The sequence below is a fragment of the Mustelus asterias genome, chromosome 26, assembly GCF_964213995.1.
Source record: "Mustelus asterias chromosome 26, sMusAst1.hap1.1, whole genome shotgun sequence".
NCBI classification, from domain to species: Eukaryota; Metazoa; Chordata; class Chondrichthyes; order Carcharhiniformes; family Triakidae; genus Mustelus; species Mustelus asterias.
Genome location: NC_135826.1, coordinates 27,117,091 through 27,242,422, shown reverse-complemented (window position 1 = coordinate 27,242,422; position 125,332 = coordinate 27,117,091). Strand labels below are relative to the sequence as shown.

The following is a 125,332-nucleotide window of genomic DNA, read 5'->3' as shown; positions in this document are numbered from 1 at the left end:
TGGCTAATTTTAACCTGTAAAAGTGCTATCCATATTGCTTAGTGCATAATCTGAGGCAAGTGTTAAAATAGTTTTCATATATATTTGAAGATTCAGCATTTGTTAACCTCCCCACCTGCATAGGTCGTATTTCTCTTTCTAACAAGGGTGAATCTAGAGGACCTTATCAGCCTTGCTTCTGAGTGGAACTTAATAGCAGCAGGAAAGAAAAGATCAGTGGGGATAAATTGGTGTGCAAGGAGATATACCATGTTCCCAAGCATCTTCAAAGGCTGAAGTTCAAGGCATCCTACCAGGACCTCTTTCAAATATGCTGTTTTCTCTAGTTAATTGACCAATTCAAAATGATCGGTAGTGGAGTCAGGGCTATACATGGCACTCCCATTTTGATTTTGCTTAGCTGGGAGACGGCACTGAAGTCCCCTAGCTGCTTTTTAAAAATCTGCCCCATTTCTTTCTTTCTTCCCCCTCTTCGTCAAAATGTGGCAAATTTAGCCACTGAAATAATCGTGGCATGATTAGTGCTTTTAAGAACTTGCCTGACTGAAGTCCCTTTATACTCGATTTTGCTCAAAAGGGCTTGAGGCTGCAAAGTAATAAGCTGAATTGAACACTTGGCTCTTAATTGACAGGATGTTGAGAATGCTGTAAATGTATAAAACTGCATGCTGGCTAGTTAGGTCCCTAATTAAATATCCAGGCAATTTTTGGAAGGGTAGTTTTTGGTGGTGAGTCATGTATTCCAGAAGCGCACAAGGGATGCATTTTGAATAAATGATTAAAACTGAACAAAGTTCCCTTGACCATCCTTTAACATAGAAGTGGATCTGTATATTTATTGATGAAAATGTGGTCCTGCTTCTGCTAAAGCTGGCTGGTGATGCCACTGGTTGTGGGGAAGTATCACTACGAATTTTGTTTGCCGCCACAACTAAGCAACATGGATAGTTGAATGAATGATTTAAAAAGGACTTGTTTCACGAGTACCCTCTTTAATAAAATACTATTTTCAACGTGCAGTTTGTTACCCAGCAAAATACAGGCTTCTGGTTCTAATAGCTGCATGCACTTCATTTACTTTAGTTATATTTTACAGTATATTGATTGCGTTTGTTGTACATTAATTGTCACTAAAACTCTAGGATTTTGAATTTGTACAGAGCACACTTTATTATATTCAAGTAATACATATGTTTTAGCTTGTGTTTGGAAAATGTTGTATGTGTAAATAAAAGGTTGTACAGATGAGCACAATGTAATGTTCCTTTTTTGTCTCTGAGACCCATGTGATTGCTTAGTTTACCCCTGTTCTGTGGTTATAATGTATTTGAAGTACTAAAATAGATTGTAACATCATGCAGATCTATGAACCCAATCTACCTTGTGCAATTATCAACTCCTTCCCAAAATAATCTTGGTTCCTAAGGGAAGGAGAGTGAATTGTTCCAGTTCTCCTTTAATTATTTATATACCAAATGAATGACATTTACAATCATGTGGGCGCAACCGAAACCAAAGGTGGTTATTGGATAGGAGCCAGTGATCCTGGTGACACACTGTTTACTGACTATAAGTGGAATACAACCTAATTTGCAAAACCCACGTGACTGGGAGAGCTATTTGTTGGATGATACAAACAAAATTGGTGATTTTAAATAGGGTTATCGAATCGTACTTAATTCATGACATCATAGTTGTTTTGGCCCCCCCCCCACATTTTAATTTTTTAGTTATGGAATTCGTATCAATTTAACTTCAGGGCTCCAAAACTTTATTTAACTATGATCATCATTTTAGCCAGTAACTATGCAAGTTCCTACAATAGGTTGTGGCTGTTAGCAAAGTACCTGTATAAATGCAGCTTAACATGCAGCAGTAACCCGAGCAACTAAATTTACTTCAGTAGCTTAATATTGGAGAATTTTGCATTCTGGCTGAATCCAAAATTTAATTAAATGTTTCATTCATGTAAAATTTGCATTATGGAGCTCCAGAATTCCATGTGCTTCACAGTTGCTGTTGAATATCCTTGCCTGATAGCTGATTACCCCTGCTGTAATGTCATATCTAGTTCTTTCAAGAATAGGGTGAGCTAAAAGGCGCAGTTCCTTGAAAAAGACCTACAGACATTGAGTTATGAGCAATTTTTACCTGGTTCCTAGTTGGTTAATAGCCTACAAAATACATGCAAAGTTAGCACTAAACATGGAACTCACGTGAATTTTCCATACCAGTTATACTCAGTGATTCAACAAGAGTAAAAAATTTGTATTTATATTCTGCCTTTAACAATAAAACTTTACAGGAATATTAAACAAAATTTGATATTGTGCTACATGAGATATTGGAAAAGATGAGAAGATTTCGCCAGAGGTAGCTTTAAAGGAAAAGGAGTTTGTGTGAATTCGAAACTTAATGGCCTAGACATCTGCATGCGCAGCCACTAGTGATGGGGCTAATGAAATCGAGACCAGAATCGGAAGAACATGGTTCTCTGAGGGATGTGGGGCTGTAGGAGGTTACAGGGATATGGGACACCAGGATGATAAAATCAAGCATTGTTGGACGGTGAGCACAAGGGTGTGGGTGAAAAAAACATGGTGAGTCCAGCTGCAGGCGCCTGAGTTTTAAATGGGCTCATCTTTGCAGTGGTTGGAAGATGGAAGGCCAGCCATGAGTGTGTTCAAATTAAGTATAAGGGCAACTAAAGTATGGATAATGGTTTTAGAAACGGTGAGATGAGGGCAGATGCTGGTGACATTAGAGGTGGAAGTAGATGGTCTTGTTGATGGTGAGAATGAGATGGAAGCTCAATTCGAAGTCGAGTAGAATGTCATGGTTGGGAACAGATAGGGATGGGGTGGTGAAGTTCCAGTTTTCCAAGTAAATATTGGGAAGAAATTCCTCTCATCCAAAACTTGATGTTGGACAAGCATCAAAATGAATCTGATGCAGTGAAGGAGTTGAAGGGTGATGGTGAGGCAGAGATGGACCTTGGTGTACATGTGGAGTCTTTTTTTTTTTCAATGATATCAGAGGGACATCACATAGGTGAGAAATAGGAGAGGGCAAAGAAAGATTAGTATCTACAAAAGCATTGTGGACAGAGTGCCAAATGCTAGATATTTGGGAGTTTGAAAGTGTCTTTGTAGGTGACTGGCAATTTTCGTAGAAAGAAGTGGAATTGATGGAAGACATAGGAAGTAATCAAAGATAGCTTTGCCTGTGATTAAGATGGCAAAGTCAAGGGGGTGGCAGTGAATCAGTTGGAGTTCCTCCTTCAAGGTTAAGTTTGCCTTGCTAGAGCAGAGCTGTGAATATGATACATTTGTTCCTCAGTGTGTTCCTTTTTCCATCAATGAATAGCTCCTGTCTCGCACCACGATTTGTTTTTTTAAAAAAAGTGTCCTTAAACGTTTAGATGACTAATTGATCATCTTTGACATTTGTTTATGGACAAAAACGCTTTCATCTTCCAGTACAGAGACAGTGGACTAAATGGTGTTAATTGTTTCTCCTTCTGCCTGTATGTCTTGCTTGCACAAGGTGTGGAATCGTTTGGGTTCCGATCCTGTGGTTAAAACATCCTTTTTGTCTTTTGCTTTTCCTTCCCCTTGCCAACCACATCCCCACCCCTTTCAATTCCCCAGTATAATGGAAGTTAGCAGTCTGGAGAGGAATGGGAGAAGTACTAACAAAATCAGTCATTATATAAGCACATATGCCCTTGTAGAGCCAAGATAGATGGAAGGACTTTCTCTGACGTGTGATAGCAGCAACTCGGGAGAAACCAAAACATTCAAAGAAAAGATCAGATGCGTTCCCCTCAACTCTAGCTCCAACCAAGTAAACCAATAGAGCCTCAGCTGGACGTACAAATTGGGGGACAGAAGTAGGCCAATTGGCCCTTCAAACCTGCTCTGCCATTCGATTAGATCATGGCTGTTAATGTAACCTCAAGCCTGCATTCCTACCTATCCCTGCATCTAGCTCTAAAAAATATATTCAAAGGCTCTTTCCACTGCCTTTTGAGGAAGAGTTCCTCAGGTCCACAACACTGAATGAAAAAAATCTCATCTGTCTTAAATGAGTGACGTGTTATTTTTAAACTGTGACCCCTTTGTTCTGGATTCTCCCAGAAGAGGAAACATCCTCTCCACATCAATCCCGTTAAGACTTCTCAGGATATTAAAAGTTTTGATCAAGTTCTTACTCTAAACTCCAGTGGATACAACCCCAACATGCCTATTCCTGATATTAGTCTATAACCCTTCCCTGAGCTGCTAATGTATGTACATCTTTCCTTAAATAAGGAGACCAATACTGTACATGGCTTGTGACTAAAGACTCTTGAGAAAATGTTCCCTATGATTTGTACCGTCTAAGTAGCTGTGTGGTATAAGCTTTAATTATGTTTTGTGGGTTTGATCTAATTATTACTTTTTCAGGTAAAGGACATTCCAAATGGCAACAAACCAACTTTTTTTTCTTTGTAAAAGATCGTTGGAAAAATATGCCTAGAATTAGCTCTGACAGATCTACGTACAAGTTATGATGTGACTGAGAGAAATGTCTGTAGATACATTTTTATTATTGCCAGTCCCCCAGTGAGGTATTCCTGGCAAGTTGCACTGACTAGAAGCATTGTGCCACGTAATACAGTGTGCATTATTCTGTTAATTGTGTGAATCTGTATCCTAACCCCCCCCCCCCCCCCCCAAAGGCCATAAAGGACTAATTGTTCAATAAAGAATTTCAGTTTTGTGTTAAGAATTTTGCAAATTGGAGCATGTTTATTTGTCCTCGGCACTGAGAGGCACACAGCATTTTAAGATTGTTCTGCATCTGTAATAAATGTGTGAAATGCTGATAGTGTTATTAATAATAACATCCTGCGAGTGAGCTGGGTATTATTAGGAATGTGAGAGATCTTAACATTTGGCAGCATAAGTAGGAAAAGAACTTGCAGTTTGACAGTCAGGTCACTGGGCCAATATTAGCATTTGATATCACGGGAGAGGGAATATCATGACGTATTGGCATTGTAAAATAGCACAAGCACAATTAAATTTTTGCATTACCAAATTTAAAATCCCAAGGAAAAACTAAAATGTAATGACAGCAAGAATTTAATTTGAGCTGCTGTGGCAAAAAATGCACTTTCTGTAATTTCTCAGTATGAACAAAAGGAAGTGGAGACAGTGTCATTGCTTCCTTTCTCTCCTAGAGTCATAGGGTGGGATTTTCCAGCCACGTATGCCCTCAAATGGGGAAAAACCCACCCCAGGTCAACAGACCTTTCCATGGTCCACCCCTTTCACCCGCTCCGATTCCTGTGGCGGGTGGAACGGGAAAGTTTGGCCCATTGTCATAGAGCAATACAGCATGGAAACAGGCTCTTCGGCCCAACTGGTCCATGCTGACCATGGTGCTCTCCCAGGTCGTCCCAACTGCCTGTGTTTGGCCCATATCCCTCTAATCTTTTCACATCCATGTAGTTACCCAAATGTTTTTTAAAATGTTGCTTTGTACCTGCCTCAACCACTTGGGCAGCTCATTCCATATACACACCATCTTTCTGCATGAAGAAGTTCCCCCTCCGATCCCTTTTAAATCTTTCTCTTCTTACCTTAAACCTATGTTCTCTAGTTTTCAATTCCCCATATTTTATATGCCTCAGTAAGGTCACCCTTCATTCTCCTACATTCCAAGGAATAAAGTCCTAGTCTGGCCAACCGCTCCCTATAACTCAGGCTCACTAGTCCTGGCAGCATCCTCGTAAATCTTTGCATTCTTTCCAGTTTATCAATGTCTCTCCTATAACAAGGTGACCAAAACTACACAATTGTTTAAATCTAAAATTTCACCTGATCTAAAGTGATTGCTAAGGCTGCTGCTATTCAAGTCATAGACTATATTCTTTCTGATGCACTAACAGGGAGGAGGTTGGTTTCTCTAAATTGCACTGATGTTTTTTTAAATCATTTGAGAAGCAATAGAACTCTGAAATCATGTTACAAAATCAGTTTGAACGCTGAACAAAATCACTGATGTACAAAATTTTGCATAGTGTACACAATTAGATTTTAAAAACATAAAGACATATTTGATAGCCCTTTTAACCAAGAACCAAATTTAAAAACCTTAATGAAGGCATTCAAAGATACAGAACTTGATCGGTAATCTTGTAATATTTTTGAATGACTTCAATATATTAGAAACTTTATGTTTAAATGTGGTCAGAAGAGGGGGAAAAATCTAGGTGAAAGGGAGGAATTAGCATGTATTATAGGTAACGTTTTGGATGTTTTATGAGAAACCAATAAATCACAACTGAATCTTTTTTAAAAGTTTGCAAAGAAAGAAAGCCTTGAGATAACTAAACTTGTCTTGCAAAACAGGTCAATTGTGGCACTGTTGGATTAAATAACACCAGACAAAGCTTACAGATGGCAGGAATTCACCAAGGCTCCTTAGGCAGCACCTTCGAAACCCACAGCCATCTAAAAGGACAAGGGCAGCGGAGATCTGGAAACAGCACCACCAGGAAGCTCCCCTCCAAGCCACTCACCATCTTGACTTGGAAATGTATCGCTGTTCCTTCACAGTTGCTGGGTTGAAATCCTGAAACTCCCTCTCTGACAGCTCTGTGGATGTACCTACACTGCGTGGGCTGCAGCAGTTCCAGAAGGCAGCTCACCATCACCTTCTCAAGGGCAATTAGGGGTGGGCAACAAATGCTGGCTTAGCTAACGAAGCCCACATGCTTGAATGAATAAAAGGAAAGCTGGGAGACCTGATAGCAAGTTGAAAAGCAAGAATTTAAATAAAAATCTACAATGAAGTGTATAAAATGCTGCTGAAAAATTAAACATTTCTTTTTAAGATGGGAACCCCGCACATGCACTAAAACCCAGCTTGGCCTGGTTAGAGAATGCTCTGCACTTCAGGTGGTCAGAGTGTCTCAAGCTTGTACCAGTAATGAGGGCAATATTTGTCCAAATCAGCCGTCATTGCCTTATTTCTGAATACTTGAGTTGAATAAAAATGGTGGCACATTGGTTAGCACTGCTGCCTCACAGCTCCAGGGACCTGGGTTTGATTCCCAGCTTGGGTCACTGCCTGTGTGGAGTTTGCAGGTTCTCCTCATGTCTGCATGGGTTTCCTCCCACACTCCAAAGCTGTGCGGGTTAGGTGCATTGACCATGCTAAATTGCTCCTTAGTATCATGGAATTCATAGGTTAGCGGGGTAAATATGTGGGATTACGGGGATGGGGTCTGAGTGGGATTGTTGGTGCAGGCTCAATGGACCAAATTGCCTCCTTTTGCACTGTAGGATTTCAATGAATCGCAGCTGTATTTCCATTGTATGTTTACCCTCTGATCTCATTTAGGGGAGCAGCTCATTTGAAAGGTGATTGACAAAAGATGTTGACTTAGAACAAATGACAGAGTGGGGCAAATGACATGAGAGTGGGGAGGATTTTGTATCAACAGATGAACATGCAGGAATAGGTACAGAGGAGATGTCAGGGGTAAGTTTTTCATTCAGAGGGTGGTGGGTGAGTGGAATCGGCTGACGTCGGTGGTGGTGGAGGCAAACTCGTTGGGGTCTTTTAAGAGACTTCTGGATGAGTACATGGGATTTAATGGGATTGAGGGCTATAGATAGGCCTAGAGGTAGGGATATGATCGGCGCAACTTGTGGGCCGAAGGGCCTGTTTGTGCTGTGGCTTTCTATGTTCTATGTTCTATAAAATATGCCCATCATAGCTTTGCTTTGTGAAGAGGTAATTTTGTGCAGATCTCAGCTGGCAGTAAGTACGACATGAAAGATTGTTAGTTCACTTTTTAAAAAATGTTTTATCACAAAACAATAATTGGCATTGGAGGTTAAGTATGGTGGAGCGGGTATAGGAATTGGCTAATGCCTGTTTCGAAAGGGCATTTTCCTTTAGAAAACCAGCCCAGCTTTACAAACTTTACCGAAAGATTGCTGCTAGATTATCAACATTGACAGTGATGCCAAAGATCTGCCATCAAGGCTGTATTCCCCCACTAGACCTTTGGTTGTACTTGGGAATTGGAGTGTTGGCAGAATTTTTAAAAATATACATTTGTAATCGATCGACCCAAGCTAATATCTGCAACCAACCAAAGAATCAGTTGTTGATTTTACGTTGAAGTTTATAATTGGTGGAAAATATTCTAGTATACAGAGTAGGTAATGCTGTTGTATCCATGTGCTTTTTCACTATACAGCAAAATGCATTTCTATCACTAAATATTCAACTGATGTGAGGTCACGTTATTCGACATGCATTGTTGGATTTGTACTTTGAACACCTCTCGGTTCTTGCATTAGTGTGTAGTATTTGTATGAGGTGCATGTTTTTAAATGTGAACACACACACAACCTGTAGCCAACACGACACTTGGGGACGTGTTGATGACCTTGCCCTAGTCTTTGACAGGATTGGAGGTGTAACTTTGATCTGTGTCACATTGTAAAGAATATGTGGACAATTCTAAATTTCCAACATAATCTGACCAAAAAATATGCCATAAAACATTTAACTGAGCTGTTAAAGTTCCAATTCATGCTGTGAACACTTGCTCTCGCTTAATATTGCTCACTTCTCTTCAATGAAACACTGTGGATTCCAGTTGATTAATATATGACCCAATGGAATCCATATTGCACCAACAAAATCTATTGTGGATTTCTTAATAGCTTAGTTTGTTGACTTTTAACCATGGTTATTGATTTTTTTATGTAGGTAATACACCCCCAGCTGAATTAGAAAAAGGCATTAAACAGGTCCTGGATTTAAATCCATGTCCTAGTTGTGAATGGTATAGTGCAGGAACCCCGGAATCAATATCCTGGCAAGAATACTCATCAAAGGCACTAGATGTATTTCTAAACCATTCATCTAAACACCTTGTCTATCCAAAGTTGGGACTTTGAACCCAAGCTGTGGCTGTAAGATAATATCTAATGACCTGAACCTGGGTATATTACAGAAAACTCAGAAATATAAACAGTGAGGAGGGTAGCTGCAGATTATCGGTGAGCAGGGACAGATTGGCGAAATGGGCAGACACAATTTAATGCAGAAAAGTGTGGTGCTGCATCTTGAAAGACAGAAATGATGTAAACTAAACAGCACAATTTTAAAGGGATTCATAAACAGGGCATTTGCATACGCACGGCACAGTGGTTAGCACTACTGTCTCAGAACGCCAGGGACCCAGGTTCGATTCCCGGTTTGGGTCACTGTGCGGAGACTGCACGTTCTCCCCATGTCTGCATGAGTTTCCTCCGGGTGCTCCGTTTTCCTCTCATAGTCTGAAAGACGTGCTGGTTAGGTGCATTGGCCATGCAAAATTCACCTTCAGTGTACCCAAACAGGTGCCGGAGTGTGGTGACTAAGGGATTTTCACAATTTCATTTGCAGTGTTAATCTAAGCCTACTTGTGACCCTAATTAATAAAGAAACTTAAAACTTAAACATACAACAAATCTTTGATGGTTGCAAAGCTGTTAAAGTACATGGGCTCAGTGCTTGCAGCCACACAGTACAAAAGCAACAAATACAAAGCTTTTCTAATATACTGGCCCTCAGCTGGAATATTGCGATCGGTTCTGGGCAATACACTTTAGGAAGAATGGCCAAAGCCTTGGAAAGGGTTCAGAAGTAATTTATTTGAATGGTACAGGGCATGAGGGATTATGAGGGACTGCAGTTATGTGGAAGAAACCAGAGATGCTGTGATTGTTCTCCTTAGAGATTGAAGGTTACGGGGATATTGACTGGGGTGTTCAAAATTGTAAAGGATTCTGACAAAACAAAACTCTTTCCACCGACACTGACTAGAGAACTCGTGGAGTGGCACAGTGATTAGCACTGTTGCCTCAGCGCCAGGGACCCGGGTTTGATTCCCGGCTTGGGTCACTGTCTGTGTGGGGTTTGCACGTTCTCCCCGTGTCTGCGTGGGTTTCCTCCTGGTGCTCCGGTTTCCTCCCACAATCCAAAGATATGCAAGTTAGGTGGATTGGCCGTGCTAAATTGCCCCTTAGTGTCAGGGGGTTAGTAGGGTAAATAAATTGGCATATGGGGATAGGGTGTGGGTGGGATTGTGGTCGGTGTGGAAACAGGTTGAATGGCCTCCTTCTGCACTGGAGGGAATCTATGAAAACACAGACTGTATTATACCTTCAACCTGACAGCTCCCATTTTGATCAGCAGAATGCTTAATATATATGTAAGAAATGAAAGATTGCCTCATTTATACTATTTTTTCCAGTTACTTGCTGATCTGAGGTTACTTGAGACTTCGTAACAAGAGCTGGCATGGACTCTGGGCCAAACAGCCTCATTGTGTGCCATAATTTGACTCAACAACCTTCGTCTAAAATCACGCGAACCATCCTGTGGTCTTTTTGAAAAAGACTAGCAATTTGTTGCAACTTTCCTGCTCTCTCACACTCGCTCACAAATGTGAGCGCAATATCCTAAAGCTTTACTTTCAAAAATAACCACTAAAAGATTCACAATTTATCTTTAAACTGATTGCTTTCTGCTCTGCTATCTAACTTTTCCAACACGCCAATGATGTTCTGTGAAGCTGCAAATGTGCTGAACTGCTAACTTGTGACAAACTTTAAAAAATGTAACTTATGGCCCAATTACAATGTGTGAGCATGAACTGGTGTCCGTATATGATGGAGTCAAAATGCTGCCAGGTTGAGGAAACACTGGTTACATTGCATAAAATAACATCAACAGCACAAAGGATCCAGTCAGTCCAACTGCTCTGTGCTTACATTTATGTTCCACACAAACCTCCACCCTCCCCAACCCCACCTACACACATATACATCACTTCCTTTCTCCTTCGTGTATTATCTAACTTGGCCTTAAATCATTTACGCTATTTACCTCAACCACCTTGTGTGGTAGCAAGTTTTACATTACTAACCACTCTCTGGGTGAAGAAGTTTCTCTTGAATTCTCCATTGGATTTATTCATGTCTCCCATATTTATGGCCCCCAGTTTAGAACTCCCCACCAGTAAAGTTTTAAAGTCCATTTATTAGTGTCACAAGTAGACTTACATTAACACTGCAATGAAGTTACTGTGAAAATCCTCTAGTTGCCACACTCCAGCGCCTATTTGGGTACACTGAGGGAGAATTTAGCCTGGCCAATGCACCTAACCAGCATGTATTTTAGACTGGGAGAAAACCAGAGCATCTGGAGGAAACCCATGTAGACACAGGGAGAACGTGTAGACTCCACACAAACAGTGACCTAAGCCGGGAATTGAACCCGGGTCCCTGGTGCTGTGAGGCAGCAGTGCATAGAAACCTTTTCTCTACGTTTCTCTCTACTTACACCACATCATATGGAAGACAATTGGAATTGTGTGAGCTCTGGATTTGGAGAGGGGTTGGGGAGTTCACAAGGAACTCAGGAGTTGAAGTGGCGAAAAAGAGACTGAGAATGCGAGCTGGCGTACAGTTGGGTGGAACTTTCCAGTTACACCTGCCCCAAGATCCGAAATTCCTGCCCAAGGTCAACGGACTTTTAAATGGACGACCAAATTTTCCATCCCACCCACGACAATTCCCACGGCAGGCAGGAACATAAAATTTACCCCGGTGAGTGGGGAATGGAGTTTGGGGTTTGTGTAGTGAATGAGGAGGTTTAGGGAATGATTGATGTGATGACTAGCATTTTCTACCGAGCTAATGGAAGCAGGAGTAACATGATAGCCAGAATTTAATGACCTCTCCCGTGGCGAATTTGGAGTCGGGAGTATTTAACCAGGTAGGAGGGTGGTGGGCCAGAACCCTGCCATCTTACCACCTCTGCCCCAATTGAGTCTATGGTGGGAAAGCCCATGGATAGCCATCTTGCCCCCCTGCCACAGCAGCGGTGGGGGGGGGGGGGGGGGGGTTACCACACAGGGAGCATGACAAACAAGCCCAGTTGGGGTTGCTTGCAAGCACCCGGGGAGGGATCCCTCACTCAAAAACACTCTATGCTTTTTGAAGAACCTGGCATTGGGCAGGCAGTGCCCACTGAGAGCCAACCACTGCTCTTGTGGTTGATTCACCCTTCCCCATGACACCCTCTCCCGCCACCACTCACCTAAGTCTTGGGATCCAGGGATGATGCTAGGCCTCAGGAGGGTGTAGTACCGGCAGCAGCCACTGCTTCCCCATTGGCACTGCTGTTCAATGGAACTGCCAGCTTTTGGCCAACAGACCTCGGCAGGCGGGACTTTTCCCCTGGGGCCGTGCATCCTGGGGAAAGCCTGCTGTTGTTGTTAAGACGGTAAGAAGTCTCACAACACCAGGTTAAGTTGTTAAGTGCCAGGGTGGCACTCAATATGATGGGTTTTTCCTTAAAGAGGCAATGCAGATCTCTTGCCAAGACCCCTGTGGCCTCCATTAAATACTGCCTGATGTTTGGGAGTGGTGCTGAGAACAGAGTATTGGGCTGAATGTGAGCTGCAGTTTACTGTGAGCAATTTGTGAAGAACTGGGAGGTGAGCTAGAGAGCTATTAGACTTCATTACAATTACATATAGAGGTAAAGACAATAATATTAAAGGGGAATGGGATTTTGATTTGATTTATTATTGTCACATGTATTAACATACAGTGAAAAGTATTGTTTCTTGCGCACTATACAGACAAAGCATACCGTTCATAGAGAAGGAAACAAGAGGTGCAGAATGTAGTGTTACGGTCATAGCTAGGGTGTAGAGAAAGATCAACTTAATGCAAGGTAGGTCCATTCAAAAGGACAGCAGCAGGGAAGAAGCTGTTCTTGAGTTGGTTGGTACGTGACCTCAGACTTTTGTATCTTTTTCCCGAAGGAAGAAGGTGGAAGAGAGAATGTCCAGGGTGCATGGGGTCCTTAATTATATTGGCTGCTTTGCCGAGGCAGCGGGAAGTGTAGACAGAGTCAATGGATGGGAGGCTGGTTTGCATGATGGATTGGGCAATATTGATAAATATTTGAAAAATAATTTTGTGCCTCGTGGACAGGCTTTGAGGAATCACGAGGTGAGTTACTCACTGCAGAATTACAAACCCTTGATCTACTCTTGTAGCCCCAGTATTTATATGGTCAGTTCATTTCAGGTTCTGCTGAATAGTAATCCCCAGGCTGTTGATAGTGGTAGTGCTATTGAATGTCAAGGGGTGATGGTTAGACCCTCTGTTGTTGGAGATGGTCATTGCTCAGCAAGTGTGACATGAATGTTACTTGCCACTTGTCAGCCCAAGCCTGGATATTGTCCAGGTCTTGCTGCATTTAGCCGTGGACTGCTTCGATATCTGAGGAGTTGCTGAACATTATGCAATCATTGGTGAATATCCCCACTTCTGAGCTTATGATGGAGTGAATGTCATTGATGAAGCAGCTGAAGATGGTTGGGCCTCGGACACTAACCTGAGGAACTCCTGCAGAGATGTCCTGAAGCTGAGATGTTGAGCTCCAACCATAACCATCTTCCTTTGTGCCAGGTAAAGTCGACATAGTCCCAGATGACTTTATGCTGCTCTTGGAGCCGACTGGTGGTGGTTTAACTTCAGGATCACCACACCTCAAGCAAGGGGCAAGGTTGGGAAAGCAGGGCCTTCATGAATAACCTCAGCTGGTACAGGAATTGAACCTGCGCTGTTGGCGTCGCTTTGCATCAAAAACCAGCCATCCGGCCAACTGAGCTAACCACTAGGTATGACTCCAATCAATGGAGAGTTTTCTCCCTGGTTCCCATTGACTCCAGTTTTGCCAGGATTTCTTGATGCATTAAGAACTCATGCTCAGTGAAATGCTGCCGAGCTGTCAAGGGCAGTCACTTTCACCTCACCGTGGGGCCATTTTAACTCCCTGGGCTCATGTAGATACTTCAGCACTGTCTCCATTCTAAAACTTGTGAGGCTAATGTCAGGTCCAGGGGCGGAAGTGTCCTGGAAGTCTTACAATGCAAATGGCACGCCTTTACTTTAACCCCAACACTGGGCAAGAATATTCAGGAGTCAAAGTTGGCGAACGAAGGGAGAGGCCGTTCTGGGGTTGAGGAGGCTCGAGCCTCTCCCGTGTGGAGAGTTTTGGCCTAATCATAGAATCCCTGCAGTGCAGAAAAAGGCCATTCAGCCCATCGAGTCTGCACTGACCACAATCCCACCCAGGCTCTATTCCTGCAACCTCACATATTTACCTTGCTAATCCCCCTGACACTAGGGTCAATTTAGCATGGCCAATCAACCTAACCCGCGCATCTTCGGAGTGTGGGAGGAAACCAGAGCACCCGGAGGAAATCCATGCAGACACGGGGGAGAACGTGCAAACTCCACATAGACAGTCACCCAAGGCCGGAACTGAACCCGGGTCCCTAGCGTTGGGAGGCAGCAGTGCTAACCACTCTGTTAAACCCACCCCATGTATATTGTCTTTGGGTGAGGAAGATTGGCCTCAGTATCAACAAATGAAATCCCACTAGACATTGTCAGTGATACAAAATATAACAAAAGCACAGGTCAGCCCGCTGAGTCCTTGTGTACTGCAACAACTTTCTCACTCAGGCAGAGCAATCATCTAAATTCAAACATAAAAATAAAGTTATGAGAAGTTTTTCACGAAAGGTGAAATTAAAAACACTGAGCACAGGCTATTGACGGCCTAACCTTAACATTAGAGCTTGGCCAGTCGGTAGTGAAATCTAGATGCATTCTTTCACACAAATGGCAATGGAAATCTGGAACTTTCTCCCCCATAAAGGCTGTGGATGTCAGGACAGTTCAAATGTAAAAGACTGATAAAATGTTGTCAGTTAAAGTTACAAAGGAATATTGGGAAAAGGCAGGCAAATGGAGTTAAGGCTTCCAGAACAACCATGATGTATAGAATAGTGGAATAGGCTAAGCGTCGATGGCTCCATTGGGCCATGTTAAGGAGGCTCAATCCAATTCTTGTTAAGCATAAAATTACTTGCAATTTGGTACTAAATTAGCCATCTATCTCGGAGAGGTTGCAGATATGCTTCTCTGAGCCTTGATGCAGTGTGTGTAGAGTGGCATTTATCAGGCCAGTGAATGAAGATGGCGGGATGTCAAAAGTGAAACTTTACTTCATTCTCTAGTACTGACACCGCTCATCTTAATGAGCAAATAAAAACATAGAAACAGTTTCGCTCAATGTTGGTCAAAGTGGGGGTTGTGACCTGCACGTGAGTTGCGGGATGTTGAAAAATGGGTTGCCAAAAACTGATCCCCAAAGATCGCCTGGCCCTTTTTTTTCTGTTTTCTCTCTGGGTAGATTCTCGCAGTACCATGTATGACCACATGAGGCAAGAATAAACAGGTCAGCACGCCCTGTGCATGCACTTGGTCATGATGTGGAGATGCCGGCGTTGGACTGGGGTAAGCACAGTAAGAAGTCTCACAACACCAGGTTAAAGTCCAACAGGTTTATTTGGTAGCAAATACCATAAGCTTTCGGAGCGCTGCCCCTTCGTCAGATGGAGTGAAAATCTGTTCTCCAACAGTGCACAGAGACACAGAAATCAAGTTACAGAATACTAATTAGAATGCAAATCTCTACAGCCAGCCAGATCTTAAAGGTACAGATAATGTGGGTGGAGGGAACATTAAACACAGGTTAAAGAGATGTGTATTGTCTCCAGACAGAACAACTAGTAAGATTCTGCAAGATCAGGGGGAAAGCTGTGGGGGTTACTGATAATGTGACATAAATCCAACATCCCGGTTTAGGCCGTCCTCATGTGTGCGGAACTTGGCTATCAGTTTCTGCTCAGCGACTCTGCGCTGTCGTGTGTCGTGAAGGCCGCCTTGGAGAACGCTTACCTGAAGGTCCAAGGCTGAATGCCCGTGACTGCTGAAGTGCTCCCCCACAGGAAGAGAACAGTCTTGCCTGGTGATTGTCGAGCGGTGTTCATTCATCCGCCTGCACTTGGTGCCAATGCACTTTGCGCCTTAGTTTTCTTTTCCTTTCTAGTAAGCTGATTATAGACATGGATCGTTCTGTTACATGAAAGCGAGAGCCAGAGACAAATGATAAGTGAACGTGGCGTGGGTCACGAGGTATAGCCATTTGGTAAAAATGGGTGGCTGGAAAAAGAGTTTGAAAAACACTGCGTTAAGCTATCTCAGTACACTTCCCTTGAAGTGCAAAGCCATCAAGAGTAGAAGATTCCTCTGGCAGATGTTAGACAGAATGTTTCAGTACAGGGTACTCTCCAGCATAGAGGAAACAGAATCACCAATGGTACTGATTTTAAAGTAAAGTTTTTTAAAGTTTATTTATTAGTCACAATTAGGGCTTACATTAACACTGCAATGAAGTTACTGTGAAATTGCCCTAGTCGTCACATTCCAGCACCTGTTCGGGTCAATGCACCTAAACTGCATGACTTTCAGACTGTGGGAGGAAACCGGAACACCCGGAGGAAACCCGCACAGACACGGGGAGAACGTGCAGACTCTGCACAGACAGTGACCTTAATCGGGAATCGAACCCGGGTCCCTGGTGCTGTGAGGCTGTAGTGCCAACCATTGTGCCACCGTGCCATCCGCTTTTATTTATGGATCTATGCATAGCTCGGACACTGCTGCCTTTGATGCAGGTTAAAACAAGAAATTGTAAAAGCAATCTAAGACTTTGTTGTATTCACAGCACACAGTTATAAGCTGTTGATCTGTATCTATTATTGTTACCAGAATCTTCTATGGGTTCCATTTGCAGTGATTGAGAGTTGAACTTGATCTTGTGTCGGTGTTTATAAAGCAATAAAATTCTGTGGAACGTTTCTTTATTTTTCCTAATGGGAAGTGCTTATTGTGCTGTTTCTGTTGATTGTCCACATTGTACTGTTCAGAAAATCAGCATTGTATGCGTGCTAGAATGGTATGCTCATGGCATTGAAAATTCATGTGTAACAACAATGGGTATTTACTATTATCTGCAGCGCTAAAGTTCCATCCTGCAATTTAAATGCCTCAGTAGTTTATTTTCTTGCCTGCCAATCACTGATGTGTATTTCGTGCTCTTTTGTGTCAGTGTCAGCCACTAATGGACATATAAAGGCCAAAACCACTGCCCAAAGAGTAATTCATCTTATACTTCTGGCTCTCACTTCAAACATTCGCTTATTGTTGGATAACGGAGGGGGCTGTTTAATGTAAGAAGCAATGAATCACTCGGGGCTGCCATTTGTAAAAACAAATACAATTAGGGGACTGGAAGAAATGACTTTTTTTTCTGCAGTTGAGAGGAAAAGAAATGGCCATGGGATAATGGTTCACTCTTCCCTCTGAATTCAACAGTGTGGAATTCAAGTCCCACTACAGAGCTGAACACTGAACAGCCTGGGCTACCATTTCAGTAGAGAAGGCTATGTTGGAGCATAATTCAAACCAGTGCCCTGTCTGCCTGTTTGGAAATGCACAAAGGATCCATTGCATTATTTCATGCATAGCAGGAAGTACTCCTGATGTCCTGGACAAATTCACCCCTCAACCACTATCACCAGAACAGATTATCTGGTCATTTCCCTCATATGTGATTTTTTTTGTGTGTTTTGGGAGACTTTCTGTGTAAAACTTAGCTCCCATATTTGCCAATACAGTTACAACTGTACTTCACAAATAACTTGTTGGGTCTGAAGGCATTTTGGATGTCCTGAAGATGTGAAAGTTGCTGCACGGTGGCACAGTGGTTAGCACTGTTGCCTCACAGAGCCAGGGACCCGGGTTCAAATCCGGCCTCAGGTGATTGTCTGTGTGGAGTTTGCACATTCTCCCAGTGTCTGCGTGGGTTTCCTCAGGGTGCTCCACTTTCCTCCCACACTCCAAAAATGATTGACCATGCTAAATTGCCCCTTCATGTCAGGGAGATTAGCAGGGTAAATACGTGACGCTACGGGGATAGGGCCTGGGTGGGTTTGTTATCGGTACAGGGTCAATGGGCTGAATGGCCTCTTTCTGCACTGTAGGGATTCTATATAAATGCAAATTCTTTCTTCTGCCTGACAGAAAAGTATACCAGATGAATCCCTATTAGAAATGAGTTCACTCTGCCTGGATTCAGAAGTGTAAATGCTGTGTTCCAGCAGACTATTCTTCTTCCATTTTTTTCTGAATTATAATCTTGGAATTGGTCATCTCTGCTCAAGTAATGAAGCTGTAATGTTCCACATCATACCCTAGTTACCTTGGACCAAGCAATGCAAGAGTTAATTATCAATTTGAAGGGTGCGGCTATGGCTACACCTTGCTATTCAATGGAGTAAAGCTGTGGTGCGTGTATGCACCCTCAGACACATCCACAGACCACCATTCTGTGTTGCTAGAAAATATAGGAAACAGTTCTTTCTTCCTGTTAGCGTTGGCAATGCAGTAATTCATCTGAGATTTTTCTAATTTTTCAGTATGATGATTGGATTCTTATTGCAACTCATTCATGGCGCATGAGTATCTTTTTCAAGTTAATGTTAAACTGCAGACTGCGACAAACAACAGTGGCATCATGCTAGTCCGTTGCAACAGATATGTGCAATATACCGGGTGCAGTAGACTGTTTTCTTTGACATGATCAATGCCGAAAAGCTTACAATTCCTCAACTCTAATGGCATACTGAGGCTTTGCAAAGCCGGGATTGAGACTCCTTGATTACTCAGAATCAGCCTCCTTATATCTTCATGGCCTTATCCCTCCCTATCTCTGTCATCACTTTTAGCCCCCCAACCCTCCAAAATATCTGCCCCCTCCCCCCAAATTCTGGCCTCCTGAGCATCCCCAATTACAATTGCTCCATCATTAATGGCCGTGCCTTCATTCGCTGAGGCCCCAAGCTCTGGAATTCCCTCCCCACCCAGCTCCATCTATCAATATCAGCCATTGATTGGGGAATCTACAGAGGCAAATGATTAACTACTTCATCCAGTGTTTTTATAGCTATTCCAATGAAGATGCATACATGTGACATGAAGACCCTGTGAAGCACTCTTTGGAAGGAGCCATTGAGCATGTTCACTATTCCTGTAGCTGCTGTTTTTTTCCACCAGGTGATAATTACCGTCCTAAGGACTATGTTCATAGTTCATGAACATATATGGAATGACTTAAAGAAGGAAAGCAAGATGGAGAGGTGAAGGGAGGGCTGACAAATATTATAATTCCTGGTCATCAGTTCTTAGCCTATCACCTTCACAACCTTACTTGATATCAGTCGGGTCACTGACCCTCTGACTATTCTTCTCTTGTTCCACAAAACTGTGCACGGTAGCACAGTGGTTAGCACTGCTGCCTCACAGCGCCAGAGACCCGGGTTCGATTCCCGATTTGGGTCACTGTCTGTGCGGAGTTTGCACTTTCTCCCCGTGTCTGCGTGGGTTTCCTCCGGGGTTCTGTTTTCCTACCACTGTCCAAAGATATGCAGGTTAGATTGATTGGCCATGCTAAATTGCCCCTTAGTGTCAGGCGGACTAGCTAGGGTAAATGCATGGGGTTATGGGGATAGGGCCTGGGTGGGATTGTGGTCAGTGCAGACTCGATGGGCCGAATGGCCTCCTTCTACACTGTAGGATTCTATGATTCTACACGTATACATCATTCTACATACTATCACTTCATCTTACAGTCCAGTTTTTCAAAAATTAATTATCTGGTCTCCGGCTGTATCTCGTTCTTCCTGAGGACATGAAATCTTTGGGACTCCTAACCATGCTTTTTTTTCCAAATTGGCTTTTTTTTCCCCAAAAAAATCAAGTTTCTTCCCATTGTACAATATTGTGTACTTGATCCAATTTTACTTTTTAAAAATTCTATCACAGGTGTGGGTGTCACTGGCTAGGCCGGAATTTATTGCCCATCCCTAGTTTCCCTCGAAAAGGTGGTGGTGAGCTGCCTTCCTGAAGTACTGAAGTCCATGAAGAATTGGTACATCCAGAGAGCTGTTAGGGAGAGAGTTCCAGGATTTTGGCCCAGCAACAGTGAAGGAATGGTGATATGTTTCCAGGTCAGAATGTTGTGTGGCTTGGAGGGGAATTTGCAGGTGGTGGTGTCCCCATGTATTTGCTACTCTTGCCCTTCTAGATGGTAGAGTTTGCAGACTTGGGTGGTGCTATTGAAGGAACCTTGGTGAGATTGTACACACAGCTGCCACTGTGCATCAGTGATGGAGAAAGTGGATGTTGAAGGCGGTGATGGGATGCCAATCAAGCAGGCTGCCTGATCCTGAATGGTGTCGAACCTCTTGAATTTTGTTTGAGCTGCACTCATCCAGGCAAGAGGAGAATATTCTATCACACTCCTGACTTGTGCCAATTGTGGACAGGCTTTGGGGAGTCAAGACATGAGATACTCTCTGCTCTTGTAGCCCATAGTATTTTTCAGGTGGTCCAGTTCAGTTCCTGGTTAATGACAACCGCCATGATGTTGATAGTGGGGGATTCAGCAATGGTAATGCCATTAAATGTCACAGGGTGTTGATTAGATTCTTGGAGGTGGTCATTGCCTGGCACTTGTATATTGCAACGGTTACTTGCCACTTATCAGCCCATGGTGGTGTTGTTCACTATGGATCTTGGACCTCCATCTTATTTAAAAAAACACATCCACCAACGTCACTCTGGAACTAGCTGTTAGATAGCTTATCTGACTGGCACATATTTATTCCCTGTCTGACTGCCACTCTTAAAGGGAAAATTGCCCAGTGTTTGTTCAGGCCCTTCACTATCCCAAAGAATGTAACTAAGTCTGGGAACTATGTACATTGAGATCAATAGTGCAAATTCATATCCTATCATGCCGATCTTCATTCACTGACATGCTATGCCATCAGGTTAGCCATTATTGTTGTTACCTTTTCCCGTTAGCCCCTCCCCACCCAACCAAAAAAAATGCTAAATGTAATTGACAGCAAACAGAAAAATGAAAATTAGATGTAATCTTATTCTGACACAATTTTCCAGGAAGATTGCAATTAAAGAATGAACACCCTAGATGTTGTTCCAAGTTGCGACTGCATTCCAAAAAGAATTGTAATTATAAAAGTCCAGAGTTCAATTTCAAAGGCCCTTGAACAATGATTTAATGATTTGGAATTGCCATTAAGATTATCCATATGTAAATGCTGATTACATTGTCAAGTAGCTGAAGCCTATCCTTATTTCATAGCCTTTGCACAGTACTGCAAATCTGATCATTTGTCCAAATCTGACCTGAATGTACTTTGAATTGATTCTTTCAAGTCTTTTGTTAAATGTAGACTTGTCAGCTATATGTTTTAGTCATAAAGATCCTTGAAAGTGCATTGCTTGAATGGTGCTTTTCTGTGATTTTTGCCAAAGAAGTGAATGTTTTGACATTTCCTGGAGACCATGGTCCGAATTCAAATTGGAGCTTGAGTTTTGAATGTGGAGTGGGAATGGGAGGGAGTGGGGCAGTGAGCCAACTGGCAAGTTTGCATTTCTGCACCATATGAGACCTGGAGAGATTTTAACTGACATTTTAACATTTTAACATTCAGATTTTAACATTCAGCCTTGGATCTTCAGGTAAGCGTTCTCCAAGGCGGCCTTCACGACACACGACAGTGCAGAGTCGCTGAGCAGAAACTGATAGCCAAGTTCTGCACACATGAGGATGGCCTAAACCAGGATGTTGGATTTATGTCACATTATCAGTAACCCGGTGTAACCCCCAGTAACCTCCACAGCTTGCCTCCTGGGCTTGTGGAATCTCACTAGCTGTTCTGTCTGGAGACAATGCACATCTCTTTAACCTGTGTTGAATGCTCCCTCTACCCACATTGTCTGTACCTTTAAGACCTGGCTGGCTTTAGAGATTCACATTCTAATTAGTATTCTGTAACTTGATTTCTGTGTCTGTGCACTGTTTGAGAGCAGATATCCACTCCATCTGACAAAGGAGCAGTGCTCCGAAAGCTTATGGTATTTGCTACCAAATAAACCTGTTGGACTTTAACCTGGTGTTGTGAGACTTCTTACTGAGATTTTAACTCCCAGGTGTTACTTCCATCTCCAAGTGAGTCAGCGATCCAGTTGTGATGTGAATTGTTAAGTAGCCAGTGGGCGAGAGTGGGATTTTGGATAGCAGAGGCTGTCACAGGGAACTAAAGGAAATGCTCCCGGCATGAAGGTACATGGTTAACGGTTGGATCAGGAGACATAGTTGCGGGCAGGGGAAGTGATAGCAGCTTAGGACATCGTAAGCACAGGCCAAGAGGTGCACTCCTGCTCCTGTAACCCATCAACAAACCACTTTAAAAATGTTGAAACACCTTCCTCGTCTGGTCGGATCTCTGCTGTGGCTCTTTTGTGTCTGCATTTACAGGGCATTAGGACCTATATATATACTTATGGGCCCTTGCTATGAAGAGAGACTTTGTGAAAACAAGGAGTTAAATTGGAGCGGGCAGGAGTGCACCATGAATGGAGAGGTAAGCAATCTGCCTTTATTTTAACCCCCTGTGAACTGTTGCTATTGGGCATCAGGGCTTACTTGCATGCAATAGCTTTAGGCAGTCCATCCTTCTTCTTAAACTGTTGTGGTCAGGAGTTCATGATGAGAGACTTAAAAATCCAACCTGCTATTTAGAAAAAAAATTATTGAATGGGACCTGGGCATCACTGGCTAGACCAGCATTTATTGCCCATCCCTAGTTGCCCTTGAGAAGGTGAGGGTGAGTTGCCTTCTTGAACTGCTGCAGCCCTCAAGAGTAGGTGCACCCACAGTGCTGTAAGGGAGGGAGTTTCAAGACTTTGATCCAGCGACAGTGAAGGATTGGCAATATATTTCCAAGTCAGGATGATGAGTGGCTTGAAAGGAATCCTCCAGGTGACGGTGTTCCCAGGTATCTATTGCTCTTGTCATTCTAAATGGTAGTGGCCATGCGTTTGAAAGTTGCGGCCCAAGGAACCTTGGTGAGTTCCTATAGTGCATCTTGTAGATGGTACACATGGCTGCCACTGTTCATCGGTGGTGGAGGGAGTGGATGTTTGTGGATGCAGTGCCAATCAAATGGGCTGCTTTGTCCTGGATGGTCATAGAGGTTTACAGCATGGAAACAGGCCATTCGGCCCAACTTGTCCATGCCGCCCTTTTTTTTTAAACCCCTAGCTAGTCCCAATTGTCCGCATTTGGTCCATATCCCTCTATACCCATCTTATCCATGTAACTGTCTAAATGCTTTTTAAAGACAAAATTGTACCCGCCTCTACTTCTACCTCTGGCAGCTTGTTCCAGACACTCACCATCCTCTGTGTGAAAAAAATGCCCCTCTGGACACTTTTGTAACTCTCCCCTCTCACCTTAAACCTATGCCCTCTATTTTTAGACTCCCCTACCTTTGGGAAAAGATATTGACTATCTAGCTGATCTGTGCCCTTCATTATTTTATAGACCTCTATAAGATCACCCCTCAGCCACCTATGCTCCAGAAAAAAACGTCCCAGTCTATCCAGCTTCTCCTTATAACTCAAACCATCAAGTCCCGGTAGCATCCTCGTATATCTTTTCTGCACTCTTTCTAATTTAATAATATCCTTTTTATAATAGGGTGACCAGAACTGCACACAGAATTCCAAGTGTGGCCTTACCAATGTCTTGTACAACTTCAACAAGACGTCCCAACTCCTGTATTCAATGTTCTGACTGATGAAACCAAGCATGCCGAATGCCTTCTTCACCACTCTGTCCAACTGTGACTCCACTTTCAAGGAGCTATGAACATGTACCCCTAGATCTCTTTGTTCTGTAACTCTCCCCAATGCCCTACCATTAACTGAGTAAGTCCTGCCCTGGTTCAATCTACCAAAATGCATCACCTCGCATTTGTCTAAATTAAACTCCATCTGCCATTCGTCAGCCCACTTGCCCAATTGATCAAGATCCCATTGCAATCCGAGATAACCTTCTTCACTGTCCACTATGCCACCAATCTTAGTGTCATCTGCAAACTTACTTAACCATGCTTCCTATATTCTCATCCAAATCATTAATATAAATGACAAATAACAGTGGACCCAGCACTGATCCCTGAGGAACACCGCTGGTCACAGGCCTCCAGTTTGAAAAACAACCCTCTACAACCACCCGCTGGCTTCTGTCAAGAAGCCAATTTTGTATCCATTTAGATACCTCACCCTGGATCCCGTGAGATTTAACCTTATGCAACAACCTACCATGCGGTTGGAGGTGGTTACCAACCTACCAGGTGGTTTGGAGAAAAGCTTTGCTACCAAGCTACCTCTCAGCTAAATGATTTCAAACGAATCCAATTACACATTCTCTCCACATCTCACACCAGAAACGAGACAGGTGTCGAGCTTCTTAAGTGTTGTTGGAGTTGCAGTCATCCAGACAAGTGGAGAGTATTCCATTAGACTCCTGACTTGTGCCTTGTAGGTGGTGGACAGGCTTTAGGGTGTCAGGAGGTGAATTACTCACTGCAGGATCCTAGCCTTTGACCTGCTCTTGTAGCCACAGTATTTATATGTTCAGTTTCTGATCAATAGTAATCTCCAGGATGTTGATAGTAGGGATCTTAGCAATGGTAATGCCATTGGCTTTCATGGGGAATGGTTTGATCCTTGTTGGAGATAGTCATTGCCTGGCACTTGTATGGTTGTGTCCCAATGCTGAGTTTCACTAGCTCCTACCTGGGGTACTGGTGAAGATGTTCCAATTCAATGACTCAGGAAACATTGGTGAAACGTTGCTGATGTATATCATCTTTTTCAATCACATGACTGGGTGTTTGTATCTCAACATTGACTGATATTCAACTGTGCCTGTTGCGGATCCGAGTTTGATGGGCTACTGACGGGACCCGTATGCGCTAACTTATAGCAAAGCATCTTGCTTCAATGGGGATCAGGAAGGGGAATAGTGCTGAGACCACTCTGCTAAACATACAAACATATGAAATAGGAGCAGAAGTAGGCCATTCGGCCCCTTGAACATGCTCTGCCATTCATTAAGATCATAGCTGCTCTGTTTGTGTTTTGAATTCCACATTCCCATCTACCCCTTGCTCAACAAGAATCCATCTACCTCCACCTTAAAAATATTCAATGGCCCCCGCCTCCATCACCTTATGAGGTCGCACAGCCCTCGAAGAGAAAAACGTTCTCCTCACCTCTGTCCTAAAAAGGCAACCCTTAATTTTAAAACAGTGCCCCCAGTTCTGTTCTCACCCACAACAGGAAACATCCTTTCCCCTTCCACCTTCTCAAAACTGTTCCGGATCTAATATGGTTGAATCAAGACACTCAAACCTAGCTCTTAGATCAAGTCATTTGCTCTAATACATGGATCCATGTCAACTTTTGTTTGATAACGCTCCTATGAAGCACATTAAAAAATTTTCCCATGTTAAAGTCACAAAGTCAATGCAAGTTATCATTGCTGTTGTTACAAAGCTTTTGTGGAGGCTAAACATATCTGCTGCAAATTAGCATTATGTGATTAAGTTCATATAAAAGCATTTCATGAGGCCATTACAGACATAGATGAATGATTAATTTTGATGAATTAAAATGTAAAAATTACTTTGTGACATGTAATTAAAAATACATTAAAAACATCTTTGAAGAATTACTCATCTCAGCTACATACTTTCAAGATTTTTAATGAAATGTAAATTTATTTAACTAAAATAAATCCTCTAAAATCTATTACTTAAATGCTTTTTCTGTAGAATTTAGGCAAAGAAGTTGTTAATTTATACAGTTCTTGACGACTACATACCCCCATGGTCAAAGGCAGTGTAATTGCTTCAACTGTTGTGATCAGCTATTTGTCACTGGAAGTTTTTCGACAGGTCTTTTCGCCAGGGAGGGGAGTCCAAAACTAGAGGGCATAGGTTTAAGGTGAGAGGGGAAAGATTTAAAAGGGACCTGAGGGGCAACTTTTTCACACAGAAGATGGTGTGCAAATGGAATGAGCTGCCAGGGGAGGTGGTCGACGTGGGTACAATTACAGCATTTAAAAGACATTTGGGCAGGTACACAGAAAGGAAATGTTGAGAGTGCTGTGGGCCAAATATAGACAAATGGGACTAGTTCAGTTTAGGAAATCAGGTTAGCATGGACAAGTTGGGCTGAAGGGCCTGTTTCGGTGCTGTATATTTCTATGGCTCTATGACTAATAGAAAAGCAGAGCTGTGAACAGATCTTTCTGAACTATCAGGACCAAAAAAGTTAAAGTTACAAACCCAGCACTGTAAAAATGAAAGCAGAGATAGAAATTGGGGTCTGAGAAGTGTTTTGGCAGAAGGGCTTCAGACGCCAGATAGTCAAGGCTTAAAAGCCATGATTTTCTGAGCAATTCATAGAACCTCTACAGTACAGAAGAGGCCTTTTGGCCTATCGAGACTGCATCGACTCTGACAGAATATCTAATCCAGGCACTCTCCCCAGCTCTGTCCTCTTAACCCCACACATTTTCCATGGCTAATCCATCTAACCTACACATCTTGGGACACTAGGGGCAATTTAAGATGGCCAATCCACCCAACCTACATGTCCTTGGACTGTGAGAGGAAATCGGAGCACCCGGAGAAACCCACGCAGAGACGGGAAGAATGTGCAAACTCCACACACTCACCCAAAGCTGGGAATTGAACTCTGGTCCCTGGCGCTGTGATGCAGCAGAGCTCACCACTGGGCCACCCCCTTGCTTTGATTTTCCTCCCCTTTGGACACTGACCAGGCGGATTGTGGCTGAAGCACACTCTACCTGACATGGACTGACCCTGGATAAAAGCAAATTACTGCGGATGCTGGAATCTGAAACCAAAAGAGAAAATGCTGGAAAATCTCAAAGCTTTGACAAAGGGTCGTCTGGACTCGAAACGTCAGCTCTTTTCTCTCCTTACAAATGCTGTCAGCCCTGCTGAGATTTTCCAGCATTTTCTCTTATGGCCTGAACCTGTTTGGACTTCCAGCTTTTATGACGATAATGATAAATATTGGCCAGGACACTGGGTCTCCCTGCTCTTTGTTGAAACAGTGCAATCAATCTTTTATGTCCTCCTAAGACAGCAGGAGAGGCCTAAGTTAAACATCTCATCCAAAAGTCGGCCTCCTATACAGCACTCCCTTAACATTCAACTGGAGTGTTAGCATAGAGTGGGACTTAAATGGACAATTACCTCCTGACTCACAGTTGAGCATGCTACCCATTAAACTACAGCTGACAATTTGGTGAATCTTCTAATCTACACTTTTGTTTCAGTCTTGTTCATTTTAACCTTGCAATATGGTTGACTCTTAGCTGCCCTCTGCAATGGTGTGGCAAGTCACTCAGTTCAAGGGCAATTAGGGATGGGCAACAAATGCTGGCCTTACCCACATCCCATGAAAGAATAAAGAAAAAAATCTCTAAATGATGTATGGCCCAAATCAAATTGCCCCTTTACATCAACAGCAACTTTTCAGGAGGGAAGCGAGATAGTGAGACAGAGGATTTGGGGAGAAATTCCATAGTTTAGGACTTTTTAACATTTTACAGATCTGAATTATGCTTCTTCTCAACCTTCTTTCCCAAGTGGAAGCAAGGTCAGCTTCTATAAGTCTATTCCTGAGATCCACACCCTACAATTACCCAATTTATTTTTCTTTGAACCCAATCCAACATATCAATGACCAAACATTACAAAGGACAATAGCTAACAGTTAATAAATTACTAAGTAATAATCATATCTAACCATTTAAATTAATCTACTCTAAATATTGTTTGAAGTCAGCTATTAGATTGGTGGTTCAAATTTATTTTAAGATGTTGTCTTCATTTCAATGTGCCTCAGTGAACTTTAATTGAAAGTTTCTTTATATTACTTTATTTGATTTATAAGTGTTCTGATGTTGTTTGAAAATGGAGGCAATGAGTGATATAAAACAAAGTGTGCCATCTATTTTATAACGCTGAGTCAGAATGCATGTTGTATGCTGTAACCTCTCTCAGAGTATGGAAGCCACTTTGAAAAGCAACGCTAGATTAATGGAGTATTTAGTTCCTGGTATATACATGACTGCTCCAATGGCCACTTCTGCTTGACTATAAGACTCAAGGCAAGATTGCCCATTGAAGTTGGTGGATAACTTCATTATTCCCAATGAGAGCATTGAGAATTTTAATTGGTGTGCATTTCTGCATTATTCCAGACACTTCATTTTGCAGACAAGTTTTTCCCATAATTATCTTAATTGCTGTATTAAAAGTTGCAGTTTGCAAAGTTTTGAGATTGGAAATCAGTGAAGTGAATTACATGAATTAGATAAGGAGGAAAATCGTGGGTGCAACACCTTAGGTGCCTCGAGCAGTTTATGCACACCCCTTTTTTTAAACCTGATTTTACCACTTCCAGTCCAGTTGTTCAATCTGGTTGGTTCAGGGCTCCACAGTTGCTTTCCCTGTTTACTCAGGTACCATAAGAACGCAAGAAATAGGAACAGGAGCAGACAACACAGCCCAGTGAGCCTCCTCCGCCCCCCCCCCCCCCCCCCCCCGCCCCCCATTCAACACAATCATGGCAGATCTTGGGCTTCAACTTCATTTTCCAACCCATTCCAATGTCGCTTAATTCCCTGAGAGACCAAACATCTGTCTAGCCCAGCAAATGTATTCAATGATGGAGCATCCACAGCCCTTTTGGGTTAAAGGATATCAAAGGTTCATAACCCTCTGAGTGAAGAAATTTCTCCTCACCTTGGCCCCTTATCATGAGACTATGCCCCCATGTTTTAGATTTCCCGACCAATGGAAAAGTCTCTCAGCATCTACCCTATCAAGTTGTAGGTTGCAAGGAGATCACATCTCATACTTCTAAATTCCAGAGAATGTACGCCCAATTTACTCAGCTTCTCATCATAGGGCTCATCCTGGGTACCAATTTAGTGAATCTTCATTGTAAAGACTCCAATGCAAATATATCCTTTCTTAAATGTGGAAACCAAAGCTGCTCTCGATGTGTTCTCTTCAAAACCCTATACAACTGTGGCAGACCACGTTTCCATCACCACAACGTTATCCCCTTGCACTTTCAGCAACCTGTCCTGGAAAAGATATTAAAAACAGGAACGTACAAGAGACTCTCTCATATCGAATGTCATTTGATGCCCTCTCACATCAAATATGGCCCCATCTATAGCATGCATATATGCAAGTACAGGTTTGTGGCTTGACAAGAATAAAGTAGCAAATATAAACAAAAATGCTGGAAATAATCAGGCAGCATCGGAGAAGGGAGTTGAATTTTTGGCAGAATTGCAGACCAGTTTTAACAATCTGGCAGAACAAAATGAAGGAGATAGTCATCCACTCCAGGAAGTGTAGTGGAGGACATGCCCCTGACTACAACAACGGGGGACGAAGGTGAAATGGTCGAAAGCTTCAAGTTTCTAGGTGTCCTGATCATCAACAACCTGTCCTGGTCTCTCCAAGCCGACGCTATAGTTTAGAAAGCCCACCAACGCCTCTACTTTCTCAGGAGGCTAAGGAAGTTTGGCATGTCCGCTATGACTCTCACCACCTTTTACAGATGCACCACAGAAGGCACTCTTTCTGGTTGTATCACAGCTTGTTTTGGCTCCTGCTCTGTCAAGATCGCAAGAAACTACAAAGGGTTGTGAATGAAGCCCAGTCCATCACGCAAACCAGCTTCTCATCCATTGACTCTGTCTGCACTTCCCGCTGCCTCGGCAAAGCAGCCAGCATAATCAAGGACCCCACGCACCCCAGACATGCTCTCTTCCACCTTCTTCCGTCAGGAAAAAGATACAAAAGTCTGAGGTCACGTACCAACCGACTCAAGAACAGCTTCTTCCCTGCTGCTGTCAGACTTTTGAATGGACCTACCTTGCATTAAGTTGATCTTTCTCTACACCCTAGCTATGACTGCAACACTACATTCTGCACTCTTTCCTTTCCTTCTCTATGTACAGTATGTTTTGTCTGTGTAGCACGCTAGAATCAATACTTTTCACTAATACACGTGACAATAATAAATCAAATGAAATCAAATCAGTACTAATGTGGTGTTTCATTGTCAGAGGTGCCCTCTTTTGGATTAGACATTAAACACTTAAACATGCCCTCTCAGCTGGGCGTATTTCGAAGAAGAGGAGGGGACTTCCTCCTGGTATCCTGGAGAATATTTATCCCTCAATCAAAAGTAAAGTTTTTTTTAAAGTTTATTTATTAGTCACAAGTAAGGCTTACAAAAACCACTGCAATGAAATTATTGTGAAATTCCCCTAGTCACCACACTCCGGCATCTGTTCAGGTCAATGCACCTAACCAGCGCATCTTTCAGACTGTGGGAGGAAGCCAGAGCACCTGATGGAAACCCATGCAGACAACATGCAGACTCCGCGCAGTGACCCAAGCTGGGAATTGAACCTGGGTCCCTGGAGCTGTGAGGTAGCAGTGCTAACCATTGTGCTACCATGCTGCCCCCTATGGTACTGCTTTCTCTGGTGCATCTTCACCATGACAAAAACAGATTATCTGGTCATTATCACATTGTTGTTTGTGCAAGTTTGCTATGTGCAAATTGGCCGCTGTGTCTCTGACATTACAACAGCGACTGCGCTTTGAAAAGTACTTCAATGGCTGTAAAGTGCTTTGGAACATTCTGTGGTTGTGAAAGGCAGTATATAAATGTTCTGAAGAAGTCATGCAGACTTGAAATGGTAACTTTACTTCTCTCTCCATAGGAGCTACCAGACCTGCTCAGTTTTTCCAGCATTTTCTCTTCATATTATATAAATACAAATCTTTTTAGGGAAGGACAGAAGCAGGGGGAGGGACAGAACAAAAGGGAAGAGGAAAGAAGCAACATTTAATGACTGAAAAGAAGAATGACAAGGCTCGAATAAGCACATCTGAAATGAAAGGATTCGGATATTTTCTTTGTCATGGACGGCCAAGCAGACAAACTAGTGGATGTACAGGAAAGCTGGTGTTAAGAGGAACTTGTTTGACGCAGTGTCATCCAAGAAGCTTGAATATTTTGGACATGCCACATGAACAAGAGGGGAGTGTCTGGAAAACCCAAGATGGCACGGATGGATAATAGCAGGATGTGGACTGCGTGGCCTCTCTACTGGACAGGCAGTGAGGGCAGTGGAGAATGGAAATCAGAGGAGAAAAGTTGTTCTTGGTGCGGCCAACCCTTGGAACTAGAACAAATGAAAGGCAGATGTTATGTATTGTAAAGTAATGCATCTCTGTGTGATTAGTCGCATTAACATGCTTTGGCACCACCAGAGGCAGTCACAGGGTTCTCTCTCTCTTCCATCTTAGACTGTGATGAAGCAACACCTATCTCAATAAACTCTGACTTGTTGGTTAAGTGTGGATCCACACAGTGTGGATACACAGGTATCCATATAGTGTGTACACCTATTCCTTTGCTCTTTGCTGTAGAAGAGGCCTAAGCCCCAAATAGCAACAACAAAGTAGCAATTCAGCAGGGGAACAGTGCTCAAAAGCAGGAATTCATTTTTTAATTTTTACTCCGTTCTTAAAGTTACAAAGCTGGTTCTCAGAGTGGACACAGCAAGCCTGAATTCATCTCCTTGCTTACTCCAAAAACAAAATTCAAATTGAATCCAATTCATGGTCCCCACAAGATCCAAGTTGACAAGATAAGGCATTGCACCCAACCTTGGGCTTGATCTGAGCTAAAAGGCCGAGAAGCTCGAGAGGTGGACAGGGCTGCATGGTGGCACAGTGGTTATCAATGCTGCCTCACAGCGCCAAAGACCCAGGTTCGATTCCCGGCTTGGGTCACTGTCTGTGCGGAATCTGCACATTCTCCCCGTGTCTGCATGGGTTTCCTCCGGGTGCTCCAGTTTTCCTCCCACAGTCTGAAAGATGCGCTGGTTAGGTGCATTGGCCATGCTAAATTCCCTCAGTGTACCCAAACAGGGGCCAGAGTGTGGTGACTAGGGGATTTTCATAGTAACTTCATTGCAGCGTTGATGTAAGCCTACTTGTGATACTAATAGATCATAGGATCCCTACAGTGCAGAAGAAGGTCATTCAGCCCATCAAGTCTGTACCGACCACAATTCTACCCAGGCCCTATTCCCGTAACCCCACATATAAGAAAAACCAAGCAATGTGCCTTAATGACTATTGGCTGGTGGCTCTGACATCCATCATTATGAAGTGCTTCAAAAGGTTAGTCATGGCACAAATCAATTCCAGCCTACCGGACTACCTGGATCCACTACAGTTTGCCTACTGCCGCAACAGGTCCACAGCAGACGCCATTTCCCTGGCCCTGCACTCAACCTTGGAACACCTAACACATAACAAGGACACCTATGTCAGACTCCTATTTATTGACTACAGCTCAGCCTTCAACGCTATTATTCCCATGAAACTCATCTCCAAATTCCGTGGCCTGGGCCTCGGCACCTCCCTTTGCAACTGGATCCTGAACTTCCTAACTCACAGACCACAATCAGTAAGGATAGGCAACAACACCTCCTCCACGATAATCCTCAACATCGGTGCCCCACAAGGCTGTGTTCTCAGCCCCGTACTATACTCCTTGTACACCTATGACTGTGCGGCCAAATTCCCTTCCAATTCGATTTTCAAGTTTGCTGATGACGCCACTATAATGGGTCGGATCTCAAACAATGACGACACAGAGTACAGGAATGAGATAGAGAATCTGGTGAACTGGTGTGGCAACAATAACCTCTCCCTCAATGTCAACAAAATGAAGGAGATTGTCATTGGCTTCAGGAACCGTAAAGGAGAACATGCCCCTGCCTACATCAATAGGGACGAAGTAGAAAGGGGCAAGAGCTTCAAGTTTTTGGGTATCCAGATCATAACAACCTGTCCTGGTTCCCCCATGCCAATGCTATAGTTAAGAAAGCCCTACTTTCTCAGAAGACTAAGGAAATTCGGCATGTCAGCTATGACTCTCAGCAACTTTCACAGATGCACCATAGAAAGCATTCTTTCTAGTTGTATCACAGCTTGCTATGGCTCCTGCTCTGCCCAAGACTGCAAGAAACTACAAAAGGTCGTGAATGTAGGCCAGTCCATCACGCAAACCAACCTCCCATCCATTGACCTGTCTACATTTCCCGCTGCCTCGGCAAAGCAGCCAGCATAATTAAGGACCCCATGCACCCTGGACATTCTCTCTTCCACCTTCTTCCTTCGGGAAAAAGATTCAAAAGTCTGAGGTCACGTACCAACCAACTTAAGGACAGCTTCTTCCCTGCTGCTGTCAGACTTTTGAATAGACTTACCTTGCATTAAGTTGATCTTTCTCTACACCCTAGCTATGACTGTAACACTACATTCTGCACTCTCTCCTTTCCTTCTCTATAAATGGTATGTTTTGTCTGTAGAGCGCGCAAGAAACAATACTTTTCACTGTATGTTAATACATGTGACAATAATAAATCAAATCAAACCAAATTATTTACCCTGCTAATCCCCTGACACTAGGGTCAATTTAGCATGGCCAATCAACCTAATCTGCACATCTTTGGACTGTGGGAGGAAACCAGAGCACCTGGAGGAAACCCACGCAGACACGGGGAGAACGTGCAAACTCCACACAGACAGTGACCGGAGGCTGGAATTGAACCTGGGTCCCTGGCGCTGTGAAGCATTGCCCGTTGGCAACAGTGGTTAGCACTGCTGCCACCAGGGGTTTAAATAAACTTAAAACTTATTTGTGGGCAGACGTTTCTTTTGGGCAAATTAAATGAACTAAATTGAACAAACTCGGGGACAAGACAAGAAGGGCAGCCCTCAGAAAGAAGGGAAAAAGCTGAAAGAAAAGACAAAGCAGAAAAGAAACTTCAAACATGAAATCAAAGTGTGATTAAGGGAGATCAATAATACACCCCAGTCTCTGTGGAGGATGTGTGGGCAGGCAGGTGAACAGCAGACGTGCATAGCGCGTTTCACTGTATCCCAATACAAGTGACAATAATAAAGCAAATCAAATCAAAACTGAAATCAAATCAAAAATGAAATCAAATATCAAATCAATCATCAAATGAAATATATCAAATCAAATATCAAATCAAATCAAAACTGAAATCAAATATCAAATCAAATCAAAAATGAAATCAAATATCAAATCAAACATCAAGTGAAATAAATCAAATATCAAATCAAATATCAAATCAAAACTGAAATCAAATATCAAATCAAATCAAAATGAAATCAAATATCAAATCAAATCAAAAATGAAATCAAATATCAAATCAAATCAAAAATGAAATCAAATATCATCTCAAAGCAAATATCAAATCAAACATCAAATCAAAAGAAATAAATCAAATATCAAATATCAAATTAAATTAATATCCAAGGTGAAAGGGCAGGTGGTTAACCTTTGACCCAGATACTTTCAGCTGAGGCTGCAGAACCTGGCTGTGGATTGCGTCACGTCCGCCACCGGAAGCGTCTGTCACTTCCACCGCCGCCGCCGTGCGGGCTACGTCACATCCGGTAAGGGGCGCTCCGCTTTTGGTCGTCGCCAGCAATGGAGGAGCAGGATGTGAGCTGACGGAGGAGCCATCGCCAAGCAGACACCCTCTGTCCCCCCACTCCCTCACCGCGGCTCCGTGTCGCCCCGGCACCGGCCCATCCAGGCGGCCCGGCTCTCAGCATGAACGGCCTGTCGCTCAGCGAGCTCTGCTGCCTCTTCTGCTGCCCGCCCTGCCCCAGCCGCATCGCCGCCAAGCTGGCCTTCCTGCCGCCCGAGGCCACGTACGCCGCGGTGGCCGACGAATCGGGCAGCCGCTGGAGCCTGCGCTTCACCGAGCGCGCCGAGTGGCAGTACGGCCAGCGGGAGCTGGACTGCACCGACATCTTCCTCATCCGCACCAGCCGCGGCAACAGGATCGCCTGCATGTTCATCCGCTGCTCGCCCAGTGCCAGGTAACCGGCCGACCCCCGCCGCCTCTCTGTCCCCCTCCTCAATACACTCACTATCCCCCTCCTCAATACCCCCACTATCCCCCTCAATACCCCCACTATCCCCCTCCTCAATACCCCCACTATCCCCCTCCTCAATACCCTCACTATCCCCCTCCTCAATACCCTCACTATCCCCCTCCTCAATACCCCCACTATCCCCCTCCTCAATACCCTCACTATCCCCCTCCTCAATACCCTCACTATCCCCTCCTCAATACCCCCACTATCCCCCTCAATACCCCCACTATCCCCCTCCTCAATACCCCCACTATCCCCCTCCTCAATACCCCCACTATCCCCCTCCTCAATACCCCCACTATCCCCCTCCTCAATACCCTCACTATCCCCCTCCTCAATACCCCACTATCCCCCTCCTCAATACCCCCGCTATCCCCCTCCTCAATACCCCCGCTATCCCCCTCCTCAATACCCCCGCTATCCCCCTCCTCAATACCCCCGCTATCCCCCTCCTCAATACCCCCGCTATCCCCCTCCTCAATACCCCCGCTATCCCCCTCCTCAATACCCCCGCTATCCCCCTCCTCAATACCCCCGCTATCCCCCTCCTCAATACCCCCGCTATCCCCCTCCTCAATACCCCCGCTATCCCCCTCCTCAATACCCCCGCTATCCCCCTCCTCAATACCCCCACTATCCCCCTCCTCAATACCCCCACTATCCCCCTCCTCAATACCCTCACTATCCCCCTCAATACCCTCACCATCCCCTCCTCAATACCCCCACCGTCCCCCTCCTCAATACCCCCACCGTCCCCCTCCTCGATACCCCCACTATCCCCCTCCTCAATACCCCCACCGTCCCCCTCCTCAATACCCCCACCGTCCCCCTCCTCAATACCCCCACCGTCCCCCTCAATACCCCCACCGTCCCCTTCCTCAATACCCCCGCCGTCCCCCTCCTCAATACCCCCGCCGTCCCCCTCCTCAATACCCCCGCCGTCCCCTTCCTCAATACCCCCGCCGTCCCCCTCCTCAATACCCCCGCCGTCCCCCTCCTCAATACCCCCGCCGTCCCCCTCCTCAATACCCCCGCCGTCCCCCTCCTCAATACCCCCGCCGTCCCCCTCCTCAATACCCCCGCCGTCCCCCTCCTCAATACCCCCGCCGTCCCCCTCCTCAATACCCCCGCCGTCCCCCTCCTCAATACCCCCGCCGTCCCCCTCCTCAATACCCCCGCCGTCCCCCTCCTCAATACCCCCGCCGTCCCCCTCCTCAATACCCCCGCCGTCCCCCTCCTCAATACCCCCGCCGTCCCCCTCCTCAATACCCCCGCCGTCCCCCTCCTCAATACCCCCGCCGTCCCCCTCCTCAATACCCCCGCCGTCCCCCTCCTCAATACCCCCGCCGTCCCCCTCCTCAATACCCCCGCCGTCCCCCTCCTCAATACCCCCGCCGTCCCCCTCCTCAATACCCCCGCCGTCCCCCTCCTCAATACCCCCGCCGTCCCCCTCCTCAATACCCCCGCCGTCCCCCTCCTCAATACCCCCGCCGTCCCCCTCCTCAATACCCCCGCCGTCCCCCTCCTCAATACCCCCGCCGTCCCCCTCCTCAATACCCCCGCCGTCCCCCTCCTCAATACCCCGCCGTCCCCCTCCTCAATACCCCCGCCGTCCCCCTCCTCAATACCCCCGCCGTCCCCCTCCTCAATACCCCCGCCGTCCCCCTCCTCAATACCCCCGCCGTCCCCCTCCTCAATACCCCCGCCGTCCCCCTCCTCAATACCCCCGCCGTCCCCCTCCTCAATACCCCCGCCGTCCCCCTCCTCAATACCCCCGCCGTCCCCCTCCTCAATACCCCCGCCGTCCCCCTCCTCAATACCCCCGCCGTCCCCCTCCTCAATACCCCCGCCGTCCCCCTCCTCAATACCCCCGCCGTCCCCCTCCTCAATACCCCCGCCGTCCCCCTCCTCAATACCCCCGCCGTCCCCCTCCTCAATACCCCGCCGTCCCCCTCCTCAATACCCCCGCCGTCCCCCTCCTCAATACCCCCGCCGTCCCCCTCCTCAATACCCCCAGCCGTCCCCCTCCTCAATACCCCCGCCGTCCCCCTCCTCAATACCCCCGCCGTCCCCCTCCTCAATACCCCCGCCGTCCCCCTCCTCAATACCCCCGCCGTCCCCCTCCTCAATACCCCCGCCGTCCCCCTCCTCAATACCCCCGCCGTCCCCCTCCTCAATACCCCCGCCGTCCCCCTCCTCAATACCCCCGCCGTCCCCCTCCTCAATACCCCCGCCGTCCCCCTCCTCAATACCCCCGCCGTCCCCCTCCTCAATACCCCCGCCGTCCCCCTCCTCAATACCCCCGCCGTCCCCCTCCTCAATACCCCCGCCGTCCCCCTCCTCAATACCCCCGCCGTCCCCCTCCTCAATACCCCCGCCGTCCCCCTCCTCAATACCCCCGCCGTCCCCCTCCTCAATACCCCCGCCGTCCCCCTCCTCAATACCCCCGCCGTCCCCCTCCTCAATACCCCCGCCGTCCCCCTCCTCAATACCCCGCCGTCCCCCTCCTCAATACCCCCGCCGTCCCCCTCCTCAATACCCCCGCCGTCCCCCTCCTCAATACCCCCGCCGTCCCCCTCCTCAACACCCGTCGCCGTCCCCCTCCTCAACACCCGTCGCCGTCCCCCTCCTCAACACCCGTCGCCGTCCCCCTCCTCAACACCCGTCGCCGTCCCCCTCCTCAACACCCGTCGCCGTCCCCCTCCTCAACACCCGTCGCCATCCCCCCCTCCTCAACACCCGTCGCCATCTCCCCCTCCTCAACACCCGTCGCCATCTCCCCCTCCTCAACACCCGTCGCCATCTCCCCCTCCTCAACACCCGTCGCCATCTCCCCCTCCTCAATACCCGTCGCCATCTCCCCCTCCTCAATACCCGTCGCCATCTCCCCCTCCTCAATACCCGTCGCCATCTCCCCCTCCTCAATACCCGTCGCCATCTCCCCCTCCTCAATACCCGTCGCCATCTCCCCCTCCTCAATACCCGTCGCCATCTCCCCCTCCTCAATACCCGTCGCCATCTCCCCCTCCTCAATACCCGTCGCCATCTCCCCCTCCTCAATACCCGTCGCCATCTCCCCTCCTCAATACCCGTCGCCATCTCCCCCTCCTCAATACCCGTCGCCATCTCCCCCTCCTCAATACCCGTCGCCATCTCCCCCTCCTCAATACCCGTCGCCATCTCCCCCTCCTCAATACCCGCCGCCATCTCCCCCTCCTCAATACCCGTCGCCATCTCCCCCTCCTCAATACCCGTCGCCATCTCCCCCTCCTCAATACCCGTCGCCATCTCCCCCTCCTCAATACCCGTCGCCATCTCCCCCTCCTCAATACCCGTCGCCATCTCCCCCTCCTCAATACCCGTCGCCATCTCCCCCTCCTCAATACCCGTCGCCATCTCCCCCTCCTCAATACCCGTCGCCATCTCCCCCTCCTCAATACCCGTCGCCATCTCCCCCTCCTCAATACCCGTCGCCATCTCCCCCTCCTCAATACCCGTCGCCATCTCCCCCTCCTCAATACCCGTCGCCATCTCCCCCTCCTCAATACCCGTCGCCATCTCCCCCTCCTCAATACCCGTCGCCATCTCCCCCTCCTCAATACCCTCCCCGCGGCACCACCAGCCCCCCTCCCGGCTGCACCCCTTGCCGTGTTTTCCCCCCTCCTCAACACCCCTAACCACCCCCTCAATACCCTCCCCGCGGCACCCCTCTCCACGTCCCCCCGTCCTCAACACCCCTCGCCACCCCCCTCTTCAACACCTTGTGGCCCCCCCCCTCCTCAATAGTCTCCCTGCGGCACCCCTTGCCGCGTGTCACACACACACACACACACACACACATCGCAGCACCCCTTGCCATGTTGTGCGGCCCACCCCCCTGGGCACCCTCGCCATGTGTCCTATTCTCCCGTTCCACTCCCCCCCCCCCCCCCCCCCCCCCCCCCCCCCCCCCAAATTTGCAGATGATACAAAATTTGGTAGGCAGCTGAGATACTTTAGCGTGATTTCAGTGGCACAGTGGTTAGCACTGCTGCCTCAGTGCCAGGAACCTGGGTTCATTTCCTGGCTTGGGTCACTGTCTGTGAGGAGTCTGCATGTTCTCCTTGTGTTTGCGTGGGTTTCCTCCCAGTCGTGCATTGACCCGAACAAGTGCTGGAGTGTGGCAATTTCGCAGGGCAATCGGGGAATTTCGCAGCAACTTCGTTGCATCATTGTGAGCCTTAATTGTAACTGATAAATAAACTCTAACAATTTGAACAGGCTAAGTGAATGGGCATATGCATGGTGGATACAATATAATATGGACAAACGAGGTTATCCATTTCGGTAGCAATAATAAGGCTGATTATTATTTGAATGGGTGTAAATTGAGAGAGGTGGACACTTCGTAAGACCTTGGTGTCCTCGTGCATCAGTCACTGAAAGTAAGTGTGCAGGCAGTAAAGAAGGCAAATGGTATGTTGGCCTTCATAGCGGGAGGATTTGAGTATAGCGATAGGGATGTTTTACTGCCATTGTACAGGCTGTTGGTGACCTGGAGTATTATTTGCAGTTTTGGTGTCCTTATCTGAGGAAGAATGTTCTTTCTATAGGTGCAGTGAAGGTTTACCAGGCTGATTCCTGGATGGCAGGTCTAAGTTGTTTAGGATTATATTCATTGGAGTTTAGAAGAGTGTGAGGGGATCTTGTAAAAACAATTTTCTAACAGATTCAGAAAGTATGTTCCCGATGGTGGGGTAATCCAGAACTGGAGTTATAGTTTGATGATAAGGGGTAACCTCTTAGGACTGAGGTGAAGAGAAATTTCTTCACCCAGAGGGTGATGAATGTGTGGAATTAATTCACTCCCACAGAAAGTAGTTGGGGCCAAAACATGTGACATCAAGAAGAAATTAGATACAACCCTTCGGGGATCAGGATATTGAATTTGACAATCAGCCATGATTAAAATGAATGCCGGAACAGGCTCGAAGGGCCAAATGGCCTACTCCTTTTATTTTCTATGTTTCTATGAAGGATTAAAATTATTTGCATGGCGAGTACTTGGCACGAGATGTTTTCTAATCTTTTCTCTGAAGGTATTATTCCTTGATACATTGTGGTTCCATGGGCAAGAGTACCTTGCTTAAATGGATGTTATTCATAGGCATGGAAACCATTTCCCCCCCAGTCTTTCGGAATTTGTGACCAATTGTGATTTCTTGTTCACTGTTTTAGCTGAGGTCAGTCCAACAATCAAATCTGTCTCCTGGTCAAGGTGGCTTAGTTTTTCACTAAAAATTCCAGGAGTCACCGCAGGAATTCTATGAATGTTAATTCAGGAACATTGGTCATTAAAACTTGTTCATTTCGACTTTCAATAGCACAATTAAATATTCATAAAATCAAGCCATTATGTAATCTTAGGCTGGAACTGACATGGGATTGCACTTTTATGTTCAGATTGATCAGTGGTGATGGGGGCTAACATTCTGCAATTGCGTTTGGTGGTGTTACTTGCTGAGGTTGTCTTGAGGAATATGTTGCCGTTGCACTTTGTGTGGCATATAGATCTTTTGACTTAATCCTGTTAGAACCCACTATTCAAGCACTGAATTTGTTGGTGAAAGTCAGTAGCTGCAGTTGTTGCCCTTTGGGCCATCATGATTTGTTTGAAGTAACTTCCATTATATTATAGCAGTAAATTCCTAAGGGAAGCTCGACCATCCCTTGATCAAGAAATCTTCCCATCATTCAGCCATTCCAATGAAGCAATTATTGTATGGTAATTGAATCAAGCCTAAACAAATCTATTTTAAGAAACTGGTCCCCTCAGAGTCCTTAATTAAAGAAAATGTAACTGCTGCCATTTTAAATGCAGAAAGAGCATCCATTGAGATGCTAAATTGGTAAGTGCAGTTGGCTTAATTGGGTGAATTGACGAAGAAGCAGTGTCTGTTGGCTTGTCGCTTTGATTTGATTTATTATTGTCACATGTATTAGTATACAGTGAAAAGTATTTCTTGCCTGCTACTTGGACAAAGCATAACATTCATAGAGAAGGGAAGGAGGGCATGCAGAATGTAGTGTTACAGTCATAGCTAGGTTATAGAGAAAGATCAACTTAGTGCAAGATAAATCCATTCAAAAGTCTGATGGGAAGAAGCTGTTCTTGAGTTGGTTGGTACGTGACCTCAGACTTTTGTATCATTTTCCTGACGGAAAAAGGTGGAAAGAGAGTATGTCCAGGGTGCATGGGGTCCTTAATTATGCTGGCTGCTTTTCCGAGGCAGCGAGAAGTGTAGACAGATCAATGGATGGGAGGCTGGTTTGCATGATTGACTGGACTTCATTCACGACCTTTTGAAGTTTCTTGTGGTCTTGGGTAGAGCAGGGGCCATACCAAGCTGTGATACGACCAGAAAGAATGCTTTCTATGGTGCATCTGTAGAAGTTGGTGAGAGTTGTAGCTGACATGCCAAATTTCCTTATTCTTTTGAGAAAGTAGAGGCATAGGTGGGCTTTCCTAACTATAGTGTTGGCGTGAGTGGACCAGGACAGGTTGTTAGTGATCTGGACACCTAAAAGCTTGAAGCTCTCGACCATTTTTACTTTGGCCCCATTGATGTAGACAGGGGCATGTTCTCCACTACGCTTCCTGAAGTCGATAACTATCTCCTTTGTTTTGTTGACATTAAGGAAGAGAGTATTGTTGTTGCACTAGTTCACCAGATTCTTTATCTCTTTCCTATACTCCGTCTTGTCATTGTTTGAGATCCAACCCACTACAGTGGTGTCATCAGCAAACTTTAAAATCGAGTTGGAGGGAATTTGGCTGCACAGTCATAGGTGTATAAGGAATATATTAGGGGGCTGAGGTCACAGCCTTGTGGGGCACTGGTGTTGAGATAATCGTGGAGGGAGGTGTTGTTGCCGACCCTTACTGATTGAGCTGGCATGGCTAGTGTTGTTAAGCAAATGCTCTTCAACAAGTATTTATATTGTGCTTTTAATGGAGCAAAATGTCCCACGGTGCCTCATGGGAGAGTCACCAAGCAAAATAAGAGAATTTGACATAAGCCGCATATTAGGTCAACAAACCAAAATGTTGGCCAAAAAGGAAGGTTTGTGGAGTATCTTAAAGGAGGGAGGTAAGGAATAAAAGTGAAAAGTTGTAGTGAGGTTTTTCCAGAGTATGAATTGTTGAATGGTTTCAAGAGAGAGATAGACATGTTTCTAATTTTAAAAAAAGAGGGATTTGGGGAACCGGTGGGAAGGTGGATTTGAGACCAGGGAGAGATCAGCCATGATCTGATTGAATGGCGGAGCAGGCTTGAATGGCTGAGTTTGCCTACTTCTGCCCCTAATTCCTGTGTTCCTAGATGGAAGCTCCTTTAGCAAAGTGTCCATTGTTGTCAACAATGCTGGGGAGATGAGGTGGCATAGCAGGAGTATCACTGGTCTAGTAATCCAGAGACCCAGGCTATTGCTATGCAGGCGGGGGTTCAAATTCCACTCTGGCAGCTGGTGGAATTTAATTCAAATAAGGAATCTGGACTGAAAAGCTAGTCTCCATGATGACCATGATTGTTGTAAAAGCCCATTTGGTTCATATTCTTTATAGAAGGAAATCTGCCATCCTCACCTAGAATCCCTACAGTGTAAAAGGAGGCCTTGGGCCTACACCAACGACAGTCCCCCCCAGGCCCTATCCCTGTAATCTCTCATATTTATCCTGCTAATCCCCCTGACACTAAGGGGCAATTGAGCATGGCCCATCAACCTAACCCACACATCTTTGGAGTGTGGGAGGAAACTGGAGCACCCGGAGAATGTGCAAACTCCACACGTACTCACCCGAGACTGGAATTGAACCTTGGCCCCTGGTGCTGTGAGGCAGCAGTGCTAACCACTCTGCCACTGTGCTTCCATCTAGGAACACAGGACTTAGGGGCAGAAGTAGGCAAACTCAGCCATTCAAGCCTGCTTCGCCATTCAATCAGACCATGGCCAAAATGTGACCCAAGCCCACAGCAATGTGGTTGACTCTTAACTGCCCTCTGAACTGAGTGACTTGTTCAGCTGATTCAAAGGTAATTAGAGATGGGCAACATATGCTGGCCTTGCCGACAACGGCCATATATCATGAAAGAATAAAGGAACTGGAGAGTAGGGATATCTCGAAGGGTTCTGTGGCTGGAGGAAATTACATCAATATGGAGGCTTGAGGCAAGGAGAGATTTGAAAATAAGGAAGAGTATTTCAAATTTGAGGAGTTGCTAAATAGGGATACGATGTAGGTCAGTGACCACAGAGGTAATTGGTGAACAGGAATTTGTGAAAGCTGGGTCATGGGCAGCAGACTTTTGGATGATCATTAAGTTTGAGAAGAACAACTTTGGAAGGCTGCTCGGGAATGCATTGGAATAATCAACTGTAGATGAGGATGAAGGTCTGGAGCAGGGCCAAAGTTGGGCAATGCCACAAAGGCGAAGGAGATAGGTAGTCTTCATGACATAGATATGCGGTTGATAGCTCATCTAAGGCTCTGGCATAACACCAAGGTTGTGAGGAGTGTAGTTCAGCTGTAGATTATTGTCAAGGACGGTGATTGAGTCTAGACAGTGGCTTCAACCTTCCCAATGTTTATTTGGTGGAAACCGTGGCTCATTCAGTACATGATGGTGGATTTTGACACAGTGAAGGTGTTGAGAGAAGTGAAGTCGATCTGGTTGTCAGCGCACATGTGGAAATGGACTGTTTTCAAATGATGTTGTCCAGCAGCAGCATGTAGATGGATCCATGGCGGACACTAGAAGTAGCGTTGGAGTGGGAAGAGGAGCTATTCTGATTAATTCTGTCTATAACTGGATAGATAATGCAGTCCCATCAGCTGGAAAATGGAGAGATGTTGGAGGTTTGTCTGATCAATCATGTTCAAGGGCAAAACCGGTAGTTTACCTTTGTCACAGTGACATTAGTACCATGACAGGATCAAGAAGCCTAATTGGAGGGATTCAAACATGGAGTTCTGGGATAGCTGTGTATGATTTTGGGAGATGACAAAACGTTCATGAACTTTAGAGATTGGCCGGTAGCTTGTAAGGATGGAAGAGTTGAGAGGTTTTTTTGTGTATTTGTGTGATGATGAATTTGAAAGAGGGGGCAGTGAGAACCACTGTCCATATCAGTTTGCATGTGGGCCTGGAGGGGAAGTTGGGTGTTGAGCAGTTGAGTGGGAAAACTGTTGAGGAAGCAGGAGGCATGTCTCATGGTCCAGTTTGGAGAGGGCGTGAAGGGGAATGGGAAAGAAACGAGATAAAGATTCAAGGCTGAGCAGAACCTTTACAATAAAAGAGAAACAGAGCAAACAGCTGATTCTATCTCAGCGGCATAGAAATCCATGTGTTCCTCGCACATGTTGGAGGAACGGTGGAGAGTATTTAAGAAGGTAGTTTGCTGTTGATGAACTGAAGTCAGGGTGATCTTTGCATTCCAGGATGATCCTGGAATAGTGAGCAGTTTTAACAGATGAGCAGGGCATGATGTGGCCAGATCTGATGAATGGCTAAACCAGTTGTCCACCATATCGTTCATGTCTGCATCCCTGGAATTTCGGGGAGTGGAGATCAAGGTCACACTGGGGTATAAGCTGGGTGAGAGTGAGGAATGGTTTTAATGAGGGTTCAGGGATGTTTGGGTACAGTATTCATCATTTTAATTGGAAAAAATGAAATGGACAGATTGATTCTTTTAATTTATTCTTGAAAGACATCCTTTGTCTTTAGGCAGCATTTACAAGCCTTGTCCTTCATAATATGTGAGGTGTTCACCAACAATTGGGTGCAAGCAGAATTAATTGATAATCAAATTGATTTTTTATGATTTAGTGACACAATGGGAAGGGATTGTTTCAATTAATTGCATGGTTGAACCAAGCTTAAGTGGGCACATACAGCCAGGTTTGGAGGAGCTGCAAGCTATAATTGAGATGTCAGAATATGGCATTTTATGATTTAACAGAGGTGTTTATTAAAATTCTGAATATATTGTATGTCAATTCACAAATCTAACTATTTTTGGGAGTTGGCTGAATTGTATGGTCTTGCCTTTACAGTACTGATCTTCAGGAAGCATGGCTCGGTGTGTTTTGGTTAGGTGCATACAGTACTGATTAGCATTTATACAGTGTTTTAAGTCTATGAATCTTGCGTGCTTTACAAATGTATGATTTTAAAAGTACAATGATTGTTGCTGCAATATCCTGCAGAAAACAAAATGACCAGTTTATCTGTTTTCTTGGTAGCAATTGTTGAGGGAACAATGTTGGCTGGGATGCAGAAAGAATTTCTTGGAAGAATTAATAATCCTGAAGGACTAAAGGCAACATAAATTACACACAGTAAACTATTATTTTTAGCTATCTAACCAGAGGTTGACTTTGTTAAATACTGGAATGTCATGGTTAAGATTCCAGTCGTCTCTTCCAAGTTTAGCTTTGAGGATGAACAAGTATTTTTGGTACTCCTATTCAATTGGTGTTGTACATCTTGTTTGGGTGACCTATGTCCAACTTGAAATCAAATAGTTGATTCTCTGCTGCTTGTAATGGAGTAAGAGTTTTAACAATACCAGGTTAAAGTCCAACAGGTTTATTTGGTAGCAAATACCATTAGCTTTCAGAGCGCTGCTCCTTCGTCAGATGGAGTGGAAATGTGCTCTCAAACAGGGCACAGACACAAAATCAAGTTACAGAATACTGATTAGAATGCGAATCCCTACAGCCAGCCAGATCTTAAAGATACGGACAATGTGGGTGGAGGGAGCATTAAGCACAGGTTAAAGAGATGTGTATTGTCTCCAGACAGGATAGCCCGCAAGTCCAGGAGGCAAGCTGTGGGGGTTACTGATAATGTGACATAAATCCAACATCCTGGTTTAGGCCGTCCTCATGTGTGCGGAACTTGGCTATCAGTTTCTGCTCAGCGACTCTGCGCTGTCGTGTGTCGTGAAGGCCGCGTTGGAGAACGCTTACCTGAAGATCAGAGGCTGAATGCCCGTGACTGCTGAAGTGTAATGGAAGCACTGATTCAAATCTTAACGTCCATGATGGCAGAAACTATTAGAAATGGAAGATGAAAAAGCGTTACTGAGTGTGTTTAAATATTTAAAGCATGAAAGTTCTTCACTAAAACATCAAAACCAGAGAGATGTATGTAACATTTTATGTCTAATTTAGGAAGCAAATGCTTTGAATTGGAAATTGACTGCGATTCACAGTTGAGCATGCCCGCTGTAAGGTTGCACCACTGTTTGGGGTGGGGGGGGGGGGGGTCAGGATTAATCTGACCCTTTAAAATGATGCTTAGAGTCATGTTGGAGCTTATGACACTTAGCTGAGGAAATGGATAAATGAATATGTCATGGGTGCTTCGCTACCAGTTTAGACGCACCAACAATTTGCTTGGCAAGCCTGGCTCAATCCAGTAGATGAAATAGCTGCAAGTTTGGTCACAAAGCTGTTCAGTTGAGAATATTTAACTTGATCTGTGATTAAAGAGTCATTAATCTTTTTGTGTGTCTGCAAAATACCATTCTTAAAAAGTAGAGGTTCGCCCATTTCAATTATGGAGTATTTTTATATATCCTGTTTGTTACTCCTTGCTAGGCTGGGGTTCCACCTGTACTGGTTGTCCTTTGGTGCCTCCTCGAATTGATATTTTTATATGAACTTTTAAGATATGTTGGCTGGACATTCGTTTATGGGGCAATATCAAGGTTGACCTCAATCCTGACAACCCACTCCTTTCCCAACAATGGGGCAGCTTTACAGCGGGTGTGCTCAACTGTGAATCTCCAGGACAATTTTCCAATTCAAAGCATTGGCATCCTGAGTTAGGCATGGAATGTGCTGTATTTCTCCGGTTTTGATATTTTAATGCAGCCAGCCCATAGATGTCGTTTTCCAGCCGAAAGCAAGTGTTAGAGAAGTCTGATCACTTCACTGTAAAGTATCTATTTTAAGTTTTTAAGATATATCGTGCCAGAATAATAAACGTGTAGTGGTGGAACTTGGCAGAGATCCAAGTTGAAGGTCAAGATTCTGTTGATGATGCAGTGGTGCATTCCCATTATTTTGCAGTGACACTACACCAATGATTTAATTGTCATGTGACAGTATGCGTGAATGCTCCTCCGCTGTCCAGAACTGCTTCAGCGTAGTTACATTATGCACAATAAATAGTAAATCAAGGATATTTGTTTATTTTAATTGATCTACTGGATATCAGTAACAAAAAATAAAGACATTCTCGTAATAGGCTGATTTGAAGAGCCTGGTTTGATGTAACCGTGGATTTTTTTTTTGTCCTTGCAAAACTTAGCACTTTTGTGCCGTAAAAGTACTCATTGACGCACATTTGTTTTCCAACTTCCATTTGTAATATTTTCTGTGTATTACTGGAGCTTGGTACTGCCTGATTTGTGAAAAGGCATTTTCTGCTGTTAATTGTACAGCAGAGCAGGAAATAATTAAATGGGGCCATTTTTACATTCCAGGTACTTTAGAGAGGGTTCACTAGGTTAATTCCTGGGATAGAATGGGTTGTCTTATGAGGAAAGGTTGAGCAGGTTAGGCTTATACTCATTGGAGTTTGGAATGAGACTGAAACATAAGATTTGAAACATAAGATTCTAAGGGGGCTTGGCAGTGTAGGTTATGCTGAGAGGATTTCTCCCTTCAGGGAAGAGTTTAGAACCAGGTGACACAGTTTCAAATAAGGAATCACCCATTCAAGTTGGGGACAAGGAGGAATTTCTTAAAGAATCGTCAATCTTTGGATTCTTTACCCTAGAGTTCAGTGCAGGCTGGGAGTTAGATTTTTTTGTAGGGAATGGGTGGGCAGGCAGGAAAGTGGTGGTGAGTCCACAATCGGATCATCAGTTACCTTATTTGAACGGGAGAGCAGGCTCGAGATGCAAATGGGAAACTCCTGTTCCTTTTTATGCTCTTATGTTGCTGTGCAATGATTCCTGCTGGAAAGTGGAGATCCGGGTGGGAATGGTCTTGCTGTGCAGCACTCTTCAGAGAATCCCAACAGCACAGAAAGAGGCCATTCAGCCCATCGAGTCTGCACCGACCACAATCCCACCCAGGCCCGACCCCCACATATTTTACCCACTAATCCTTCTAACCTACGCATCTCAGGACACTAAGGGCAGTTTTAGCATGGCCAATCAACCTAACCCGCACATCTTTGGACTGTGGGAGGAAACCGGAGCACCCGGAGGAAACCCACGCAGACACGAGGAGAATGTGTAAACTCCACACAGACAGTGACCCAAGCCGGGAATCGAACCCAGGTCCCTGGAGCTGTGAAGCAGCAGTGCTAACCACTGTGCTACCGTTTCATTGACACTTGTGCAAATGTTCATTGCCTAGACTGTCACGTTTGATTACAAGTGAAGTCTCAGAGGACAGACAATGTCTGTGTCACAACAGAAGACATCCCTGCCCTTGATGATGTCTGATGTCTTGACTCTCTCACTCACATGCCACTCTCTTAACTGGAATTGAAGATTTTCTTTTTCTTTTTCTTGAAAGCCTTTTCAGATGTTTTAATTTACTGCAAAACAGATGGAATTCATGTGACACAATAATTAGGTAAAGGATAGAATGCGAACCTGTGCAGAGTCAGACTTTAGATAAAACTCCACAGGCATAAGTTAATACAGAGAATCTAAGGATATGTAGTCTTGACTGGAGCAGCAGAGAATACATGGAGCACCTGTACACAATTTTCTGGATGATGTATATTCAAGACAATTCTTGTGATACAGTGAGTTATTTTGATGAGTTTTGTCATGGTGCATTGCTTTCCTGAAATTAGGACGAGAAATCTGCTCTCATTCTGGATTTAGTGAAGTGGATTTAAGACCTTGTGGAATTTTGTGGGTGTGGAATGGAGAGGGTGAAGTCCTGTTCTGTAACTATGCGGGTGTTCCTCTGCAGCACCAGTTGATTGGGGTCACAGGCTCAGAGGGCTGTCTGTCACTATTTCCACAGTTCTTCAAAACAGTCCATTAATTAACTATTATGTGTAAAATAACTCTTGCAAACATAAAATGTGATTGGAACTGTTTGCTGACTTTGAGAGTAAATGCCGACCCTTCCTGTTTGGGCTGGATGGTCTGTCTCCATCTTTTGATTTGATTTATTATTATCACATGTATTTGTATGTAGTGAAAAATATTGTCTCTTGTGTGCTACACGGACAAAGCATACCACACATAGGGAAGGAAAGGAGCGATTGCAGAATGTAGTAAGAACATAAGAACATAAGAAATAGGAGCAGGAGTAGTCCATCTGGCCCTTCGAGCCTGCCCCGCCATTCAACAAGATCATGGCTGATCTGAAGCGAGTCAGTTCCACTTACCCGCCTGCTCCCCATATCCCCTAATTCCCTTATCGATCAGAAAACTATCTACCCATGATTTAAACATATTCAACGAGGAAGCCTCCACCACTTCAATGGGCAGAGAATTCCAGAGATTCACTACCCTCTGAGAGAAGAAATTCCCCCTCAACTCTGTTCTGAACCGGCCCCCCCCTTATTTTGAGGCTGTGCCCTCTAGTTCTGGTTTCCCTTCTAAGTGGAAAGAATCTCTCCACCTCTACCCTATCCAGCCCCTTCATTATCTTATATGTCTCTATAAGATCACCCCTCATCCTTCTAAACTCCGAGTACAGACCCAATCTGTTTAATCTCTCCTCATAAGCTACACCCCTCATCTCCGGTATCAACCTGGTGAACCTTCTCTGCACTCCCTCCAAGGCCAATATATCCTTTCGCAAATAAGGGGACCAAAACTGCACACAGTACTCCAGTTGCGGCCTCACCAGTGCCTTGTACAGTTGCAGCAAGACCTCCCTGCTTTTATATTCTATCCCCCTCGCGATAAAGGCCAACATTCCATTCACCTTCTTGATCACCTGCTGCACCTGCAGACTGAGTTTTTGCGATTCGTGCACAAGGACCCCCAGGTCCCTCTGCACAGTCGCACGATGTAATTTTTCTCCATTTAAATGATATTCCAATTTACTATTATTTCTTCCAAAGTGGATAACCTCACATTTGCTAACGTTATACTCCATCTGCCAGATCCTCGCCCACTCGCTCAGCCTATCCAAATCTCTCTGCAGACTTTCCGCGTCCTCCACGCAATTCACTTTCCCACTCACCTTCGTGTCATCAGCAAACTTGAATACCCTAGATTCAGTCCCCTCCTCCAGATCATCTATGTAAATGGTAAACAATTGAGGCCCCAGCACCGATCCCTGCGGCACGCCACTGGTCACCAACTGCCAACCAGAAAAGCACCCATTTATCCCAACTCTCTGCTTCCTGTTAGATAGCCAATCCCCAATCCACGCCAACACCTTACCCCTAACTCCGTGTACCCCAATCTTCTGCAGCAACCTTTTGTGAGGCACCTTATCGAACGCCTTCTGGAAATCTAAAAACACCACATCCACCGGTTCCCCTCTGTCAACCGCACTAGTGACATCTTCATAAAAGTCCAGAGTGTTACAGTCGTAGCTACAGTGTAGAGAAAGATCAACTTAATGCGAGGTAGGTCCATTCAAAAGTTTGACAGTAGGGAAGAAGCTGTTTTTGAGTCGGTTGGTACGTGACCTCAGATTTTTGTATCTTTTTCCCTGATGGAAGAAGGTGGAATGGAGTATGCCTGGGGTGCGTGGGGCCCTTGATTATGCTGACTCTTTTTCCGAGGCAGTGGGAAGTGTAGACAATGTCAATGAATGGGAGGCTGGTTTGCATGATGGACAGGGCTTCATTCATGACCCTTTGTAGTTTCTTGTGGTCTTGGACAGAGCACGAGCCATACCAAGCTGTGATACAACCAGAAAGAATGCTTTCTATGGTGCATCTGTAGAAGTTGATGAGAGTTGTAGCAGACATGCCAAATGTCCTTAGCCTCCTGAGAAAGTAGAGGCGTTGGTGGGCTTTCTTAACCACAGCGCCCGCATGGAGGGACCAGGACAGGTTGTTGGTGATCTGAACATCTCAAATCTTGAAGCTCTTGGCTATTTCTACTTCATCCCCATTGATGTAGACAGGGGCATGCCTTCCACTACACTTCCTGAAGCCGATGACTGTCTCCTTTATTTGGTTGACATTGCCGAAAAGATTATTGTCGTCGTTCCAGTTCACCAGATTCTCTATCTCTTTCCTGTACTCCGTCTCGTCATTGTTTGAGATCTGACCCATAGAGATGGTGTCATCAGCAAACTTGACAATCTAGTTGCAGGGGAATTTGGCCATACAGTCAAAGGGGTATAAGGAGTATAGCAAGGGGCTGAGAACGCAGCGTTACGGAGCACTGTGTTGAGAATGATCGTGGAGGACATGTTGTTGCCTATCCTTACTGATTGCGGTCTGTGCGTTATGAAGTCTAGGATCCAGTTGCAGAGGGTGGAGCTAAGCCCCAGGCCACAAAGTTTTCAGACGAGTCTTGTAGGAATAATGGTGTTAAAGGCTGAGCTGTAGTCTACGAATAGGAGTCTGACATAGGTGTCTTTGGTATCTAGGTATTCCAGGGTTGAGTGTAGGGCTAGGGAGATAGCCTCTCTGTGGATTTGTTGTGGCAATAGGCAAATTGTAGTGGATTCAAGCAGTCTGGTAGGCAGGAATTGATTTGTACCATGACTATCTTTCGAAGCACTTCATAATGATGGATGTCAGAGCCACCGGACAATAGGCATTAAGGTGCACTGCCTGGCTTTTCTTTGGTACTAGATCTTGTACATTCTATAAATTTGTGTACTTTCATCAACCCCTCTCATCAACTCTGGTTTATATTTATTTTTTTGATTAATCAGTTGGAATTACTGAAACTATTACTCTCGTGGTTTCCTCCCATAGTCCGAAAGATGTGTTGGTTAGGTGCATTGGCCATGCTAAATTCTCTGTGTACCCGAACAGGTGCGCTGGAGTGTGGCGACTAGGGGATTTCACAGTAACTTCATTGCAGTGTTAATGTAAGCCTACTTGTGACGCAAATAAATAAACTTTAAAAACTCTTCTGGGGTGAAGTCTGAGAACCATGGTGAATGTATTTTGCTCTCACTATCAGACCTGGACAGATTTTAAATGTGGAATGTAATGTGTTAATCTTTTTATTCATGTCCTTTTGGAGTTCTGCACTCTTCCTTAAACTGCTGATCTCGTCTCGCCAGTACTCAACAAGTTTTGGGATCATTGCTCTTTACTAGAGCAAAGCCCTGTGAATAAGCACCTATCTGCTGTCTGCTTCAGAGTAAGTGCTGAATGCATGCAATATTACTGCCGTATCGCTTGAATCAAAGGGTTCTAAAAATATAACTATGCATGTTGCGATAAGTCTCAGCAGCAGGTCCCAGAGCAGGTGACTGCTTGTATGATCCGTTTTAATTTCTTCCTTCCAGTAAGATGGTGACAAATATGTAGCACTCTTTCCTGAGGTTAATCTGAAGAGCGACTTAACCCTTCAGTTCTACTGTGTACTAGCCATGTCCTTCCTGTTCTACGAACAGAACAGTGCTGATCTATTTGGCTGATTTGAGATGTTTCCAGTATGATTTACTTCATATTGCGTTCAGTCCTGTCGCCACTTAGTTGGAAATTTAGCTGGTGTTTGCTCCCAGAGATCACCCCCGCATCAGGGAGCTGTTACCGTGGTAACTGCATAGACTGTTTCAGATTGCTGTGAGACTAAGTCCACCCCCTCAATTTTTTCCCCCCTCAACTTGATGACTCAGCCCTTTAATTAACAGCACCACCCCCGTGACTTATACCCACGCAGTGCCCAGTGCCATCGTTCTCTGAGCATTGCAAATAAATGCACAAGGAAAATGTAACTCCATGATTAATGAGTGCCAGCATCAAATTATACTGTCTTGCCACTTAAAGGAATGAGTCATTACATGGTGGTGAGGGATGTGTAATGGAATTATCAGAAAGTCACAACCCGAAAGATCCATAATGGTACCAAAGCGATTATGATCCAGATGCAGACCTTTAAACCTGGTACCGACCATGGGCGATATTGAAAGTAATTTTTTATTTTCCAATTTTTGTCCCTGTTCTTCTGGAAACATTGACATGTGGAGGGTCCCATGATAATGGCCACTCTCCAGTACCTGGTCTAGGTAACCATTATTCTTAGGAACCTACACAGTTTATATCAGTTTATGTTGATTGTGTGTTGTGCCTTGCAGCTGACCCAATCCTGTCCATCCTTGATGGCCCCACACACGCCTTACAGTCAGGGGAATTGGTTAGCGATCAGGAGTGGGTATCCCTGCTGTGTTTACCTCACATCCTTTTCCCAGGTGATGTTGAATGCCTACTAGTGCTAGCTGTGCAGAGGGGTTCTATTGCAAGTAGAGAATGAATGTTCACACTTGGTCAGCCGATGTGAGCGGCCCACAATTTTCGCGTGCAAGGCTGTATGTCCTATGCATGCAGCACGATTACATATTTCATACATGCACTGTGCATATACGGGACTGTAGGTATTGATGTAGCTGAATTTAGCAATAGATACCAGAACAGCAACATCTGGGTTTAAGATCTTTTCTAGTACTATAGTATTTTAATTAGTTTGAAGTATTTTTTTATTCTGCTTATTGACTTGCAGTTTGCCAGTGCTGTGGGAAATGGAATACCTTTCTGCTCTGTGTGATTGGAACACTTTGAGCTGTATCCCACCCGAGTTAATTACTGGTGGATTCGGTCTCTAGGTGGAAGTATTGGGAATAATTTGATCGATTATTAGTTGCACATAGTGCCCTTATCTATAAACTAAATAAGCCTGGGTTAAGCATAACACATTGGTCAGAGCATAACAGTTCTGCATGAAGTATCTTTTATTTACAGAATTGGAGGAACATTTGTTATTGCACATTGTGTTTCTAAGCCCTTAGTTTCTCCAACTGATATTCTATGCTAGCAGTTCAACAACTGAAGTAAGATTAAGTGACTTTTATTCCGCTGCAGTAAAGATGCTCTAATCTCATCAGGGTTTTGGTAGAACCTGTTCAAACCAATGGATACTCATTCAGTTGCCGTTCAGTTTGCTCACAACCTGATTCCAACCTGCCTATACAATCCACTTGAATCACAAAAATACACACATTCTTGACTGGCCTTGCAGATTTATGCTGGTGCTCTGAATGCCAAACTATTTTCTTTGATTTCTCTCAGCACTCTCATATTGTCAGCATCTAACACAGTCCGTCTGTTCCAGCTTCCAAATGATTATTTTTGTATTGGCTGGGTGTGTTAAATTTGAATGGTTAACCATGAGAATTGCTTTCAATAATCATGTATATTTTCAGTTATGAAAGTGCTCCGGTCACTGGTCAATGAATTTGGAAATCTAGTGGTGTAATTAATGTTTGCATTTTTAGTGAACACTCAGATCAAGTTAACTAATTTGAGTATCATGCATTTTAACATATTTCAGTACTGAATTTAAGTGACTGGATGAATTGGATGCAGAGGATTTGTTTGGTTGCTTAAATTAGTGGAAATGTTGTCTGATTTTTGAGTTGACTATTCCTGCTGGATAGACTCGTTCCCTTAGTCTGTGAGTGATTGCAACTGAGTTGTCAGAAGGGGTTCGGTGCACTGTTCCAGGCAATTGGTCTCCTGCTTAGTCATGGAGTCAGCGGAGGAGGAGTCTCGGTCTGCCTGGCCTGTCCATCTATCCTTCCTAAGGATTGTGTTACAGAGATTAATAGGAGAGGGCCATGATGGAATGATATGTACATCAAAAAAATTAAATCTAAATCAGAAAAATATTTTTTTCATGCCAAGACGACATTTTGGTGCCAGTTTCCACAACTGCAGAATACTTGCTGCCGCACTTGCCCTGGGTAGTGAAACCAACCGTATGCAGTTTAAAGCATTCTTATGCAGAGTACTGTACTCTCAGAATAAAGCTTACCATGCAGATTCTCTGTGTCCTTTTTAGATTGACAAAGCAAGGCCTTTAGGAATATCTGGAATAGCGAGAAATGTTCATGTCAGCATGCTCCTGTTTGAAACACTCCAAAGTGATGACTGAGGGTGTTTTGTGTTCTTAGTACTGTAGTGTTATTTTTACAGTTTCAGGATCACACATTTTGAAATACTTCATCAGTGAAAATTGATACTCTTCTGATGCCGCAGTGTACTGTATGTGTACAGAATAAAGTTTGGCATACATATTCATTTCGTTAAGACCCTCTTTAAACCCACCTTTGCACAAAAAATTGGTTATCCCTCCTAATATCTCCTCCTTTGGCTTGAGATCCATATTTGTTTACATCTCTGAACCGACTTGGGTTATTTTTCTAGGTAGTTATATAAATGTAAATTTTTGCTTTCTTATCTATCTTGTCCTCCCTTTCTTTCTGCCATCTCTCCCTCTCTCCCTCTTGCTCCCCTATCTCTGAAACACTTGCAAAGGAGTGATTCATACACAGGTGGAATTTTAAGTTTGTACTACAAAGCAACTTTAAATAGTGGTGTGCTTTGTGACGCTAGTGTGTCTTTAAGAAATGTATTTTTAATCATGTTTTCTGCAGTTATAAGTCGGCCCCGAGCTGTCTGCTTAGAGGTCCTTTTACTGCTGCTTAAATGATTTGAATGGGGTTTTATTTTTACTCTGGGCCTCGTATATTTCCTGGGATTTTCATGGCCCTAAATTGTTGGAGAAAGAATGATGACAGTCAGGTGACAGCAGTTCTTTCAGTTTTGGGCTGCTGTTTTAGTTAGTTAGTTTGGACATCAGACCGCAAAGCAGTGTTTGTGTTTCTCTCCCTGTATTGTAAATTCTGCTGGCTAGCTAGAAGCAGGTGGCCTTGCCTTCCTGGAGTGAAAATTCTGTTATTGGTGGTTTGCTGGCTAGTAACTAGAGTGTCTTTGTCTCTCGAAGTGGTTTGCTGGGAAAAGCTAGTGGCCAGCAGTTGCATTATCTCTATCTCGAGGTCTGCTGGAAGTTACAAGGCTGGGAAGTCAGAATTTCAATTCTCCAACCAAAGGACTAAGTTCCAACATCCCGTGAGCATCCTTATTTTCTGTGTTAAACCTGTGGCAGGTGTATGTCTTAAGGAGGTTTGTTCGGTTGGAACATTTCATATGTTTAAGGTTTATACAATATCATGGTTACTTGTTTTTCTTGTTTGTAATCGGTAAAAGTTATTGCTATATGTTAACTATATTCTGAAATAAACTGTTTGGTAAAAGCTCTCTAGTGGGTCAGTTGAATCATACCCGAAGTGAAATATCTGATGATCACCCTAGCCAAATTCAGATTGCAAAATTTATGATCCAGGCGGACTTCATAAAATACTTTGGAGTTTCTGACTTGAATTATAACAGCTTGCACATTTCAGCTGAAAATCTAAAATTCCAATCCGTTTGGAGTTTGTAAAACAAGGTGCAGCTATCATTTGCACGTACGTGTGTTGTATCTGTAACTTTTATGAAGAATAATAAATAATGGCTGTCGGTGACAAGGTCACACCCCTAAACTTTCAGTTTGTGTGAATGTATGTTGGTACATCAGATTTTATAGTAGGATTTTTAAGGGCTCCCTTTTAAAGTTGTTACTGTACTTCAGAATATCCTGGCATATTGCTTTTCTGCGGACTTGAAAAGAAAATCATGTAAAATTAATTTTGACAAACCTGGTTTTGTATCCTTTCATGAATTCCTCAAATAAGATCTGATGGATGTTGTTTCTCCTTGGTTCTGACTATGCTTTTGATACAATTGAGCATCAGCCTGTCAACCTGGACCATTGCCAATTCAAATTGTGGCTTCTTTTTCTTCTCTCGTACATCTGCCTCTGTTCACCTGTTTCTCATCTCTCTCTATCCACCCCCACCTCCCATGCAAGACAACATGAACGTAACACTAGCTACATACTGTTGAGTGAGATGAAAAGAAAAGCTAAAACTTGGATATCAAACCGGAGTTATTACAAGTGCAAATGAAAAACGTCACCTTGGAAAGGGGCTCCATGGTTGAGAATCAGGAGGAATGAAATGCTAGGTGACTACATTTAATTGTCAGTGATGGTCCTGGGTCATGCATGGTTGTTGAACCTCAATAATCCAGCCTCCAAAATCCCACTGCTGCTTTTGGTCATTCTACTTATTTGCTTATTTGTCCTGTTTGTATGTTGTGACTGAAAGTTTGAAAAGGCCTGTTGTCGATGTTAGTACCTCACTGGTGGCTAGACCCTAAATCAGAGCACCAATATCCATTTATACCAGGTGTCTATAAATTTTACATGTATGGCTTTAAGGCTCCATGGTATGCACCTCAATGAAGACATTCCTGCAGTGTATAACTTTGTAGCAATAGTCTTACTGTAATTCCCAAAGAGCCTTTTGAGTATATTGAACCAACTCCACAAATAGAGCTCCAACCAAAATTAGCGAAGGTGACTTATTTCTGTGCATTTATAATCTATCGTGTTTACTAGAATAATTAAATAGCTGTCTGTGTAAACCCAAACTAGCATGAAGCACAAAAATAAAAGCACAAGACTCTGGATGCTGGAACTCTGAAATAAACAGGAAATGCTGGAAAACTCAGCAGGGTCTGGCAGTATCCATGGAGAGAGAAAACATTATACAGACTCGACATGAATTCTGTTTCCATCTCCACAGATGCTACCAGACCTTCTGAGTTTTTCCAGGGCCTTCTGTTTTAATTATGAAGCATGATTTTTTTTAAAAATGCATTCAGGACTCTTTGAACCTTGAACATATGAATGCTCCCGAACAATGTACCCTCCTGTTCAAAATCAAAATATTGTGGATGCTGGAAATCCTATGGAGAAGGTTAATGTTTCAGGTCAAGGATCTTTCTTCTGAACACTGTTTCTGGAGCTATTATTTCTAAGAGCTACATCTTTCACACCATGTGTTTTTTGGCTTATTTCTAGGGGCATTAGCAAGTAAACCATATGGGAATTGCAGTGTTGGTCTGTATAACTCGTTAGGCCTAGTAATGAGTTACCTTCCAGAGCCAGGGAGGAACGTCACCTAGTGAAAAGGTTTTGCATCAGGAGGAAAAGGATTACTTGTGGCAAAGATAAAATTGAGGCTGCAGTTTGATTCTGGCTTAGGTTGGGATGAGTTATCAGCCGAGTTTAATAGATCTGCTGCAGTGAGGTTTCCGCTTGCCTGGCTGCCACTCTTCTTTCAGAATTAGGGCATGTCTAGGGCCAGAATGGGAAATTGTGGACTCTATTGCTGCTTTCTAAAGCTGACCTACAGTGAAACCCAGGCATAATAGGAACTAGGTAAATCAATAGGTTGGTGTTTAATTAAATCGTAAGTGTTTACTTGGGTTAATTGGTAGCACACTCGCAAGAGTAATCGGTAGGAATGTATTTTTTACTGAGACAACCGTGTACAAACTGTACAAAAACCAAGTGTATAGTTGATCAGGTTTCATTCTGAAAATGCAAAACCAACCTGAGCTGTACCAGATTTTTCTGTTACACGTTTCAGTGAAACTTGGTCTATATATTACAATTACTATTGGTCTAAAGAGCATGTTTGGTATAAGTATTTGATAATAGGAATTCAAAGATGTTGCAAACAATATTGTGGTTATTTATTCGCTCTGTCAATCTGATGTGGATACAAAATTAACATCAAACACCCAAATCTACCAAAAAAACACCATTCCTTAATGACCTTGGCAATCAGTGATGTAAATAGTACATTTTGCAGACTGTCAGCAAACAGTTAAAAGGTTTGTGAGGGTGGACAGGCTTTGGGAAGCTATGAGGTGAGTTACAGCTTCTGATCTACTTTTGTAACCATGATATTTATATGTCTGGTTCAGGAAAAGTAATTGATGAAGCAGCTGAAGGTTCAGGATATTACCCTGAGGAACTCCTGCAGAGTTATCCTGGGACTGAAATTATTGACCACAAACAACCACAACCATCTTTCTTTGTACTAGGCATGACTCCTAACAGTGGGCCAAAATGTGGTAGATACGCAGTTTAACACGAGTATTATCCATTGTAATCAGAAAAATGGAAAGGCAACTTATTATCTAAAATGGAGAGGGATCTGTGTGCCCTCGTTCATGAGTCGCAGAAAACTGGTATGCAGGTAATAAGGAAAGCAAATCGAACTTTGGTATTTATAACTATAAAGGAATAGAGTGCTAAAGTAAGGAAGAGCAGTCTAGAACAAGAGGCCATAGTTTTGGGATAAGGGGTAGATTTAAAACAGATGAGAAACTACTTCTCAAGGGTTGTGAATCTGTGAAATTCACTATCCCAGAGTACGGTGGATGCTGGGACATTTGTGCAAATTTGAAAAGAGATTTTTATTGCGTAATGAGTCGAAGGGTTATGGAGAATGGGCAGGAAAGTGGAGTTGAGGCCCAGATGAGGTCAGCCATGATTGTATTGAATGGCGGAGCAGGCTGAATTGCCTACTCCTAATTCTTATGTTACCTTGTGTTATTCCTGTGCAGGAAGCTGACTTGTGGTAAAAATAGAAATGAAAGCCTGGTGCTGTCTGTGCTGGGGCCTCCTGCAGTTAGAATATTTTTTTAAAAGCTGAGTTTTTCACTCCTGTCAGATTTGGGTGGGAGTGTTAATTTTATTAAGAGTATACTGAAAGTACAATGAACAGCCAGGCTTTGCTACATGGTAAATTTGGAAATACAAGAATTGGAATAATCCAATAAAGCACATCCCCCTCTAGCACCTGTATTATTGATTTGGAACCTTGCCAACAGTTCTAACGGATACCGTTTATATTTGGGACTCGCATCCTGAACCTGGTGTTGAATAATGAGGAATTGAGAGAACCACAAACCGTCACCTGAAAATCTCTCAAATTTTATTGGTGCATTTTATTTTCCATTGTGGCATTACTATCGTGTACTATAGGGCGGCCACATCTGAAATGACAAAATTCAGGCTGTTTCGTAAGGTGACCCCCTTTCAATCACTCTGCCCCAGTTCCTGCCATCAGTTGTCAGACATACAAATGATCCTGCAAATAGATTAATAATGGTGCCTGGCAATACTCTCAATCCTCTGGGCTTCAGAAGCTGCTCTAGTTGTCATGTACCAATTAGAATGTGCTTGTAGCAGGGAGACTTTACATCCCAGGAATGTTGTAGTCCTGCTCCTTGTTGTGACTCCAGTGGGGGAAAGAAAATTTCCCAATGATTCTTTTCCTCCAGGTTGCTCATGGGGCTGTCCGGGAAATTTTGACCCCGTGTTAACTAATATTGCTAACCGATTTGTGTCCCGGGGTGCTGTCCCTCACCCCTTCAAACCTGCCATCACCATGTGTCTAGTCAAAAAACATAGCTTTGATCATCTCTGCCCTTGCAAACTGCTGCCAATCTCCAAGCTCCATTTCTTCTCTAGTCTTTTAATATGTTGTTTCCTCTCCTTTGCTATTCTTTCCTCCAACTCTGCTTGAATGCCTTCAGTAAGGTTCTGCTCCTGCCATGGCAGTGGAATACCCTTGTCAAAGTCACATTCTGTGTGAGGGTAACTGAGAATTTATCTCATCGTCCTTCTTGATCTGCCTTCAGCCTTTGACGGGGTTGGCCACACCACCCTCTTGTGTCATCCACCTGAATTGGACTGCCCTTGCTTGGTTCCATTCTTATATTTCTAAAAAAATGTTAATAGGATGTCGGCGCTGCTGGCTTGGCCAGCACTTTCTACCCATTTTTAATTGGTCTTGAGAAGGTGGTGGTGAGCTGCCGCCTTGAACCACTGAAATTCTGTGTTTGGAACAAGCTGCAAGAGGAGCTTTGGACATTTTGTAGATGGTACACACTGCTGCCAATCTACAACAGCGGTGGAGGGAGTGAATGTTCAAGAGGATGTATGGGGGGGATCAAGATATTGAATTCGATGACCGAGATGAATGGCGGAACAGGCTCGAAGGGCTGAATGGCCTACTCTTCCAGTTTCTATGTGTGAGGTGCCTATCAAGTGGGCTGCTTTGTCCTGGGTGGTGAGGAGCATCTTGAATGTTGTTGGAGCTGTACTAATCCAGGCAAATGGAGAGTATTCCACCATAGTCCTGACTTGTGCTTTGTGGAGGGTGGACAGGCTTTGGGAAGCTAGGAGGTGAGTTACAGTCTGCATAATTCCCAGCTTCTGATCCGCTTTTGTAACCATGATATTTATATGTCTGGTCCAGGAAAGGTAACTGATGAAGCAGCTGAAGATGGTTGGGTTCAGGATATTACCCTGAGGAGCTCCTGCAGTGATGTCCTGGGACTGAGATTATTGACCACAAACAACCACAACCATCTTCCTTTGCACTTGACATGACTTCTAACAGTGGAGCGTTTTTCCCCTGATTCCCACTGACTGAAATTTTGCTAGGTCTCCTGAAACTGTCAAATGCTGCCTTGATGTCAAGAACAGTGGTGTAAACCCCAGGATGTTGACTGAGGAGGATTCAGCAAAAGTAATGTCATTGAACGTTAAGGGACGATGGTTAGATTCTCTTGTTGAAAGTAATTGCCTGACACTTGTGCGGCATGAATGTTACTTATCACATCAGCCCAAGCCTGAATATTGTCTGGGTTTTGCTGCATTTGGACACTGACTGCTTCAGTATCTGAGGAGTTGTGAAACATAGAATCCCTACAATGCAGAAGGAGGCCATTTGGCCCATCGAGCCTGCATGGACAACAATCCCACCCAGGTCCTATCCCCATAACCCCACGTATTTACCCTGCTAGTCCCTCTGACACTAAGGGGCAATTTACCATGGCCAATCAATCTAACCTACACATCTTTGAATGCTGAAATGGTGCTGAACATTGTGCAATTATCAGTGAACGTCCCCAGTTCTGACCTTTTGCTTGAGGAAAGGTAATTGATGATGCAGCAGGAGATGGTTGGATTCAGTATACCACCCTGAGGAACTCCTGCAGTGAAGTCCTGGGACTGAGATTATTGACCATGGATAACCACAACCATGTTTCTTTGTACCAGGCGTGACTCCTAACAGTGGAGAGTTTTCCCGCCGATTCCAATTGACTGAAATTTTGCTAGGTCTCCTGACACTCAGATGCTGCCTTGATGTCAAGGGCATACACACTCGCCTCACCTTTGGAGTTCAGCTCTTTTATCTATCTTTGGGCCAAGGCTTAACTGAGGCCAGGAGCTGAGTGGCCCTGGCGGAACCCAAATTGAGTGTCAGTGAGCACATTATTACTAAGCAAGTGCCCTTGATAGCACTGTCAATTACATTTTCTATCACTTTGCCAATGATGTAGACTGTTGGGGTGGAAATTGGCTGAGTTAAATTTGTCATGCTTTTGTATACAAGACATACCTGGGCAATTTTCCACATTTCCAGGTAGATGCCTGTGTTGTAGCTGTACTGGAACAGCTTGGCTAGGGCACAGCCAGTTCTGGACTGCAAGTCCTCTGTACCATTGCTGGAATGTTGTCAGGGCCCATTGTCTTTGCAGTATCCAGTGCCTTCAGCCAGTTCTTGATTTCCTGTGGAGTGAACCGAATTGGCTGGAGACTGGTATCTGTGGTGCTGGGGACCTCGATGGAAGGCAAGATGGACCATCCACTAGGCATTTCTGGCGTAAGGTGGCTGCAAATGCTTTGGCCTTGTTCTTTACACTGATGTCCTGGGTTCCTCCATCATTGAGGATGAGAATACTCGTGGAGCCACCTCCTCCAGTTAATTGTTTAATTATCCACCATCATTCATGACTGGATGTGGCTGGACTGCAGAGAGATCTGGTCCTTTGTTTGTGGGATCACTTGGCTCTCGTGCTGCTTTCGCTGTTTGGCAGGCAAGTAGTCCTGTGTTATAGCTGCACCAGGTTGACTCTTTTAAGTGTGTCTGGTGCTGCTCCTGGCATGCCCTCCTATGCACTTCATTGTACCAGTTGTAACCACAGTATCACCTGCAGTGATTTCTCTTCCTGTTCTAGCACCATTGCTTTGGAGTCCCCAAGGATCTAAAATTGGAATCCCTCCTATTGCTATTTCTCACCTATGTCCTGTGTCTCAAAGACATCATTCAAGATTGTAATGCCAGGTCCCCTGCAAATACTGATGATGGCCAACCCTACCTCGTTACAACCTCTCTCAAAGCGTCTTAAAGCCATTGCACCACTTCTGATCCCCTTGGCCAAGCTTTTGGTCACCTGTCTCTGATTTGTCCTGCTACTTGTCCAGTATCAGGTGCTGAATGGGCAGAAATTTCCTTCAAGTTTATATTGCCTAGACCAAAGCCATTGTTTCAGTCTTTATCACAACAGCGATTTATATTTAAATAGCATCTTAAAGAAAATGAAATGTTCTAAGGAGCTCCACAGGATATAAAACAAAGTATGGCACCTGGCCACATAAGGCGATATTAGCTCAATGACGAGAAGCTTGGTCAAAGAGGTTTTAAGCATTGTCTTAACGGGGGAAGAACATAAACATAAGAACATAAGTAGGAGCAGGAGAGAACCACGTGGGCCCTCGCATCTACTCTTGTCATTCAGTACGATTGTGATTGATTTCCAATTTCAGCTCCAACTTCCACCCCACTGTCTATACCCCTTGATTCCTTGAGACTAAAAGTCTGCTTGTCTCAGTCTCAAGTATGTTCCATGATGGCGCATTGCATCGACAACCCTCTGGGGTAAAGATGTCCAAAGATTCACAATGCTTTGAAGAAATTTCTCCTGGAGAGTGTAGACATCTCATCCTCTTCATCACAAAACCTTCTTTTGTCCACGTCTGTAAATTAGTCTGTCTCTGCCCTGAATCAGCTCAGCTGCTGATCCCATTGTCAATGCCTTTGTTGCCCTTGGACTCGATTATTCCAGAGTTCTCCTGGACCATGCACTCTGCTTAAACATTATCCAAAACTGCTGCCCATATGATTTACACACAATCCCAGACATAAGTAACCCCTGTGCTCATTCACTTACGTTGGCTTCCTGGTTTGGCATTGCCTTGATTTTAAAATTAGCCCTTTATTTTCCGATTCCTCCATGGCCCCTCCCCTCATCTTTTTAACCACCTCCAGCCCTGTTAACTTTTGAGACCTCGGTGTCACTTTAATTTGACCGCTTGAGCATTCCCAATTTCAAATGCTTCACCATTAGCAGCCATGCCTTCAGCTGCCCAAGCTGTGTTCTGGAATTCCCACCCTATGGTCTGTGTTTCTTTAACATGCAGTTAAAACCATTGCACCACTTCTGATCATCTTGACCAATCTTTTGGTCACCTGTCCTGATACCTCTCCACGTGGTTTGGTAAAGATCCTGTGGAACACCTCGAAGAGATTTAAACTACGTCGAAAGGATTATACAAACACAAGTTGGTGCTGTAACATGTATATCCTTACTGTACATGTCCGCAAGTCATTCTGGCACTTAACGAACAGATAACAGACAGAAAGTTGTCTGTTAAATTTTAAGAGATTAGCTCTGAATCTAAATGTCACAAATCTACTTGACTTGAAGACTTGAGTATTTTTCTGAATTTGCTATTTGATTTCAGGTGACTCATTCAGGCACCTGATGTATGTGTTGTGTTGACTGAAAGACTCAAGAACTGAACCTTAGTTGACCATTTAAACATAGGAATACAAAGAACTAGAAAAGATGATTATGATCCATTTGGCAGCTGACATTTGTAATGGCTCCATGAATGTCAGTTACAGTATGGCACCAGCATCTATAAACTATATTGTTTAAAGTTTATTTATTAGTGTCACAAGTAGGCTTACATTAACACTGCAATGAAGTTACTGTGAAAATCGCCTAGGCGCCACACTCCGGCGTCTGTTCGGGTATGAGGAGGGAGAATTTAGCATGGCCAATGCACATAAACAGGATGTCTTTTTGGACTGTGGGAGGGAACTGGAGCACTCGGAGGAAACCTACGCAGAATGGGGAGAATGTGCAGACTCCACACAGACAGTGACCCAAGCCAGGAATTGAACCCAGGAGGCAGCAGTGATAACCATGGTGCTGCCCCACGTGACTTGAAGATTGAGACTAAATTCACTATAAAGACCTTTTGATTATGCTGCACAGCTTGTGTTGCTTTGCAATAAAAATGCTGCATTCTTTGGAGTAGCAAACTGTAAATTTCTATCCATTGTGCTTTTTTGGGGAAAAGTATGTTAGTGTATTCCCGCAATCACTGGCCAGCTGTCAATTTGAAAGCTTTACTGCCTTGTACAAATAAGCGATTAAACCTGGTAGCTACAAAATGGAATCTTGTTAATTGGGTGGATTTTCATTGAGTTATGTGGATCTTAAGCCCCATGAATTGATGCGCTCCATGGTATAGCACCATTGCTGCCCGTCCACTTTATCATGTTGATCCAGGTCCTAATGTGTAGCAGGGTGTATTCTTGAAAGTTTAATCACAAGATGTCCTTGTACCAACTGCTCTATGCTCTCCAGTGGCCCCCTAATATGTCCAATCTCTGGGTGCAAAGCCTTCTCATATCAATTGGAAAGTGAAAAGACTTTTCAGAGCCCAGTTGGATGATTCTTGACCAGCAGTCAAACAGCCTTTTCTTGCTCAACTTCAATTTGTAAATAATAAGTAAGATTTTTAATACCTCTGCTTTTTTTCCCCCGAGTTCTGCAGGGTTGACTACCCTTACCTAGTGGTGTAAAATATTCTAGGGTTATAGGTAGGTCTAGACGGTAGGGATGAGTTCGGCACAACTTGTGGGCCGAAGGGCCTGTTTGTGCTGTAGTTTTTTCTATGTTTCTATGTTACCTGTTTGTTTATGGTCTTTAATGCCTAGGTATAATCCTGTTGTGTCAAAAATCAATTTTTGGAAAATTTTACCATTTTAAATAAGGTTCCTTTCAACATTTTTATTTATTCTACAGGTCCAGTGCACTGTGGTAACATTTGCTTTTTGATTTCCTTGCCTCAATGATGGCATCAATAAATTGACTTGACCAATTTGTAAATGTGTTTTATTTTGTTTTCAGGTTCACCCTTCTCTTCTCCCATGGGAATGCAGTGGACTTGGGTCAGATGAGCAGCTTCTACATTGGACTGGGCACCAGAATCAACTGTAACATCTTCTCCTATGACTACTCAGGGTATGGAGTCAGCAATGGAAAACCTTCGGAGAAGAACCTGTACGCTGACATTGATGCTGCATGGCAGGCATTGAGGACCAGGTATATTTATCAGATGTTTCACTGACCATTGAAAGCATTCTTTACTCGTATTGCAATTTCTCATCTTACTGTAATTTGCATATTTAGCTCCTTGCTTTGTAGGCTTTAAGGTTCATTATGTGTCTGACATATTTGGGTACTGCAGAAAACATGAACTGTATAACTGTATAATCCCACAAGTGGTAGTGTTGAAATATCTGTACAAAAGCAAAATATTGCAGACGCTGGAAATCGGGAATAAGAACAGCAAACATTGAAAATAGTCAGCAGGTCATGCAGCATCGGGGACAGAAACAGCGTTAATGTTTCAGGTTGATGGCCTTTCTGGTGGGGACCTGATCTTCAGGACGTCCCAAAGATTTCTTCAGCTAAAGGATTACCTCATGAAGCTTAGGCAATGTTGTTACATGGGCAAACAAAGCAAACCAATTTGCAACTGCTTCTGGTAGAACTTTTTGAGAAATGTTGTCCAGATTGCTGAGGTGGTTCCCTGATCTTCTCTCGAGTAGGATCGTGGAATCTTTAATATCCATCTGAACAGGCACACCGAAACTTGGTTTTGCATTTCACTCAAAGGATGGCACTTTTGTGTTATATGGAAGAGTTTGTCTAGATTACGTACTCAAATCTGTAATGGTGCTTGCACACGTAACACAAAAACATAGAAGATAGAAGCAGGAGGAGGCCATTTAGCCCTTCGAGCCTGCTGCGCCATTTTTTACGATCATGGCTGGTCATCCAACTCAATAGCTTAATCCTGCTTTTTCCCCATAATCTTTGATCCCATTCGCCCCAAGTGCTATATCCAGCTGCCTCTTGAATACATTCAATGTTTTGGCATCAACTACTTCCTGTGGTAATGAATTCCACAGGCTCACCACTCTTTGGGTGAGGAAATGTCTCCTCACCTCCATCCTAAATGGTCTACCCCGAATCCTCAGACTGTGACCCCTGGTTCTGGACTCCCCCACCATCGGGAACATCCTCCCTGCATCTACCCTGTCTAGTCCTGTTAGAATTTTATAAGTCTCTATGAGATCCCTCATTCGTCTGAACTTCAGCGAAAACAATCCTAAACTAGTCAATCTCTCCTCATACATCAGCCCCGCCATCCCCGGAATCAGCCTGGCAAACCTTCGACCACGACGTGACCTACTTAGGTAAAAGTACTGTTATCACAATTTTGGGAATTTGCGCTAGATATTTTCTCATGTTCAGCATCATTGGCATGCTCTGAATCCTTTGATTCACAGTGCTGCTTTTCCCAGGATTGTAGCACAAGACCCTTCGTCCATAAGCTAACTAACTATTGATGTACTGCAAATGCCACCATTTGGGTTCCCCTCCTCGTGTCGAATTGAAAATACTCTCAATTCAAGCATGAATTCGAACTGGTATTTGGTTTATTTAACTCGCATAAATGAGTAGTATATAGTTCTCAGTGATAATGTTCAAATCTCTACACAGCTCCTTGATAGTGAACACAAGTTCCAAATTCCATAAATGTCGGTTCATTTCTCCAGCTAAGCTACTTAAAGTTAAGCTAGCTCAGGTATTTCACATACAGGAATCTTCTGCTGCTGGCTGCTAACCTTACAACTCTGTGTCAGAAGGAGAGAGACTCTTTTCTGTCTTCTGTTTTAAGTCTGTATGTCATGTGAGTTTCATAATTAACTCTGAATGAATAAACCACACACATTGACTGGAGATAAAGGCGAAGACGGAAGAGTAGTCTCAGTCTTGCCTTGGAAATTGGAATTGATGGAAAAAAATTTTTAAAAATCACCTTGCCCTTCCCGTCACTCCATTTGTGGTGATTTTATGAGCTCAAGTGAGAGAGGAGTAAGTCTATCTTCTGTATCAGCTTGTCATGTGTTTGCTTGATATTCATACAAATGCAGAGACAGACTGGTATGTAACAACTTATATTTATATAGCACTTTTAATGTAATAAAACAGCCCAAGGTGCTCCACAGGAGCATACTAACATCAGTCCAGATGCCCAAAAGCTTGGTCATATCATGGATTTTTAAAGGATTAGTAAAAAAGGAAAGCAAGGTAGAGAGCCAGGGAGGAATAAGGAGGAAATTCCAGAGCTTAGGGCCTGGGCAACTGAATGCATAGCCCTCAATGATGGAGCTATTAAAATTGAAAGTGTTAAAAAGGTCCGAATTAGATGAGCAGAAATATCTTCGAGATTTGTGGGTCTGAAAGGGTTACAGAGGGAAGGTGGAACATCGAGGGATTTGTAAACAAAGGTGAGAATTTTAAAATTAAGATGTTGCTTGACTGGCAGCTAATGTAGGGCAGTGATTGCAATGTTGATAGGTGAATGGGAATTCATAGAATCCCTACAGTGCAGAAGGAGGCCATTCGGCCCATCGAGTCTGCATCGACCACAATTCCACCCAGGTCCTATCCCCGCAACCCCACGTAATAGAACATAGAACATAGAAAGCCACAGCACAAACAGGCCCTTCGGCCCACAAGTTGCGCCGATCACATCCCCACCTCTAGGCCTATCTATAGCCCTCAATCCCATTAAATCCCATGTACTCATCCAGAAGTCTCTTAAAAGACCCCAACGAGTTTGCCTCCACCACCACCGACGTCAGCCGATTCCACTCACCCACCACCCTCTGAGTGAAAAACTTACCCCTGACATCCCCCCTGTACCTACCCCCCAGCACCTTAAACCTGTGTCCTCTCGTAGCAACCATTTCAGCCCTTGGAAATAGCCTCTGAGAGTCCACCCTATCCAGACCCCTCAACATCTTGTAAACCTCTATCAGGTCACCTCTCATCCTTCGTCTCTCCAGGGAGAAGAGACCAAGCTCCCTCAACCTATCCTCATAAGGCATGCCCCCCAATCCAGGCAACATCCTTGTAAATCTCCTCTGCACCCTTTCAATGGCTTCAACATCTTTCCTGTAATGAGGTGACCAGAACTGCGCGCAGTACTCCAAGTGGGGTCTAACCAGGGTCCTATAAAGCTGCAGCATTATCTCCCGACTCCTAAACTCAATCCCTCGATTAATGAAGGCTAGTACGCCATACGCCTTCTTGACCGCATCCTCCACCTGCGAGGCCGATTTAAGAGTCCTATGGACCCGGACCCCAAGGTCCTTCTGATCCTCTACACTGCTAAGAATGGTACCCTTCATTTTATACTGCTGCTCCATCCCATTGGATCTGCCAAAATGGATCACTACACACTTATCCGGGTTGAAGTCCATCTGCCACTTCTCCGCCCAGTCTTGCATTCTATCTATGTCTCGCTGCAACTTCTGACATCCCTCCAAACTATCCACAACACCACCTACCTTGGTGTCGTCAGCAAACTTACCAACCCATCCCTCCACTTCCTCATCCAGGTCATTTATGAAAATGACAAACAGCAAGGGTCCCAGAACAGATCCCTGGGGCACTCCACTGGTCACTGACCTCCATGCAGAGAAAGACCCCTCCACAGCCACTCTCTGCCTTCTGCAGGCAAGCCAGTTCTGGATCCACAAGGCTTTAGATCCCCTGACTTTAATGGGCAATCCCACCCAGACCTGTTTCCTGTAATCCCAGATATTTACCTCGCTAATCCCCCGCACCTACACATCTTGAGACATGAAGGGGCAATTTAGCATGGCCAATCCACCTAATCTGCACATCTTTGGAGTGTGGGAGGAAACCGGAACACCCGGAGGAAACCCACGCAGACACAGGGAGAATGTGCAAACTCCACACAGTTACCCAAGGCTGGCAATGAACCAGGTCCCTGGCGCTGAGGCAGCAGTGCCAATCACTTGGTGTGAGTAAGAACACCAGCAGCAGAATTTTGGTTAAGCATTGGATTAGTTGAGTCTAAAGGTAACCAAGTGCCTGAATGAGTGTTTCAGCAGCAGATGAGCTGATGCAGGCATGAAGGTGGGTGATGATGCTGAGGTGTAAATAAGTAGTATTGTTGATTATGTGGTCAGAATCTCATCCTGGCGTAGATAGGACACCAAAGTTGTGAACAATCTGTCTTGGTCTCCGATGTTTGCCAGGGAGAGGGATGGGGATTGTAGCTGGGGAATGGAGTTTGGCCTGGGGACCTAAGACGAGGTAAAAGCAAAATGCTGTGGATACTGGAATCTGAAACAAAAACAGAAAACGCTGGAAAATCTCATCAGTTCTGACGGCATCTGTGGAGAGAGAATGGAGCCAAAGTTCTGACAAAGGATCATCCAGATTTGAAATGTTGGGTTTATTCTCTCTCTACAGATGCTGTCAGATCTGCTGAGATTTTCCAGCATTTTCTGTTTTTGACCTAGACGATGTCTTTTGTCTTCCCAATTTTTAACTGGAGGAAATTTCTGCTCATTCAGTATTGTATGTCAGAGAAGCAATCTTGCATTTTAAAACCAGGATTTCCTTTTTTCTCTGGAACCAATTTGACTTGTGATTCATGGCAATGCATTCATTTTATAACACTCTATTGCAAATTGGTGAGCATGTCCATTGTTATTACTACTTGGTACTTGCAACAAAGGCGAATGTGTATTCAATGGGGGAAGTCGGCCGCACACATTGAGCTAAGAGATCTCACCTAAACTAGAGCACTGATGGGTAGTGAGGTGGACTTCTTTACCACTCATTCAGTTATGGTGCCGTGCATACAGCGTTTTGTTATAATACAGCATTAATTGTGACCTTTGATAGGGTAGTTGCAATCCAACCTAATCTTATAGTTCAATTGGGATTGGATCAATAACTGGATGAGTTATTCTGTTGTGTAACATTTATGAATCCTATGAAGTGTAAATCCAGTGTTTCTAACAAAGGTGCTGATTTGCATTTGCAACGTGTTGCTGTATCTCAAAGGGCAAGTGAGTTTGGAGATTTCCAGATGGCAGTTGTTTGCTTTCTTGCAGACTAACTCCAATTATTTGATTACTATTGTTACCCTGCCATTCTGCAATCTTCCCATGAAAGTGCATGATGCCATTATGCTGAGCTTTTAGTTAAACATTCAATTTAGTAACTATTGACTTTGGCTGTGAAACTGGGTGCCTGGACATCTCTGACTACACCCATTTCTATCCGTACATTAAACAGCACAAAGACACCATCTAAGCTAACAACTGATAATCACATGCAAGAGTTGGAATCGGAAACACTTGGGCCTTGAAGCTCTTTCCACGGTACTTAATTTTGGGGTCAGCTGATAATTTAAGCCCTTTTTTCTGATTGCAAGCACTTAATTGGGAGCGTTTCACTGCGCACTAGCTGCTGCTAAGTCATTAATGCATTCCTTGTAAATGTGATCATTTTGCTGGACCTAACTCGCAGAAGAAAAACTCCCCCTGAGGTATTTCTCTCGCCAGCCCCCATGCAGCAAAGCAAGTAAAACTACAACAGCAGGCGAGGGCTTAGGCAACACTGTTTTCCCCTCCCACCTGTTGGTTCTGAACTGTCAGTTAAATAAAAATAACTTGTTTGAAAGGGTTATTTTAATTTTGAGAACCTTTTCCAACCTTAAATATGACACATTTGTTGTCCCTGATGATGCTGCTGCTAGGACCTCGCTGTTCCACTGATCTGGCCATTCCAGATATCTGATATCAAAAAGATTACAAGTCCAATTTTCCATCCAGCTACTAGGGACACTGTTACCTGCGCTGCATAATATGATGACTCGCTTGTTATGTTAGTGGTGTCATTTTTAATGGCTTCATTTATTCCTTTCCAGCCTCCGGTGCGGTAAAGTTTCATCCTTGCAGATTAATAGCTGCTCCTTCAGTTATGGCCCAGAATAGAGTACACTCTCGTTTAACATTCCATTCAGATATCACAGTGTGAAAGATTTTTGTTTTTCTTACGTGATATTGTTAGTTAGAAAAATAAAATTTGTTTTTAATGGTTGGGTGTTTTATCTGTTCTCATTTTCTTCTCCCTCTGCTTGCTAACCTACATTGGCTCCTGGTCCAGCAATGCCTCAAATTTAAAATTCTCATCCTTATTTCCAAATCTCCCCATGGCCTTGCCTGTTCATTATCCACCGAGGTCTCTGTATAGCTCTGATTCTGGTCTTTTGCTTACCTTTAATTTAACAGTAAATAGTCTCTCAACACCAGGTTAAAGTCCAACAGGGATATGGTCCAAGTGCAGGTCAGTGGGACTAGGCAAAAAATGGTTTGGCACAGACAAGAAGGGCCAAAAGGCCTGTTTCTGAGCTGTAATTTTCTATGGTTTCTAGGTTTATTTGGTAGCACGAGCTTTTGGAGCGCCACTCCTTCATCACTCACCTGATGAAGGAGCGGCACTCTGAAAGCTTGTGCTACCAACTAAACCTGTTGGACTTTAACCTGGTGTTTTGAGACTACTTACTGTGCCTACCCCAGTCCAACGCCGGCAACTCCACATCTTAATTTAATAGCAACACTATTGGAGGTTCCAACTATCCTGGGTCTCTGGAATTCATTCCCTGGATCTCTTCCACTTTCTGCACCTCTCTCCTCAACGCCACACCTTAAAACCTACCTCTTTGCCCAGGCTGTTGGTCACCTGTCCAGTAGCTCCTGATGTGTTGTATTTGTTGAGATAAGTGGCTGTTATAGATACTATATAAATGCAACTTTTTTTCATTATTCTTGGAACAATAAGATGTGAAACCTGTAACTGTGAAGTGTCTACTGATGTTGAACACTCCAACTGATGCATGAAAGCGATGTGAGAAAGGATATTTCACCAACTGCTTTCTGCCTTTCTCTTGAGATCACCTGGAACCTTGAAGGGGATTGGCACCTGAGCTCTGATCCCTTGATCACTAGTACAAGTTTTCTGCACATCAAATGCTATCAGTCAGCCAAACCAGGCATTTGGAGTATGGTAAGCGTAGAAAGGGGCTGAAATAGCATGACCATCGGATAGAAAATACTTGAATATCATGAAAGTGAGAGTTGAAGGGAAATAGTCAAATTCCTTTTATTGCTCAACCCTGTCATCCTTTTTATTGTGGTGACGATTAACATTTATAGAAATTGGCCATCTTGTCTTTGTTTTCTGACATTGATGTATATCTTTGATATTTTAAAAATTGCAACTGTTGTTTACAGGCAGAACTCTTGCTGCCTGCAGCAAGGTGCTCTTTCCCTTCCCTTTCCCTGCTCATTGATTCCAGTGGGATAAAGCCTGTGCAGCTGCGTGGGGAGTTCAAAGTGACTCCTTGCTATATAAAAGAATTACTCAATCATCTAGACATATCCTAGCTGTCTGCTCTTCAAGTGGAAAATAATTACCAAATTATAGTCAGCATGAGTGATACAATCAAAGTTCAAAGGCAGGCCTGTCAATTCTCTGTTCACAGTACCCTTACCTGTGACTAATTATCTAGCAAAAGGTTATGAATTGATTAAATTACCCTATGTGGCCCTAAGATACAGCAGTTGTTCAATCCTTTCCCCACAAGAACCTCTTTGAAGCCTATTCATATTATGTAATCTGGCATTTTATGTCTCCAAGCACTTTAATTGCAACTGAGACACTGTTACACAACAGCTTTCCGTTTTACGATAACCAAAGATGTGCAGGTTAGGTGGATTGGCCATGCTAAATTGTCCCTTAGTATCCCAAGATGTGTAGATTAAATGGTAAATGTGTGGAGTTACAGGGATGGGGCAGGGGAGAGGACCTGGGTATGGTACTCTGTCAGAGATGTGGAGATGCTGGCGTTGGACTGGGGTAAACACAGTAAGAAGTTTAACAACACCAGGTTAAAGTCCAACAGGTTTATTTGTTGGCAGGGAAGGAGATACAGAGGCATATGAAACTAGAAGACAAAAGTGTGGCTTTTGCTACCAAATAAACCTGTTGGACTTTAACCTGGTGTTGTTAAACTTCTTACTCTGTCAGAGAGTCAGTGCAGACACAATGGTCTTAATGACCTCTTCTGAACTGTAGTGATTTTATATTTGCATCTCACTTTGAGATTGTGCGATGTGACAATAGTTATTTTCAAACAAATAAGTTAAAGTTTACTTATTAGTCAAAAGTAGGCTTGCATTCACATTGCAATGAAGTAACTGTGAAAATCCTCTAGTCGCCACAATCCAGCGCCTGTTTGGGTACACTGAGGAAGAATTTAGCATGGCCAATTCACCTAACCAGCACTAGTCTTTGGAGTGTGGGAGGAAACTGGAGCACCCGGAGGAAACCCATGCAGACCCAGGGAGAATATGCAAACTCCACACAGACGGTGACCCAAGCTGGGAATGGAACCCGGGTCCCTGGCGCTATGAGGCAGCAGTGCTCACCACTGTGCCACCATGCCGCCCATCTGTGCAAGTAGGTTGTTGTAATAGACATTGTATAACGTAGCTAACGTGGATTACTTTGGGCAGGTAGTGAGGCATTGAGGGTTAAGGGAGAGGGTATACAGCCTGGCAAAATCTCTTACCGTGCCCATGAAGTCAGTTCTGGCTTGCAGGCGAGAATAGATATTTAAGGTAATGAAAACTCATGTATCTCCACCCTCCCAAATCAGTTGTATGCAACTGAATCTTAACTCTTGAAACAAGGAAAGAGAACCTTGCATGAGAAAGTGACCAGTTTTGGGCTGCTTTGTATGTTAGACAATACCATGCCTCTATGCCCTGTTTTATTGTATTAGTCGTACCATCAAATGAAAAATGAGGTCTTTCACCTTTGACACGTTGCCAGGGGTTGGAGGGAGAGACCTAGGGAAGGAGATACAGAAGCATATGAAACTAGAAGACCAAAGTTGGAAAGAAAGTCTGTCACTTTTTGTTTCATTTTGATGTGATGTGCTTTCAGGTACGATGTAGATTCGGTAGGCTGCACATTTAATCGCTTGGGGCTAAATTAGCTCGTGTCAACGGAGACGTAGGTAGACATTATAATTGCTTTCAACATGCCTGGACTAGGCAATGGAAAAATCAGGCAGGTTTCCAGTCTACATTGATTCCAGTAACGTATTAAGTGCGCATGTGTGGATCGGGATGAGGACAGCATTAGGTCACAACTTTAAACCCCACCCGTCCCTTGATGGAAAGCCGGTGGTGAACCAGTTAAGATAAGGGCAATGATTTACCCGCTCAGAACCCGCTACCTTCCTGGTATGTCTCGATGCTAATTTGAGCAGGATTCCACCCCAAGCTGGCCCAGGCCCTAATCTGCACTTACTTCCAGTTCTAAGCAAGGCTGCTCATCCTGCTTTGTGATTTTCTACTTCTGCTCATTAATCAGTATTGTTTGGAACCAAACTCAGCCAGGGCTCCAGTGAAAACATGATCCATGTATGTGGACTTCCCAGAAGCACGTTTCATGATTTGCAAGCATTCTATCTCTCTGTAAACTTCAGAGACTTGGACAATCTACAACAGGCACCTCAAAACACTGAAGGTGTACTACTAGCAGTGCCCTTCACAAGATCTTCCAAATCTAGAGGCAAGAAAGGTGGTCTAGTAGTGGTGTCCTCTCAAGTCAAACATGCCCAGCATCAAGACCCTAATCACTCAACACCAGCACTGCTGGCCAAGACATGCAGTTCATATGCCTCACACCAGACCCTCGAAGCAACTGTTCTACTCAAAACTTGGTCACCATATGAGACTCCCAGGAAGACAGCGGGAAGACTTCAGGGATGTCCTCGAGGCATCCCTGCAGAGGTCAAACATTCTCGTTAACTCATGGAGACCCTGACTTGTGACCAACTAAAACGGAGAAGGTTCATTTAGAAGGGCAAATTGCAGTTGAGGCACTGCGAGAGTGTGCAAACCTCCAAATAACCTATCTACCCAGCCCTTCAAGCACCACCTACCCTCCTTGTGGCAGAGTATGCAGATTGTACATCAGATTTTTCAACCATCAAACCAGAGTGGAAACAAGTCATCCCCTATCCTGAGGGAGTGCCTACACAGGAAGGAGCTCATTAAAACTGGGGCTTCTGTATAATATTAGTTCCTGGATAATAAAAGAAGTGCTAAACACGTGTTGGCAGTGCAATTTTTTATTTTAAAGCTTCTGGAGTATTTGCAATGATCTGAGCTCCTGTTTGCCTGATTTTATTTTTGTTCCTAAAGGCTTGGGTTTCCTTGATTTCATTCCTCTTCTGCCCCTTTCTCTTCCGCCCCTGCCCATTTTCTCTCATTTACCTATGCATTATCAATTGTAAGATGCTCCTCTACATGAGGGGTCCAGTATAAATTGTTTCACAGCTGAAAGAAATGTGATTGCTGGCAGTTGTGCTCAACTAAGCTTTCAAACTCATTTTCTCCAACAGTAATACTGCAACTCCTACCTCAAATATCTGTCCATGCCCCTGGCTCAGCCCATCTTCGGCCAAGACCCACATTCATGCTTCTGTTATCGCCAGTTGACTATTTCATTGCTTTCCTGGTGAACGTCCCACCTTCTACCCATTGTAAACCCCAGCTCATCCAAAGCTCTGCTGCCAGTATCCTAACTCTCACCATGTTCCTTTTATCTGCTAACACAGTTCTCACTCGGCTACATTGGCTCCAGACCCAGCATCACTTCAAACTTGAAATGCTCATTCTTGTGTTTGAATTCCTCCATGGTCTCAGTCTTCCAATCCCTTTAGAACTACAGAATCTCTACAGTGCAGATGGAAGCCGTTCGGCCCATTGAGTCTACTGACTCTCCGAAAGAGCTTCTCACTCATGCCCTCCCTTCCACCTATCCCCATAACCGTGTGCATTTCCCATGACCAATCCACCTAACCTACGCATCTTGGGACACTAAGGGGCAATTTAGCATGGCCAATTCATGTAACCTGCACACCTTTTAGACTGTGGGAGGAAACCAGTGCACCCGAAGCTATCTTCTGTTACCTTGACCCTGAACTTTTAATTGTCTCTCTAAACCTATGCACCTCAATAGCTCTCTCTTTCCTCTATTAAGGAGCTCCTTATAACCTACCTCTTTGACCAAGCTTCTGGTCACCTATCCCAATAACTTGTTGTCAGATTTTGTCTGATAAAGCTTCTGGGATGTTTTACTATGTTAATGGAGCTATACAAGTGTGAGTTGGTGGTCAATCTGTCAGTAGGATTGTTAATTCTGTGAGAAGAGATGTGCAAGTTAGGGTTGGGAGATTGAAAATGTCAGCCATTTCAGTGAGGTGTGCAAAGGTCAATGCTGTGGGTTTTATCCAACATAAAAGGATGAGATCCTGATGAAATGGGCTTAGGAACTCAATCTGTACAAATCCTTGGACAGTTGTTAATAGAAGCTGGTAATTTATGCCTCAGTAGAGGAAACATTACAAATGTATGGCTGGTAGAAGCATCTATGTAAAAGTAGCAGTGTTTGGAAAGCATAATATTACAATTCAAAAGAGAATGAAAGTTTGAATTAAAATTATAAATCCTGTTCTGGATAAAGTATATGGTGGATGCCACAGAAATAGTTCTTGCCCAGGAAACACATTGGCCATGCTAAATTCTACGTCCGTGTACCCAAACAGGCACCGGAGTGTGGCGACTAGGGGATTTTCACAGTAACTTCATTGCGGTGTTAATGTAAGCCTGGTTGTGACACTAATTAACTAACAAATCTTTGCTTCTGCTTTTAGGAAGAAATTAATCCATCAGCATATTGTCTGATAGCTGGGAAACTGTCTGGGGTATGACAGCCCCTGAAAGTGACTTGTGACATTGAACATGAAGTGAGATACAGAAATGAGAGGAATTGTGTAGCACTCAGTCCCTTTGTCTAAATAAAATTCCTTTTTCATTTGTGTTTGTAGGTTAAATGGTCACAAATGAAGGAGGTAGGATCTCTGGATAATTGGGAGTGTGAAATGCAGCTTGCTCTGGATAGCTCTGCATTCATCTGAATCATTTGCTACTTGAGAAAGGTGGAATCCTCCTCCTCCAAAGTTTTCCTCTCCTGAAAGTCCTGACACTCCATGGAAACTGCTGTTCCCTGAACATATCTAAATGGCCATTCACTGAAGATGACAGCAGTCTGTTCAATAGGGCGAGGGAGAGCTCATCACCCAACATGCATCAGATGGCAATCCCGGCAGATTGCTTTTCAGCGACCCACCCACCCCCCGACCTTTGCTCACTGAAGCCAATTGCAGCACTCTGTGCTAATGCTGACCCCAGCTCAGTTAGCCAGGATCTACCCATTTTCTGCATCTAGTTTTCAGTGGGAGATCGGTGCTCTGCAGTTTCCATCCTGTGGTTGAATTACGAGCTGAGTGACACGTTTATTAGCTGTGCCTTTGGGAAGTGTACCTCCTGTTTATAAATGTACATTTGTACTTTTACCTTTGCATTAGGAAGCCATTATTGATTTCCCCTAAATTATATGATGTGTCAAACAAAACTTTTCCAGCACACTCAAAATAGCAATAATTCTTTAAACTGTATAAGATGCAATAAGTCTATTTATGGGGCGGCATGCTAGCACAGTGGTTAGCACTGCTGCTTCACAGCTCCAGGGACCTGGGTTCGATTCCTGGCTTGAGTCACTGTCTGTGTGGAGTTTGAACATTCTCCTTGTGTCTGCGTGGGTTTCCTCCGGGTGCTCCAGTTTCCTCCCACAGTCCAAAGATGTGTGGGTTAGGTTGATTGGCCATGCTAAAAATTGCCCCTTAGTGTCCTGGGATACGTAGATTAGAGGGATTAGTGGGTAAAATATGTAGGGATATGGGGGTAGGGCCTGGGTGGGATTGTGGTCGGTGCAGACTCGATAGGCCAAATGGCCTCTTTCTGTGCTGTAGGGTTTCTATGATTTCTATGATTTATATTCAGTAATGTTTAGATTATATGCAATTAATCCTGATGAATGCCTGACTATGTAATTTGCTAGAAAACTTGCTGTCAGTGAACCGGGGGCTTGTGCATATGGTAAATCTGAAGCTTGTGTATTTTTTTGGACCACTTTGTCCATCTCGTGACTGAAACACAATATTCTTGTGTAAAGTACCAGAAGCATATCGAGCATCTCAAATGGATGTTTCTGTTAAAATTCAATGGAAGATAGATAGTTACAAATTCAAACAATTCTCATGCTCAAACGGGAGTCAAGCTTAGTAGATAAGGACTAGAACTGTTAAAATGGCATAATCATTAGTGACGAGGCTACTGTTATTAAAGCACAGAGGGCCCTACCCTGCGTTGGAATGTCTTTCTGTTCTGAAGTCTACTGCTTGTCAGGCAATCGTGTACAGAAGTCTGATGTTGCCATAACACCAGCACGTTGAAACTGAGATTTTGTTTTCCATAAAAAGATGTAACAGAGAACTGTCTGCCTCTGTGACGACTGTGTGGTTTTTGGCTTTACATAACAGGATTTCCTCTTCCAGGACTGGTTGTGCTGCCACAAATGGGGCACAACAGTGGCAGAAATACACACAGATCGTGTGACGCCACTTTGCACCCATTTCCAAATACAATTGCCGTTCTGCACCGTCTCTGCTAGAAAGGACTTGAGCTTCTGCTTAAAAATAAAAGCAAATGACTGCGGATGCTGGAATCTGAAACCAAAAGAGAAAATGCTGGAAAATCTCAGCAGCTCTGGCAGCATCTGTAAGGAGAGAAAAGAGCCGACGTTTCGAGTCCAGATGACCCTTTGTCAAAGCGCTTCTGCTTTCTTAGTTTACTGTATGTAGATGACAATGGGAAAGCAGAACCTGCCAAGCTACCCAATATTCCTTTCTTTCTGCCTGTGCCTCCATTGCCTCTGCGTCCAGTAGTTGGGTGACTCATCCCCGGGATAGCAGCAGAAGTTCTGCAGTGAACTGTAGAGGAGAGGGCTTCGGTCATCACGTGTCCTATCTCTCACCTCTCCCATGTCCCAAAATGATGGCGTTTCTTCCATCTTTAGTCTGAAGTGAAAGTTGTGTTTTGATTTTTTTTTTTGGGGTGGGGGCTTTGTACCTCCTTTTTAAGCTGGGTGCTGCAGTACCCTGCTGTATTTCCCTCCTTGGTGACAGAGGTCGAACTGGGTGTTCTGCCTGCACATTTTGCTGAGGACAGGATCATACTTAGCTGTGATAACTTTCAGTCAGCTAGCCACCCACAGCCGCCTCAGTTCATGCAGACAAAATGGTGGTTCTGGGGAAATATTCATGGGTGACTGACATATTACACTGTGTACCCGGGAAAGACTGTGCATTCAGGAGACCAGAGCTGGTTTTCCATAGACATTTGATTGTTAACGGATATATTGTTCAGTTTGGTATCATGTGATATCAGCAACAGCTGGAGGAAAAAGAACAGCTCTGAATTGGGTTGCGACATTTGAATTAATATGAGGATTATAGATAACATGCTGTTGAAATGTGGGATAATTTAAAATTAGGAGCCAGATTGTTGAGGTCAAAGCCTATGCAAAGAAACTTGTGATGCTTCTATAAGATGACGTATTGCTCGAGTACAGGGCACGAGACAGCACAGGATAAGGGCAGGACTCCAATAATTCTTTGTGTTGGCACTGGCGCAGTATTAACAGCTGTCATGTGCACCATGGGACTAAACTGTTGAATTAAGTAACACAGTCTGCTCTGTTTTTTTCTTTTTCCCTCCTAATTTCTCCCTTGTCGTGTTGACTCTTTGCTTAGATACAGTTTTGTTATTACTGGCAGTTATACAACACTTGACACAAGTGGCTGATCTTCTCCCCACCCCACTCCGTCTTTTCCTGCCAGTTTTTTCCCCCTCCCTTTTGTTCTCCTCTGAAAGGGGTGACTCTTGCTGGGATATGATTCCATTAACACTGATATCAATCACGTCCACACAATTGTTTTCCAAAAGTTACTAGCAGATAGCAGTTCAGAGCAGGAACTGTGCCAAAAGGACGCTTTCCTCTCCTTTTGACCCTTGATCGTATCATCAGCACAAACCAGGAAGGGATCGTCTGACCTTGCTCAGTGCCATACCCAGAAGTTCTTTTACACACCCAGCTATCAGGCCAGTTTGTTCTGTCAATTCAGTGTTGTTTAAAATAATAAAATAACACATGTTGCCATGCCTTTTGCACCAGCATTCTTACTGTTCACTAAGGCAGAGTGGTTGGCACTGCTGTGTCTCATCGCCAGGGACCTGGGTTGGATTCTCAGCTTGGGTCACTGTCTGTGCGGAGACTGCACGTTTCCTCCAAGTGCTCCGGTTTCCTCCCACAGTCCGAAAGACATGCTGATTAGGTGCATTGGCCGTGCTAAATTGTCCCTGTGTACCCGAACAGGCGTCGGAGTGTGGCGACTAGGGAATTTTCACTAACTTCATTGCAGTGTTAATGTAAGTCAACTTGTGACTAATCATTACACTCTAACTTTAAACAAGCTGTCCTGATTATTGGTGCATGGAGTTGAGATGTGGTCAAAGATGCAAGTAAACTCCTCTTGATTGACTTGTTTTTCCAATTTCTTCTACACTCCTTCCATTGTGGGTGATATCTTTTCTCTCTATGCCTTCTCTCTCAAATGCCTGACATCGATGGGGAATTAACCATGTGAAGGATCCTTGACAACAACACATCGCTCTGCCACAGTGTGACCTGATACAGTGGAGCATGAAATGGCTGAACCATGCAGAACAGCTACTTAAATGTTTAAATCTTGCACTCACTCAAATGCTGTTTAATTCAAGTATTGTTAATGTCTAGAACTGTAGTGAAATATATTCCTCCTGACAATGAGCTGGTCACGAATGTTTCCTGGGATCTTATCTGTTACTGGTTTCCAATTGTATGCCAACTTGTAGTTATTGTATAGAGGTAAGGGGGGAGCATATCCATGCCATTTCTGGGCCTTTGAATACAACAGATAACTTCCAATTATTAACTGTCCTCGCCCTGTCCCTTTACCCATGGACCAGTCCTTGAACTCGATCAATCTTTTACTGAAGACTCAATCATTTAAAATTAATGTTAATCCACTGTTGGTATGGGTAAGTTAGTTTTTGTTCTCATTAGAGTTTAAAAACATGTTGCCAATTTATAGCTGTGTTCTTGACACGTAGACAAACTTGCTGCTTTTGTGACATTGGCCGGAAACTGGATTCTAGCTCCCAACTCTTTTAGCTTTAAGTGAATACAGTATTTTGGTTGAATTGAATGGCAGCATTGTGATTGGAAATTATGTTAACTGTATTTACACACCGATTTTACTATCAACAGATTGCTCTAGATATCTGTTTTGACAACTGATTTCTTTGAAGCATTCTATGATACAAGAGGAAAATGACCTAAATGTTATATTCTGTTCATCGGATTAGAGAATTTTACCTACACCCTTGGCAGTTAGATAAAGATTAGTTGTCAAAAGAAAAACACACCTCACATCATACTGTGGTATCAACAAATTGTGGAATCTTCCTGCTGATCTAGTCAACAGATTCTCTTTGTGGCTGAGATTAATTATTGGGTGCTGCAGCTTTTCCAAACAAAAGTCAACATCCCAAAACTTGTCATTTTACACACACAACTGACTATACCTGTGTGTAAATTAGTTGGCTTAAGCGTGTGCATTTTTATACTTGCCAGCAGATCTCCCATCAGAAGATAACCTGGAACATTATGTCATGTAACATGCGATCAATTCCACTGTTACTAAACCTATATATTATGTGCACCGTCCTTTTTAAAGCTAAAAAGCCTAATTGCTATAAATGGGTATACACAAGTTGGTTGAATTCCAGTTGGGCATTTTCGAGTTTAAGTCGCAATTGTGTAGGTAAATGTGCCATCAAGTTTACACGTAGTACAGTCTCATTGGCAGCAATGAGACAAGTAGTGTAATTGAGTAACTTGCTAGTGGCATCGTTTGAGGGGGTATATATTAGCCAAACATTGGGAATATTCCTTTGCTCTTTAAAAGAAAATATAACTTTTTTTAAATGTCAATCTGAACAGTCATGTTGGAGAAATGGTTTAAAGGCCTGGATTTTGCAGTCAGGTGAAAGGCACCTTTCACCTATCTTGCAGCAGCCCACAGACCTTTTGAGCAAGCACATTACAGTTCCAAGAGATCATTTCCAGCATGGTATCCTCCTACAGTGAATCTGCGGCTTCTCGGAGCAGCTCAAATAACATGACTTTCCAGTTGGATTGAAGAATTCTCATTGAGACCTGCAAATTCTAAATCAGGAAATATGAATTAAGCATTTAATTCTTTGTAAAATCATGCAGAAAAAGTGAAATGGGGAGGGAATGAAAGGTTTGAGAAAACAAAAAAGACTTTAAAACCTTGCACTTTAAAAAATATATATATATATTATTTTTAGAAAACACTCCAATAATTACATTCTAAAGGAATGAGGCTTCAAACTTGTGAAATTGCATTTTAAATATCAGGAGTTGTTTTGCAGTAATTAAGGGTCGTCACAATCTTAAATTAATTTGCACCTGATTGCCATCAGAATATCTCGCCCTTTTTCTGGATTATTTACTATGTTAAGGACTGCTACTTAACGCCCTTGCATTAAGTTGAGTGTTTGTGAGGTTCAAATATAGCATAACTTGCGGAGAAGATAGTAAATCCAGAAACTGCTTCAGTTTTGCTTCATAATAAGGGTGAACTCCGTTCGCCTCACTGTTCTTAACACACAATTTGGGCCATTATCTGCACTTAAAGATGGCACCTCCCTTCGTACTGAACTGAAGTGTCAGCAGTTTAGGTTACGTGCTCAGACAGACTTGTGGAGTGGAACTGAAACCCATGATCATAGAAATCATAGAAGTCATAGAAACCCTACAGCGCAGAAACAGGCCATTCGGCCCATCAAGTCTGCACCGACCACAATCCCACCCAGGCCCCACCCCCATATCCCTACACATATTACCCGCTAATCCCTCTAACCTACGCATCTCAGGACACTAAGGGGCAATTTTAGCATGGCCAATCGACCTAACCTGCACATCTTTGGACTGTGGGAGGAAACCGGAGCACCCGGAGGAAACCCATGCAGACACGGGGAGAATGTGCAAACTCCACACAGACAGTGACCCAAACCGGGAATCGAACCCAGGTCCCTGGAGCTGTGAAGCAGCAGTGCTAACCACTGTGCTACCGTGCTGCCCTTATCTTAATATGATATATTTTAATGTACATAAATGATCTAATTGGTAACGAATAGAACATCTGCACAAAATGAGGGATACGTTTGATGGACTTGACCTTCGCACTCAGTCACCAAAACAACTTTTAACATTTCAGAAAAAGGTTTCAATACTGATGAAATTCTTTTCTTTTGAAAATATAGAAATGGGAAGAAGTTGCTGAATAAATATCAGCTGCTGTGATTACAGGGCAGGAAGTCGCAAAGTTGTTTGTTCAGTAAGTTGTAATAAAATACGGGGAAATTGTTTTTAAGCTCTGGAGGTGAAACAGGGAAGAGCTACAAGGCTGTTGCCAGAGAATTGAATTATGAAAAATCACTAGTAAAGTCTGGGGGGGGGTCTTTGGGAGTAGAGACTATTCCATGTGGTGAGGACAGTTTGGGTTTTTCATAGAATCCCTGCTGTGTTTTTCATAGAATCCCTGCTGTGCCGAAGGAGGCCATTCAGCCCATCGAGTCTGCCCCGACTCTTGCAGAGCGTCTTAGCCAGGCCCTATCCCCATAACCCCACCTATTTACCCTGCTAATTCCCTTGCCCTATACATCTTGGGACAATTTAACATCATAGAAATCATCATAGAAACCCTACAGTACAGAAAGAGGCCATTCGGCCCATCGGGTCTGCACCGACCACAATCCCACCCAGGCCCTACCCCCATATTCCTACATATTTTACCCACTAATCCCTCTAACCTACGTATCCCAGGACACTAAGGGGCAATTTTAGCATGGCCAATCAACCTAACCCGCACATCTTTGGACTGTGGGAGGAAACCGGAGCACCCGGAGGAAACCCACGCAGACACGAGGAGAATGTGCAAACTCCACACAGACAGTGACCCAAGCCGGGAATCGAACCCAAGTCCCTGGCGTTGTGAAGCAGCAGTGCTAACCACTATGGCCAATCCACCTAACCTGCACACCTGTGAACTGTGCGAGGAAACTGGAGCACCTGAAGGAAACCCATGCAGGCATGGGAGAATGTGCAAACTCCAGTCACCCGAGCTGGAATTGAACCCGGGTCCTTAACGCTGAGGCAGCAGTGCGTAGCCACTATGCCACCCTTTTCCTGGGTGTATGAGAAGTCAAATAGCCTTTTGCTTATCTGTATCTGTCTTATGATCCTGCATACCGTGAAGATTGTGCTGCATTGTTGTACAGAGTGTAAGGTGTGTGTTGTTAATGTGTGCAACTTCCCCAATGTTTTTTAACATTTAATAAATAGTGCTTGTTGTTGAAGGTTAGGGCATTGTTGGTTTGTATCATTTCCCTCTGTCTGGAATGTGAAAGAGTTTTTGTCTGTGGCCCAGTCATAGCACTTTCACATTTGTCAAAATGTCATTATTTCAATCCATACGCAAAGATCTGTGCATATAACTTAGATCAACACTCAACGTGCTGTTATTAGAGGTGTGCTTTCTTGTGGGTTAAAGTTAAATTTGTACTTGGTCTGTGTCCTTGGGTGGATGCAAGAGATCTTTTGGCGTTGATTGAAGAAATGGTACCCTGGCCATCATTTTATCCCTTAAACAGCAGCATTTCTAATGCATAGCTGGACATTTATCCCATTGCCATTTGTGGAGCCATAATGTATGCAAATTTGATGTCACGTATGCCTTTTAAAAATAAAATGTTTTTCAAATTGAACTGTAAGCCATTAAAGAGAAAGGTTGACAGTATGAACAGAAGCCAATGTTCAGTCCTATATCCGTATCAATATCTCACTGCAATACAGTTGGTCCAGTATGATTTCAACTATGCCTACAAGGAGTATGCCCAAGACCCACTCGTGCTAAATGTGTCCTCACTTAAGTTCAGGTTTATGCCGGATAGGGGAGTTTTACTTCGTGTCTGAGATCACTAAATGTGATCTGGCTTGAAGTTGTCCCTAGATGCCCAAAAAATTGAGCAAAGCCCCAAAGTGAGTCTGTTGGAAGAAAATGGAAGCTTCCAACTCCGGTAGTAAAATGTGAACAGAATATTCAATCGTGCAAATCTATAAAATAAATAGAAGTGCCTGGGACAACATTGAAGGATTCGAGGACTAATGTCCTCTCAAACTAAGGATTTAAGGATGTTTCTTTTTGAATACTGTCCAGTTTGAGATTGCTGAAGCCTCTGAAGTGTTAAAAATCTGGTCTCGCGCTCCCACACACATGCTATTCTCCAGATCATTATAAGTGTTACTGGATCGGAGATGAGGATTAGTTTGAGAATTTCCTTTGAAAATGCTGAGGATATGTATAATCACTCCTGGAGGAATCATACAATCGTAATGTACAATGGCATCACTTGAATGTACATTTCAATAAAAATGTATCTGCAGTTTCACAAAATATATAATGTCTGGCTTTGAATTCAATAAAAGAAAATTTGTATGCATTCCTTTTTAACATTTTGGTATTTAAATAGAGCTAATGTATTCTGATTCATGTTATATTTTGAATTGATGTATCATTGGGAATAAATTCCAGCTCTCGCTGCCTCCTATAAAAATGTAGAAATGAGTTTTTTAAAATACTACAGCAAAAGTCTTTATGATCTGGCATGTGTAGGGCTTGGGTGGTGCCAGTTCTTGTATTTTGTATTTGTATTGTATTTGCCAATGGAATACAACACCATTTCTTGTAGCATGAACTCTGGAAGTAAAGAACATTATCCTTTTTATTTCTAATCTTCAATACATGAAAACATAAAGTATAAAATAATATAGTATACAAGTATGGGTTCCACAGGGATGATATGATTGAGGTATATAAAATTGTGAGGGGTCGTGATAGAGTAGACAGGAGGAACATGTTGGCAGTGTGTTCAAAAACCAGAGGTCATAGATTCAAGCCAAATGGCAAAAGAATTAGAGGGGACATGAGGAAAAACCTTTTTACGCAGATGGAGAGAAACTGTTCCCATTTGCAAGGAAGCCAGGAGACCCCCGATTTAAGGTGATTGGCAAAACAGCAATCAATAGCAGAAGGAAAACCTTTTTTTACGCAGTGGGTGGTTAAGGTCTGGAATGTGCTGCCTGAGTGTGTGGCGGAGGTAGAAAGTATGGAGAGTGGGTCTAGCTGAGTTACTCATGCAGAGAATTGGCACAAACACCATAGGCTGCATGGCCTCCTGTGCTGTTAACTATTCTTTGATTTAGCTAACTCTGTCCAAGGTCTGTTGCTGTACTGCCCTGCAACATGTAGAAGTTGTACCTTCCATTAGGAACAAAAAAAATTGGCATGAGTAGAAAACAGGAAATCCCATTCATGCGCATCACTGAGTACCACTGAGTGGGCCTTGCTATTGTTGACACAGTTGAGCACATTGATTATAAAGTTGGCTCATTGTGCCGGGGGAATGCTGCAGTGTTGTCTTTTGGTTGACATGTTACACCAAGGTTCCGTCTGTCTATTCAGATGGACATGTAAATGCTTCCATGATACTATGCTAAGAAGAGCATTGAATTTTCCTTGTGCCCTGGCCAGCAATTATTCCATCTTTGGAACAAATTCATTGGTCATTCATCTTGGTGCAATTTATGCTGTGAACATATTGGATATTACAATAGCTTACAAATCCGTGTGATGCCACCTCAAAAAAAAGCACTTTGGGACATCCTGAGATCACAGAAGACATTTATACAACACAAGTTCTAGATTTCTGGTTATTTTGTTTCCAATTGTAATTGTTGTTGAATTGTGTTCTAAATGCAGTACAAGCCAGTTGTGAGGAGCATTGACCCAAACTACATTTGTTGGATGCAAATATAGCATTAAGTTAATTATGAAAAGACTTGATCTATTTATTGGGACTTGTTAAATGAGCGCCGCTCACGTGCTTGATTTCTTTTCCTTACAGATATGGAATCAGTCCTGAAAACATTATATTATACGGGCAGAGTATTGGTACCGTCCCGACTGTAGACTTGGCTTCCCGGTATGAGTGTGCTGCTGTTATTCTGCACTCTCCTCTGACCTCAGGAATGCGGGTGGCATTCCCAGACACAAAGAAAACATACTGCTTTGATGCATTCCCCAAGTAAGTGCCCCCTGCCATGGTTCAAGTGGAGCTTGTATGCTGAGCTGATTCATTGTTATTTCCCACCTTGTGCCTTTTATAGTGATAACTCAAGGCATCTAATCCTATCAACAAAATGAATGTCTGGAAAGTGATGGTTATGGATAATAAATTGCATGACAAGGCCTACATAACTATGTGGGCTGCAGTTGGTCGAATCAACTGTATATTGTGTTAATTCTTTCATGAGATGTGGGCATCGGTGGCTGGGCCAGCTTTTATTGCCCATCCCTAATTGCCTTTGCGGGGTGCATTTGAGAGTCCACCACATTGCTGTGGATCTGGAGTCACATGTAGGCCAGACAAGGTAAGGATAGCAGATTTCCTTCCCTAAAAGACATGAGGGAACCAGGTGGCTTTTAATGTCAATGGACAATGTTTCATAGTCATTATTAGATTTTTTTAAAAATTCAATTCAAATTTTCACCATCCGCCATGGTGGGATTTAAGCCTGGGTCCACAGAGCATTACCCTGGATCTCTGGATTACTAATCCAGTGACAGTACCATTACGTCACTGTCTCCCCTAATGTGTGACCTCAATCTATAATTATTGCAGAGTAGATATACTACAGTTCGATGTCTGTCAGTAAGTCTAAAACATACTTCATAGGGTTACATACAGCACAAACCGACCATTCTGCCCAACCAGACCAACGCTCCACTTGAGTCTCCTCCTATCATTCTGTATCTATTATCATAACACTTTTCCTTCTCTCATATGTGCTGGTCTAGCCTCCCCTTAACTGCTTCTGCAGAATTTGCTTCAAGCTCTCCCTGTGGTAGCAAATTCCACAATCTCTCCACTCCTTGGATAAACAAGTTTTTTCTAAATTCCCTATTGGATTTCTTGGTGACTACCTTGGATTGATGCTATTTTGCCCTTCCCCATAAGAGAAAGCATTCTCTCTGCATCTATTTTACCAAAACCCTCCAGAATTTTAAAGACCACTTGGGTCACCCTTCAGTCTTTTTACTAAGACCAAAGAGACCCAGAATATCAAACCTTTCCTGATTTCTGGTGGTATTGTAAATCTTTTCTGCACCCTCTCCAGTGTCTCTCTATGGCAACCAATGCTGCGCACATTACTGTTAACAAGATTCAATGCATAACTTCCCTGCTTTTCAATATCCCTCTGGAAATAAAGCCTAGCACTGTACTTGTTTTTTTTTATGGCCTTGATAACTTGTGACACAACTTTGTGATTGGTGTATTTGTACTCTATCTATTTATTCCTCTATCCCTCCTAGATTTGCACCTTCATAAGTGACCTTCACATTTGCTCTACCAAAATGTGCTACTACATTTGTGTTGAGCTTCATTTGCCAATTACTTGCCCATTTTGCAAGTTTTTTAATGTTCTCCTGTAATTCGTTGCTGTCCTCTATATTGACTATCCTCGCCAGTTTGGTGGTGTCCATTAATTTAAAAAGCTGTTTCAGGTTCTAAAGTATAAACCGTAAATATAAATTGTGAGCAACAGTGGTCCGAGCGCTGTATCCCACCTTCTACCAATCTGAATAGTGACCCTTTACTCCCACTCTTCCCTTCAGTTTTGAAGCCAGCCAGCAATCCATTCTGCCACCTGTTCCTTGATTCCGCATTCTCTGACCTTTATTGTCTATTGTTCGACACCTTACTGAAAATGTTTTGAAAATCTAGATAAATTATATCTACATTGAATATTTTGAATGAGAATAGAAAATGGTGGTAAGGCTGGTCAAGCAAGATTTTCCATGCTGACTCTTGATTTTATTTTTCATTTCTTTCATTCAGTATTCTTCTCGTCCCACTTTAGAACAAAGAACAATACAGCACAGGAACAGGCCCTTCGGCCCTCCAAGCCCGTGCCGCTCCTTGGTCCAAACTAGACCATTCTTTTGTATCCCTCCATTCCCACTCCGTTCTTATGGTTATCTAGATAAGTCTTAAACGTTCCCAGTGTGTCCGCCTCCACCACCTTGCCTGGCAGCGCATTCCAGGCACCCACCACCCTCTGTGTAAAATATGTCCTTCTGATATCTGTGTTAAACCACCACACCCCCCCCCCCCCCCCCACCTTGAACCTATGACCCCTCGTGAACGTCACCACCGACCTGGGGAAAAGCTTCCCACCGTTCACCCTATCTATGCCTTTCATAATTTTATACACCACTATTAAGTCTCCCCTCATCCTCCGTCTTTCTAGGGAGAACAACCCCAGTTTATCCAATCTCTCCTCATAAATAAGCCCCTCCATACCAGGCAACATCCTGGTAAACCTCCTCTGTACTCTCTCCAAAGCCTCCACGTCCTTCCGGTAGTGTGGCGACCAGAACTGGACGCAGTATTCCAAATGCGGCCGAACCAACGTTCTATACACCTGCAACATCAGACCCCAACTTTTATACTCTATGCCCCGTTCTATAAAGGCAAGCATGCCATATGCTTAGATTTATTTTCATGCCCAGTTGAGCCCTGATGCTGGATTCAGTCTGTATTTATACTGCAAATGCAGCATTGGGACATAACCAAACCACTTCCCTCCAAAGCTATGTTTGCTACCAATGCCAGTGTACAGTTGTATGTATCGCTGACATCTTTATAGGGGCAATATGTTACATGAACTCTGCTTATTTACTTTCAAGAATGTGCTATGCATTGAAATGAAATGGCTATTAGTACTTTGCAGAACTAAATTTGATTTTGCAATGTCATTAATTCATTGGTCCTCTTTAAACTGAAAAGATAAAATAATGTAACACGTTCTCCAACTGTCAATAAAATGCTTGTGAGCTAGATATTCCAAGCAACCTGCCGACCAAGTGATATGTGGGATTTATGAAATTCACAAACTAAGCATGTTGCAATAACTGAGTTAGGAAGTAAAATGAGTTGGCACGTGCTGGGTAAACTGCAGGCCATTGGATTTTTGCACATGCACGGACTAGTGCACATGCACAGGTAGATATGAGTGACCATTTTACTTTGGCAGTGACAGTGTTCCTCCGGTGCTACAACTGTAGTGTGACTACACCCTTGTGTAAACCAATGCAAAAGGGATGCTGTAAACCACAATCGTTAGCTGTGATAACTTTTCTGCCTGCAGGATTAAGCAACTTCCTACACAAGCACAATGATGGCAAATCAAAGATCGAACCTCCCACACTGAAGGCCCTGCTTCCAAGGCTGGGCTTACAAATTGTTACATTAAAAAAAATTTTTTTTTTAATTTTGGCATAGTAAATCATTGAGAACCAAAGCAAGTTGCAAGGTGATCTTGATCAGATGGCAAAATTGGAATAAAAACACTAGTGGAAGATGGAATCCAATGTGGAGTAATACCATTTTTGTGTTTAGAAATATAATTGCTGTATTTGGGGGCAAAAAATTCAATGTTACAGGAGAGTGGATGTTTGGCTTCCACAAGACTTTTTAAAATCCACCTTTCAAATCGATCAAGGATATTTTAAAGGTAAAATCAAATTTATTTTGAGTTTTGTGGCAGGCGGAATGTAAGGTAGCAAGTGTGATATAATGTTCTGATCTGCTCATAATTCATGGACACACCAGGAGTTGTAATGGGAGAGCCCTTCACAGCTGCCCTTGAACTAAAATGGTCCAGGTGTGTGTATATGATGGCCATTTTAGCTGTCCTGAAACACTCAAGTGGCAAAAAAAATTATTTCCCAGAACCGTATCTGACTTTAGGAATGAATCTAGCATTTGAGAGCCTCAGAATAGATTGGAGTCAGAAAGATGGGAGTCCCTCCAGGTAGAGATTTTCCCTTGCAGGTTCCAGCTGTGTTTGGTCTTGCTCTCTCAACTGTATCTCCCTAGCTACGGCTTTTAGTTACTCTGTGCTATGGGATGCTATTATTTCACCATTCAGATCTCCTTGCTTGACATCCGGGCATCAAAAGTTGCCATTTTCTTAGTGTGAGGGAAAAGGAATTTGCTGTGGTAAGGTTATTTGTGGAACACATTTTAAAACAATCACCAAGTTTTCCCTTCTGGTTTACAACTGACTCCTTTATATTGATTTGGCTCATGTCTCTCTTGGATATTGGTCAAATTCAAATGGGTAATTCTAAATGTGAGCTCCTAATTCCTGTTGCGGACAGGAAGGTGGTTAGTTTAAACAACAATTTCTCCTGTCACCACCCATCCATAAACAGAAAAGTGTTTTGATTTGTTTCCCACTTTATAAGTGGCGTATTTCCCCAACCACTTGGTTTTTGTGGTCCAATTTTCCAATACAGCAAAGGGTGGTTTATTTGTGTGCGCACAAAATGGAAGGCGGGCCACAATGTTGCCTTCACACTCTGTACCGAGAGGGACAGAGAAAATAAGGATTTACAATAGAGACCACTGTGGGTTCCAAAGTCCAGTGAGGTACTTCACGGAGGTCGGTGGGTTGAAAACAGATGCTGGATTATTAATTTTCTGGTGGTGTTGACTTCATGTGATTAGATTGGCATGCAGAGATAAATCAGTCTTGTAAATGATGGTACAGACTTCCAGCAGAAGTAATGTAGATGAGGGTATGAGTCCAACCTAGTCCAGAACTCCTTTGGTATATCCTGCTAGTAAAATGTTAGTAAGAAGTCTCAAGACCAGTAAAATGTTACACAGCAGACTGACATGGCAAACAGCCCGTCAAGGCAATATTACTTGTTCAACAAGCCAAAGGCCTTGTTATGTGACTTTACCTCCACAATGTCTTCAAGGGATGTTTATCCGCTGTTTGGACATTTGTTTTGCGTTCCAGGCTGTTAATGTTTTAGCTATTAATGGGTTAAAAGGAATGTTTGAGAGGCCATTGTCTTAGTAGATGTTCTGTCTCTGCTAGCCAGCTTAGTTTATCAAATACAATAGACCTTCAATGTAGTCCCCTTTGAAGTTGGGCTGTGTAGTCCCCAGGTGATCATTTAATAGCTCCTCATATAACGAGGTGTGAGATTTCCAACGTTGTTAAGTGGGTTGTTTTGTTCTGGGGTCACAGATGGGCATACTTTAAGCCATTCTGAGGATCTTTGCTCAGTTTAAAATTTTAGAAATTGTCATGATGACATCCATATATATTTTGGAAACATGTCCAGTGAGGGGTCTTAGTATTTCACAATCGTAGCAGAGATGTGTTGCTTCTCTTGAAACAGCCTTTCCAGCTTTGACCTTGATGGGACAGAGAGAGGCTTTCTGTTGCAAGCCTATTATTTCTGGACTCTATGGGCCAGTGATGCAGCAGAAGCTCAAAGATCCATCATATAAAGTGAGGCTCCACTGCCACTGAAATAACCAAGGTCAGACCTGTTTATATTTCTAAGGACAGTGACTTTGGCAGAATCTGTCATTTTTAATTATTTCTTTTGGTGACTGCTTGTCTGGGATAAGCGATCATACTTTATAACGATTTTACTGAGTAGGGTGTCTCTAGTGCACAAATCATTAGAAGCTAGTGGACAGGTACAAAAAGCAATCAGAACAGCCGACAGAATGTTGGCCTGTATTTTGATGGGGCTGGAATACAAAGGGGAGTTGCGTGTTTACAGCAGCATCTTTGTGACTTGTGATTTAAGGAACAGTCCACAACTCCACCCTGCGTATGAATAGTCAGAACTGAGTCATGAGATGAGATGCTGAGAGGAACCAAAGCATTTCCCCCGAGGGAGGAAGAATGCCAGGAAAAGACATCTCTGCTTCCTATGCCCAGTTTAAGTACAGCATTGATGAGCAGTGGGAACATGTTCCTATTTTAAATATAGAATGATACAACACACTTGGCCCATCGTGCCTGTGCTAGCTCTTTGAAAGTAATCCAATTAGTCTCACACCCCTAAAAACTCAAGACCTTTTGGTATGATGTGATGACAAATCCCATTCCTTTTAATGTTTTAAACACAAAACATACATGCATATTATGTGCTAAAGTATGTTGCCTAAACCTACTAGCAAGAAGTGCAAGACTGACTAACCTTGTCAGATTTATTTCCCATAGAAACAAACCACCAGTATGTGATATTGCCAAGTGTTTAAATTGAAGTTGCTTGTTTTGCTTTCAGTAAATGACCATTTCTATCTACATATCAACAGATATATTGCTAAGTTTACCTGGGCTTTAAGCCTTGGGCCTTTCTCTGTAAGGTCACCAGATTTATGTCCACTTTATCAGCTTTGAGCTTTGGGAAATGGGCTAAACTTTTACATATACAAACAAGGGTTTATCTTTATTGTTGACTTACTGGCACTTTATTTGTATTGTATACTAATAAAAACATTTTCTGTAATGAGAGCGCTGTTTTCTTTCCTCGGCAGAGTCCAGACAGGGTATCTGGGACTGCCAATATTTGTCAAAGATTCTCAGGAGTGTGTCGTTATTTGTAGAATGTAGGGTCTCTTAAAAATGTTAGTCTGAACACAGGGTCTGGGGAGAAAGCAGGAGAATGACTAACTGAAATGCTAATTTGGAGAGCCAGTGCAGATACGGTGCGCTAAATGCCCTCTTGTGCTGTAACAATTGCAATTTACAGGAGATCCTGACGGCAATGTTTGAAAGCCACCATAATAAATGAATGAGCTGCTTGAAAGAATTGCGCAGTACTGCACAAAAAGTTATTTCCTGAATTTCCAGACTGTTCAAACAAAATGAATCATCTGGGTCATTCTGACACCCTGATTCAGCTGATTGAACCAGTCAGTTGTGATCCTTGAAATTGATATTTGTGATATTAGCACTTTCACATGACATTTCCCTTTCCTACTGTAAGCGAGGTATTAAACCACTTAAAATAGATAGGTAACCCCTCCATTAAAATCATGAACAGTAATTTCTAAGTTGTGATGTTCTTACTGCGGTCACCATTACTTCCTTTGCCCAACTCTCCAGAGACTTGCTGTCTTCTAAACTGATATGCTGGTGTCTACCGTTGACCCATTCTGAACCCCAAAATTCAAATTGGCGCAGCACTTCAGCTCAGAGGCCAGAAGAAGATCACAGAGGATTAGGGTTAAATCGGAGCAGCAGTTTGCCTTGGCCGAGGCGTTCTACTGACATTCAGAGGATGCGGTGGGAGATGGGAGGGGATCAGAACGGTCATGTGGAGCAGGAGGTTGGGCGAGTCAAACAGAAGCAAATGATGTTAATTGTAAGATCCCAGGAGTAGCCCTTGCATCTATCCATCAGGCAGCTATTAGGTTCAAGAATTTGCCGACACCTCGTGGTCTGGTACAATTGTGCAAGTTTGAGGAGTTCCTTCTCTTGCATGATACCAATCTCCTCCTGTTCTCTTTTACGCAGAAATTATTATACATTACTCAAGAGAGTGCCTATTTACATTCATTGGTTAATTAAACACATTTGCAGAGGTGGCTGACACTAATTGGTTCTGACCTCTGATCGCACTGCCCACGAGTTAGTGGTCTCTGCCAAGGTTAGCTGATCTCAGCGCTGAAAGTGTAAGCAGCATGTCCCATCATGTTGTAACACTGTAACATGCCCCAACACAAGTAAAACCTGACCTCAGCACGATTTATCCGGTGAGAAAATGTTAGTGCAAATACATTGTGGAAAATGTGATTAAAAGTTATAAAAAATAAAACTGTAGGCTTCCCACACAGCCCAGGTATCAATGATGGATTAGGGTTGCTCTCAGCTCTTTGGCAGTCACCAGAAACTCATTGCATATGAAAATTATGGAGATGAGTGTTCAGGCTTCCCTCCCTCTGTAGCATAGTTTTGCTCTAAAGTTATATCCCTAGTTAATTAAAAGGGAAAAAAAAGGCACATTTTGGAACCCTGCTTCCTGGGGCTTTCGCATTGAACTTAAAGGTAAGTTGACTAGTTGTGAGTATGACAGATTTGCCTCGTGTTGCTTTAATTACACTTGATCAGTTGTATTTTTTGTAGTGTTGCCCTTTTGTGGACCTCTTGATGCTTTTTGTTATTTCCTTTTTTCACCTCCCACTATTGTGGTCTGTTAACATTCTGGAAGATGAATATTCTCTGGGATTTCCTGTTGCCCTTAGGGAGTTGGAGGATGAGAAGCTTTTAGAATACAGAGAGCCTGATTCTTCGTCAGCCAAAGAGTTGAGTTTTTAGTTAGCTAGGTGTGTCTTGGGAAATCTCTCTGCTCTGCTGCTTTTGTTTCACCAGCAAGGCAGTCTCATAACTTTGCCACCTTCTACAGACCAGGTGCAATATTGGGCCATGACTGGAATAGCTCGTCCTATTGCTGTGAAAATTGCTGCTGTTTTGAGCTTCCCTGCATATGGTTCCTTTGGAGCTGCCTCAACACCAGCTCGACCACTCAGTCTCCACTGGATATATCAGATCCCTGATCTCTGTCAGTATGTATTGCTTTATCACTCTTTCAGCCACAATCCTGCAGTTAAGGACACTGTGCTTTCATAGTGCCTGGATTCATGAGAATGCAGGACCCCAACAATGCAATCAGTGTTGGCATTATGGCCTTCAGATTACTTGTAGCCATTTGCATCCCAACATGGAGGTGGGTGCCAAAGAATTTGCAATGTATTTAGCTTCTGCCAGTCTATAGTGCCACTGTTATCAAGCAATGTCTCGAGTAGATGGTTGGATTGTGGAGACGAGTCCTGCTCCATGTAAATTACATGGCCTGTATGTGTTTGCTGGAGTCCCAGTGCTTCCTTCACCGAAGAATGCGTTTTTGGCTGCTGTGCTCTTTACTGGCACAATCCAGCTGGTTTGAGCAGGAACATTGGGAGGAATGCGAGAATCCCCTAAAAACAAAGGTTTTGGTGGCAAACATTATTCATTTACGCAGGAAAAGAAAGTCCGCTGTCACTGTTCAAAGAGTAACCTATGTGACTGATTAGCACTGTGCACTTTTGGATGGATTACTATATATTTTAGAGACAAAAACCTGCCTTCTTATTAAATGTCACCCGAATGCATACATATTAAAAAACGGACCCACTAAAATACTGAATGTGGGTTTTCACTCCTATTCCTATTACTTCTGCAGACAAGTTGAAATAGAGTACAGAGTTTTGCCCTACATTTGGCCAGTGTCACTAACTTTAAGTATTGTTGAAAATTATGTTGCAAAAGGGGTAAGTTTTACTTCAAGTCATGGTCTATATTCTGACCACCTACTGTGTAACTCTGGCAGATGCCCAAGATATTGTCTCTTATATGGTGGTGACTTAGAGGTCAAAACCATGACTGGAGTCAGGAGGGTATCAGTGCGATGTGCTAATGCCTGCCCATCTACTCACCCATCCTGCGTGGGCCAGCACAGCACTAAGCAAATTGCCTAGCTTTCTGACTGAACTATCACGTGAAGAATATGCATCTGGGTGAGGAGTAAATTTGGACAGGATCAACAGCACCTAGTGAGAGTCATCACCTTAAGTTCACTCCTCTCTCTATAAAGACAAACCTCAAGTAAAATTCATTGACCCGCATTGATTAATTCTTAGTCACACTGAATGAAGTAAGATGTCTTGTATTTTGACGCTGTGACTATTAGTTTTCTTTTTTTTTTACAGCATTGATAAAATCTCCAAAATCACATCTCCTGTGTTGATCATCCACGGCACTGAGGATGAAGTGATTGATTTCTCCCATGGCCTGGCGTTGTACGAGCGCTGCATGAAGGCCGTGGAGCCCCTGTGGGTGGAAGGAGCTGGCCATAATGATATAGAACTGTACAGTCAGTACCTGGAGCGGCTCCGAAAGTTTATCTCATACGAACTGGTAAATGTGCAACGGAATTGAACGGAACCAAGAACAAACATTTTGGAAAGTCTATTTTTTCAGGAGAACTTTGGATAGCGTCGAAAATACAAACACAACCATGATGTTTTTTTTAAATTCACGTTGGGTGCTAGTGCAGGTAAAACTTAGAAGACAGATGTGATGCAGCAATTAGCCTCAAGAACATTGCTAATTACTTACAACCATAGTAAATTGTTAATTTTCTATTTGTATAAAAATTTGTAGGGATGACACCAAAATAAAGTGGAACTTGTCCCTTTAAGAGGCAGGCTGCCTCATGTAATCTCTCTGGTCGTCTTGGCTAAAAGAAGTACTATAATGTATTTTTTAAGTCTTTTTATTTCAAATTATGATGAGTCATTCTTGGGTAGCAGTTTTAAGATGTGATCTAATTCAGAAATAGATAGATAAATTGGCCAAAAAAACCAGAGTAACTACACTGCAAGGCTGTGCTCTTAAAGAGACAAGACTCCATACTATTTCCTCATCCCTTTAATACTGAGAATGTTGATCAGTCATATTGATATCAGCTTGTGATGTATCATACCCTTCCCATACTCCTTTTATGAGCTGGCATCTCTTGGCTCCATTTAAACATACTGAGGGATGTGGAGGACTTTGGGATATTGTATCCTGTTAGCCAGTCATCAGTGTTAAACTGCTTGACTCGTGGCTTATTGGTAACACGTATTAGAAATGGTACAACTGAGCATCATAGAATTGAATCTTTGTTGGAAAAGAATGCCTGAGACAATAATCAATGAAAGCATGATTGTAAAAGAACCAAGGGGAGATATTTTATGTGAGATAAAAAATGCTGAAATTTATTTTATCAACGTGGTTTAGCTTACGGTTGTGAATGTAAAGTGAGTTTAGTAGCCAGCTCAGTGTACCAAAATCTTAAACTTGGTGTTTGCGCATTACTTCTGCCATTCCTGCAGCCAGCAGGTCAGGATTTTTCAGTGTTCATTGGGGTGCATTTGCAAATGACTGCAGCAGCAGAATCTGACCAAATTGCAGCCCAGTGGTGCCTTTCACAGCACAGACTTTGGTGCTTTGAGATTGTTTAGGGTACTGAACTATTCCTCAGCTGCTCGGCAGCAACTTGGTAGATCCAGTGAAGTTTAAGTGTAGCTGCTTGTGGCCTGCGTTTTGTATTGTAAGCTGTCCAGAGCAATCAAGATTAAATGGATTCTGAGATCCATCTCGAAGAAACTTCCCTTGACGGTTCAGTGTGGATAAGTGTACTGCACAGTGTGAAACTGAGCCATACAGACCGGGGAGTGGGGGTGGTGGGGGGTGGTCCTAGGTCTGAGTTTGTGCTGAGTTAGCTGATCTCAGCTGAGATGAGGTAGAGGGGCTAGAAACCCCTCTGTCCCTGGGCGAAAGGAAAAAAAATCAGCGTGGGCTTCCACTCCTGATTGCTATCCAGTGACTGCTGCTAGTTATTGTGTGCATGTTGTTGGTGCTGGGTGAGAACAGGATAGGCTTGACTTTGATTTCCAACTCGTCTCTCTTTTTACCCCCCCCTCCCAACAAGGTCAGCGCTTGCATTTTAGGCTCACAAAGTGATGAATGTTCTGTTGGATGAGGCAAGGGTGGCCAGTGCATGTGGAACTGACCCAGCATGAGCCGGGTGCTTTCAGGAGAGGAAAGGAGAAAACTGGAGGGGTAAAAACTCAAATCCATCTCATATTTACTGACACCCAACAAGATTGATGTCCAGTACGTTATTTTGCAAGGTTGCCAGAATGGTAAACATGGGCTGTAATATAACCAAAATAATGATTATCTGTAAGGGTGTGCAGTAAATCACCGTTTCAAATCTACACTACCGCCTTTTCTATTGTTAAATGAACTTTTTTGTTTTCACAATCTACAAACACTAGGACCTGAAGCAAACTAATAAAGCTGATATTCCACTAATTTATAAATATCAGCAATTAATAGGATTGAATACTCTTTAATCTCTGGAACTGTTAAATTGCAGACAGAAAGTCCAGTACCCAGAATTGTATGGAGTCCACATCCCTATACAATCCAGGAAAGGTACTGGATATGGTTCCCAGTCTGGGCTGAACTAGCTTTTATAGCTCTATTGGGCTAGCAAAGAAAAAAAATAATCCTTTTCTTGATTATTATCCAATTATTGGTAGAATATGTAAATATGTGGACTTTGACTTAAGGGCAGGATCAAGCTCGGTTGTGATGCTCCTCACAGTTGAATAGCCCGATGAAGCTCCCCATCTAGGTTCACAAATGAGGTTCGAATACCAGAGTGTAATCCATGCATGCTTGACATCTTCGGGAAGGGAGGGAACAATTGGACAATGGGGGGTGGGGGGGAGAGGAGAGATTCACCAAATTTAATGAGAATGTATAAGGACTAGAAATTGTCTGAGGTATTAGCAAGCAAGCGCTTAATGTACTTGCAGGGCATTCCTCGGTCTACTATTTTAATTAATTTGTTTGTTTTTAAACAGGTTGACATCTCTGTTAGAAAAGCAGCCAGAGAATCATTACAAATATGTTACGTTTTTTGCATGCTAATATCACAGACAAATTTCTAGACCAAGTAAGAGCCCATGATTCATTTCTTGGTTCTGGTGGGCGTTAATGCTCTTTCTACCCTGCGGTGTTCATATTTTTAATGCCTCCATAATATGTGCATGATAATTATAAATGTGGATATGCCCATTATCAGATGATAGAAATCATTAAATAGAACATTGGTTCTAAGGTAAAGATGTATTTTTTAATTATAAATCTTATTGCACATCTCTAAATCTTTACATTAAATTAGTAGTTAACAAGTGATTGAGAAAAGAAGGGATAAAAATCCTAACGTCTCACTCCATGGTGAGAGCTGGGACTGTGTATCTCACAAATGGACAATCACAGATTGAGAGTACGCAGTTTTGCTGTAAGCATTCCCAGAACATGCTCAGGAGTGGTGCACTTTAGATGTTTCACCCCTAAAAATAATACCTTTTAATGTTGAATAGATAGACAAGCAAAGGTAAAATGGTGCAATCGTCAAAAGTGGTAAAATGGGAGCCAAACGGAGTGGGATTGAATGTAAATGTTAACCAGCTGTGTTAAAGTACTTTTGGTCACTACATGTCATTTTCCCTTTATGCCACTGGATTGTTCTCTATTTTGAAGCAATTATTGTTTGCAACAGCGACAAAAAAAATTCTTTATTGCAACATATTAAATGTATTTAACTGAAAATTTGAAAACAAACTTTGACAAAGTGGTTCTGTCATTTTACTGTGGCATCTCTGACATTGTAAAGCGCACACACTGCTACTGAAGAGTCGTCATACGGAAGAGAAGACTTTCGTCATTGGCTGCTACTTTGCCAATAGACTGCCTTATTGTGCAGTGTTAACTCATTCTTTATGGAGGATGATATGATCCAATTAGAGACCGGTAACTTTTTGTTTGCAGCAAAGTTTGAAATCCCAGTTACCCACTAAAGTGAATAAAACCACAAGATTCCATGAATTTAAACACAATAAACTTTATTATGTAATGGTAAAAAAAAAGCAATCTACAATATCTATCTTTAACATTCAGAGTTAACATGAGGTAAATATTAATTAACAGGCAAGTTGTGGTAGAGCACATCAAATTGCACAGTAAATTACAGATGCAACCAAGACACATTCTACGGATTTCTGAGCAACTCACCCAGGCATCAGTGACCACAGAGTCACGAGGTCTTGTTAAAGCTGTCTTCCCCGTGAAGGATTTCAACTTCACTTTTGAAGATCTAGCCTCTGAATTCCCTTGAAAGACCCTCCAACTCAGACTGTCTTAATGATTGCTCAGCTTCCAATGGTTCAGTCACTTCTCCTGAGCCTTTGTTTTGTGGGATTTGCGAAGCTACACTTCTGCCTCTTGCCAGCACAGTTCCAACTCTTTCACTGGCACTGCCCTGGGTTTCCCCAAACTCCAGTATCCTGGCTACACTGAGCCAAAAATAGCTCTCCAGGACTTCTGAGCTGCAACAATTTGGAGCCAGTGATCTATTGGATTGCACTGGAAGGGACTGGGAGTATCCAGGCATTTCTCTGAACCATAGCACCTTTATTGGTAAGTGTGATGTGGAGATGCCGGCGTTGGACTGGGGTAGGCACAGTAAGAAGTCTCAACACCAGGTTAAAGTCCAACAGGTTTATTTGGTAGCACAAGCTTTTGGAGCACTGCTCCTTCATCAGGTGAATGAAGAGTTGGGGCATATATATGCACAGACTCAATTTACAAGGTAACGGTTGGAATGCGAGTCTTGTCCAGGGACTTGTCCTGACTTGAGACAATTTACAGCTCTTTAACCTGTGCTTAACCCTCTCTCCACTTGCATTGTCTGTATCTGTAAAGTCCTGATTACCTGTTAAGACTCGCATTCCAACCATTATCTTGTAATTGAGTCTGTGCCTATATATGCCCTGTTTGTGAACCCAACTCTTCACTCACCTGATGAAGGAGCAGCGCTCCGAAGGATTGGTAAGTGTGTTCTTGCAGACTCTCGGTCTCGGCCTTTTGGCTAAGATCAAGTGTAGTATGGATCGGCTGCACTTGGTTGAGGCCATTAGGTTACACTGAAGCTTCATATGTTTAATATGAAGCAATTTTTAAAAGCGGCATCTCGGCCTTTTGGCTAAGATGCAAATGAGCTCAAGTCTTGGAGGAGGAACCTCCCCCTTCTCCAATCAGCTTGGCTCATGTAGATCAGGCCCAGGACAGGGTGATTTGGTCGCTTGCCCTGTCTTGTCAGCCTGGATCTGAAATGTCTCAACTTGTTGAGACTCTGAATTGGATTTGATTGAATTGGAAAAGTATAAAAAAAAGTGTGTTCTTGCAGACTCTCCTACAGATCTCCTGAGCTACACTCTCCACTTTGAAAAGTTGACTTATCAGTGGTACTGAGTGAAGGGTGCCCTCGAGTTGTATTACGCTGTTGAACAGATTGATTGGGATCTTAGCTGTAATATTTGGAAAATACGAGGAACATTTATAACAAAGTAGCTGACGCTTTTCTATGCACCATCTGACCACACTGGCCAAAGGTCTTATAACCAATTTGGAACTGCAGGTAATTACCATAATAGATCTGGCCTCTGGGAGCTATCTGAATGCTAATCTATCAGGATAAAAATCCAAAGAGCAGCAAGCAGCTACGGCTCCAAATCCCTTGACTGGATTATTCCTCCATGTTATGAAATGTGATGTATGTCCATGCTTTTGGTTAGAAAGATGTGCCAATGCAGTCATGTAGTGAGCTGTGCTGTCCATCATGCTCGTTGAGGAGGCTGTGAGGGCTGCTGTCTATTTCAAAAGAATTCACTAGCCATTTGCCTCAGGATTGTCCCCCTGGTGATGGAGAATTTGACTTAAAGTTATCATGCCGGCAAAGGAAGTTTCTTCCAAGTCAAGATCAGGAATACTACAGGATACTGACAATGAATGAGCAGCCAGCCTGACCCACTCATGGATCCTAGACAGGTAGGTAGACCTGTTATTGTAGGATGGGATTCCTCCTACTCAATATTTCAGTCTTGCAAGCTTCATTATGGGGTTGGATGATACAAGTTGAACAAACTAATATGGTTGGGGATGGGAACCGGAGCAGCAGGTCAGTATGTAAGGAGAAGAAAGAGGTCAGAGGACAATCGGGCACAGCCAGTTTAAGTTTAAAGAATGGGGCAGAAGTACAAATGGCGTACTGAATAAGTCAGGAGGGAGAAACAATAAAAAGGTGCTGAAGGATAAGAGTGTACAGCCAAAGTTAGAATTCTTTACACCAATGCAGAGAGTGTAAGGAACTGAGCTGCAGGCACAGATTCAAGTCAGTAACTCGGACATGGCTGCACAATGGTCAGGACTGGGAACTAAACATATCAGGTTATACGGCATGCACGAGGGATAAAGAAAATGGCAGGAGAGGAGTAACAGTTCTGATCAATAACAGAATCACTTCTATGGTGAGGGAGGATGTAATAAGGGGAAAGCATCCAGTAGAGACCCTATGGGTGGAACTGAGGAACCATAAAGGAGCCAAAACCACAATGTGTCATATATAGACTACCTGGTAGTAGCCAGAAGTGTTGGATGGTATAAGAGTTGCAACCTCTGCAAGACGTGTTGGATCATCGACACAGATGCCATCATTTCACATGAGAACACCATCTACCAGGTACACGGTACCTACTCTTGCAACTCGGCCAATGTTGTCTACCTGATATGCTGCAGGAAAGGATGTCCCGAGGCATGGTACATTGGGGAAACCATGCAGACGCTACGACAACGGATGAATGAACACCGCTCGACAATCACCAGGCAAGACTGTTCTCTTCCTGTGAGGGAGCACTTCAGCGGTCACGGGCATTCAGCCTCTGATCTTCGGGTAAGCGTTCTCCAAGGCAGCCTTCACGACACACGACAGCGCAGAGTCACTGAGCAGAAACTGATAGCCAAGTTCCGCACACATGAGGACGGCCTAAACTGGGATGTTGGATTTATGTCACACTATCAGTAATCCCCACAGCTTGCCTCCTGGACTTGCAGAATCTCACTGGCTGTCCTGTCTGGAGACAATACACATCTCTTTAACCTGTGCTTAATGCTCCCTCCACTCACATTGTATCTTTAAGACCTGGTTGGCTGTAGGGATTCGCATTCTAATCAATATTCTGTAACTTGATTTTGTGTCTCTGTGCCCTGTTTGAGAGCAAATTTCCACTCCATCTGACGAAGGAGCAGTGCTCTGAAAGCTAATGGTATTTGCTACCAAATAAACCTGTTGGACCTGGTGTTGTTAAAACTCTTACTGATTTTAATCTTAACATAGACTGGGAAGGGCAAACAAGTACCTGCCAGAAAACTTACGAATTTCTGGAATGTGTCCGGGATAGTTTCCTATGGCAGCATGTCTTGGATGCAACAAGGGATCAAGCATTACTGGATCTAGTACTGACCTAATTTAATTAGTGATCTGGTTGTTCATGCGCACTTGTCAAACAGTGATCATAACATCGAGTTTAGTGTAGTGTTTGTAAAAGATGAGCAAAGATCGGAAACTGAAATTTTGGATTTAAACAAGGTGAACTTTAATGTCTTTAATAGATTTGAAACTATGCTCGAGGGGAGAACAATTGAGGATATTGGTAGATATTCAAAGGAACAGTTAATGCTATTTAGAAGCAGTCTGTGCCCATGAGAAGGAAAAGCTCCGTCTCAAAAAGAAGCAGACAAGAGCTTGTAATGGTTGGGGGACAGCATAAAATTAAAAGAAGGGCCTTAGAAGAATGCAAAGGATAGTGCAGACCTCTCAGAATGGGACAAATACAAAGACTAATAAAAGGCCTCAAAGTGGCTTATAAGACCCGCACAAAGGAATGATGAAAGGAAACTTACAATGGACCATAAATGATAAAAGATTTTATCGTAGCATAAAGGGGGCACAACTGGTTAAAGCACTAATGGCTCACTGTAAAGTTTTAAAGTTTATTTATTAGTGTCACAAGTAGGCTTACATTAACACTGCAATGAAGTTACTGTGAAAATCCCCTAGTCGCCACACTCCGCCGGTTCGGTACACTGAGGGAGAATTTATCATGGCCAATGCACCTAACCAGCACGTCTTTCAGACTGTGGGAGGAAACTGGAGCACCCGGAGGAACCCCACACAGACACATGGCGAATGTGCAGACTCTGCACAGACAGCGACACAAGCTGGGAATCAAACCTCGGTCCCTTGGCACTGAGGCAGCAGTGCTAACCACTGTCGGCTGCCCGGATGGACTGAGGGTGGGAACGTTGTCAGTGATCACGGGGAAATGGCAGACTTGCTGATTGAGTATTTTGCTTCAGTATTCACAGTGGAAAGGGAGGATAGCTTGCCGGAAGTCCCATGGAAACTAACAGAGGATCAGGAACAGGGTTTAAACAGAATTAAGTGAATCATCAATAATGGGGAAACTAATGGACCTGAAGAGTGACAAATCCCCAGGATATGATAGTTTCATCCACATGTATTAAAGGATGTAGAACACATGCCGGTGCCCTAACTATAATCTTTCAGTGTTCCCTAGATTCAGGAGTCATATCCCTGGACTGGAAATTGGCTCATATCACACTGCTCGTTAAGAAGATGATAGGGGAAAACCAGGGACTTTCAGACCAGCTAGCCTAACGTCTGTGGTGGGGAAATTGTTGGAGTCATTTGTAACCCCCTGCTGACCACTATATGGGGGCTACTATTTAAATATTCAATCAACAGGATCCCGAATTCCTAGCGGTTGATGTTGATTTGGCTAATTCCCTGTTTACCCATAAATGTCAGTACTGTAAGTCGGAATATCAAAAATAAATTTAATAACACATATCATTAACAGACATGAAACAGTGAGCTCTGCCTCTCTCTCTCTCTCTGCCTGGAAAAAGCTCTCTCTCTCTGCACTCTACCTCTCCAGCTCTGCCTCTCCCTCCAGCTCTCTTCCTCTCCAGCTCTGCCTCTCTCTCCAGCTCTCTGCCTCTCCCTCTCTCTGCACTCTTCCTCTCCAGCTCTGCCTCTCTCTCCAGCTCTCTGCCTCTCCCTCTCTCTGCACTCTTCCTCTCCAGCTCTGCCTCTCTCTGCCGCTCCAGCTCTGCCTCTGCCTCTCCCTCCAGCTCTCTTCCTCTCCAGCTCTCTGCCTCCTCACTTCCTGGCGCCTTATTTTTTCTCCCGCCCCCAGTGCAATCCCATTGGCCCAGCCCACATCACTCAACCAACAGCATCCTGTTCACAGCACCCACCCTGCAAACAGGACACTGAAGCCCACCAGGGATAAAGAACACTGGTAACTGTCTTCCCCACAAATTTTCCTCAGTCCCTTACATTCTCCCCCCACCAAAAATACAGCATGCCCCCATGCTGAAGTACATGACATAGGACCCAGATAACCAATTACACCATGTACCTTATAGTGTGATGACTGGTATAATAGTGGGTGAAAAGAGTGGTACCTTATTTATACATGACGAGCACTGAGCAAAGGAGTTACACCACCATGTATGACAACTATTGCAGTGTTCAGGAAAATGCCTAGTGGGTGGCGTAGCTGAGTGAACACTTGTATGTCCTACTACTACAGACTTTGCACACGGCTCTCCCAGCTTTGTATAATGGAAACGGTCTGCTGGCTTTCTCTCTCTCTGTGATCTCCTTATCTCTGGTTCTGGATTGGCTATGTTAGATGTGTCTGTAGTGTAAGTGCCCTCAACAGAACTGTCTGATTCTACTTCCCTTTGCTCAGTTACTATCTCTTCTATCACAACAGGTAGCCCTTCTGAAGATTCTGAGCTCGCTGCGACTTCTGTCACCTCTGTAGCATTTGTGGGGGGATTGGACTCTGTAGGCATGACATCCTGTTCCGGTTGTTCACAGATTCCCTCCGGATTGTCAATGATCAAGTCCTCTGGGTAATGTCCATACTCTGACTCTGAGTCTGAAGAGTTTTGATCTCCCAGGGGCACATCAGCTGCGGAGTCATCTTTGTGAACCTCAGGAGTTTGATTCCTTTCTTTTGCTTTTCTGCGCCTGAGGGCTCTTGGAGAGGGAGTAGGCTTTGAGTCAACCTCAGTGCTCAATTGGACCTCTTGTCCCAGGGGCAAAATATGATTTCGGTGCATGACCTTAATGGGTCCCGAACCATCTGCAGGCTTTAGACGATAAACAGGAAGATCAGACATTTGACTCTCAACCACATAAGGATTTGCACTCCACCAATCAGCAAGCTTCTGTTTCCCTTTCAGGCCAAGGTTTCGAATGAGGACTCTATCCCCAGGCTTCAAGCAATGGTAGCGCACTCTCTGGTCATACCTCTCCTTGTTACTTTGGTTCATTTTAGCGGAAGTGGCTTGGGCCAACTGATAGGCTGCTTGCAGCTCTTTCTTCATCTTAGACACATACTGCAAGTGGGAAGTTGTTGAGGTCCCATCCGCTGACACGCCAAAGCAAATGTCCACAGGAAGTCTGGCTTCCCTCCCGAACATTAAAAAGTAGGGCGAATACCCGGTAGCTTCATTTGGGGTACAGTTGTACGCGTGGACCAGATGTGCAATGTGCTGACTCCATTTGGACTTTTGACTGGGCTCAAGAGTTCCTAGCATGTTCAACAGGGTTCTATTGAACCTCTCTGGTTGAGGGTCACCTTGTGGGTGGTATGGTGAAGTTCTTGATTTCCTCACACCCAACATGGTCAACATCTCTCTCACCAACTGGCTTTCAAAATCCCGACCCTGGTCTGAATGTATGCGAGCTGGTAGGCCGTAGTGAATGAAGTATTTCTCCCATAGAGTTCTGGCAACCGTTATGGCTCTCTGATCCTTGGTTGGGAATGCTTGTGCATAACGAGTGAAGTGGTCAGTGACTACCAACACATTGCACACATTGCGGGAATCAGGTTCTATGGAGAGAAAGTCAATGCATACAAGATCCATAGGGCCTGAACTTTGGATGTGGGAAAGTGGTGCTGCTCTCTGTGGCAGAGTCTTTCTCTTAATGCAGCGTTCACATGTCTTGCAGTAGGTCTCTACGTCTAGCTTCATGCGGGGCCAGAAGAATCTGTCACAGACGAGTGCATAGGTCTTGTCAAATCCCAGATGTCCATTGTTGTCATGCAGTGACTTCAGAATCATATGGTGGAACTGCTTGTGGAGCACAAGCTGTCGCCGTAAGCGTAGGTCAGACTGTTTGACTGTCCTGTAAAGCAGACCCTGCTCGATTGACCACTTCCCCCACTCTCGTTTCAGAAGTGTAAGATCAGGATGGTTTGTCTGTATTTGACTTGCTGGTGCCTTCTGATTGACAGCTAGCCATATTTCTCCGATACACGGGTCGCTTTTTTGAGCAGCTTGAAGCTCTGCTGGACTGAAAGTGGGCAGCTGATCAGCTACTACTGCAACGGTATGACAGAAAGCCTTGGGAACTGCAGACACATGAGCCCCTATTTGTTCGATCACACATGGATAGGAGTGTCCTGCTCGTGTGCTACTCGACACCGTCTGACAGAGAGCCCGCACTCCTGGAACTGGGATTTCTTGCCATTCATCATCTGGTGTCATGCTGTCATGTGGACGTCGAGACAACGAGTCTGCGTCAAGGTTATGCCGGCCTGGTCTATACTTAAGGCTAAAGTTGTAGGTGGACAGTGCTGAGAGCCAACGATGACCAGTGGCATCCAGTTTAGCTGACGTTGTGACGTAGGTCAGGGGATTGTTGTCCGTTCTGACTTGTACAGTAGCTCCGTAAAGATAGTCATGTAGCTTATCCACAATAGCCCACTTGAGAGCCAAAAACTCCAGTTTGTGTGCTGGATAGTTTTTCTCAGATGGCAAGAGACTTCTGCTGATGAATGCAACTGGGCGTAGACCATCATCATGCTCTTGGTATAAGACACCACCTAGTCCGTCTAGGCTAGCATCCACGTGCAGAATGTAAGGCTTCTGTGGATCCGCGAACGCCAATACAGGGGCTTTGGTGAGCCGGGTCTTGAGTCCTTGGAAAGCATGTTCGCATTGCTCACTCCACCGAGAGCCAAAGGGTTCAGAAGGCTTGAAGTAAGTCTTGTCAGGTGAGCTTGCAGTCTGACTCCCCTTGGAGCGGGGACGGGGAGGATATCCTTGAAGGAGTCCGTTGAGGGGACGGCAGAGTTTGGAGAAGTCCTTGACAAAGCGGCGATAGTAGCCACAAAATCCAAGGAAGGATCTGAGCTCTGTCACCGTTTGGGGTCTTGGCCAGGAGACAACAGCCTCTACCTTGGATGGGTCCGTCGCTATTCCGTCTTGCGACACTACATGTCCAACGTAGGTGACAGAAGTCTTGCCAAACTGGCACTTGTCAAGCGACAGCTTCAGACCTTCTTCTTGGAGCCGGTCAAGCACTTTGAGCAACCGCTCCTCGTGTTCTTCGAGGGTTCGTCCAAACACAATGAGATCATCCAGGTACACCAACACCTCCAGAAAGTTCATGTCGCCAACAGTATGTTCCATGACTCTCTGAAAAGTGGCCGGTGCTCTGGAAATTCCCTGAGGCATGCGTTCGAACTGATAAAAACCCAACGGGCAGATAAAAGCAGTCTTCTCCTTGTCAGCCTCACTCATGGGTATTTGATAGTACCCGCTCCTCAGGTCGAGGACTGTGAACCATTTACTCCCAGACAAGCAGTGAAGAGCATCTTCTATCCTTGGGACAGTGTACTGATCCGGTATTGTTCGAAGGTTAAGGGTTCGGTAGTCCACGCACATTCGTACCTTCCCTGACTTCTTGCGTACGACGACTATTGGCGATGCGTAGGGACTACGCGATTCAGAGATGATGCCATGGCTTTGTAGTCCCTGTAGGTGCTGACGCACATCCTCAAAGTCAGCAGGCGACAAACGACGTGATCTCTCTCGGAAGGGCCTTGCATCCTTCAGTCTTATTTCATGTCTGGTGCTTTTAGAACAACCTACATCCCACTCGTGCTGAGAGAAAACCTCTTTCCTCTCCATCATTTTCTCACAGAGACGCCTCCTTGCCTCCTCTGGCATAGGAGAGGCTCCAAAATCAAAAGAGGAAGGGGTCAGTTCGATTGCAGCTTTATCCGCACACTGTGCCCTCGGCAGAGAAACAGGGGCTACTGGAAAAATATGGGCTACTGGAGTCCCACGTTTCAAGGAGATTTCTCTGGATGACAGGTTCTTCACAGTCACAGTAATGCGTCTGCTGGAAACAACTGATGCAGGATGAACCTCAGGCCTCACCCACAACTCTTCAGGGGAAAAAGTGTCAATAGGCTGATCTGTTAGTGCTAGCTGGTCTGTGAAATCACCAGGAAACTTTGGGAGGCCAGTGACTTTAAACACTTGTCCTGGTTGCAAGGTGATTGGCTTGTGCTGGGTAAACCACACAGTACCATGCTTGTCTACCTCTTCTGTTGTTTCAGACTGGGTGAGTGTCTCATAAGCTTCTCGGAGGACGGGGTGTATGGTCAAAGTACCCAAGAAGCGTTCTCCCGCCTGTTCTTTACAGGACTCAACCAACTCTCTCACTAGCCGGGTATTTGTCCCCACCAGCACGGCAATGTTGTTATCTTTCACAGGGTCAGGACATACTAAGGCCAAAGTGTCAACTGTCTGCGGCACTCCGGTTACAGCGGCAGTGAACTCGAGTTGTATGGACAGGTAGCCATCATATGGGTATTGGTGAGAGCTTAAACCCCATATTTCCAGGTTTTCAAGTGGCTGGAGAGGTAAGTGTTTCAGGTAGGTGTCGTAGAAGTTGCGATACAAAATGGTTACTTGGGAGCCACTGTCAAGCAAAGCTCTTGCATAAACTCCTATTTGCACAGGTACACCAGAGATGGGCCCCACTAATCCTGCAGGTAACTGTTTTGAGCCCTCCTTCGCTGGGGGTGGACAGTGGGTGGAACGTATTTCACACGGAACCAAGCACCGTTCCTTCACATGGCTCCTGAAGTTTCCCTGCTTTCTGCTTGCTTTGATCAGCTTCTGATTCACTTTCCTCAGATCCTCGAGTTCTTTGCACTCTCTCCTTGTATGCCCATCTTGCCCATACCTGTAGCAAAAGATTCCTGCCGGCAGTGGTTTGGACATTTTCACTCAGGGCGACGCGTCCCGAACAGCAGCTTCTGGCGCCTGCTGTACGGACCCAGTCCTTGCTGTCGTACTTTCAGATGTGGGGGTAACTGGAACGGCGCTCAACAGTCTGGCCACCTGAGAAGTCAGTTCCTTTACCTCATTTCATAGGCTGTTCAACTCGGACGTAGCTGAGTACTGCAGTACACTGGCGATGGCTATGGTAGCAGTAGCTTTCACCCCTTCTCTGGCGCTAATCCAATTTTCTTCCTCTCTCACCTCCCGCATCAGCTGGAAGAAGGAAGGGGGTTTGTCCAGGGTGTGGCTCATCCTTACACGCAGAGCAACCATGTCTCGAGTGAGTGCACCCTTGACTAGCTGTTCCATCCGAGCTCGATTCATGTCTGCAGCCGTAATTCCTCCCTTAAGAAGAGCACGATGGAGAAGTTTGTCAAGGCGATATAGAAAAGCAGAGAGGTTTTCTCCTTCATCCTGGTATGTGTGTCTGAACTTGGCCAAGATGTCGGCTCCACTCTCTGTGGTGCCATAAGCTGTGTCCAGAGCAGATAAATATTTGGTGGCGTTAGCAGTGGGAGTGCTAACTTTCAAAAATTGAACGATGTCAGCAGCAGGCCCTTTTAAACTCTCCACTATACGCTGTCTCTTGGCGGCGTCAGTGCATTGCCACTCGCTGATCATCTGGGTAGCCTGCTCCATCCAGGCATCGTATTCTTCCTCACCTGGGGGTACAGGTTTCAGTCCTGAAAACAGTCTCAGCTTTCTGTAGCTAGGCCCATCGGTAGACACTTGGTTGCACTTGTCCACCAGTTTGCCAATAGCAGTCACTAAATCCATGTTCACATCCACTTTGGGAGCTTGATTTTCTGATACTATGGCCTGAAAATCCTCCATCGACTTGCCTTCCTGTTGTAGTAGTAACAACAGCTTTGTATGGAAAGCATCCTCTTCAGGAACAGCATCCTGTGTGACAAGGCTTTCTAGCGTATGCACAGCCCATGGCCCAGCTTCTCCTTCAATACCTACATCTGGAGGTACAGTGTCAGGGGCTAAATCAATGCTAGTCTCCACTAGTATGAACAACTGTGTGCCAGTAGAATCCCCACGGCGACCACAAATCTTGGTGCGACCAAAGACTTTCACTGTGTTTAAGACCCCAGCAATGGTCTCCTCACTAGTATCTATTGGCACATTGCTCAGTAATATGCCACGAGAAAGACTGATATTCTTTTGGCGGCTCCAGTCAGCGGCCTGAGAAAAATCCATTGTCTTAAGTGAGCTGCTAACACTGTAAAACTTTTCCTGTTGTAATTACTGGGTTAACTGTTACTGACTGACAGAAAAAAATTATATTTGACCTTATGGGTAAACAGGAATGATCCCAGCGGTGCCTCCAAAAATGTAACCCCCTGCTGACCACTATATGGGGGCTACTATTTAAATATTCAATCAACAGGATCCCGAATTCCTAGCGGTTGATGTTGATTTGGCTAATTCCCTGTTTACCCATAAATGTCAGTACTGTTAGTCGGAATATCAAAAATAAATTTAATAACACATATCATTAACAGACATGAAACAGTGAGCTCTGCCTCTCTCTGCCTGGAAAAAGCTCTCTCTCTCTGCACTCTTCCTCTACAGCTCTCTGCCTCTCCCTCTCTCTGCACTCTTCCTCTCCAGCTCTGCCTCTCTCTCCAGCTCTCTTCCTCTCCAGCTCTGCCTCTCTCTCCAGCTCTCTGCCTCTCCCTCTCTCTGCACTCTTCCTCTCCAGCTCTGCCTCTCTCTCCAGCTCTCTTCCTCTCCAGCTCTGCCTCTCTCTCCAGCTCTCTTCCTCTCCAGCTCTGCCTCTCTCTCCAGCTCTCTTCCTCTCCAGCTCTGCCTCCTCACTTCCTGGCGCCTTATTTTATCTCCCGCCCCCAGTGCAATCCCATTGGCCCAGCCCACATCACTCAACCAACAGCATCCTGTTCACAGCACCCACCCTGCAAACAGGACACTGAAGCCCACCAGGGATAAAGAACACTGGTAACTGTCTTCCCCACAAATTTTCCTCAGTCCCTTACACATTAATCAAGGATAAGGTAACTGATCACCTCGAGAAATTACAGTTAATCTGGCAGAGTCAGCATGGATTCATGAAGGGTAGGTCATGTCTGACAAACCTCATAGAATTCTTTGAAGAGATAACAAAGACTGTGGACAGAGGCAAGTTGATGGATGCCGCTTTTATGGACTTCCAGAAGGCTTTTGATAAAGTCCCACATAAGAGATTGTTTGCTGAGGTGGAAGCCCATTGAATTGAAGGTAGATTGCTGATTGGATAGGAAATGGGTTGAGCAACACTAAACCGAGAGTTGTAATGATGGATAAGTACTCAAATTGGGAGGGTGTGACTAGTGGTGTCCCACGGGGATCTGTCTTGGGGCCTCAATTATTTACAATATTCATTAACAACAGAGATAATGGCATAAAAAGTCAAATAACCAAATTTGAGGCCGACACTAAATTGGGTAGCATTGGAGATGGTGTTGAGGACAGCATAAAACTACAAGAGGCTATTGATAGATTGGGTGTATGGGCTAAGCTGTTGCAAATGAATTTTAATGTGTTTATATCAAAAAGGAAAGATCAGGGTATTGTTCTTAGAAAGCAGAAAGTTAAATTCACTCGCTGTCCAATGAGATTTGCGGGTTCAGGTGCATAGCTCCTTAAAATGCCTAGAATAGGTGCCGAAAATAGTCAAGAAGACCGATGGAATGCTGGCCTTCATATAGAACCATAGAACCATAGAAAATTACAGCTCAGAAACAGGCCTTTTGGCCCTTCTTGTCTGTGCCGAACCATTTTTTGCCTAGTCCCACTGACCTGCACTTGGACCATATCCCTCCACACCCCTCTCATCCATGAACCCGTCCAAGTTTTTCTTAAATGTTAAAAGTGACCCCGCATTTACCACTTTATCCAGCAGCTCATTCCACACACCCACCACACTCTGCGTGAAGAAGCCCCCCCTAATATTCCCTTTAAACTTTTCTCCTTTCACCCTTAACCCATGCCCTCTGGTTTTTTTCTCCCCTAGCCTCAGCGGAAAAAGCCTGCTTGCATTCACTCTATCTATACCCATCAAAATCTTATACACCTCTATCAAATCTCCCCTCAATCTTCTACGCTCCAGGGAATAAAGTCCCAACCTATTCAATCTCTCTCTGTAACTCAGCTTCTCAAGTCCTGGCAACATCCTTGTGAACCTTCTCTGCACTCTTTCAACCTTATTCACATCCTTCCTGTAACTAGGTGACCAAAACTGTACACAATACTCCAAATTCGGCCTCACCAATGCCTTGTATAACCTTATCATAACACCAACTTTTATACTCGATACTCCGATTTATAAAGGCCAATGTACCAAAGGCACTCTTTACGACCCTATCCACCTGTGACGTCACTTTTAGGGAATTCTGTACCTGTATTCCCAGATCCCTCTGTTCAACTGCACTCTTCAGAGTCCTACCATTTACCCTGTACGTTCTACTTTGGTTTGTCCTTCCAATGTGCAATATCTCACACTTGTCTGCGCTAAATTCCATTTGCCATTTTTCAGCCCACTTTTCTAGTTGGTCCAAATCCCTCTGCAAGCTTTGAAAACCTTCCTCACTGTCTATTACACCTCCAATCTTTGTATCATCAGCAAACTTGCTGATCCAATTTACCACATTATCATCCAGATCATTGATATAAACAACAAACAAAAATGGACCCAACACCGATCCTTGCGGCACACCACTAGTCACAGGCCTCCACTCAGAGAAGCAATCCTCCACAACCACTCTCTGGCTTCTTCCATTGAGCCAGTGTCTAATCCAATTTACTACCTCCCCATGTATACCTAGTGACTGAACCTTCCTAACTAACCTCCCATGAGGGACCTTGTCAAAGGCCTTGCTGAAATCCAGGTAGACAACATCCACTGCCTTCCCTTCATCCACTTTCCTGGTAACCTCCTCGAAAAACTCTAATAGATTGGTCAAACATGACCTACCACGCACAAAGCCATGTTGACTCTCCCTAATAAGTCCCTGTCTATCCAAATATTTGTAGATCTTATCCCTTATCACACCTTCCAATAACTTGCCCACCACCGACGTCAAACTCACTGGCCTATAATTTCCCGGATTTCTTTTGGAACCTTTTTTAAACAACGGAACAACATGAGCCACCCTCCAATCATCCGGCACCTCCCCCGTGAATACTGACATTTTAAATATGTCTGCCAGGGCCCCTGCAAGTTCAACACTAGCTTCCCTCAAGGTCCGTGGGAATACCCTGTCCGGTCCTGGGGATTTATCCACTCTGATTTGCCTCAAGACAGCGAGCACCTCCTCCCCTTTAATCTGTAAAGGTTCCATGACCTCCCTACCTGTTTGCCCTATTTCCGTAGACTCCATGCCCGTTTCCTCAGTGAATACGGATGCAAAAAAACCATTTAGTATCTCCCCCATCTCTTTTGGTTCCATACACAGTCTACCACTCTGGTCTTCAAGAGGACCAATTTTATCCCTCACTATCCTTTTGCTCCCAACATACCTATAGAAGCTCTTTGGATTTTCCTTCACTCTGTCTGCCAAAGCAACCTCATGTCTTCTTTTAGCCCTCCTGATTTCTCTCAAGTAGCTTCTTGCACTTTTTATACTCCTCGAGCATCTGATCTGTTCCTTGCTGCCTGTACATTTCATACAACTCTCTCTTCCTCTTAATCAGTGTTACAATCTCCCTCGAGAACCAAGGTTCCTTATTCCTATTTACTTTGCCTTTAATCCTGACAGGAACATACAAACTCTGCACACTCAAAATTTCTCCTTTGAAGGCCTCCCACTTTCCATTTGCATCCTTACCAGAGAACAGCCTGTGCCAATCCACACTTCCCAGATCCCTTCTCATTTCATCAAATTTGGCCTTTTTCCAGTTCAGAACTTCAACCCGAGGACCAGATCGATCCTTATCTAAGATAGTTTAAAATTATTTATTAGTGTCACAAGTAGGCTTACATTAACACCTCAATGAAGTTACCGTGAAAATCCTCTAGTCGCCTCACTCCGGCGTCTGTTCGTGTACACTGGGGGAGAATTTAGCATGGCACCCTAACCAGCACATCTTTCAGACTGTGGAAGGGAACTGGAGCACCTGGAGGAAACCTACGCAGAGAGAACGTGCGGACTCCGCACAGATAGTGACCCAAGCTGGGAATTGAACCTCGGTCCCTGGTGCTGTGAGGCAGCAGTGCTAACCACTGTGCCACCATACCGCCCAAGGTATGCTGTGGTTGTACAAAACCCTAGTTAGACCCCACTTAGAGTCCTGTGAGCAGATATGGGCACCACACCTTTAAGAAGGATGTTTTGACCCTGGAGGGAGTTCAACGCAGGTTTACAAGAATGTTACCTAGACTTCAGGATCTGAGTTACGAGGAGAGATTAGTCAAATTAGGCCTTTATTCTCTTGAATTCAGAAGATTGAGGGGTGATCTGACTGAAGCCTACAAAATATTTACTGGGAAGGACAGGGTTGATGAGGATAAACTGTTTCCATTAGTTGAAGGCTCTAGAATCAGGGGCATAATCTAAAAATTAAGGCCAAGCCATTCAGGAGAGATGTTAGAAAACACTTCCACATGGTTTGGAACTCTCTTCCTCAAATAGCGGTGGATGCTGGTTCAATTGTTAGTTTTAAGTCTGAGATAGAAATATTTTTATTGAGTAGGGAAATAGAACCATAGAATCACTACAGTGCAGAAGGAGGCCATTCGGCCCATCAAGCCAACACTGACAACAATCTCACCGGGCCGTAACCCCACATATTTACCCTACAAATCCCCTGACACTAAGGAGCAATTTAGCATGGACTGTGGGAGGAAACCAGAGCACCTGGAGGAAACCCAATTAATTTTAACTGGAGGGATATGGGCCTAAGGCAGGTACATGGAGTTAGGTCACAGATCAACCATCATACTGAATGGCACAGCAGGCTCAAGGGGCTGCATGGCCTACTGTGAAGTTTTTCAGTTCCCTCTATTGATAGGTTGCTGGGTTGAACATCTGCCGCACCATTGTTTGCTGGTTTATCAATCTCTGCCTCAGCTTTTCGGAATCTGGTAGATGTGCTCGAATGGGGAGAAATGTGTCAGTCAAACAGAAACGCTGCAGTTTGGCTTGGAGGTTCCAAAATCCTAATTTGTGCCATGCTTAAGGCCACGCTCCAGTGACACAGTACTGTAGCATTGCTGATCCTGTAGTGACAGAATCTGCGACTGTGATTTTCCCACCCACTCAGCTCCTACATTCAGTCGTGTTAAGTGGAAGAGGAGAACAAAGCCTTATTTTCTGAGGCAATTGGCTCTTTCACTTGCTGTGTGGATGTTTAGTTTTATTATTGTAACAAGTAGGCTTACGTTTAACACTGCAATGAAGTTACTGTGAAAATCCCCTAGTTGTCACACTCTGGCACCTGTTCGGGCACACTGAGGGAGAATTTAGCATAGCCTATAGGAGGAAACTGGAGGAATCCTACGCAGACACGGGGAGAATGTACAGACTCCGCACAGACAGTGACCCAAGCCGGGAATCAAACCAGCGTCCCTGGCGCTGTGAGGCAGCAGTGCTAACCACTATGCGCCACCGTGTTGGGTTAACACAGCTGCTAGTTTTGTTCCTTTGCATAATTTTGCAAGAAAATGAAAAGGAACAGCACTGAACTAGAAATCGATTGTCACATCAGAACAGAGATAGGTGAGCCAATGCTTCTGGCAAGGACTGCTTGTGAATGGGGTATGGAGCGCAAAAGGCTTCCTCTCTCTCCTGCTACCAAGCGAGTTGCATTAGGACCTAATTGAGCAGATTAATATTACACGTACAAAAGCCTTCAGGAATTAAGAAATAAGTGTCATTGTGAAAGCAAGACTGAAGAATATAATAAAATGGAGATTAATTGCATTAACGAGACAGCCTTTGGAAGCATTTTGACATTTTAGTGCAGAATAAATCCTCTTATCTGTTGCGATGGTTTTGTAATAGTCATTATGGTTCAACTATTAATTATTGCAGCATACAGTTGTGTATTAACAAATCTGTTCACAAGAAAGCCCAGGCAGAAGTAATATGTTACTTACCTGAGGATATTTACTGTAACAATGCTGATTAAAGAAATGGTAAAACTGCAGCTTCAGTTGCTGTAGAACTTGGTTGTATGATATATTGTGAAAATGCCACAGATTCAGGTTGGGTTACTGCTTTAATTACCAAGCTTGGCAGTCTTTAGGGATTTTCCAACTGGTGTGTATATTATTTGTATTTTTAGCAGCCTACATTTTGTTTAATCGCCACATGCCCTTTTCTAGCATTTTTCTAACCAATGTTTAAAGCTTTTCCAGTCCTTTCTATAATGACAACAGAAAAGTGAGAGCTCTTATTTATAGATAATCTTCACAAGGCCCCAAGGAAAGCCACGGTAAGCAAAAAAAACCCAACCAAAGCCTGTGTTTTGCAATGGGCGCACATCATTAAAATGAAACCCCAACACAGATTCATCCTTCTGTGCACTGAATATCTTTTGGAACTTGCTATTTATTAACTGCCAGAATGATTTTTTTCTTCACAGCTGAAGAAGTGTAGACCCTTGTGTTGGCAAACAACAGCCAAGCTGCATAGAACAAGGCCCCCCAGCACAATTTTGAATGACCAGATAATCCAAGACCACAAGAATGAGGAGTAGAGTTGGCCATTTGGCCCATCTGTTCTGGTGGAGTTAGTTGAGGGATAACTTGGTTGGATAGAATGCCATAAGAAGTTCCTACTCTTCAAATCCTGTTACAGCATCTTGGATTTACCTGAAGCGGGGGATGTTGTGATCCATAACTCCAAAATCTTAACTATACAATTGTTTAAAAGGTTATCCTCACTGCTCTATTGCAGGAAAAGAAAATCAGCTGAGCCTCATGATCCACATTGCGATGACAGAAAATGTGTGTGTGTGTGGACAAGTTGGACTCGTCTTTGATGTTGGATAACCTCCTGGGTAATGGCTACTTCCAGAGAGAATAAACAAGAGAGTTTCAGACCTGTGACTGTAATACCTTTGTTTATTATTCATTCATCGGACATAGGCATTGCTGGCTGTCCAACATTTATTGCACAGCCCTAGCTGCCCGAGGGCAGTTGAGAGTCAACCACATTGCTGTGGCTGTGGAGTCACATGTAGACCAGACCAGATAAGGACAGCAGATTTCCTTCTCTAAAGGACATTAGTGAACCAGATGGGTTTTTCCGACAATCGTCAATGGTTTATGGTCATCAGTAAATTTTTAATTCCAGATTTTTAAAATTGAATTCAAATTCCACCATCTGCTGTGGTGGGATTTGAACCCGTGTCTCCAGAACATGAGCTGAGTTCTGGATTAACAGTCTAGGGATAATACCACTAGGTCATTGCCTTCAATTATTGCACTATTTAGTGCAAGGGAATCATCATCTCATTCCACTAGAGCAACACCTTGAACTTTGCCCCCTCTAGCGTTTCCTACCTGCTCATTTTTAAAACCACTATATGAAATGATTTTTTAAAATTTACTGGGTAATGTTAAGCAGACTGTTGGTGAGCAGTCTACAGAACTGATCCTTCTCATACTTGCACGGCTATGTGTTTGTCCTTGCATTCACTCCAACGGACCCAATTCTAGGTATGAACCTCATCTTTCCCTGCCTTCCTGTGATAACAAGTCGTCGTGTGGTACGAGTTGGATTTAGTTCCTGTAATAATACCTGCTTCAAATCATATGTTTAGCACAGCAGCACTGAGGTTTGGCACAAGGTGAAGCTTCACCATCCTGCTAAAACACAGCAGCTGCTGTTTTCACTATTGCCAATGCATTGCCAATGATGATGATGCATAACCTTTCAGCTGCTGCATCAAATAAAGTAAGAACCTGCATTGATTTAGTGGCTTTTATGACCTCCATCCCAAAGCTTTTCACATCCAATGCCATTCCTTTGGAGATTAGTTATTACTATGTTTATAGAGAAGCACTAGCATAGTGCATAGCAAGATCCCAGATAAATGGCCAGCTAGTGATATTGGTTGAAGAATAAATATTGGGCAGGGTCCCTCATGCATTTCTAAAAATACTGTAGAATCTTTTATGTCCAACTGAGGGCATGTTTTAAACTTTATTCATTAGTCTCACAAGTAGGCTTACATTAACACTGCAGTGAAGTTACTGTGAAAATCCCCTAATCGCCACACTCCGCCGCCTGTTCAGGTACACTGAGGGAGAATTTAGCATAGCCAGTGCACCTAACCAGCACGTCTTTTGGACTGTGGGAGGAAACTGGAGCACCCGGAGGAAACCCACGCAGACACGGAGAACGTGCAGGCTTCGCCCAGACAGTGACCCACGCCGGAATTGAACCTGGGGCTGTGAGGCAGCAGAGCTAACCACTGTGCCACCGTGCAGCTCCTTCATTATGCGTCAGCCTACATTATGTATTCAGATCTCAGAACTGGTGCTCGTTAAGCTCAATTAGAGGATGATACAAATGTTACCAAGGTCACAGTTTTGACCCCTCTACAAGTCCCTCTATAAGGTTGTTGCATTATATTCAAGTCTGTGATAGACTTTTAAAAAATTCATTCATGGGATGTGGGTGTCGCTGCCTGGACCAGCATTTATCGTCCATCCCTAACTGCCCTCCATTTCAGAGGGCATTTGAGAATCAACCACATTGCTGCAGGTCTGGAGTCACACGTAGGCCAGACTGAGTAAGGACGGCAGATTTCCTTCCCTAAAGGACATTAGTGAACCAGATGGGGTTTTACAACAATCGACGATGGTTTCATGGTCATCTTTTAATTCCAGATTTTTATTGAATCACCATTTGCCTTGGTGGGGATTTGAACCTGGGTCCCCAGAGCATTATCCTGGGTCTTTAGATTACTCGTCCAGCCACAATACCACTAGGCCTTGTGCGTGCTGAGGAAATCGAGGGGCATGGGGATCAGGCAGGAAATTGGAGTTAAGATCAAGGATAGGCCATGATCATCTTAGAGGGACAATATGGCCTGGCATGTTCCCATTTCTTATTACGTTCTTGTGAGACTACTTTCACTCAGCCTAGACTAATCACACGGGTTTGGTTATAAATGCATTTACTAGTTAGTAGTTTATTTGAAAAAAAAGTTTTAAGACTGTGAATAAGTTAAATCAGCTTCAGTATCCAAAAAGTCCAGCCCAGTCTTTTCACTGTCTCTTGGTTTAAACTGGGATTTTATAGATTCACTGAGTACAGTGTGTTTAATAATCGCAAACTGGAATGAAAGCTTCAATTAGCTGACTGCTACAGATACGCAGAACCTATTTAAATTGTAACTTTAGATCACATCTCCAGGTAAAAATGCTGTTCGCAAAATCGGTTTGGCTACCAATGTGAAAATCTAATGCAATATAATTTGTTCTTTCTTGCCCAGGATATTCTGGCGGTTGCGAACCAGGTGTGTAGGAAGTGTTTAGTCTTGATTCTCTAGTAGTCACTGAGTGTGGGGAGCAGTCTTGATGGATTATCTGCTCTTTCCTCCCCTGTTATTTTGTAATGTTTGTAAGCATCACATTGAAAATGCAGCTGTGCAGTTGCAATTCTATTTTTAATAGAAAAGACTGCATTTGTATAGTGTATTTAATGCACTTTGGATGTCCCAAAACACTTGACAGCTAATTAATTCCTTTTGAAGAGTAGGTATTGTTATATATGCAAATATAGTAGCCAATTTGGACAGAGAAAAGTGCCAGAAAAGTTAAATGACAAATTAATCTTTTTAAAGTTAAATGGTAAATGTTGAACTCACTGTTCTTCACACTGTGCTTTCATTTCCACCAGAATGAATAAGCAGGGTCTCAGTTTAACATCTTGTGTAGAAGGTCGTACCTCTGGCAATGCATCCCTCTATCTAGTTGACTGAAGTTTCAGCTCATATATAGAATCGCTACAGTGCAGGAGGAGGCCATTCGGCCCATCGAGCCTGCACCGACAGCAATCCCACCCAGGCCCTTTCCCCATGACCTCACATATTTAACCTGCTAATCCCCCTGACACTAAGGGGCAATTCAGCATGGCCAATCAATGTGATGCCACTGTTTAAAAAAGGAGGTAGACAAAAGGCGGGTAACTACAGGCTGGTTAGTTCAACTTCTGTATTGGAGAAAATGCTTGAATCGATCATCAAGGAAGAAATAGCAAGACATCTTGCAGGGGGTAGGGCCTGGGTGGGATTGTGGTCGGTGCAGACTCGATGAGCCGATTGGCCTCTTTCAGTACTGTAGAGTTTCTATGATCTGGATAGAAATTGTCCCATTGGGCAGACGCAGCATGGGTTCATGAAAGGCAGGTCATGTTTAACTAATTTGGTGGAATTCTTTGAGAACATTACATGCGCAGTGGACAATGGGGAACCAGTGGATGTGGGGCATCTGGATTTCCAGAAGGCATGTGACAAGGTGCTGCACAAAAGACTGCTACACAAGCTAAAGGAGCACGGTGTTACGGGTAATGTATTAGCATGGATAAAGGATTGGTTAACTATCAGAAAGCAAAGAGTGGGGGTAAATGAGTGTTTTTCTGGTTGGCGATCAGTGACTAGTGGTGAGCCTCAGGGATCAGTGAGGGACCGCAATTGTTTACGATTTACATAGATGATTTGGAGTTGGGGACCAAGTGTAGTGTGTCAAAATTCACAGATGACACTAAAATGAGTGGGAGAGCAAAGTGTGCAGTGGACGCTGAAAGTCTGCAAAGGGATATAGATAATCTAAGTGAGTGGGCAAGGGTCTGGCAGATGGAGTACAATGTTGGTAAATGTGAGGTCATCCATTTTGGTAGGAATAACAGCAAAATGGACGATTACTTAAATGGCAAAAAATTGCAGCACGCTGCTGTGCAGAGGGATCTGGGTGTCCTCGTGAATGAATCACAAAAAGTTGGTTTGCAGATGCAGCAGATAATTAAGAAGGTAAATGGAATTTTGTCCCTCATTACAAGAAGGATGGAGTTTAAAAACAGCGAGATTATGTTGCAGCTGTATAAGATGCTGGTGAGGCTACACCTGGAGTACTATGTACAGTTTTGATCTCCTTACTTGAGAAAGAATAGACTGGCCTTAGAGGGGTGCAGAGGAGATTCACTAGGTTGATTCTGGAGTTGAGAAGGTTGGCTTATGGGGAGAGACTGAGTAGACTGGGACTATCCTCATTGGAATTCAGAAGAATGAGGGGAGATCTTATAGAAACAGATAAAATTATGAAGGCAATAGATAAGATAGAGACAAAGAGGTTGTTTCCACTGGCAAGTGAAACTAGAACTAGGGGGCATGGCCTCAAAATAAGGGGGAGCAGATTTAGGACTGAGTTGAGGAGGAACTACTTCACCCAAAGGGTTGTGAATCTGTGGAATTCCCTGCCTAGTGAAGCAGTTGAGACAACCTCTGAATGTTTTCAAGGCAAAGATAGATTTTTGAACAGTAAAGGAATTAAGAGTTATGGTGAATGGGCGGGTAGATGGAACTGAGTCCACGAAAAGATCAGCCATGATCTTATTGAATGGCGGAGCAGGCTCGAGGGGCCAAATGGCCTACTCCTGCTCCTAGTTCATATGTTCTTATCTTTGCGCTGTGGGAGGAAACCGGAGAACCCGGGGGAAATCCACACAGACACGGGGAGAATGTGCAAACACCACACAGACAGTGACCCGAGGTTGGAATTGAACCCGGGTACCTGGTGCTGTGAAGTGGCAGTGCTAGCCACTGTGCCGCCCTCCCATATGTCCAGTCTTCTGCAGTATTCAGGCATGAATCAACAACCTTCTAACTCGGAGGTAAAAGTGTTTTCAGTTTGCCAAATTACACTATATTAATAATAGTACACTAAATACAATCCAATGTCTGGTGACAGTCTAGATATCAGTCCTGTTCATTCACATTTCTGAACGATATTCTCCCCTCCCCTTCCCTGAAGCCATGCTGGAGTACAGTGTCATGGGCTCTCTCACGCCAATTAGCTACTGTTCCTGTATGAACCTTGACTAAGTGTCAGCTGATTATATGATTGTTTGGGGTTATATCATAGCTAACCTTGATCATCAGGAGATGTCCCCTTCAATCAGGGAATCTAATAGTGGAACTCCTTAATGATTTTCCTTTCCTTCCTAAACACAGGCATTGAGACTAAATTGTATCAATCCTGCTGCTACCCTGGTCAACACTATTGTGGATTGAATGCAATCCTTGAACAGCGGGGCAGTGGTTAGCACTGCTGCCTCGCAGCATCAGGGATCCAGTTCGATTCTGGCTTCGGGTGATTGTGTGGAGTTGGCACATTCTCCCCGTGTCTGCGTGGGTTTCCTCCGGATGCTCCGGTTTCCTCCCACCGTGCGAAAGACGTGCTGGTTAGGGTGCATTGGCCGTGCTAAATTCTCCC

General features: G+C 43.9%; 1 protein-coding gene across 1 annotated transcript; it reads left to right on the top strand.

Moving 5' to 3' along the window:
* Positions 1 to 34,549: 34,549 nt before the first annotated feature.
* LOC144479531 (alpha/beta hydrolase domain-containing protein 17B-like) lies at positions 34,550 to 99,698 on the top strand. The gene is made up of 4 exons (XM_078198317.1): positions 34,550 to 35,005; positions 66,097 to 66,291; positions 88,224 to 88,403; positions 97,950 to 99,698. Exons 1-4 carry the CDS (start codon positions 34,734 to 34,736, stop codon positions 98,176 to 98,178), a joined length of 876 nt encoding a protein of 291 aa, XP_078054443.1. The 5' UTR covers positions 34,550 to 34,733; the 3' UTR covers positions 98,179 to 99,698.
* Positions 99,699 to 125,332: the final 25,634 nt, after the last annotated feature.

Excerpts from the sequence above, each read along its gene's own strand:
- LOC144479531 (XM_078198317.1), top strand. The coding sequence starts at position 34,734 with ATGAACGGCCTGTCGCTCAGCGAGCTCTGCTGCCTCTTCTGCTGCCCG. Across the intron at positions 66,292-88,223 it reads TGGCAGGCATTGAGGACCAG|ATATGGAATCAGTCCTGAAA; the intron begins GTATATTTATCA and ends TTTTCCTTACAG. Across the intron at positions 88,404-97,949 it reads TGCTTTGATGCATTCCCCAA|CATTGATAAAATCTCCAAAA; the intron begins GTAAGTGCCCCC and ends TTTTTTTTACAG.